Below are 144,179 nucleotides of genomic sequence, written 5' to 3'. Positions count from 1 at the left end.
TTATATGCTTTATATTCTCATTTCCCTAACTGGGTGCACTGTGAACTCACTACTATATTATTGCATAATAATATCGAAGTTAATATTTTTTTCGAGTTTTTTCCCTTTAGTATTTTAACCTACATAAACATAAAGTCAGATAAACAGACTGCTTTGAACAGCATTTATTTTCTTATGAATAGCTTATTGATTCATCTTTTACACTCTGTTTTTTAACTTCAGTACTGTCAAGATCCGTCTTTTGATAAGGAACCATTGTGAAAATATAATATGCGCATAGTATGTATGTATGGTGAGTTAAAATGCTTTCATGTTGTGAAAGAGGTAATTTGTTCTGCTTTTAATATGTGAAAAGCTTGCCTCCCCCTAAAAGTAATGTTCTCCTAGAACAACCTGCTGGCTACACCCCTGATTATCCTGTAATAAAAGTTGAGAGTTTTATTTGCAAATCGAAACAAAATTCACTGGAAATTAGACGTGGGACTCGACGCTCGTTTTACTAATTGTTTTATATGGAAACCTTTCAAAGCGTCTATCATGACAACCAGTTGACATAGAAAGATGTAGTTTTCACGTATTTGTTCGTAATTCTTTTCTCTACTTGGTAAAGTGAGCAGTTAATGTGCTAGTACAATATTTCTAAGTAGCGCCTGTGATATTGTCAAGATTCGCAGTAGCGTGAGAAGACAGTGTACAGAACTGCTTGTCGCGAACTGTCAACACCGTTCAATGCCAATTGGACGCCGTGTGAAACCAACTCAAGGCCATGTCATTTCTCATCTGAAACCTGCAATAGATAAGCATGATGCCGAGAACTATGATCATCTTGTTCGTGAAATCTTCAACATACGACGGTGCAGAGGGCAGGGATATGATGGAGCATCAGTAATGAGCGGAGTTTATAGTTGTCTACAAGCAAGAATTAGTAATACTACTCTAAACGCTACGTACATTTTTTGCTGTGCACATAATCTGAATCTTGTTACTGACGATGCTACAAAAGTATCCACATACGTTTCCAATTTTTTAAATGTTTTTCAAGATATTTTCCTCTTTTTTAGTTGTTGTATTTGTGGAAGGTCACCTTTATCCCTTGGTGATGAAACGACTTAAAAGGTAAAGAAAAAACCTCTAAAACAACAATATATAACTAGGTGGGAAAGAAAACATAATGCTGTTAACTGCATGAAAAAGAGAATTGCTGATGTTCAAAAGTCCCTTACCGCGATTTGTCTGACAAGTAACAAAAGACCTGTGCTCGAAATTAAATATTTCAGAAACATTTCAAGAGAAACGCAAATTTTAGTAAAGAAATATTTTGATGAACTGGCTACGGATAGTAGACTAGATATATCAAAAGACATTTCGTGTCACTGTAATTTTGTCATATTCTGGATTGCATTGCGTCACAACTTAGCACCCGTTTTCACGGAATGACTGAAATGCTTAATAGCTTTCCTTTTTTCATCCTAGCAACACGGTTTTCTGCATCTGAGGAAGACCTTCAGAAATCTGGATATGACTTTGCAACAAAGTACAGTAGTGATGTAAGCTCAGATTTTCCACCGTTAATACTGGGATGCAGATTATAACAGAGCTGAAAAAGGTGACCTTCGAACAATTCGGGAAATAGCTTTGTTCTCAGTGGAAAATGAGTATTCTAATCTTTTCCTTATGTGCTTACTGCATGTGTAATTTTTCTCACAATACCAGTAAGTGTACCTTCTGCTGAACGCTTGCTCGTTCTCGAAATTAAAGCTAATAAAAAACAACTTGAGAAGTAGTATCTCACTACAAATGTTAACAAATGTTGCTATATTAAACATAGAACGAAAATAAACTTCAAAGCTAAACATAGAAAAGATCGTTTCAGATTTTGCTGATGCTAAAGCTAGGAGAAAAAGCTTTTTGAAACGACTTTAAATTTTTGTTGTATTCTATGGTATTTTGCATGTTTGAATATTTGAATCCATTACAATAAATTGAATATTTGAATCCATTACAAAAAAATTGAATATTTGAATCCATTACAACAAATATTTGCTGAAATTGTTTTAGCAATTGTGCAACATCCCTGGTATTCTCTTTTAATTTCTTAATCATGATGTTCTTTTCTGAAGTAACATGTGTAGAACTATAATACACTGTGAATAACATAATTTCTTATACATTTTTTTGTTTTCTCTTTAAAAATGTATGTAATTAATACCTTTCTCATCTTGACTAAAATTGAAAAAACATTTCACCTGCTTTGCATGATGGATATGATACTAAGGTTTTCAGAAGATCTGTAAAATTATCGTAAATTGTGAAATGTCTTATGTAAATATACCCTTTCTATCTTATATTATTCTATTTTTTAAGATTACTTTGCAGGAAAGTATTTCTGTGTATGTATGTGTAATATTGTGTTTGCTGCTTTTACTATTATTTTACTATTGAAAAATACCTTCGCTTGTGAGACCCCAAATATCCTCTTGCACCGGGGCCCCGAAGAGTTTTGTTACGGCACTGCGTTAAATTAATTCTAAAATACTTTTTCTTTGAAAATAAAGTGTAAGTTTTACAAATTAGCCAATTATATATTATATTAATTGATTTCTCTAGTCAGAGGGTGTTTTATTACGCAACAAACACCTGCTTTTCATTCTTCTTCTCTCCCCCCACCTCCAGATTTATAACAAAATTCTTAACAATACTTATCGAGTCAGAAAGAATTCTAATGCCGCTCCCATAGCGGCCTCGTTTGCTACTTCTTTATTATTGTAATTTTCGCATTTCATTGTAAGAATGAAAGTTTTGTAATATAAATTTAGTAAACTGTTCAGTTCTTCAAACCACAGAGATAGTTTATTATTATTATTATTATTATTATTATTATTATTATTATTATTATTATTATTATTATTATTATTATTATTATTATTATTGAATGATATAAATAGAATATCTAATTTACTTGAAAAGTCGCAATCCAATCATGATGATTCACGTGGATGTACGGAGAAATAAGAAGTGTTTGTAAGGACTATGACCTGCCGAATGAAGTACTACTGAAAATTGGGACAATGGCAATCCACACAAACGCAACCAATCCACAATGCAACGATTGTATCTACATCCAGTTCCAGTGCCTTGGCTAGCTGCGACATCATTGATAATGACACTTCAATTCAACTGATAAAATGGTTGCTGGCTTTCACAAATCAGATCAGTTGTTGATGGATTTTATTGTAGTTTAAAGTCATAAATGTTCTTTGTTAGTCTTCAGTGAATAAAATCCAACATTTCAAATTTTACTATAACTCATTTTTAATTCTACATACAAAAAAGGGGTTTAAAATCTACAATGTAGGTTATAGCTTAGCAATTCAAAATCTAGCCAGTTTTTGGGTAAAAAGGCGTATTTCTGAAGGTCATCTAGCCTATTTTCTTCAGAGGTTGTTGGCAACACTGATACTAATGGCGTGTCCAAGATTAATTATGCCTGGTAGAGCAGCTACAACAACAGCATGCAGTTGCCCCCCACCCGTAACAAATCGTAAAGAGTTTATGCAGGAGTGAGGCAAAACGCTGGCTGACGAAATGACAAGGGAGTCTTTGCATACTTGTACTCACAGTACACATCACAGTACCAGAAAAAAATACGGACACGAGAGGCACCGATGAGAAAATAACATTCGGGGAACTTAAATAATCGTATAATTAACTCAAATGGGGAATTATATAAACAAGTTAACTTCAAATGACTATACATATATGCATGTCAAATAATTACGGATACATTATGCGGTATGTGTATTAGGTTATTTTTTAAGTAAACACAAAGCCTTGCGCTGAGTTTTGAAACTATTAACAGTAGTCCTACCTGCAAATCAATTAGAATATGGATGGATCATTCAGGGGAAGAACCCAGCTCCTAATGAAAATTTTGGAGGTCTAACAGAGCCTGAGCTCCTAGGTTCGGGCGCCACTGATTGATACGTAATGTTACTTCGAAAGAAGAACTTGTCCGATTTCATTATTCGTTAAATGACTTGAAAATGCTAAATATTGGTATGCAGTAGTTTATTTGTAAAATTTTAAAAAATGTAAAATTCGATAACACTTAAACGAGTTGGAGAACTTATCCAAACTAAGCGTATTTCCCCTTAGGTTGCAAATATAACTTAGGGTTCCTGATTTGTATAATATTTGTGAAAATTTACACATTGAGACACAAGGAGAAAGATAATAATATAGTGTCAATAAACAACAATTTAAAGATGCACGAACTTAACGGTCAATATCAAATATAGACCCATTAACAGAATTAACTCTTGTAAGTCGTTTTCTCCAATTCATTCTTATTCTTTTATTTTTAGGATTACATAATTACTGAATTTCTCCACTGGAGATTATCTTTCATTTAGCAGCATCCAACTGAAGCTCAGCCCTGTAAATGAAATATTTTAAAACGTAAATGTCGAGGAGGAGAAACGAAGCGAGAAAGCTGGATTAGGAAACAACATTAACCCCTCATCTAAATCATTACTTATTTCGGCTCGCCAAATAAAGAGTCTTTTCTGTTCGCTCAAAACCGTAGCTTGTTAGTACTCAAATTGATTGGCAAAACACAGGAATATGTAATTGAGAACTCGGAGGGCATTATACCACAGATTTCACTAAATTATTAACATTTCAGATTTTAAAAAAAAATAAAATACAAAATTCCTTTATTTTGAATCAAATTGAATCAAATCAATTATATCATACTTGTAAACAAACTAAAGACGACTCAATTACTGCGTAGTGATTGTGGTTCAGTGGTCAAGGCGCTTGACCAGTAACTTGAAGGTAATCGAATCGGATGCACGAACGACTAGTAGTTATTTTTACTTTAGAATTTTTGGTGGCAATTGATCGGCGATGACACACGTTTTTTTATCTTCCCATATTTGAATACTCGAATGTTTCAATACTTGAACTATAAAATCTTGAGGAATAATAATAATAAACTAATAATAATAATTATTATCTCATAAAAGATTAAAAGTTGGGAATCTATTATGACTCAGTGCATAATATTACAACCAGAAACGTGATATTTGACAAGAATATTTCGGCTTTGTTTAGTTTTGCCCACGAGATGACGAGATGAGGAATTTCTAATCTCGTTTCTAAACCAAAACAAACAAAATTAAACGAGAATTAATTCGAGACGGGACAAGGCTAACTCAAATTATCGTCTCGATTTGGAGATGAAAACAAAGACGAGACGAAAAGTATCGTAAACATTTCTCGTTTTATCTCGATTCTCGAAATAGTGTGTGTCCATTCTTTAAGTAACGATTGCTCTGTAAACTGAATGTTATACTCTATTTTGATACTTTCTATTTCGGAGCTAATTGAATTTATTATGGTCTGTGTAGTTACTTTTGTAGCAAAACTCTTATAATTACTTCTGCGTATCCTGAAAGTTAGTTTATTATATGACTTACTGTTCAGTGATATTCAGTTATTTTTATTGCATTTATTTTCCTTAAAACGTACATAAGAATAGTTTCTACATAAAACTTTAGTGGAACGCCTTCGTTTAAAATTTTGGTATTTGCATAGGTGTGTCCTGGAGTTCCGGATACCCTCCCTAAATTTCGACTTATTTGTAAGTTTCGCCTAATTTAAGGGAACTTTAAAAAATTTAATACCAGTATTATTATTATTAATACTGAAAATTTAAGACCTCGATAATACGTCCTATTGCAATGTAAATTAGCATACTGAAGTTGATAGGATAAGTCAGAGAGGATAAGAGATACTTTCGAAGTGTTAGTGTCCGAAAGAAAACGAAGGGACAGAAAGAAGGTGTCAGCTCCTCGACAATATTAATATCGAAACTTCGGATGCCTAAACAAAAACTAAGTAGGATTTGTCTTCATCACGATACATAGTAACACCTTTTTTTTTTAAAAAAAATAAAAGACTCGATTATGTATGCATTATATGGATATTTTAACAAAATATATATAAGAATATAAAAAAGAATAGTTCCTACTTACAATTTTTGGTTGAACGGATATATGCAACGGGTTAGAAATGGCTAACGAAAATATTATCATTTCTAGGAGTAGGAGTAATAGTGTAAGAAATTCGGAATAATTGCTAGGAAACAATATCGCTTCAGACACATTAATTACACATACTAAGCCGTAACACCGTATGTATTCATGAATTGTTTGTTAACCACGTTACGTTCTCATACAGTACGAATCAAGGTTGTAGACAGACATGCAACTTCATATTACTAGTATAGTATTTCCCCTGCGAAGAAATCCGTTTCCACTCTAACTTGTAAGACTGAAACAAATTGAATATTTTCATTTTATTACACATCAGAAGTATGAATATTGTAGTTGATAAAAAACACCTTACCGCAGAGGGAATCGAACCCGCGAACCATGTATTACGAACCCCTTGTTGAATTATCGATACTTTTCAGTGGAAAAACGCATGAGATTTGAAAGTTCCAAATCAAGGTAAGTAGACAAACATATAGTCCAAACTTAAAATTTCCGTGTAATAAAGCGTACATTACAAATTTTGTCTATTTTTCTCACAACTTTATTGCTTGATTGCTCTGTGCCCTAAGCGTTCCATTTAATAAACATAAGCTTCAGGAGTTATTATAGTAAAAAGCGCATGGTATGCATGTATGGATATATGATGCAAAGCACTGTATTTTTTTCTGTCAATTCGTTTCTGGATTTGTTTCTGAACTAATATCGATCGTTTTCGATTACTTTTACAAACCAACCCATTACCAATTTCGCATATACGAAAATGACACCCCACTCATAAAGATAATTTTAAAAGATGCTATGAGGCGTTCTGTTCATTTTCAATAAAGAGTTAATATACTGAATTCAGCTCCATAAGTTTAACCTCTTGTGAAATACTTATGTTTTTTTCGAAAAAATTCGGATCTCCACTACCCCCTTAAGATTTTATTATAATGAAAGTTTTCCTAGTTTGGAATAAAGCCTAACTCTATACCAAAGTCATTTCATTTGACCTTGAAATTTGGCCGTGATGATCAGGGCACACATAGTTATCATTATCTATCCATTTTTATATAATAATTTATATATTGCAGTGATTCAAAAATTTACTTTTGCCAGTAGTTAGCTCAAGGGCGCCGATTTCTCTGTAAATTTGGAGGGGCCCATTCAGATCCAGAAGGTATATATATGAGGATGTTAAGGCAAATTGCATTCAAATTATGCCAAATATTGTATATTCATAAATACAATAGGAGGGACCATATGAGCTTTGGATGGGCCCAGACCCCCGGCCCTCCAGGATCAGCGCCCTTGGTTAGCTCCTCTAAAAACTCAAAGCCAGGTAATAGTATAAGTCCTATTGCTATTATTGCAATTTCAAGTATCAATATCCAGAAAATGCCTCAAGTTCTTTTTCCACTTATAGATACTCATCTGAGGTAAGTAAACAAAAACAAATAAAAAAGGAAGGGTAATGGTTGCCTTGAAAGTAAAACGTTGAAAAATTCACCAGTGTTCAGAAGCATATTTTTTAATGATGCTCGACTCTAGCCATAAGAGCTAAATACACGGTTCTGATTAGTTGAAGTTATCCGTTTCTCGCCACGTAATGTAAATATAGCAGAAATCAAACACCTACTACTGTCGGTCTTCATGGCCGAGCGTACTAGCACAACTGGTTATAGTCCAGAAGGTATAGGCCTAACGTCGTTGGCTTACCGCCTTGGACCTGCTCGTCACTAGGGGTGTGGCAAGAGGGTAGCCAGTCACCACCAACCTTCTACTGCGCTCAGCGAGCCACGAGAAACCAAGCTGGCCACTTCCCATAAACGTCACTACAACTTTTTGCGGGAAGCTAACGAAGTTATACCTTCCGTACCACAGTAATTATAATCACTTCTGGCGTGCGTTCAAACACAGCTCAGGGTAACTTTCCTTAATTTTCAATTTCCTTAATTTAGAAGCCCCGCTGGGCTCATTCCACTTTGACTGCCGTGATATAAATTTAACGTCAGCTCCTTCAATTTTTTCTTCTTTAATTCCAACAAAGTGTCAATTTTCTTCTATTACTATAATACATAATACATACACCAGAAGGTTTGGACAATTGCAAACTGCAAACAATCAGAAACGTGTATTTAGTTCCTATGGCTAGGATCGAGGATAAAAAAAATACTGTTCAGAAGATACTGTCTACAAATACAATGCAAGGGGCGCGGTGGCTCAGTGGTAGAGCGTTCACCTCCGGCGCTTGGGGTTCCTGGTTCGATCCCAGCTCGCGCCGTGTGGACTTTGTGGTGGACAAATACCGTGCTCGTGGGTTTTCTCGGGGTTCTCCCTTTTCCTCCCACTTTCTTCATTCCACCATTTCACTCATTTAGCCTAACCGACATAACCGTGGGACGTTAAACTCAAAGATTTCATTTCATTTTCGACTCAACTCGAAACTCGACCTCGAAAACAGCGACTTGGCTCGGAACTCAACTCAAGAAAATTACCTTTGACTCGATTCGAATTGTACTCGAGTCAAGTCGAATTTTGGCTCGACTCGTGCTCATCCCTATTCGTATTTGTATTTTATGTTCCAACTTCAACAATTTCTACTCCTTTTTCTCCGTTTACCTGCTGTTTCTGGATTTCTCTTTCGGTGTCGTCCTTTATCTACACCATGCACTATTCTTATTCCCAGCTTGTGACCCGCTTCAATGTCTCATTCAGTTTAGGCCTTTCTCCTTACCTTTACTACACATGTGATTGATTTAATTCTCACTTTCCGCGCAGGATCGATGAACAATTATTATTATTATTATTATTATTATTATTATTATTATTATTATTATTATTATTATTATTATAATGTTAAACTTGCACGGCGAAATTACTGTATAATACGATATCATTTACTCCATTGTATGTTTTTTACTTTATTAATGGGCAATAAATTGTCTCCAGATCATCGAATAAGTTAACTTCGGCATGCACTTTGGTGGAAATATCATTACAGGAACATTGCCGGTTCGTTCCAAACACCAGGGCTAAACTTAGCAATATTTAGCTTATGATGTTGCATGAGAAGATAACGTAGGGGTGAAGTACTGGACTTGTGAGTAATACAGCTAATCAATATAGTTTCAAATCCTTTTCAACTTATTTTATTTTCAAAGAAATCGTGCAGAATCAAATAGTATCTTCTCATACTAAATAAGCAATCCTTAAGAAAGTGTACGCAAACACTTGTATCATGATAGAGACGATTTACGCATTTTAATTGGGAAAGGGCAAGGAAATTACTAGGATATTCGAAACACTTCGTTCATCTGTAGTATGCACTTTTTAATTTATCGTTCTAAGGAAAAAACACTACACCATTTGTTATTGTTAAACTAACTTTGGCTAGCGCAATCGGTGAAATATGATGGTCTCTGTAATAGGCAAATTTCTGAGGAAGTTTGCCTAGTGTTGAGACTCACATGTGTGAAATTCGGAAAAATTTCGTTTTATCGATCACCGCCCTCTGATTCATACCCCTGATTAGATATACTTGCTTTCTCATTTTCATTGTATCACTTCTCTAATAAATGTCAGTGGAATTTTTACCAAGTTTTCACTTAACATCTCAAACGGGTAATACGCTCTCCTTTACCACCTCCCACGTGCTGTATGAATTATTAAAAACTCATTCTACCTGTAGTGGATTCGAACTTACGTCCTTTGTATTTTCAATCTAGCGCCTTAGCCACTACATTCCTGCGCTCTAACCATCTAGACTATGAGAATTAAATCAATACAGAGAAAGCGGAAATAAGAAAGTAGAAATTGTCGAAGTGGGAACATAAAATACAAATGCGAACATATATTCCAACAACTAAACGTTTACCAAGCAATGATCTTCGTATAATGGTTAATGCGCTAGATTACAAATCCAAAGGACGGCAGTTCGAATTGCTCCAAGGAATATATATATATTTTTTTAAGTTTTTTTTAAAAAATGCATAGAGCACATGAGAGGTGGAGAAAGAGAGCGTATTATCCCTTTAATACGTTAAGTCAAAAAGAGTTAAAAATTTCGGTGAAATTTATTAGAGAAGTGAAACAATGAAAACGAGGAAGCAGGTATATTTAATCAGGGGTATGTATCAGAGGGTGGTAATCTCAAAAACTGCAAATTTTCCCGAATTTCGCACACGTGGGTCTCTACGATAGGCAAATTTCTTCAGAAATGAGTCTATTGCAGACACCATCTTGCCGGAAATGCCGTAAAATTTCTATGCAATTTTGCCCTTTTGTCTATCATCACCTCTGAAACGGAAATAAAGAGAGAAAGAGAGAGATGTTCCCGGAACCAGACACGTAGCCAAGGGGGGGTCCGGACTCCCCCCCCCCCTTTCGAGACCAGAAATGAAAAAATTAAGGAAGGATAAAACAAAATGAAATGACAAAAAGAAGGATCAGCGTTAAAAAATAAAAAGAAAACTACAAGAAGCTTTTGCTTACTCATTCTTATGAGGAGATTTGCATTACTTGCAATATGGTGGGGAGGTAAGCGAGGTATTCTGGAAGAGTCAGGGACTTTGAAATTTCAAGAAAAGTCACGGAATTGTCAGAATTCCTGCTACTAGTCAGGAAGATTTCAAGCTTTCGAAAACATAAGTGCCGTTGTTTAACTGCGTGGAAATTTTTAATTATAACTTTTCGTCATCGCATCCTGACAGTATCAAACATGTTATTTCAAGGACAATTTTCTGTTGCTCCTTTAACCTGTCATTTGGAACCGACAGTAGTTGACGGAATAATAAAAACAAAAAAATATGTTGAAAGAAAGTTCTATTAGCATTTGATTCAACAGAGAAAGGAACGCATATATTGTAAAACTAGTTGAATATACACATGCTTTGCACAGGGGCTGTATTTGAAAGTCAACGCCTGTGGAGTATCACCATTGATCTCAGCGACCGCGAAAACTGGATTTGATACTAATATCGTTCGTTTTGGGCTATTTTTTACATGTCTCGGTATCCACCCCCGCTGACTCCCGGATCGCATACTTGCAACTCATCAACTCATACTTGCAAAAAAAAAAAAGGATAATTGCAAGCATTATCACCTAAGATTCCGGAACCGTGACGGTCAATGAAACATGATCCGATGTCGGCCGTCGAGAAATAATTTGATAATGAAATGAAAACAGAACTTTAGAAAAGAAATTATTATGATGCACTAGACACAACATGATTGCCTGCTTCTTCTCCTCATGTTAAATTGTCTCATTTTAGCGTTGCGAGACGAAGCCTGTGTCTCGTCTCCTGGCTATCTTAGTGTCATCTCGTGTTTCCGAAACGAGGCAAATTGTTATCTCGTCTCCTTTCGTCTAATTTTCTTTCGTAAACTCATATAAGTAGAAGTAAAATTGGAAGCCATGCGACTTCGAAATGTAACGAAGTTTACAAGTTAGAATTGATAATCGGACAAGAGAGGGCTATGGAATGCTTTCGAGACATTCAAAACGCGATGAGTCCAGACAAGGACATGTCACGTCTCGTCTCGGAAAACGCGACGAGATAAATGCTTTGTCTCTTCTCGTCTCGGATTTAACAAAGCCTATATTGTCTCACCCATGTTGAATTGGAAACCTCTCACCTAGAGATGCAAGGACTCGGAAAAAACCGGCTTTTTTGAAAAAAAAACTCGGTTTTTTCTGCTTCGCTTTTTTGCTTGGAAAATTTTGGGCTTTTTTTGAAAACTCTGCTTTAAATTGATAAACCAGATTTTGTTTCGCTTCTCTATAACACAAAAAGTCATTTAATTGGTGGTTGATGGCGATAATAATATAAAACTTCGAAAATAAACCATGAATTTCAAAAAGATATTTCAAACAGTTTTACTTCTCAACATATTCACATTATGAATTCCAAAGGATTAACCAATGTATATAATAAGATTTTTTTAACCTCCTACATACAAAAGTAAGCAGGGTTGGCAAGAACCATGGTTGTTTTTGAAAATCCCAAAAACCCGTTTTTTTGGGGGGGGGAGTTTAAACTAGGTTTTTCTGGTTTAAACCAGGTTTTTTTGGATTTAGATATTTTGCTTTATGTATTTATATTACATATTGACAGAAATAAGTTTGTTTCGCCTTGGTGTTATTATGCAACAACGGGGTTATGCTGGAAGAGGTCACATAAGTTTAAAGAAGTCCGGTCAGTAAATTTCTTAAATTGAGGAACCCCCGCCCTAGCCATCGCGAAAATCCCGTTTTTACTCTAAATGTAAAACAATAACGGAAAAATCCTGTTATTGCTTTGCATGTAAAATATAAAGGTCAACATATCATAATCTGTACGCTAAAACTGAGGTATTAAATTACAAATGAGGCATTAATTTAGTACGTACATATCATTGAAAGTACAATCCAAGCTAATGTTGGAAGCTACGTAGGCAATCGATAAATTTTGCTAATTTATATCAATGTATTTAAGCAACCTTGGCTTCTTTATAAAACAACAGGCATTCAGGCATGCGGAAATATAAAATTTAGTTTCGTTTCGTATGTTCAGGCTTAACATCCTTACGTAATACTGAGGATATCAAGGAGAAGACTTTCGCTTAAAGTTACATCCGAACCGTTACTTTGTTTACGCATGAAAGAAGGGTTGTAGTTCGACCGAGAATTGAACATGGGACACCTTGATTAAAAGGTGAAAAGGAAATAAAACTAATGCAGATGGTTTGATGTGTGGAAACGTCACCATGAAGTTCACACGATTCGCATTTTTCGCTCTTTTTATTATTATCTTTTTTTTGGTTTAAACCAGTTATTTAAAAAAAGAAAAACAGCTAGTGTAAACCAGCCAACCCTAAAAGTAAATACTTCTTTTAAAAAAATACTCAAATAAGTAGGAAATTCTATGTAGTACTTCAAAATATTCCATACCCTTTTTTTTTGGAACAAAATAAAATTAAAATAAAACATAAGAAAAATACTTATTGTTAGATGTATATGATACACTTAAAGGCTGCGCATCTAGAGCTTTTGGTTTTGTATATTCTTGAAATTCTACAGTCTTATATAAGCATCATCACGGTTTACTCAGTCATCAAGTTTTCTGTATTTTTAACAAGAGGGATCAACAAATGAAGGGTGTGAGGTAAGAACATGGTAACCCACAGTTTTACTATTTTAAGAAATTAGAAATTTTCTGCTGTACAATCCATTTTGAAAGTCGGAAAGCTGATTTTTCACATAAGACTATACATGAAGGATTAGACGAAGCGGTATGCGTTGCTGTCTATCTGGTGCTGCATAACTCGCAATTGAAAATTTGTTAGTTACCATGTTCTTGGCTCACACCCTTCATATCATTATGGAACTCTCCACATCCCACCACCACCACAAAAAAAAAAAAAAAAAAAAAGGACTACGGAATATATTAAGTTAAGATAAATACAACTGCACAACAAACATGACTGAGTGGAGCTTTTGTGCTTCTATCTGGAAGTCCGGGATTCAACTCCGCATTCGACCATTCTGACAAAACTTTTCTTCATTCCATCTATGAAGTAGAAATAGTGCGTGTACTGTGAGTTAGCCGACTTCATTACTTATTGTTTTTAAATCGTTATTATTACTAATTATCAGCAGTGACGGTTTTGCGAAGGTTAGGGGGACGGTCTTTCGGAATGAAGTCTGTTTCCCAAAATTACGGAATGTCTAAAACAAACGAAATATCTATTAGTTATGCCTTTACTCATAAACTTTAAGCTCCCGTCAAATAAAAATTACGAATGTTTAGAAAAACTAAACATTAGTAAGAAAAAAACCCTCCCAAAATACTTTTCTAAATCCGCCACTGATTCTCAGTAGAAAATGATCTTCAAGGTTGTATCCGGAAGATTATCGCTAAATATATAAACGAAACGAAATACAGTATTAGTTATGCCTGTAAACATGAACTTCAAGCTCCTCCCAAATAAAAATAGGACATTTTAGAAAACGAAACAATTAGAGAACCCTTCCGAAAGTACGTTTCCAAATCCGCTACTGATTTTTTGTATAAATTAGTATTCAAGGTTGTATGCGGAAAATTATTGCTAAATCGTTGCACAGCTACAGTATAACAGAAATGTGGAAGTACGGTTAGACGGATATATTGAAAAATGTACGCTTTGACGGATATATAGAAAAACGTAAGTTTAACGTTTGCGCTAGAAGCTAGAGTACTAAGCTCTTAGAAATGAAACACAGATGACAAACTGAAATGATCCCGAGAAGAAAAACATGTCGATAACTCAAAAGTTAAAATAAAGTTAAATAGCCTCTAAAATTGCCCTCAATTACTACATTCTTCATGTTAGCTTTAATTCGTAAAACATGTGCTCCATCCATCTTGATGGTGAATTTTAGAGCGAAATATGGCATTTAGGTCATGGAATTCTTATCTAACTATAGAATATACTATAAGAAAGCTATTTAGATAGAAAAATCATGAAAATTAAAAAAGCCAAAATTTCCGAAATTTTCGTTGTTTTCCCAAAAAAGCCGGCTTTTTGTGTGAAAAAAACCATCGATTCAAAAAAGCCGGCTTTTTTGCATCTCTACCCTCACTAGAATTGCAGTGGGTCTTGTGTCAAGTGAGACATGTGGGTCAAGATGTGTAAGTCGGTTAGTGGGTCGTGGGTCAACAGCATGTGACCCACTGCAATCCACCACCCACCGTGACACACCGTAAACCAGCGACCCGCCATAACCTACAGGCTCACTACGATCCACCGACACTCTCCTTACATTGTTAGTGCATTGTATATAGCATCCTCTGAACAGTGGTGAATTTTTCTACATTTTACTTTTAGGGTCTCTATTTTCTTTTTTTTTTTCTTTTTTTTTTTTTTTTGGCAATTGTTTCTATTTACTTACCTGAGATGACTATATCTTACAAGGAAAAAGCAGACTTTGTTAAATGAACTTTCGCGAGGTAGTAGTGCATATTTAAAGTGTTAATATTACAAACTGGGAGAGCGCAATAACCAGAAATAGCCTAGAAAATGCGTCTTAAAGTTTCGACTCGCCGTATATATGATACGACGCTTAAAATTACCAAGTGACGATGTGGCAGAGTGTGGTGCATTCACAATTCACGCGTAAATGATCGCGAGTTCGATTCCCGCTCGAGTCAACTTGTTTTTGCTTTTACCAATAAAGTAGTCATTTATAACTACAAGTAAAATATTAATTCACCATATGTTTATAATGCATGAAACAATAGGAATTTTTAAATCAGTTGTAAAACTTGTCAATGTTTCATGTGAACTAGATACAAATATAATCTATTTCGTAAAGTCGTTAAATGAAAAATGTTCTTGATGATTCGTGTCTATATCTGTGGAAAGAGTGCGAATTGCAAGGGGGATAATTCGGAAATTCCCTTTGGCTATAGCATTCATTCAGTATTCGCTAGCGGATTTCCCCCTCATCCTCCTTGCAATTCGCACACTGTCCACAGATATAGACACGAAACTTCGGACACAACGACTGTGGTAACCGTAATACAGCTAGAAATGTAGACAAATTCACCACTGTTCAGAGGGTGCTATATACAATGCACTAAGCAGAGTGTGTCGGTGGGTCGTAGTGGATATGTAGGTTATGGTGGGTCGCTGGTTTATGGTGGGACATGGCGGATCGTGGGTTGCAGTGGGTCACGTCCTGTTGACCCACGCCCCACGATCTACTTCATCTCTGGTGAGAGGCTTCCAATTCAGCATGGGCGAGACAATATAGGCTTTGTTAAATCCGAGACGAGAAGAGACAAAGCGTCTGTCGCGTTTCGTTTTCCTAGACGAGACGTGACAGGTCCTTGTGTGGACGTTTTTAATGTCTTGAAAGCATTCCATAGACCTCTCTTATCCGATTATCAATTCTAACTTGTAAACTTCGTTACATTTCGAAGTCGCATGGCTTCCAATTTTACTTCTATTATTATGAGATTTACGAAAGAAAATTAGACCAAAGGAGACGAGATAACATTTTGTCTCGTGTTGGAAACACGAGATGACACCGGGATAGCCATTAAGCCAGTGGCGGATCTAGAAGGCAAAAACTGGGGGGCTGCCTGAATTTAGACTATGATAAGTATATCATGACCTTACTATAAATTTTCAAAACTATATAAATAATAGCTTAAATTATTTTCGTCAATATGAAAGTGGGGACCTAGGCCCCCGCCCCCGAGCTAGATCCGCCACTGCACAAAACGAAATACAGGCTCTCTAAAACGAGACGGGACCCGGACAAATCCGCCAAATGACAAATCTGCCAATTACCAAATCTGCCAATTACCAAATGCGCCAAACGCGAAAATGACCAAATGTGCCAATTGAGAAAAAGGACAAATCAGCCAATGGACAAATCTGCCAATTACCAAATCTGCCAAACGCGAAAATGACCAAATGCGCCAATCGCGAGATGGACAAATCTGCCAATGGACAAATCTGCCAAACGCGAAAATGACCAAATTGCGCCAATCGTGAGAACGGACAAATCAGCCAATTACCAAATCTGCCAAACGCGAAAATGACCAACTCTGTTTGCATTATCATCAAATAACTGGATAATCTAGTAAAAAACCATACAAAAGAAAGTATTTATGAATATCAAGCAAGTAACTAAGAGTAATTAATAGAAAGTAACCAATGATCACCCAAATATTTGAGGATTTGAACGAGGTAACCATTTACAATAACATTAACATTTACTTAGTGGGGGAGACCGGGGTTGGTTGGCAGCAGGGGCTGGTTGACAAACTGCATATAACTCCTTCATTAATTAACATAATGAGTTGTTGCTGCTGTTAAAAGAGCGACCTATGGATGCAGTTGCCACCTTCATATGGAATTTGTAACTTGCGGATCATGGCGTCTATTAGATAAAGAGTGTCAATCTGAAGTATTTTTTCAGTTATCCGTTACATCACAGAATCGTCACTACTTGAAGTACAGAGGTAAGTAATATAGCATTAGTTAGATCTGAACTTTTTTTTTTTTGATGTTCAAACAATAAAACGTAAACGCCAAACAATTGCTGAGTAATTACGACTTTGTTGCACAACATGGGCTTGGGGTTAGTAGGCGTATAACATTTGGGGTTGGTTGGCAAGTGCGCCAAACAATCCTGTGTGGAATATTGGCCGTGTCCAAAATCGCATAGTGCACACTTCGAGGATGCACACTCGAAGTCTACAAATGGAGTGCACACTAAATAGTGTACACTTCGTCAATTTAGCTTTTGATTCATACTTGTTTACAGTGCCTCATCGTGGTGGAATGTTGAACATTGATAACAAAAGAAAGGAGAATTTCGAGTACTAGAAAAAATTAGCATGCTTTTTTTTTATGAATGACTTTCCAGTTATATTAAAGATAAATATATCGTACAGATTGACAATATGGGGTAACCATAAAATGACTTAAGAGTTTCTTTCATGTATGCCAAGAGCTTCAGCTTTGCCGTATCTGCAAATATTTATCAGCATAAAAATGGAGTGCACACTAAACTATTGACAATGTTCTATTTTATTAAGCATGTTTGCCTACTTACACCTGCAATATTTATTAATCCCCCGGAAGAAATCACTGGTGGTTAGGGCGCTGATGACACTGATGCAAAGTAGCTTAGGAATTTTATTGCAGGAGAAAGTAGGCAATTTGCAAGAGCGTTAGGACACCGACGGTACCGAGGGGAGCGCTATTTACAATAATGTGGCTCATAACTACTTTGGGAGAGAGTTCATATTGAGTATAATTCCTTTATGTACGGTAGATACACAACAATGACAGTATAATTGTCGTCGTTATACTGTATTGCTTCAGTTACAGGCATACTGATTAGACTATTTCTACCATATTGTGCTAATGTTGAAGTTCCTTATATGTTACCCTTTCTTTGTGAATATATAGATTTTACCCGTAAATCTTCAAAACAGTGCCTCCATATTCTTAATCTACACCAAAAGTTAACACTTATAAGGATGACAAGGAAAGAAGTGGTGGAGTTGAACAACATGAGGACCAAAATTTACAAGAAAAAGCTATTATGTCACTATGAAATACCAATTTTTAAGGATCACGTGAACTCAAGGTGGATAACCCTAATTAAAATAATAGGGCCTATGTTAAAAAATAAAAGATTACTATCTTATAAGCCCGCTTGACTGAGTTCTGTACATTGTATACACTTCAACATTTGCGTGCACTTCACTATGCTTTCGGCGCCATACATCTTTCTTGAAATATACCCGCTGTCTCTCCTACATGCTTAACACTACGAAAATGGTTACTCAGTAACCAAACAAATCGCCTCGTCCAAATATAATCCTAAAAAGCTACTATTAATCTAAGAATTTTATGAAAATTAAGAGACGATTTTATGAAAAAATACAGTATGCAATGTAGTGGCTTTCATTGTTCAACTATACGGAAGGAATTATTTGTTCATAATCAATTCATAATGGCACCGTATGGGGATTATATAAATTAAAAGGAAGGCAAGTCTTAACTTCGGTCATTTCATTCAATGAATCGTTCAATGAACCGATTCGTAACCAAGACTGAAAAGAACATCCCCAGCGAGCCTCTAACCTGCCTTCACTCGCTAACGCTCGCTCGCAATAATATGTGTATTAAATATTAAATTTTGGTATAAAAAGGAACCTAGTTACTAACTTTATATATATATATATGAGCTAACAGTCAAGTTCTCAAAACCGGAACCGAAAGATCAAATCGCTGAATCAAAGAATCAAAAAAGAAGAAAAAAAGGATCAAAGTAAAGACTTACCAAGAGGAATTTGTGAAATCTGTGAATTTGTGATAAATGTGGAGAAACAAATTGTTGATCTGTATGTCACTTTTTGGCAGCTGTCAAAATTGGTATATTACAGTCTCTTAAGTGCAAGGAAATATGGTAGCTTTGAAAGGAATTTGTTTAGAATCAAAACCAGAAAATTAGGCCCATCTACCTACGAATCAATATTTGCAGCTGCAACTGTAGCTGTAGGTATAGAGAAATGAATAAGCTAGGTATTCATTATTCTATGATAGGGCTTAACATTTTAATTCATACGCCATTAAAATTTGTCATTTACGTGCAAATAGCTCCATTACCGATAGTATAATTATTTCAATTAAGCTACATAAACCATGTAATATTTAAGCACAAATGAATTTATAGCATTATTAAAGAAACTATTTGGTTGCTTTCCCTATACTATTTTAAATTCCATTGCATACTCAAAGAATACAACGTAAATACATTTGTTATTTGCGTAACATTTTTATATTCCACTTGTAAAATCACTAATTTGTATATTTATCAAGTAAACTATTATTAGATCAGCCTACAAATATGTTCACCTCAACAAAAATATTAAATATATGTCTTTTAAAATTTTTATTAAGTGACTTTAACATTATTGTTCCTACGACGAAGAACTTCCTAATCTCTATCTCTGTGTTAAGTACGCAAGTGTGCTAACGTAGTGTACATCCTCGCACACTACGTACTATGCACTCGCAGACTTGTGAACTTGGACCTTTTGACGCACACTAGGTGACGTCAGTTCCGGAAATAAGCGTACTTCGAATGCACACTTGTATCTTTTGGACACAGCCATTATTTCATTTTACTTTTATTGTTACATTGTTTGTTTTATTGTTGTGTATTTTACAGTTCTACCAATATTTTACTTCAATGTTATAGAATAGCATGCACGTATTGGATTACTGTCAAAATTTATAAATCGAGATAAGACTGTATGCCAGACTGAATTTTCTGAATAGGCCTAACTCTCAGGATCAAGAATATTTTGTATGTGTTCTTTTGTTACAAAAATAGAGGCCTAGCTATTGCTTTTTCTTTCTTTGTGGAAAGTAAGAAATAAACTGCATTTCTCAATAATTCAGCTAAAACATATCTTAGTTTCTCTCAGCTACTTTGTGAACAGCGGGAAATAAACTAGCTTTGTTGATAGTTCAGTTATTTTAATTACATTTTGAAATAATATGAAGAATTCTACACCAAATATATTAAAACTGATGTGGCTTGATAATCTTGTAGCTTTCAATGTCATGACAACCAAGCTAGAATGAAAGAAAGAAGTTTTCATATTTCATAATGCTGATTCTTTTAAACGTTGTGAATAAAAGTCATTTCAAACTTCAAATAGCCTACTTCACTGCAATATATATAATAGAATTTTAAAAAATAACGTTTATTTCCAATAAATCCATTTTTTTTTTTTTTTTTTTTTTTTGTGTTGCTATCGTTAAAAAGTATGCCAACTAGCCCCACAATATCAGCCAACCAGCCCCTTAGTAGAGGTCGGTTGGCATACTCCGTTTTCAAAGAAAGAAAAAAAATTTCTCGAAAACTGTTAGCAACAAAACAAAAACAAAAATTGAATTTTTTAGAGGAAACTTTGGTCTGTCCGTACACATCCATTACATTGCAATACAGTGCACAATCTGCTCATAAAAAATAAAGAATGAAAAGTTCGCCAACCAGCCCCGTACTTCCCTATATGTTTAAAAAGTTGGTTATTTTGTGAAGACCGTAGAGACATATGATGTAAAATTTCAATAAATCGTACATGCTCTAACGCAATGAGAGATAATTTGCTTGTAATTATGTGTTAATTTTGATGAATTTATAACTGTTAAAAATGAATGTTCTTGTTATTTGCTGAAGTGATTGCCCCCTTTCTGCACTGAGGTTATATTTTGGGGGCGCCCGACCTCTTGGACATTACCATATATACATGTTACAGTTGGCAATACTTCTTAAAATGACGTAGCTGCGAGAAATTTTTAAAGCGATCGTTGCTTGTCTTCGTACCTTTGACACTTGACTAGTGTTGTAAAATTTCCGGAAATTTTGAACCCGTTGGTAAAAATCCGTTTTTTCCGGTTTCTTTCCGGAAAAATTTTAAAAATTGGACAAATAACAAAAATCTTTGTATCAGGTTAATTTTACTAATAGTAATGGAATCGTTTTTCCTCAAATTCGTGAAAGTTATTAGTTGAGAAACTTCAATATTGCGACTAATTTAAAAAAGAAGGAATCTAAAATAAAACTGTTGCAATTATTCTTTTGAAAATGAATAGTCTGCACTCATTTCCTTTATATGCTTTTTAGTCGTTTATTCGTGGTTGGGCATTAATTAAAGGACTTTAACAGCTGCATATACATCTACCATCATGAAGCGTTTTTGTTGTAACAAATAGAGTTCTTAAATGAAACTGAGTTCTTAATGTGCTCTTTGATCTGGTGAAATTTTGTTAATTTTAACCAAAATACTTCTTAAAAGAGACAGCAGTATGCAAATTTCACTAATACTCATGCATTAAAACATATAATTACTATTATTTAATATTCTAATATGAACTTTTATATAAACTTTATGCATAATATTTTGTATGTAAACAAATACCTGTTTTCTAGTGTGACTAATTATATAAAAATGAAAGTGACTATATTTGTAACTTGACAACTTTTGAACCACCAGACCGATCTTGAAAAAAATTTCAACATAGATGGGGTTTGGGCCTAGGATGGTTTTTATCATTTCACTTTGAAGGTGCAATTTGGAGGAAGGAAGGGGGAATACATATTGAAAATGACCGACATTAGTGTCAAATCCATAATTTTTGGAGTAGCCGAGATGAACAGTGACTCTTTCAAAGCTGTTTAAATCCAAATTCATCCCCGCAAATTAGGGGAAGGTGAGATGTATATATATAAATGATGGAAAATGACCGATATTAGTGTCGAATCCATAGTTTTTGGGGTCGCTGAGATGAAGAGTAACTTCTGATGCCGTTTAAATACAAATTCGGCGCCACAAATTGCGGGCGTGGGTTCGATGCTGTCTAAATCCAAATTCATCCCCGCAAATTAGAGAAGGGGAGATTTATATATATAAATGATCGAAAGTGACCGATATTAGTGTTGAATCCATAGTGTTTGGGGTCGCTGAGATGAGCAGCAACACTTTCGATGCCGTTTAAATCCAAAGTCAACGCTGCAGCTTGGGGGAGGGAGAAGGGAAAAATGATCGAAAATAACCGATTTAGGATTTAGATTTCTGAGCTTTCGGCATCTAAGGCCATTTAGCCCTTCACGTTTTTTGAGGGATGACGTCCCTCGGCGAGCACACAATCCGGGGAAACTGATGAAAGAATGGGGGAACAAAGGAAGCGGCCTGGGACCTATAAGTTAGGTACCACCCTGGCATTTGCCTGGTGTGAATGACGAAAACCCAGGAAAACTCATTCAGGGTGGCTGATCTGAAAACGCGTTTTACACTTTTTCGACCAAGTGCCCCGAAAATGGCCGATATTAGTGTCGAATCCATAGATTTCGGGGTCGCTGAGATGAACAGTGACACTTCCGACGCCGTTTAAATCCAAATTCATCCAACATCAATACTCCTAAAGGAGTAGGGTAACGTAAAAGAAATTGAAAATGACTGATACAAGTGTCAAATTATTGTTTTGGGGGTACCAGTACATTATTGACAGTATGTTCAACATGAAACGCATTCTCCCCGTGCGAAGAACGCTTGTTTTGCTAGTATTTATTAATAACGAACGGAAGTTTCGCATGTTAAATTTTTAATATATTTCTCGCTGCTCAAATTTACACTTATGCGGTGTATATGTATGTGTAAATAAGATAATCTCTCCTTCTGAGTTGTTCTAAAAAGATACAAATAATAAAGTGGAATTTTTGCCCGAAATGAGAAAACTAAAAATAAACTTAAAACCTGTTGCTTTAAGTACTTTTCCTGCTAGCTAAATACATTGTATATATGCTGCAGACACGTTACAGCAAATAAGATTAACATCAGGCGAAGAAATAATTTTTAAATTGTATTTGCGGTTTTTGCCGATATTTCCGAAAGTTTTTTTTTTTTTTTAATGGGTTCAAAGTTCCGCAAATTTTACACAGCACAAGTAAGATACGTATCTCCATAAAATTTATATTTCACTTCAACATACCGGTATTAATGATTCTGGCTCCGTTATTTTAACTCTTCCCTCTCATAAAGCGGGAACTTCATAAGATTACTTAAGATAATTTAAATGCGTCTATCTTAATTTTATTTTAGTACCTTTTGTAGCATAACTCCATTCTATTATGGTATTAACATTAAAAGAGAGGTGCACATACATTTGTTGACACAAATTTTCCCTATTCTAATACGAGAAATATAAACACTCAATGATCTTCACTGTAAACTAGTAAATATAAAATATTTTTCATTTTAAAAGCATAACGAAGTAAAATATTCAAAAATTTCAATTTTTTCCAATTTTTTCCCGTTTTTTTTCCAAGCTCGGGAAAAAAACGGTAAAAAACTGTTTTTTACCCACAATTTCCGGGCTTTTTCCAGGCCTTCACAACACTACACTTGACCAACAGTTTTTGGTAGTTGCGATTACCTCATATTCTCCTAATTTCACGACTTTTAGCAGTTTTGCCAACTTTAACATTCATTACCATATCTCCCAAACGGTGTAAAATATCAAATTGCTGTAAACGGCATTATGATCATTACATCTTTTTACAATAATCTACGTAATTAGATGTGATACTTATCTCAGCTCTTTTTCGAAATAAAGCCCTTTGCAAGAAGTCAAGTTTTGAATTCCTTGTAGCTTTTTTCTTCTGTTTGATAGAAATACATCATATGCTGACCATAGTATTCGACGCTAAGGTGCTTTCGATGTGCGACGCACCATCCGTCTCACTTGCGTCATTCCTGTTGTAGAGACCTCCAAAATTGGGAAGTTTCTGGATTTTTGTGATATTATAGCATAAATAGTTTCCAACACTGAACAATAAAAGTGGTATTGTTTGTTTTCGATTTGTATGCAGACTTAAAATTTGTAATAACTTAACGTAGTGCTATTAAAAAAATACAACTTTGTGTTGAGTTGGCAACATTTTTCATCCGGTGATATTAACCATTACGTGGCTAGGTGTCCCCCTTCCTACAGTTGCTTCATGCAAAGCTTCGCTTCCCTCCCTCTTTTAGTTTTTCTGTTATCACGGTTGGACATTATAAATGACCACCCTGTATATATGAAGAAGAGCTACAGAAAGTCAACTGGGACATCGTCGGATTGACCAAAGTAAGAAAAAAAGGAGAAGAATTAATCGAATTGAAGAACGGTCACTTATTCTACTACAGAGGATCAGAATGTGGCAAGACCGGCAGAGTGAGATTTCTTATCAACGAAAAATTGAAAAACAAGGTCCTTGAGGTAGATAGTATATCTAGTCGAGTAGCAAGACTTGTAGTCAAACTCTCCCAGAGATATATACTACAAGTGATTCAAGTGTATGCACCTCCCACAAGCCATTCAGAAGAGGAAGTGGAAGTGGAAATCTAAGATAGGTTGTTATGGAAAAGAGTTGGAAAGACCTTCATCCAGCAGTGTATTGACAACAGTTGACTATGATTATATATATCCAGTGAAACTTGTAGAAACCGGAACTTGAATAAAACGGAAATCTGTCTATAACGGAAACTCCTCAAAGTTCTTATCGCTGTTATTCCTTCGAGTAAAATTCGGACCCATCGCCTTCCGTTTTATACAAGTTTTTCATTACATATATATACTTATACATACATACATACATACATATATATATATATATATATATATATATATATATATATATATATATATATATATATATATAGGGTGAATGTGCCACTAGTCAGCCCCTCACCAGTAGTCGGCCACTTACGCATTTTCGAAACAAAAATTTGAAAACGTTACGTTTTTGACCCTTATCAATATGAAGCTTAGCTTTTAGACATTCATCCTCTACACAGCCAATCACATGTCACACCGAAATGTCACCTAGTGTCGCAGCAATAGGTGGACAAAGAAGACACTATGTTGTAATGCGTGAATCTGCTACGTAAAAAATAACAGACGAGACTTTTTGTTACAAGTGTGTATTTGTTATCTAATGTAAAAATAATAAATATTCTTTTTATTTTTTAATTTGTATATATTAAAGAAATGAAAACAGAAAAAAATTTTTTGTAGATATTGAGCATTTCGTTCGTATAGGGGGGGCCGAGTAATGGAATTGAAAAATGAGCGATTTTCTAATAGTCAGCCCCCGGGGCTGAGTACTGGAATTATCGCATATGTGTGCAATTTCGTCCATCACATGCCCAGACCAAGTATTCACTTCCCTTCTGTTAATAACATACAGCATGACTCACAAATCTTTGTTTTTCCAGTAGTCAGCCCCGGTAAAAATGCAAAGGCCGAGTACTGGTGCCTCGAAAGCCAAAAGTCAGCCCTGTTGGTAATTTTACTGCAATTTTAAATATCAATATCCAAATTTGCAAAATAACAGGTTCCCACTTACTCATTTCATGGAAGTAAATATAAATGAATGAAAAAGGAAGAAAAATGGAAGTTAAGAAATGAAAACGGTGGTCAATTCACCAGTACTTAGAAGTCTCTCTCTACAATCCACTGAGGGCTGTAGAAAATGGACTGACTATACTTGAAGCTAGCAGAACATTCAATGTTTCTCGCAACACACTAAAATAGCCAAAGTTGGATTTGGGCAAAATAAAATGGATATATTGAGTACAGTATACAATATTGTAAAAAGTGACAATAGAGAGAAACTTTTCAAAGAGAGCTATCTAGAAGAGAAATGGAAATAAATTGTTCTTACGAGGAAACCCAGAATTAGTTTGCAGAGTTCCCGAAGGCAAGAGCAACAGTCACCGAAGAATTTATTCGGAAGTGGTTTAAAGAACTCAAGGTACCTCCAAAGCATTAACGCATCCGATATTCTGCAAGATCCCACCGAATCTTTAGTGGTGATGAAACTAGTTTTAGCCTTTGTCTCGAAACTGGTAAAGTTATCGTATCGAAAGGTTTGAAAAATGTTAGGAAGTCCGACGTGCAATTGACAAACAATCACTGTTCTTCTAGTTTTCTCTGGCAAAAGGCGAAACTGTATTTCCAATGGTTATTTTCCCGTATGTTAAACCATCGCCTGACATCATAGAAAGTATGCCAAAGGTCTGGTTTTAGGCAAAATCAGAAACAGGCCTGGATGAGGATTGATACTTTTTATGAGTATATTGTAAATGGTATAAACAAATGGCTGGAAGAAATAACGTTAAAAGACCAATAATTTTGTTTGCTGAAGGGCATCGCACACATCCAACTATGGAACTTAATGTGTTTTGCATCGAAAACTGAATAATTCTATATGCCTTACCACCTAATACAATACACATTCTTCAGCCAGCAGATGTTAGTGTCTTCAAACCCCTCAAGATAGAATGGAAGAAGAGAGTTCATGACTGGCAAAGCCAACCCAAAAACATAAATGTGTAACAAAATCTCATTTCTCTTCACTCTTGTCAAAAGCAGTAAACCGTTCTTTTCTCTCCGATTCAATTAGAAATGGTTTCAGGAAATGTGGCTTGTGTCCTTTCAATGCAAATACTGTAGACTACTCTAAATACATTAAAAATAGCTTAGTGAAAAGACGTTTGGAAAAAGATTGCAGTGTATCAGCTGACTGATTTCCTCGCATATTCCTTCTCTATTTCCTTGTCAAGCAGATCGTACTGAAATATTGGTCCATAATGTAATGGAAGATGTACGGTGTTTTAAAAGATGGTACATTACTTCAAGTTCAAAGCGGCAACGATAATATTGAGAAGTCATAGACAATCATAGATAAAGCTCCCGAAAAAAGTTCAAATAACAGTAGACACGTCTCACCAAATTTTGAAAATAATTTATTTTGGCCAGAGCCAATTGCGAAGACTTCAAAGAGGCAACGAAGCAAAATAAATTATCAAGTGCCATATCGTCAGATGAATGGAGAAATATAATGATAGCCAAGATCTTAGAACGGAAGAAAGCAATTAAAGCCAAACAAGAAAAGAAAGAAAGGGCAAAAAAGAAAATTCCAACTTCCTGGAATTTTTGTGAAACGACAACTACTACAATTTTATTATTATTATTAACTAGCAGCGTTCACCCCGCTTCGCTGCGGTCACCCCGGAACGCAATAAACTTTGTTACTTAGATAATTTTTACTTTTTCGCTTTCAAATTGCATTAAATGTTAACATTATAGCGCCTGTCATTTATGTTAACCCGCCGAGTGATAGCAGCGTTCACCCCGCTTCGCTGCGGTCACCCCGGAACGCAATAAACTTTGTTACTTAGATAATTTTTACTTTTTCGCTTTCAAATTGCAGTAAATGTTAACATTATAGCGCCTGTCATTTATGTTAACCCGCCGAGTGACACGGTCATGCGGGTTGCATATAAATACGTTTATTTTTACCTATGATGAACTAATAACAAAGGATTTGTACGTATGGACACTTGAATGGTCAATTATCTCAAGACACTGGTAATTAAAAATTAAAGTGATATGATAAAAACCATCTAGGGTCCAAATCCTAATAACCCCCCAAAAATAAAAGAAATTGGTTCAGCCGTATTAGCGTGATGAGCTAACAAAGGATTTGTGCGTTCTCTTTTATATAATAGATTATTTTTTGTGAGAAGTAAATGTTTTATTTCCGTTTTCTAACTTAATAAAGGTGTTCAAACATGGTGATAAACTGATGGCTGTGACATATTTCTACTCTAGTTCTATGAGAAATATTCCTAACTTCGTAGAATTTTTATGAAGACATAATTCGATTTTATTTCATATTTTTGTGAGTTTTTTTTCTTTTGGCGTTTTCTAACTTTTAACTGGAGTGATCAAATGATATTGCGATATACTGGTCATGAAATTTGGCTATGATCTAACAACTTTAGTTCTATTTGAAATTTTTTAGCTTCATGGTTGCTTATATTTTTACAAAGGGTCCGCTCAATACAATTTTGTTCCTGTTTTTCCGAGAAATAAATAATGTGTTTTTTGTTAAACAATTATAACGTAATCTGTTATATTTGTAATGTCATGTAGCAAAATAAAAAACGCTCCATGATATTACATCTGTTTTTATTATTAGTTTCGAATTTTGTTGGCTGACTTTAGGTTCGTTAATGGCTGAGTTCTAGAATGTAGTGGCTGAGTACTGGTATTTTTCGGCATTTTTAGGAAATTTATAAATATTGTTAAAATCCTAATAATGACATTAAAAACACTCCTTTTATTGTAAACTAGACTAAATAATGAATACATATATCATGAAGAAGTCTCATTCTGTTCAAAATTAAAATCAAAAATGACATTCAAACTTAAAATTTGAGTTAGGAGGCTGAGTACTGGCACATTCACCCTATATATATATATATATATATATATATATATATATATATATATATATATATATATATATATATATATATATATATATATATATATATATATATATATATTAGCTAAAATATTTGAATCTCCCAACTCCCCATATAATGCTCATTTCAACGAGTAATTACCAGGTTTATCTCCACTGAATCTATTCTTTGTTCATGTCATACTCACTCTGACTTTTTATTTTTAACTCCCCCTCACTTTACAATACCAGTGGGAGTTATATTGTACGGTAATGGCATTGGGAGTCACCATTCGTCTCCGTGACCCCGAAAACTAAGAATTCGACACTAATACCAGTCATTTTCGATTATTTGTATATGTCATCCCACTGTGATCCTCTTGGGGATGATAGATGTATCTCACCCGTACAACATTTTTTCCTGGTTATAAGTAACATGTGTACCAAGTTTCGTTAAAATTTTCCGGGCGTTCCAGAGTTATGCTAGACAGTATATAGATACATACAGACACGCCTACATACATTATTTGTTTTACATATCATCCTCCTGTGACCCTCCTAGGGATGAAAGGCGTATCTTTCGCCCATAGTGTTTGTTTCCTCACTGTAAGTAATACGTGTACCAAGTTTGGTTGAAATTGCTCAAGACATTCTAGAGTTATGCTAGAACATATACACCCATACACATAGGGTCTACATACGTTCATACATACGTCTTTTTTTATATACAGTATCCACGTTTATCCAGACTATCTGGGACCAAAGGCAATCTGGAAAATCGAAAATCCGAATAATCCTGATAATATGGATAATAAGCAAAACAAATCCTGAGTCAATTCACTTCAACGTCTTGTGAGTAAAGCTTTCTAAAACTCGATAAGAAGCATTTTATGTACAGTATTACCATAATTTATTGTGAAAACTATAAACGAACTGTACATTTAATCAAAACAAAAAGAAAATGTTTGTCGCACTTATGGTTATGTTCTTGCTATCATAGTTAAAAATTATTAAGACGTCACAGGGGGAATGTACAAATAATCGAAAATGAGCGATATTTGTTTGGAATCCATGGTTTTCGGGGTTGTGGAGATGAATGGTGCCAGACCCGATGGCGTTTCTGTCCAAATGTGGCTAAGAAACCCCTATCAACCCTTCGGGGTCACATGGAGGATGACATGTATAGTCGGGATGAACCGTATAATCAATCATTGAAATGTATATTGATAGGGTAGCTGGGAGTTCAAATATTTTTATAAACCTGATCTCCTCGTTCGAAGGACGGGCATTTCAGTCAGTTTAACCAATAAAATACAAACCAGAGACATACACAGGCGATAGGTTCTGGTGGTCCGGACTCAGCTCCCCCCCCAAAAAAAAAGCTGCTTTTCTGTAAATTTAGTCTAATTTTAGGGGCGGTTTTACAAATTTTAAAATTCTTTATCCTCAAATTGAAATTGGACCCTTCCCCTCTAGAAAGAAATTGAAGCGTATGCGCCTGATACAAACAGGAAAGGGAAACTGGGTTGGATTGATTGTTACTACCATTTTAAGAGTGATTCGTCCAATTAAATAGTGATATTCATTGGTTAAGCTTAATTTAGGTGATAATCATTTTCTCCAGCAAAATAAATTCCAGCAAAAAATTGTATGGGTGCTGAACGCCTATGAAAAATCCTCTATAAATGTTTGATCCTACAAGCAACCATCTACTTAGTTAATTATTAGTGTTTAACGTTTCTTTCCAGCACCGAGGCTATATGTAACTTGTACCTACAGTTTGAGATGGGATCCGAACCACCGCAATGCGCTTAAACTTAAAACCTCTCCCACTGGGAGTCGAACCTGGAACCTCCTGTGTGGCAGACATCTCCTAGACACTAGACCTGTCTCAAATCCAGTCTCATGTGTAATTATAATATGCGCTTATCCTAGACACTTTTGTCCGATTATCAAATGAAAACCACCGATTAAGTTGAAAATTAGGTATATATATATATATATATATACATATATACACAGTTACAGCAGTAATGAAAGTGGTGTTTAATTTTGTATAGGTAAAAATTCTTTGCATCTCCTTAACATGCACAACAACATGTTCAAATAATATTTCTAACGTTAAATAAACCACTTGTAGACCTTGTAAACGTATTTTATATTTAACTCAATAGTCGTAACAATGTACAACACTTTTTAGTAAAAGCACTGTATAAGATGTGAAGTTTCAATACTATAAGAATATCTTCATCAGACTTAAACACATTTATCTAGCGTGGATAAGTGTGTTTAAGTCTGATGAAGATACTGTTATAGTATTGAAACGTTACATCTTATACAGTATTTTTGCTAGAAAGTGTTGTACCTTGTCACGACTATTGGGTTAAATATTTCTAACGTTAGTAGAAACTGCATTTTTTGTGAGGACCCTGTTATGATCCAAGCTCCCAGCAAGTGCGCCTTGTGGACAAATATCGTGTAGTTTTCTCTAGTTATTTCCGGTTCCTCCCACTTTCTTCATTTCACCATTATCGTCTTCTTTCTTAAATTTGTTACATAATCACTGAAAAAAATCAGAATGTTCTTTCTACCCTTTCTACATCTCGTGGTGTAGGCCAATGTTGTGGTTGCAATGAGGTACAGTACCTAAAAGAACACCAAAAGCGATTCTACTAATGTAATGTCGTATAATGCATTGCCCTTCTTCCTAAGATGCCTCTATTGACATGAAATGGGTTCCAATAACTTTATCAAGAACGTGCTATGTATAAGCTTTAATGTATGACATTTTAACGAACACTCGTAAGACATTATAATATTTATACATGCCATTAAATTGTCTTTGTGACTCTATATTATGTTTGCAATTGTAAAAAAAAAAAAAAAAAAAAAAAAAAAAAAAAAAAAAAAAAAAATCATTTTATATCTAAAAGAAGGTGACTCAATGAGAAATGGAAGAAGAATACATCTTGATTTTGAAGTTACGACTACTTACTTTGTAGATTTATAGTTTATATCTATTCTCAGGTTATCAAAATGACTAATGAAAAATATATAACTACAGTATGTATGTAAATCAAAGAAATATGAGTCGAAATGTTAAGTTTTGTGTAAATAAATTTGTAAGTACAGAAAGAGGAACATGTCATACACATCGTTATTTTAGAGAACCTGACCTATTCATTGAAAACCAAAAAGTGAAAATTGTATGTAAGAGAATAACATTTACACAAATAATAAGAGAATATATACACTTTATATATACTGTATTATAAGTAGGCAATTTGTGATACTTTTATTGAAGTTATGGTATTTGTTCCAAAGGACCAAACTGAACATGCCCATGAATATATTATAATAAAAGAAATACAAGAGAATATGAAGATAAATATGTGAGTAATGTATTGGCTTATTGTATATTATTTAATCTTAAAAAGAATGTAAATGTATGTCGAGGAAATATCTTGTAAAGAACAAACTACGTTTCTTTACTAATATGACCGCAAACAGGGTAACCGTAGCAAATATTGTTGGAAAACGGGTTTTTGGGGAGCCAGTTTATTGCTTTTCTTTATTTATTTCGTTTATTCAGTTATGAGTATTTCAAGTTTGAAGTTACCGACGAAGTGCCTCTGGTGTACCATCATGTAAGTACACCACTATGAGAGGGATACACTTTACACAAAGCTCTTTCAATTTTCAAAGGGCTGTGACACATCCATAAGGTGTCTGAGCCACAACAATCGATTTTGATGAAACTTGATAGACTAATAGGACACTTTGCAAAACTAATGTAACTAGCAGGAATTTGTCGAAAAAAAACTGTAGTTTCTGAGATACAGTCAATTCATTAAAGACGACATTTGTCGTGATATCTCGGGAACGGCTCCACGGAAAACAAGCAAACTTTGGAAGCCATAGTAGATACATGATAGCTTTAAAAGGATTTAAAACAAATTGTCTGCACCTGCGCAGAACTGCGCATAATGCGCAAATTGTGCGCATGCGCATATCTCGAAAACGTGAAGACTGTGATATATTTTTCTCTTCCTTAGTTTGAACTACATGACAAGTATAACATAATGGAAGAAAAAATTAGACTCAAAGGTGAGTGTTTTCAAGCAATTGAGGTGAGAAGATGTTGGGGTGGTCTGCCCCCGGACACCCGCCCCTAGTTACGCACTTTGTCTGGCTTATCAGTCATACATTTCCATTACACCTGTGTAGAAGTCATATAGTTAACGTTAATAGTCGCCTTATTCGGGGCGTAGTGATATCAAGTACTGTAAGTAATCAATGTTACACAACAGTAACACAGTATTAAGAGATTGTAAGGAAATACTATCAGGCCTATATAGTCGCGGTCTATTCGAATACATCAGTGTGATGCAGGCATCTATGCTTCAAAGAAACGTGCCAAAATCATAGGTCATAGGGTTTACTTATATATAGTTAGTGTGGCAATGAGACGAAACCTTTGGTGTTTCTCATCTCGTCGCGTGAAACAGTCTCGTCGCAAATATGATATGCTGGTGTCGTCTCGTGTCTTTGTCTCGAAGCCTATGCCTGGTGTCGTGTCGTCTTGTAGAACATTACGAGACAAAACTCGGGATAAAAATGAGGGGAAAACCGACTATATGCTAGTCATAACCCGAACAAGCCTGCGTAACTACCGTCGCGGATCTGTTACGTTAGCGGTTTGCTTTATACAACTGGGTAGTATTGCTACGAGAGGAGACGGGATATTGGGGCTGTTGCATCTCGTCTCCTTACAACACTGTCGCGGGTCTCGTCTATTATTTGCTCGTTTGCTCGTTATCGAGACGAGACGAGACATGAAAAAGGGCTCGTCTCGTGGCAACACTAACTATATATATAGGTAACCCTATGGGCTATGATTTTGACATGTTTCTTTGATGCATAGATGTCTGCATCACACTGATGTGTTCCAATAGACCGCGATCATAGGCCTGATAGTGTATCCTTACGCTCTGCGCAGGTGCAGACAATTCGTTTTAATTTCGTTTCAAAGCTATCATGTATCTACTATGGCTTGCAAAGTTTGCTTGTTCTCGGTGGAGCCGTTCCCGAAATAGCACGACAAATGTCATTTTTAATGAATCGACTGGCTCTGATTCGAATCTCAGAAACTACAACTTTTCGACAAATTCTTGCTAGTTACTTAGTTTTTCAGTGTCCTATTAATCTACCAAGTTTAATCAAAATCGGTTGTTGTGGCCCAGACACCTTATGGATGTGTCACAGGCCCTTGAAAAGTAGTGGAAGAAATAATAAAAAAGGACTTGAACCATATAAATATTGTTACTTTACTATTACAACAAAAACGAAGTTACAACTGTGCTGACGACCCTTACGGGGATGGAGATTTCACAAGTTTGGTTGGCCCTCGCATAGAATTTGTGTGAAAGACCATCAAATCTACGAGCAGCCCTGTCTATGGCTGACCTAATTCATTAAGCGGATGTCAGCTTCCTTTTTAATATTTTCGAAATAAACAAATATGTGTATTCCTTATTATAAGTAGAAGAATGTAGTGGTAATAAGTTAATAATAAAAAGTCTTCAATAAGAAGCTATAATCTTTAACAGACAATGGATAAGGAAAGTAAGGAGAAACGCAATTATTATAGCAATAATAACATCGTTAATAAGTAAGCAGTAGTTAGTATAATCATGACTTGTTTGAGATCTTTTTTGAGTACTCTATTTAGAAAGTTTAGAATATTTAGTTTTTCTTTTTCATATAGTTCACTGAGAGTCAGCTTTGCTGGGTTCTTAGATTGTAGGAACTTTGCCCATATTACAAGTAACTTTTGTCCTCTTGACCTGATTTACAGCCGTGAAATTTAAAACCGAATATTAGAACAGAAGAAATTGTTTTACAACTATAAATTTTGGTATTTATATTTTGTACGATCTTGTACTTAGTGAGAAATTCCCATTTGTAATTGTGAAAGTTGTGAATATTTGAAAGAATGTGAAGAAATATTGTTTCATAGCCTTGTAAATAATAAATAAAGATAATATTTTAAGTAAACACTTTTGTAATTTTTTTAAAAAAGATTCTAAAGTGACGGCTTATATTTTGATGTCCCTATTCAAATTACCCGTTCCGAAAACAGGTTGGGATTCATTTTAACCAGTTTGAAAATACTTATTACCAAGACTTTTTAATTAACTTGATTGTTATTACCTACGATTACAACTAGCATGTTCGGAAAAGTGTATGTGTGTCACCTTACGAAAAGACAAGCAAGCTGCTAGTTCGCTACTGCCAGGACAATGAATGAAAGCTGTCACTGATTATTGGCAACGAAAGATTCAGTTGTTAGTGCACCATATTTTTTTTTTTTTTTTTTTTTTTTTTTTATAAACTAAACATGTAAACTTGTACTCGAGCATCTCGTTTTATTTGGTTCGATGTGATTTATCGATTTATACATATATAATGTGTTTAACAATGTTATTTTTAAAGGAAGAAAATCAATCTGGACATTCTGGACATTCTGGACATTCTGGACTACATCTCATTAACTGGTGTAGTCTTAGAATTGGTGTAATAAAGATCTTAATGGCAGCGACGACGACTTCTGTATAACTTTGGGGAGGCATTGAAATATATGTAGTTCCTTGTCACAAGTTCGAATAAAGATATCTACATCCAGGGAGGCCAATCCCCAAGATCAGGGCGCATGGTTAATGACGATATAATTCAGTTTCACTTTTATATCAGTAAGTAGCTGTAACAAAGCATCAATTTTCATATCTACGAATAGGATATTTTACATGTTCTAGAAAAGTTTACATGGGTTTTTACACGCACGTATGACATTTTGTTTACCTCAATATTATATATATATATGTCTCGTCATTGGAAGACTGTTAGGACTACGCGTGTCATTCTTGGAAATATGTGTGTCAGTGTTAAGAGAAATCAAGCAACAAAAGGTACAATCCGATTGTTAACAGTTAATATTTTTCACTTTAGGAATCTGTTATCAGGATCACAAAATTATTTTATGCACTAAGCATACAAGTTACAAAACACTAGTCACTAATGTGTATCTACTAATAGATAAAAAGAGAACTCAATTATACTAATTTTCCCTTTATATTAACTAGCCTTGGATCATATTTAATCCACATTAAACGTATTAACTACATAAAGAGAAACTTGTTCTGAAAACACTGGTCAACAGTGAAAATGCTTCGGAGATGAAACTAACTAATTCTTACTAAATTTAGGGTGCTGATAAAGAATATGAAATTAGGTTTTGAAGATTGGTTCGGGTTTCAAAGAAATACGTTATCACCCGATGTGCTCTGCTGGGCAAATTAAGGGTTCGTGGCAACAAGAGCTGTCTACTTATTTCAATCAACTTCCATTGTTTGACGGTTAGTGTCATCGCTATCCTTAGGGACATACGCAAAGGTGGGTCCTGAAGGTCTTGACACCCCGACTTCTTTGTACATTTAGTCTAATTTCAGGTGAAATTTTACAAATTTTAATATAATTTAGCTTCAAATTGTATTTGGACCCACGAAAATCATAGGGCCCATTCCGGATTAAATTCCTGCGTACTGTCTGGCTATCCATAATACTCAACGTGTCTGAAGTTGCCCACCCCACCTCTCCCAAATTACACAAAACGTTGCACATCATTAGTGCATCGTTAGTGCATGTTAGTGCACTCAGAACTAACGTTAGTGCTATCAGCGTTTACGAGATATTGAAGATTTTTGGTTGGGGGGCCAACTTAATATGAAGTTAGCCCCCCACCCATCTTTATGCAGACAGATTTTCACAAAAGTTAGCGCATCGGTAGTGCATCGTTAGTGCACTTAAACACACTAAGCACTACCGTTAGTGCTACCATATTTTGGGATTTATTCAAGATTTTCGGTGAGGGGGGGCCAACTTCAGAAATATCAAATTCTATACAAATAGAGGTAGAAACGTGGGGTTAACGGCAATCGTTAGTGCATCGTCAGTGCACTTAAAAGCACTAAGCACTAACGTTAGTGCTACCACATTTTGGTATTTTTTCAAATTTTTTGGTGGGAGCCAACTTCAGAAATATCAAATTCCATACAAAGTGTCAGTATTTTCAGGAAGCACTAACGAATGCACTAATTACTTTCTTAGTGCTTAAAGTGGGCGCAAATTCACGCTGACCACCAAAGATATTTTACATGTAGCACCTACATAATTTAGCACTAACGTTAGGGGTTGGTGCACGAAGAAGCACTAACCGTGCACTAAGGATTGTACTAGAAGTGATCATTAGTGCTGTTAATTTGGTAGAAATTTGACACAGTGAACAACTCCCCTTAAATTTCTTATGTAATTTTCCTGAGATGTAACTGGCCATAACTACACTAATAGTGTTCGTTATTGGTTGAAGTGGGGGGCGCCAAGTTCATGAAGGCTTCCAAAGGTTTTTTTACTTGTAGGACCTACATTAATGAAGAACTAACGTTAGGTGTTAGTGCACTATGAAGCAGTAACTATTTCAGTAGAAGAGGTCATTAGTGCTTTTGATTTTGGCGGAAATTTGACGCAATGAAAAATTCCCAATGAATTTCTTATGGGATTTTTATGGCGTATAATTGGCCATATCTACATCAATTGTTAAGCATTAACGGAACTATGAGTGTTTTGCAGAAGCGCTAACGATACATTAATGAATGGACTTATTTTTCGTTAGTGCTTGAAGTGGAAACCACAAAGGTTTTTTACTTGCAGCACCTACACTAATGAAGCACTAAACTTAGGTGTTGATGCACTAGGAAGTACTAATGTTACAAGTAAAGAAAACTTTCGAAATTAGCGTGAACTTAGCCCCCACTACAAGGACTAATGAAAAAATTAGTTTTATTCCTTAGTGCATTGTTAGTACCTCTAGAAGATACAAGTAGTTTCGTTAGTGTTTCACCATTAGTGTAGATATGGCCAATTATAAGTCACAAAACTCCCATAAGAAACACATGGGGAATTATTCATTGTATCAAATTCCCATCGTATTCAAAAGCACTAATTACGTCTGTTGGGCTTCTTAGAGCACAAACACCTAACGTTAGTGCCTCATTAGTGTCGGTGTTACAAGTAAAAAAAAACTTTGGGGAAGTCAGCGTGAATTTCGCACCCACACTTGCAGGAAAAAATAGTACAATTCGTTAGTTCTTCTATAAAGCACTAACAATTTCGTTAGTGCCTCACTATTAGTGTAGTTATGGCCAATTACATTTCACGAGACTCACAAGAAATTTATGGCAAATTTTTCATTGAATCAAATTTCCGCCAAATTCAAAATCACTAATGATCTCTTCTAGAGCAATCATTAGTGCATTGTTAGTGCTTCTTAGTGCATCCACACCTAAGGTTAGTGCTTCATTAGTATATGTGCTACAATTAAAATACTTTTGAGGCCAGAGTGAACTTAGCGTCCCCACTTCAAGCATTAATTAAAAACTTAGTGCTATTCGTTAGTGCATTGTTAGTGCTTCTAGAAAACACCAACAGTTTAGTTAGTACTTCACTATTAGTTTAGTTATAGCCAATTACATGTCACGAAACTCACATAATAAATTTATGGGAAATTTTTCATTGCATCAAATTTCCGTCAAATTCAAGAGCACTAATGATCTCTTCTAGTGGAATAGTTAGTGCATCGTTAGTGCTTCTAGAAAACACTAACAGTTTCGTTAGTACTTCAGTATTAGTGTAGTTATGGACAATTACATGTCATGAAACTCCCATAAGAAATTTATTGGGAATTTTTAATTGCAACAAATTTCCGCCAAATTCAAAAGCACTAATGATATCTTCTAGTGCAATTGTTAGTGGTTATTAGTGCACCAACCCCTAACGTTAGCACTTCATTAGTGTAGGTGCTACAAGTACAATATATTTGGAGGGCACGGTGCATTTGCCCCAACTTCAAGCACTAACTAAAAATTAATGCTATTCGTTAGTGAATCGTTAGTGCTTCTAGAAAGCACTAAAGGTTTGTATAGACTTTAATATTTCTGAAGTTGGAGCTACCAAAAGTCTTGAATAAATCCCAAAATATGGTAATGCTAACGCTAGTGCTTAGTGCATTTAAGTACACTAGCGATGCAATAACGATTGTCGTTAACTGCATGTTTCTACCTCTATTTGTATAGAATTTGATATTTCTGAAGTTGGCCCCCCATCTAAAATCTTGAAAAAATCCCAAAATATGGTAGCACTAACGTAAGTGTTTAGTGTTTTTAAGTGCACTAATGATGCACTAACCATTGCCGTTAACCGCATGTTTCTACGTCAATTTGTATAGAATTTGATATTTCTGAAGCTGCCCACCCCACCGAAAATCTTGAATAAATCCCAAAACATGGTAGCAGTAATGTTAGTGCTTAGTGCGTTTAAGTGCACTAACGATGCACTAACGGTTGCCGTTAACTCCATGTTTCTACATCTATTTGTATAGAATTCGATATTTCTGAAGTTGCTCCCCCCACCAAAAATCTTGAATAAATCCCAAAATATGGTAGCACTAACGTTAGTGCTTAGTGCGTTTAGGTGCACTAACGATGCACTAACGATTGCCGTTAACTCTATGATTCTACCTCTATTTGTATAGAATTTGATATTTCTGAAGTTGGCCCCCACCAAAAATCTTGAATAATTCCCAAAATATGGTAGCACTAACGTTAGTGCTTAGTGCGTTTAAGTGCACTAACGATTGCCGTTAACCCCATGTTTCTACCTCTATTTGTATAGAATTTGATATTTTTGGAGTTGGCCCCCACCAAAAATCTTGAATAAATCCCAAAATATGGTAGCACTAACGTTAGTGGTTAGTGCTTTTAAGTGCACTAACGATGCACTAACGATTGCCGTTAACCCCATGTTTCTACCTCTATTTATATAGAATTTGATATTTCTGAAGTTGGCCCTCACCGAAAATCTTGAATAAATCCCAAAATATGGTAGCACTAACGGTAGTGCTCAATGTGTTTAAGTGCACTAATGATGCACTAACGATGCGCTAAGTTTGGTGAAAATCTGTCTGCATAAAGATGGGTGGGGGCTAACTTCATATGAAGTTGCCCCCCACCAAGAATCTTCAATATCTCGTAAACGGTGATAGCACTAACGTTGGTTCTGAGTGCACTAACGATGTGCAACGTTTTGTGTAATTTGCGAGAGGTGGGGGGGGGCAACTTCAGGCACGTTATTACTCACACTTCATCGCTAACAAAGAAATATCAAACACTTCACGGTTTAGCTTGTATTGAAGAGTTTGCCAGAGAAAACATGTTGTGTAACGTTCTTTTGTAGTTACAATTTGCCATCTCGGACGTATTGGTGAAATATTGGGTGGGTGGGTGGGTGCTGTTAATAATAATAATAATAATAATAATAATAATAATAATAATAATAATAATAATAATAATAATAATCTTTCTATGACTATATTAAGCAGAAACATGTCGCGTAAATGTGTTTGCAGAACAAATTGTTGTTTTTAACGAAGTGAAGCGAAAAGTGGAATTTCGCTCCTATCATAAAGATAAAGAAAGCCTATCACTTGTACTTTGGCTGTAAAGTGGGAGATGTGGACAAGAAGTGAGCACCACATATATGTTGTAATACTTGTTCTACAAATTTGCGGGATTGGCTACACGGAAAAAAGCCATGCGTGCCATTTGCAGTTACAACGATAAAATCCGGTTCTTTGGTTCTTTATTACTGAGCCACATTAAATAATACGCACACTTCGTTTCTATTTGATTCCATTTATTATTTATATTTTTTATTTATCTGGTTGCCTGCCAACCAGATATTGTCAATCTCATTATTTAACATATGAATATCCTTTTCTGTATATTTGACAATTATATTATTTTTAACTAACTTCTTCTTCATAATAACGGTTAGTACGTATAAAGAAATACTCAATGCCCCAAAAATATAAGTATATACAACGTATCGTTGTACAGTTCCAATGATATGGAGAGAACCGACAGATCATACTTCAAACTGCTATTTTTGCATAGTTCTTCCAATTAAAGGTCTATCCCCCCCCCAAAAAAAAGTAGAATCCTACTCATTCAAATATTCTTTGAAACGTTCGTCACTGTGCCACACTCTGAAGAACTAAAGGTTCCACAAATTCCTGTACCTTACTCCGGTGTTGCACCCGATGAAGAGCAAAAGGCGAACAATGTCGACCCATATTGTCAAATTCTTCTGCAGATTCATCGTCTACCTCCGATCCTAACCTCACAAAACCAAAATATCATTATCTATTCACCATATGATACTCAACCTGAATTAAATTACCTGGGGTTGTCAAAAAGTGGCGCTGAACTGTTGGCATCCAAACTCAAGAAATTGGGAGCTTATTCGGAAGATCTAAAATTGTTCGTGTTTTGAACACGTCAGAATCCCTAAACAGTATTTTCAGTGGAAAGTGACATATTACGTTGTAACAATGTAGGCCTAACTGGTCTTATGAGTAAACTTAACATAGACGATAATCTCGATGAATGGCGGCTATCCATAGACGCATCAAAACATTCTTCAAATATATTCTGCGTAAACTTCCACAAATTGCTGAAACTAAAATCAGGTAAGAATCCTTATCGGCACTCAAATTCGCTAACTCCTCAATGATCCTGAATTTGATGCAGTGTTAGAAAATGAGGAGAGAATTGATTGAGATTCTCTCCGAAAAGTGGCCACGAATGTTTTGGGAAACGAGCGGTCTCAGAACAATAAGGAAGTAGAGGTGCACCTAATACCTTCTACCAAGCAATAGGGTGCAATGTATCACTAAAAATGCATATATTGCAATCCCACATAGATTTCTTCCCAGAAAATTGCGGAGCAGTCATTGATGAACATAGGAAACATTTCTACCAAGTTGTATCTATGATGGAGAAACGATATCAGGGCTACTGGAGCAACTCTGCTCTTGAATTGTTGTTGGACGGAAAATTCCCAATTTTACCCCAATTTCCCCTTTTCTCGTACAACACACACATATTATCATGATACCATTTGAAAGCCTGTTTTATTCTGCAGAGAATGACGTAGAAGTCATGATACTCAAATAAATAATAGAGGCCGCGGTGGCTCAGTGGTAGAGCGTTCACCTCTGGTGCTTGGGGTCCCAGGTTTGATCCCAGCCCTGCCAAGTGAAATTTGTGGTGGACAAACACCGTGTGCGTGGGTTTTTTCGGGGTTCTCCCGTTTCCTCCCACTTTCTCCATCCCACTATTTCATTCATTACTCATCATCGCTGTCTTCTTTAGCCTTACTGGCATATTCGTGGGACGTAAAACTCAAAGATTTCATTTCATTTCAAATAAATAATACTGTTCGGATTCATTAGATTTTATAGCTATCTCACTTTCTACCTATATGGAATTTGGTATTGTCTAGCAGAACTGAGAAATATTTTTTTCGTCACAACTATTGTAGGTATTACAATGAAACTTAGCACATGTATTATTTATAACCTACAGTAGTTTTTAAAGGTATATTATATTTGGGCGCCTTTAGTCGAGGCCGTACCAGGGGGTGCTACATTTGAAAAAAGGGACTTTTGGACGGTAAATTCCTAATTTTACCTTGAATTTCCTTCTTCTTATACATCATGTACACATGCGCATAGTACCATTTGCAAGCTTGATTTATTCTGAAGTGAATGGCATATGAACCAAGATAATCGGATGAACAGAATTGAAGCAATAGCTACTTAAGTGAAAGACCAAATAGAAAATTGAAGAATCTAAGTGTCAACACTACAAAACATACATTTCTATCGATTACACTTAAACTCGAACCAATTCATCATTTTAATTTTTATTTTCGTATTCAGCATCCTTATTTGCATAAGAAAATGTACTTTTCTTTTCCGAAGCATTAAAAAAGTTAAAATTTGTTGTCCAGTGAAATTATTTGTTGGCTATCCAATAATTACAACAAACATTAGTCTTTTCGGGTTCGATTCCCAGTGAGAGGGCATTAAAATTCAAACGAGTTACGTCACGTCTCATATAACCTAAGTACAGCAATGAGATACCAAACTCCAACAACCAACATCAGTAAACATTCATTTTGAAACATAATTGCGAATTTATAAAAGTAGCACACATTAAAATTAAAATACCCTTTTCCGCTTTCTTTCATAAATAATTCTTCTTTTTCTTTTTGTAATACTGTGGGATGATGACTGAAAAATACATCTAAAATAAAATGATAGTTCGGTGACTTATCCATTGGCGGATTTGTCCATTGGCAGATTTGGTAATTGGCGGATTTGTCTATTGGCAGATTTGTCCATTTTCGCAATTGGCGCATTTGGTCATTTTCACGTTTGGCGCATTTGGCAATTGGCAGATTTGGTAATTGGCAGATTTGTCCATTTTCACAATTGGCGCATTTGGTCATTTTCGCGTTTGGCGCATTTGGTAATTGGCAGATTTGGTAATTGGCAGATTTGTCAATTGGCAGATTTGTCCATTGGCGGATTTGTCCATTGGCAGATTTGTCCATTTTCACGATTGGCGCATTTGGTAATTGGCAGATTTGTCCTAGACCCGACGAGACGAAACAGGCAACCATGTTGTGTCTAGCGCATCATAACCATTCCTTTATAAAATTCTGTTTTCATCTCATTATCAAGTTATTTCTCGAAATCCGACCTCGAATCATCATCTTTTCATTGACCGCCATTGTTTCCTTCACTAACTTGTGTTCATAATTGTTTAAGTGTAATGGAATTGTATAATAGTTTATGCATGTAACTTTAATGGGGAAATGGAAGTTAGAACTACAGCATGAAGTGTGGAAAGAGGGATCTTTCTTTTTTTCTCTTGAAATGTCTGTAATCCATTGCTTGTCCCGTTCACTGTATCGCTATCTGTCCTTGCTGCTTGCTTCAGGCGTTATTCAGCGTGCCTCGGTGGCTAGCCTCTGCATAGCAAAACTCACGAGTGTAATATGCATGATTCACTGTGTAACGCAGTGTTGCAAAAAACTTCGCTTTGTCGTTCACAAATATAGTGTTTTTGCTGCCTTGACTATCAATAAAACTGGTTGTAGAAAAAATAACTGAATACGAATCTGCTAAAAGTCTACTTATATAGTTTAATATTGTAGTCTCAATATGGTCCCTCATCCCAAAACTTGTGATTGTTTTCACAGGACACATTTGGGGAGAGGGGGAGTTGTGTAAATCACAATATTTTGGCATTCGGGATATTAGTGATATGTTGATCGGATCTTGCAACCTTAGGTGATAACGCTTGCAATTATTACTTTGCTGTTTTATGCCTGTTTGTATTCGGCATTCTTATTATGTAAGCGTCTATTTGTCATCTCGTTGATTTGAATGGAAGCACCACACTCTCAGTTCCGGTAACATCTCTCTCTTTCTCTCTCTCTCTCTCTCTGCAATACGCACATTTCTGAAGAAATTTGTCTATCGTAGAGACTCATTAGGGCGAAAATTCGGGAAAATTTCCAGTTTTTCCGGTCACCACCCTCTGATACAACCCCTGATTAAATATACTTGCTTCCTCATTTTCATTGTCTCACTTCTCTAATAAATTTCACCGAAATTTTTACTCGTTTTCACTTGACATATTAAACGGGTAATACGCTCTCTTTTACCACCTTTCATAAGCTGTATGCATTATTTAAAAATATTAAAAATATACTACTTGGAGCAGATTCGAACCGCCGTTCTTTGGATTTGTAACCTAGCGCCTTAACCACTACACCAAGATCGTTGCTTGGTAAACGCTTAGTTGTTGGCATATTTGTTGTATTTGTATTTTATGTTCCCACTTCGACAATTTTTACTCTTTTTTCTCCGTTTCTGGCTTTCTCTTTCGGTGTCGTCCTTCATTTACACTATGCACTATTCGTATTCACAGCTTGTGCCCCTCTGCAATGTCTTATTCAGATTAGACTTTTCTTCTTGTCCTTCAGTAAACATTTGATTGATTTAATTCTCATACTCTCCATGGATGGAGCGTAGGAATGCCAGACTCAAAAAACAGGTGTACATTTATTTTCCTGACAGATAATACGTGTTTATATCTGAGTATAACAAACGGTTCTGCGAACTCGAAATATTTTACCAACCGGTTCTATCGAACCGGTTGAATAGCACTCCGCACATAAGCATTCATTGCAACATAATTTATGTGCGAAAATAACCCTATATCACGGTTTCACGTATTATTTTTTCTTAGCATATGCTAGCTAGAATTTTGCCATACTTGCAGGATATATTAGCAATAGTCCATTAAACATTTTCCAATATTGTTCTACAGCATGAAAGCAGTGCTGCCAGCCATTGGTTTTTACAATATTTTTTCGTAAAAATGCTCGAATTTTGGCAACACTGCTTCCCTAGGGACCTCATATATGTCTCGATTGTTAATGGTCTCAGACGAATCAACTGATGTATAAATTATTGTCCTACTACAATTATGAACCAAGATACACTTGCCTAAGTAAAAATATTCAATTTCCACCTAAATACCCATTAAACTGGTTATTCTTACGTACCCAATTCAGCGAAAGTTTCTTGATAATGATTTCGAGAACCATGTAGATCCAAAGCCGTACTTAGGATACTCGTTTGGAAGTAAACTCTCTAGTAAACTTTGGAAAAAATAACTGGAAAAGAAGAAAAACTGTGAGAGCAAGGTGTGTGAAATTTGTTTGTGTACTCATCACTGGCGCAAATCCCGGGGGGACGAGGGGGACATGTCCCCCCCAATCTTGGACCTGGGGGGACTGTCCCCCCCCCCCAATAATCTGATTTAAAAAGTGCTTTTTCGGATAAGTGTCATGATTTGTGTCCGGCTGCCATAAAGGAATGTAAGATGAAATTGATTTCTCTTGGCTTTTCCATTTTTTTTTAAAAAAAAGAATCGAATTCTGTACTATTTCAAACTCAACTTCGTGCTGTAGTGAGTTTAGTAGTCTCATCAATATGTATTAATTCCACTTCCGCTATTTGGACACAAATTGCAATAAATGCCAGAGTAGAATATGCCCCTCTCCTCATGCTGGAAAGTTGTCTCAGCTGTAGGTACGGCCACAAATTCCGGGGAAATGGGGAGACATGTCCCCCCCAACATTGGAACTGGAGGCTCTCCCAATAATCCGATTTGAAAAGTGCTTTTTGCAGATAACTGTGATGAGTTGTGTCCGACTGCCACAAAGGAAAGTGAGATGAAATTTGTTTCTCCTGGCTTTTCCATTTTTAATGAAAATGAAGGCGTGCGACTGTGTGTGACGTACCCTGATATGAAATCTCATCTCCTCCTCTCCCCTAGGCCCTAGCACACGAAGAGTATATAGACTATCCAATGTCAATAGAACCCATCTTTTCAGTAAATGCGCATTTAATCTATTTGTAGTATCAGCCTAGGCATCTACTCATGCTTCGTAAGCTAACTAACTGTATAGCCTATGGAACCCGGAGGTTCAATGCCGCGTTCACAACAGCTCTCCACTGACTTCTATTCTTAGCCAACTGGATCCAGTTTCTACTTTGTATTCCTATCTCTGCGAGATCCATCTTAATATTGTCTTCCCATCTGCGCCTAGGTCTTCTTAATAGTAGTTTTCCGATTGGTCTTACAGCTAACACTTTGAAAGCGTTCATACTTTCTTCCATCCTGGCTACATGTCCTGCCCACCTAAACCTCCTAGACTTGATGACCTTAGCAATGTTTCGTAAGCCGTATAATTTACGTAGTTCGTCGTTATGAAGTTTCCACCATTCCCCATTCCAGTTCCTCTTGGTCCGAATATTTCTCTCGCGATCTTGTTCTCAAATACTTTCAGTCTATGCTCTGCACTCAGTAAGCGACCGTGTTTCGAAACCATACAGAACAACAGGTATGATTATCGTTTTATACATTTTAAGCTTCAAATCCCTCGAGAGAATTCGCGGTTTTGAACGACACGAGGTTTTGAACTGAATAATAACACGAATTCTCTGTTTTTAGTCGACATTTAATTTCTTCGTGAATATGATTTTCGTCTGTTAATATTGATCCTAGATATTTGAAACTAACTACTTTATCAAAAATATTATTATTTATTTTATTAACACATACATAATTTGCCGTATTACGGTCCCGACGCACTTCCATGTATTGAGTTTTCTCTGTATTTACTTCTAAACCCATGTCCATGCAAGCGCGTCTAATAAGACCTCTGCATTTCTTTCTATTTTTCTCCTATCACCCCTTACTAAATTTACATAATCAGCGTACGCATAACCTGGTGGACACCGTTCAGCTTTAGGCCCTGGTTGCTATCTTTGATTTTCCTTATAGCGTATTCCAGGACAAAGTTGAATAATAATGGCGACAACGCATCTTCTTGCTTCAGACCATTCTTAACGTGAAAGCTCGTGGCCAAAAATTTTCCTACCCGGACTTTACTTTGGGTTCATTTAAACATGCCTTAATTGATCTAATTAGCTTTTTCGGTATTCCAAATTCTGTAAGAACGTTGTACAATGTTTCTCTCCTAACCGAGTTATAATCCTTTCTAAAATCAATAAATAGTTGATGTACCGGACTACTGTATTCCCGCTTGTTTTTGAGTATTTGGCGAATGGTAAATATTTGGTCGATAGTTGATCGATTTCGTCTAAATCCACACTGATAATCTCCAAAAATTTCATCTGCGTATGGGGTCAATCTTGCTAATAGAATGTTTGAAAGGATTTTATAGGATGTTAACAGAAGAGAGATGCCTCGATAATTATTAGAGTCAGTTTTGTCACCTTTCTTGTGGATTGGAACAATGATTGATTCTTCCCACTCTTGTGGCAATTCTTCCTTGTTGTAGATAAGGAGAATGAGTTTGTGTATCTTGTTCCACAATTTTTTTCCTCCAGCTAAAATTAACTCAGCCGGAATTTCGTTTACACCCGAGATTTGTGTTTCTTTAATTTCTTTATAGCGATTTTTATTTCTATTCGATTGGGTTCTGGAATATATGGTTCTGCGGTATGTATCTTCCTTTCTCCACGCACATTAGTTTTTGGCTGCGTGTTAAGCAAATCGTCAAAGAAATCTTTCCATCTATTTAAAATGCTATCTGTATCAGTGAGAACTGTTCCATCTGCTTTCTTTCATATATAAGAACGAGGTTGATAGCCTTTCTTAAATTCGTTGATCCCTTTATACATGTCCCGAATGGTTTTATTTTTACTATTATCTTCAAGTTCCTAAATCTTAGCTTTCAAAATATCGCGTTTCTTTGTTCTAAAAGTTTTGGAAGGTCCTTGCCTGATGTCTACGAAATTTTGTGTAGTTATTTCATTCGGATTTTGTAGCCAACGTAATTCTGCCTGCTTTCTCTTCTCTGCTAGTTCGAACCATGGTTTGTTCCTACGTATTTCCGCGTGTCCCAATTTTTCTTTTAAGAGAGGATGTTTCGTAAGCAAAGAAAAGAATTCAATTGCTGGAATATTCTTCTCTATAATCTTAAGGTTACATCTGTTAACTAAAGAGTATGACATGCGTCAGATTTCTGAAACGATTCCTGCAATGTTATTGAGATTATAATCATTTTGCTCAAAGAGTATTGTTGCGTCATACATAATTGATATTCTTTCTTCATAGTTTTGGGGAAGTCGTCATTTATATTATTATATTACTATAAAACAATTTTAACGTGGATCTTTGTGGATATCTAATTAGAAACATACCAATTATAAATATGCATGTATTCAGATTTCAGAATGTTTTCGCGGCAGTGATTTGTAATACTGATATGTACTACTTCTTCATCTACATCACCTAATATATAATATACTCTACAACAGTTGATCAGATTCATCTACCGTAATATGAGTTTCATCTAGAATAAGCCTCAAATCTGCCCACCTTCCAATGTTGAAGACAACCAATGGCGTATTTAGGATTTTCTTTCGAGGGCTATGCCCAACACAAGGGAGGAAGTGGGCAATTGCCCACCTGAGTTTGAGAATTAAATATATTTTAATTTATGCATAAATTGAAGTTATAATGGCAAGAATTACAGATCGGTAAATCCTATATGATATGATACAAAAATTTAGAAGTGAATCTAACCCTTTATTCTATTCATACAAGAAAAAGAAAGCATCCTCTTGGCAGTCCTAATTTCCCAGACTAATTATTCCCCCGTTTTGATTTTCTCTAATTCAAACTTTTCCTTCTTTTAAAAATAACTAAACGATATAATTGTTCCTTTGTTATAATAACTAAAGTCCTGTCATGTTGATATCCGCGCATGTTGGTGTGGAACACTAGTTTCGCTTATCAACTCCTCTTAGTTTTGGTGTTACTGATGACGGCCAACTTGAATCACAACTGACAACGGTCGATAAAATAGGCGAAATGAAAGTAGTAACGTCAAGAAAAAGAAACAGAAAAATAAAAAGGATGACAGAAAGAACAATTAAGGACGCAGTTCTTACATGGAATGAAATTTGACAAATACAGTATTATTTCTGAACAAAAAGCATAAGAAAATGGAAAGTCAATGACATTCTTAGAAATGGTAAGAAGGATTATTGTTGTACGTGGAATGCGTAAAACTAACAAATTATTTATAGAGGAGAATGAGCCCGATAGCCTCCTAAATACGTCACTGAAAACAATTCTGCTCCCCTGATCCTTCACAGCATTGTTTTTCAACTTCATAAATATTTTGAACATCATATATATATATATATATATATATATATATATATATATATATATATATATATATATATATATATATATATATATATCCAGGGTGAGTCAAAATAAGTGTTACAAGCCAACATCTCCCGAACTATACATCATATAAGAAAAATATTTAGAGACAATGTACAATACAGAGGGGCCTAAGAAATGAGTCAAACATTAGGTTTCCCCCGCCCCCCATTTTGGGGGGAGGGGGATGAACGTGAAATTTTCAAATGGTAACATAGGTCGAGTGATACCTCGTTCGAAAGAGCTTGAAAAATTGAACAATTTTTGATATGAGACACCGTTTTCAAGATGGGCCCCAAAAATGGTCCTGTATCCGATAAAATTTCCAGTACTTATAGTGTTACAAGCCAATATCTCGCGAACTATACATCATATAAGAAAAATATTAAGAGACAATGTACAATACAGAGGGGCCTAAGATATGAATCAAACATTAGGTTTCCCCCGCCCCCCATTTTGGGGGGAGGGGTGAACGTGAAATTTTCAAATGGGAACACAGGTCGAGTGATACCTCATTCGAAAGAGCTTGAAAAATTGAACAATTTTTGTAGGAAACAATTTTTGATATGGGGCACCGTTTTCAAGATGGGCCCCAAAAATGGTCCTGTATCCGATAAAATTTCCAGTACTTAAAAATCGGAAACGGCTAAGTAGAAAAACATGAAACAAAAAATGAAAAAGGTAAGCGCCATAAGCAACGTGGAATGGTGTTGTCACGGGGCCCCGGGGCCAATTTTAAAATTTCAAATCTGAATATAGGTCGAGTGATACCTTGTTTGATAGATTATGGAAAACTAAACAGCTTGGTAAAAGAAGTTTTGATTTCGGGCAAGCCTGTTTCAAAATGGCCGCCGAAAATGGTTCCACATTCAGATAGAAAGTGCAGTGTTCAAACTGAGTGTTACAAGCCAATATCCCGCGAATTATTTCATCAAATAAAAAGTGTTAAGAGTCAATGTACAATACAGACAGGCCTAAAAATATGTCGAACACGAGGTTCCATCATCATACTGTAAGTGAATAACAAGTAAAATGTTCGGGGGCAAAATCGACCTATAAGGGTTAACGTAATAATAGTAACAAGAAGAAGAAGAAGAAGAAGAATACTACGAAAAATAATAATAAAACTAGTAGTAATAATAATAATATGAATGAAAATAATAAGACAATGAATAATACTAATACGTATGCGCAAAGAGACGGAAACCCGAAAATAGACATTAGAAACGTAGCAATAGCTAGTACTCTACCTTCTTAATAATGGCTGGTATACACAAGTGTCAATAGAGCCGATCACACAGGGGACGGGAATGTGATTTTCATTGTTCTACTGAGAACATTTGACTGTACCTGTGTGTTGTTTGTTCATGCAGTGTGAATAGTATGGTATTATTTTTTTCTTGTTGAGTAGTAGTGTTCAACGTAAAATCATCATTGATGTTACATTGCCTAGCTGTTAGTGAGAGTGTTAGTGACTTAAATGGAACTGGCAGTGTGGATATTGTAGGTAGGGGCTGTAGTTGTGTGTTGAACGGTTCAAAAGCGTAGAAAGAACGGGGTATCAACTTTGGTGATAAGTTTTTCGTACAAGGAAACGAACACTATCGCATTAATATTATTAGTTTGGGTAGCGTTTGAATAGAGCAATGGCGGTGTTTGATCATTGTGTAGATATGTTGCTGGTGTTGGGCGAATGTAGAAGAAACTATCGTAACGCGGCACGAATGTATGCAATGCGATATCCCCAACGCCAACAAACATCTCACATGGCATTTCTGCGATTGGAGAGGCGTTTGCGGCAACATGGTAGTCTTGTCCGGGGACGAGGTATGGGTCGTTACCGCTCTGCAACCAATGAAGAACGTGCAACAGGAATATTGGCAGCAGTGCATGTAGACCCACATGTTACTACGAGACACCTCGCTCAGGCCAGTGGAGTTAGCCAAAGATCTGTAGTGCGTAGTAGATGTCCCGGCGTATAGAAGGCCGAGTCAGCAAAAAATTATCTTGTTTTCCTAGAATTCGGTGTCATTTCCTGGAATTGGGAGGCAAGTTTCGACAAGCCTTTGGTTGCTATGTTCATAGCCTTTTACGGGTAGTACAGAAGCGCGTGGGAAAATTTTGGTTTATTTGAACCCCCGTTACCCCCTACTCCTCTTTAGTTGCTATGTTCATAGCCTTTTACGGTTACCACAGAAGCCCCGTGGGAAAATGCTGGTTTGCTGTTGCTATGCTCATAGTCTTGGACACCTGCTAGATGTAGAAACAAGATAAAACATGAATTTTCGTGTTCTTGTCGTTTATTGGTTAATAATTTGAATCCCCAAACCCCTCACCCCTCCTGCGAAGAGCGTAAGCGGAACGTATGTGCTTGTGTCGATCATTCTGTTAGCAGCTGTTGCAAAGGAAGAAACGTCAAAAATTTTAAAGATGTCATCGTCAATGAGTTTATTAGATAAACTTAATAAGCCATCAATGGTACCCTTTACAAAAATGCGAGATTTGGAGATTGGAGTACCATTTCGTATTGTAAACTGTGAGATAATTACAACGGTATATGGTAGGAAGGCCTGTGTGACATTTGAAGGAGGTGAAAAAGTGATTTTACCTGGACGTTGTACTGAAAAATTGGAAGCAGATAATGGTGCATTATTAACGTATTTACAAAGTGGAAATGTCTGTTTAATATATAAAGGAATGAAGATTAATGTATCTGGACGTAACATGCACGATCTTGAATTTACTGAACTGGTTTACTCATCGTAAGTGTATGGTGCCATGTACAAACAAGATGAAACATGAATTTTCCTCTTCGCCCCTCCTCTTCATGCATGCGCAGTCATCTGTATGCATAGTGTCGTTATTCTGTACTGACCAGCGACTGGAGTAACATGTCTTTGAGTGCTTGTGCGTCAACTATGGATACCAAGAAAGAGTACTTGTTAAATGTTGAATATGGACTTAATTCAATGAAAACCAAATTAATTTGCATTGGACTGGATAGTGATACATTTGAACCAGTGATTCGTGTTGGCAAAGGACTTGTGTTTGGAGTGGAGTTAAATTTGGCAGAGTGGGAGAAACTTGTACATTTAACCCCATTTGTTACGGACTATTTAAATTCTCAAGTGGAAATTACATTTATAAAATCTCTTGGTCGAAAAAACGAACTGGTGGTACGAAAACTAATGGGTGAAAAATTAGTGCTGTTAGAGAAGAAAGGAACACTTCATGCTCCTCGAAACACTGTGTACTTATCTTCAAGTGATTGGCTTTATTTCTTGGAAATATTACCGTGTATTGAACATGCTGTGAAAAACAGTAAAGTTTGTAGTGTTGTGCTACGTGAATATTTTGACTTGTGTACAGATACTATTCGTAATCATGTACAATTACAGTGTCTTACATGCAGAGGACTTGCCGGAATCCATACCTGTGTAGATGAACAGAGTATTATTAATGGTATGAACATTAGTTTTCCAAGTGTCTCTCTTGATAAGAACAGTGATGTGAACATTGATGGTGAACGATTAAAATTGGAAATAAAAGTATTTTGCAAACAAAAACTTATAGATTCAATAATGGCTGATTTATTTGATAGTGTATCGACACAGCCATGGTGGGGGGAAACCGAAACTCAACCTTCGGAGGGTATCAATGAAGTGAACGACTCTTCATAAAGAAGGAGAAATTGATTTGTTTTTTCATGTATACGAAACAACGTAATATCAAATGTAATAAAAATATATATATAGTGGAAAGTGAAATGTTTTATTTGTGTGTGTGTGTTTTGTGTTCGTTTCATACACCTCAATATGTTAGGATTTTAAAATTTTTTATAAGAAAAAAATCCTAACATATTTTTTTTCATCGTATATTATAAGTGATACGTATAATAATAATAATAATAATCATAATGAATTCAAATTCTTGAAATGAATGTTAAAATAAAAATTAGTATTTGAAATTATTATTATTATACAACTTTGTCTTAAGTATGATAAGACTTTTTTTAATTTTTAAAAAAGGAACTCAAATAATTAATATTAAAATTTTAAAAACAAAAGTCCTATCATAATAATAATAATAATATTGAATTCACATACTTGATTTAATTTACGAAAGAATAACTGATTAAGTATTTGAATTCATTATTATTATTATGTAGTTATATGATTTCATCATTGAATTAAAAAATCAGTTTTAGAATCTTTTTTTTTAATTCACTATGAAATTCTTTAATTCAATGACTTAAAAATATGTTTTATGATATGTGTATTTAATTACATAACTGATCATAAAACATATTTATTTATTAGGAAACGGAGAAAATAAGAAATAAAACATTTGTTTTCAAAGAGAAAAAATAATACAAAGTGTTTATTGCTGATGAAACTATTTACACAATTAAAACGACGGTAAGTATAGTACATTTTAAAAGAACGTTAGATTTTGTTTCCACTGTCCATGTGATGATAACTTTACAACTGCCATATACTGTTCACTGATGATACTACTGCTGTTGATGTTGATGATGAAACGTAGATACAAGTCAATCTGTACATTGAAGATGATGTCCATACACACGATGACGATCTTTTACTCTCTGAAATGAAAAAAATTGAAAAACAAACTTAAAATTTATTTTATCTATAATCATGAACAAATAATAATACATACAAACACATTATAATAAAGAAGAAGAAGAAATGGCTACCTGCAATAATATGAAAAGAAAGTAATCAAAACAAACGAAGAAGAAGAATGAAGACATGATTACCTGTAAAAGTAAATACAGCAAACGACGATCATTTTTTTCTGGAGTTGATGAGAAAGTGTAATGAAATTCATTTAAGGACTTTCCTTTAGCTTTGAAGCATAGGAAAAGATATGAATAATGTCCACATAGGAATGATTTCACACTTTGAATTTGTTTATTATTAAATGTATAAGAAGTGGAATTTCTACGTAGAAATTGAATATGATGCATTACATATGGAGGAAATCCAAATGTATCGAAGTAGTGGGCACGGCCATCAGTATGAATATATACGGAAATCCAGTGTGTGCCAAGTTTGTTCGAGGGATCTGTATTTATGATGATAGCTGCAGGTAGTGGAACATGTGCTGGTAATTCATTGGCTGCATATACGCCAACGAAATGATTGTGAAATAAAGAATTTGTTTGCAAAGCATTTAATAAATCTAGTGTAGAGGACATCATGTATAAAAATGCAGACATGTACATATATGATATGATATTTAAATAACGTACCTTTAAAAATCCATGATGATGTTCCTCTGATGATCCACTTCTAAGAGAGATTGGAATTCTCCATACACAATGCAGGAGATAGGTGCTGGTAGAGGCTTCGTAAAATGAACTTCTAGACGAACACACCCATGACGTATAAGATTCCAATGCTGCACAGCGCTGGCTTCTCCATCTTGAGTAATGTCGAAAACAAAGATAGTGTATCCTTGTGGAAAGTCAAGGCGAGGAATATTGTTGCCATGATTGGAAAAGTGAATGCCTGATCCACAGAATAAGGTATGATATGAGGAAACATAGAGGTTGTTTTCGAAAATTGGTTGTAATGGTTTTGAAGGTACAGGTTTTCCATCAATGTATAGAGAGAAGAAATTGATGTCAAAATGTTTGAAATGAAATGGATTTGAAGTTATTGTTCCTGTATAGGCATCATTTTGTGTAAACGCCACAATCACTCGAGTTGGTAATACTCCCATAAATAAATTATCAATTGTTTTTGATTGAAGATCCTTTGGAATGACGAATGACTTCATTTGCACTCTTGTGAGAGGATATTTGGCTGTTGTTGATTGTAGAAGCTTGTTATGGGCTAGTTTTATTGTAGGACTAACATTAATCTTTTTAATATGTAAAGCAGCGTCTAAAATGTTCACTTTAGCCTCAACAGACGCATCACTAGCGATGAGACAAAAGTTTGGCTTTGCAGGAATTAACTTGAGACGTAATTCTACTCCTTGGATTAAAAATTTATCTTGATTAAAAATATCACAATGAAGATGTCCAAGCATGTCGAATTTTGCACTTTTTTTTGTTAATTCATAACGTTGTTGAAATCCTTTATTACCACTAGATGTTGCATCCATATGTCCAGCAGTATCTTGAAACCAGAATGCACATTGAAGATGAGTATTTTTAGCAGAATCATCATAATTTAACAGTTTTTCAATGTATGATCGATATGGATGATTATGAGATGGAAATGAAATCAGTTTGTTATTTAAATACACTTCCACTTCACTGAACATAGAATTTAAAAAGTCATTAATAGGAGCCACAGCTTTATCACTTTCACCAAATGCTGATCCATCAGGCTTAACGATTTGAGCTTCGATGTAAAGAAGAGTATGTGGCAGATCTATGTATTCATCACTTGTTCCTGGGATGACAAACTCTATAGGAGCATTATCAGCTAGTGAACTGATTGGTTTGTATGTAACAACATGATTATCCAATATACTGGTTTGCGTTGGTTTTGTAGAAAAAATATCTAGTTCACTTTTTACACACTCGCAGGATTGATGATGTAAGAAAGCCATAATGGTGATGATTTAATCAAAGATATCGTGTGATAACTTCCTCTTCTTATAAGACTGATTTTTCTTTGTTTTCTGTGTACGTTTCCTCTTGCCCTTCTTCTTCTTGCGCTTGATGATGTGTAATGATGAAGGGTTAAAGATGGAATGATGTGTAATTCTTCTTTTCCTTCGTTGATATCCAGATCCTAGCATAGATTTCAGTTTATTTTTTGCTTTGTCTTGCAAGACGGATCTCGCTTCACCCATTCGATGATGGAAGGATTCGTTAATAGGTTGATTGTCGATGATGACATCAGTAATAACGTTTGCTCCAGATTTTAATAATTCCTTTCCTACTGTTTTAGCTCCTTGTTTTACTAGTGGCATGACAGAACGAAATAATCCTCCAAGGAAACTTCCAATACCATGTCCAACTTGATAAGGGGAACCAACATAAACGTTTCCAGTTCCAGAAAGAGCTTGTTTTTGATAATATTGTAAATATGGATTATTCATATTTGTCGATGTTGACGCACTGGTCGAAAATGTAGTTTAACGCATACAGTTCCGAAAGTGAATGCCAGTGGAGAGCCTGTACTATCTCTTATATCTATTTTGATGTGTTCAAAATGCATCTTCTCTATAGGTACATAATGTGGCGGATTAAAAATTTCTATAACACTACTTCCAAATGTATGATTCACAGGATTCATATTTATGATACGTAATAATGGTGCTACTGTATCTCCAACAAATACAGATTGAATTACATCACAATACACATACATTGTAGATGGAAGTCCTAAACGTAAATTTGGAATGCTTTGGCCTTGTTGCATATCCTTTAAATCAACGCTTGGATCAAACCCCAACATCGCACTAACACTTGGTGATAATGCAACGTCTACATCTATGTCTTTATGAAGACGTCGTATAAAACAGGTATTACTCTCACGAGTATAAGAAATATGTAAATTTGTGAATCTGTTGTACGTATTTATTATCTTTATCAATTCTGATATGTCAGTGTAATAACGTACAGGAATAGTTATAAATTTCCATTCATCACTTTTTGCAGGTTTGTAAAAAATTTTATTATTTTCGTCATTAATATTTAATATTGAATGAGGATAATGAATTTCAACAATAGCCACTTCCCACTTTTCATGGAATTCCATTCTTTGATGAAGTTTCGTAGTATATGATGTTAAGGTGTTGTCAGGAAAATATTCCATAGAACTATTACTGGGAAGCGTGACGTAAAAATCTCCATCAGGTTCCATTGTACTTCTCGATCTTCTTTACGGATGATGCAGGTATCCAGGAATCGAAAGAAGAAGGATATCCTTTCCAATGAACAAGATATTCTTTTCTGCTGCCTTTTCTTCTTGTACGTATGATTTTATCTATGTAAAATGTCTTTGATAACGTCACAGGTTGTAATTCCTCTCTGTAAAATAATCCATCCAGTGGTTCCTTGTTTAAATCTTCAATTTCATAAACAGGTGGATCTCTTGGTATTATCTTCTTCACTTTAAATATTTCCCAAGTCCAATTTTGCATATATCCTTTATCAAATGTACGTTTAGTTTTACTAATTCGTACTGTATCACCTATCTTAAGATGTTTTGAGAAATTTGGATTCTTCTTCGTCTTCTTCTTCTTTATTTTATTATCATATTGATTATGCCATACTTGTAATAGGTTATTTTGAGAAACATTTTCAGGTGACATCTTTATGCTTGAATGATAACCTTCATTGTATGATTTCACAAGAAGAGGTAATACATTTAAATAATTATACGTTTGATACTTTGTAAAATACTTCCACATTTTTTCTTTTAGAGTTCTGTTAAAACGTTCTACAATACTAGCTTTTATATCAGGATTTTTAGTTGTAATATGTTTTATTTTATTGTCCTCTAAGTACTTCTGTATTGTTTTATTAGTAAACTCACTTCCTTTATCTGTTCGGAATGTAATTGGTTTTCTGTCTTTGAACACAAGTTTCAATGCTTGTTTGCTCAGCGTACGAAGAAGATCTCCGTGTTTTACTCTTGGAGACATATTGTCAGAATGAAGAAACACAGTTTAAAACAAACATTATAAACACATCTTCTTCTATTTCGATGGAACATAAACGTAATGATAAATATCATCAGGAAAAATATTTGTTTGAAAACGAAGTTCATCTGGCGTATCCTGTTTTAAATCAATAAAGAAATATCCATATGGTAACTTTGTTGCGTCGTTGAAACTTTCTTGAAGAAATTTTGGATTCTCAGGAGTTAATTGATAACTTAAATGTTTAATTTGTGATTTATCTCTTGGATTTTTAAATAATACGAGATAAGAACAATTTAAGCTCATATCTCTGCTTCCTTTTCCCTGATGAAATATGTTTTGTGTAATAAATAGTACACTAAGATTTCTATGATGAGAACCCTTTGTAAAGAAATCAACTATATTGCGGTTCACTTCACACATTTGATCATCAATAATAATAAGATGTGGTCCAGTTTCAGGTAAAAAGTCTTTTGTTCGAGGTAATCCTTCAATAAATTGTACTTTTGTCGAAATTTCTCTGTATGCATTTTGCCATTCTGCATAGTACCAATAAATATGACGAAACGATGTATTAACCACACGTGATAAATTGGACAGGAATCGTATTACAAAGGAAGTTTTTCCACATCCACTTGGTCCGGCAACAATACATGAAAAGGGATGTTTCCACGTCGTGTCCATGTTAAAGAATATGATCATTCTTTCTTCATACGTATATTTATAAAGGCCTTATTACATTTCTCTTCTTCTTTTGTTGGAAGTAGTGTAGCCATATGGAAGAGTATCATATGAATTTGGTATTCTACGTCGTTTAATATAATTTATCTTATAAATTTTTGTTTCGGGCATGCTGACGATAGTATGGTCTTTCCTGCGGCAAATTTTTTTCTCATTGGTAATTTTTACTTCCGTGGGACGAGATTCTTCCTCTTCTTCTGCATCCTCTTCATTATCTACTATCATTTTCTTCATTACATCAAAATTTAGGTGTTTTGAAGATTCATAGTTTAATGAAAAGCCTCGTATCTTGCATACTTGAAACTCCTTCTTCGTGCTGGGATCAAAAATACGTAAACTGTAATTCTTCGGGCCCGCCGATACATATTCTGAAATATAGGCTTCTTTACCATATTCGAGGACTTCATTTGTTAAATCGCCTAAAAAGTCACCAGTTGGAATTGTACTTTCACCAGGTTTTTGCGTATAAATGACGGAATCAGTATCAAAATATAATACTCTTTCTTGTAGCTGATCTAAATATTTGTACAATTCTAATCTTGCTTGTGCTGTTGTGTATGCGGCTATGACAACATTTACTGTTGGTAGTGAAACAGGAACGTCATCGGTGTATTGCCAATATACATATAGCATGTCATCATTTACTGGGAATATTTGATGAACATCTATATCATGAGATGATAATTTCTCATATAAATCCTTGGGTTCATTAATAATGCTGACATGCCCCATGTTCTCACGTTGACCAAATTTTCCCCAAAATGAATTTAGCATTAATTTAGCTAAACTTCTAAGTGCTGGATTATGTTTAATTTTGTTCTCATCTAGACGTATTCCTTCCTTTTCATAAAATTGCTGAATGTACTTCTTCTTTAATTCATCTGTTTCACACCATGATGGCCATCCACTAGCTTCTGTTTTTGCTTTCAGGAAGGTGTTTATGTATTCTGCAAATAAGCCACCACTTTTTGTTTTTTCATCATATTGAACAACGTCATATGCCCATATTTCATGAATATCTATTATTTTGTATCCTTTTTCTAATGCCTTTCTTACTTCATCTGCTACCCATGTTCCATGTAGCACTCGGTCTTCATCGTTGTGATTACAAGGTGCTTGGTTTAATTCATCACAACATGTACGGCAGAGTGGAAACATCAATCTATCATTTGATTTATAAGGGAGTACAGGATGAAACAGTTGTTTTGGAGGCAAAATACTGAGCTTAACTAATCCTTCTACTTCTTCAATGGTGGGAATATTTGAATCTCCAGGCAGATAGATAGTAGGATGACGAATTGGAAACTTCTTAGTCTTAGAGATAAATGGGTACAAGGAAATAACATCTTTGTAATTTATGGTCTCTCCTTCAGATTCTTGTGCTTTATGATACAAACGTATGGCATTCACACGTCCTCCATAAAAAGCGTCACGAGGTTTTAATGGTGTTTTCTTTGTATACGGATGATTACTAACATACTTCTTCATCTCTTCATTTCCTGCCAATTGTTTTTTAAATTCACAACCCCATATTTCATGCACTTCACAGCCAAAATCTTTTAATTTTTGGATTTTCTTCTTTGTTGCTTCATATCGAAATTCCATGGTATCTGTAGCATTGTTATAGATGGGTTTATCTCTGTCGTTAGGGTAGCAGTAGATACAACCATGTGTGAAATCGCCTTCATACTCCCAGACGTGTATTTTTCCTGTATTGGGATCTGTCCATACACCATCTACTTTCATTGATGCTATTCGTTTTTCCTTACTACGTGCAGCATTGGTAATTTGGATGTTTCTGGTTTTTTCTTCCCAAGCTATCCATTGTACTGCTTCAACTGATTGTACATCTCTCCATCGATATCCGTTCTTTGGTATGATACCAATTGTATTTTCCTTTAAGAAATTTCTACGATATACCAAATTACATGCACTGGCAATTGTAATACATTCAAGTAAGGGATTGACATTAGTTTCAGATTCAAATGTATTCATAAATGAAATACAGGCTTGACGTAATACCTCGACATCCTGTACACAATACTTGATGAGTTCTTCTTTCATTTTAAAGGTGTCGTTTTGATGTTCGGTATACCATTGGAGAAACTTGCGTCTTTCGTCTACTTTCATAGTATCTGCTCCATAATATTTAATGTCTGGAAGCGGCCCTTCATAGGTTTGGTTCTCACGTCGATTAAAGAAGTGTGGGAAATATCCTTTGCACGATTGAAGTCCAAATGCAACACTTAATTTACTTAAGGGCATAGGAAGAAAGCTTAGTGAATCGATGAAGGTTACGTTTCCTATTTTAAGAGAGAGAATTTTTGCTCCATTCATGATTACTTCTGGAGTCCAATTCATCTTCTCAACCATGGTCTTAATGATGAAATGTGCGTCATATCCCTTTGAATTATGGGCAACACAGGTTACTGATTTAATGTTTGGTCGACGTTGTTGAAGATGTTTTAGAAAATCTTCTATTACATTTTCTCCGTCAAAAATATTTTCTCGCTTTCCACAAATGACACAATCATTCTTGATGTTGTTATCTTCATAGCATTGGTAGCATACATGTTGACTAACCAAGACATTAGGTATATGTTCATATATGTTTGCGTCCTCGTCTTCTATTTTCGTATCTTGTGTGCATTCAATATCATAAAACAGAATCATAGATTTCTTCTCCACGATGATTTTTTCATTGGCTTTTTTCGATTTTCTTCTTTCATTCACTTTCATGTAACATTCATGATTGGGTGGTACAATAGCATAGCAAACATTGCAATAAGTTTCTCCACATACGTGAGAACGTTTTTCTTTCACTACATAAATTTTCAAACACTGGGCACAACATTTCACAATGGAACATAAAGGCTTTCCATTTTGATACGACGCTGACTTGTGATAGTCATAGCATGACTGGCCATAAAATTCTCGATTACAATCATTGCATGTAATATGGGGTTCTTTAAAATCACATGGTGGCTTCTGATGACAACGAAAACATACAGCTGTACAATGTTTCAAATGTTCATGCTTTTTTTCATATTTCTTATGACAGCTTTCGCAATAAAAATTACAGCTAAAACATGCTGTCAAGCTTTCAATGACGTTGTAGTGGTTATCTATAAACAGTAAATTTAAAGCAGTTCTCTCGTTATCACTTGGTGGTGCTTCAAACATAACATCACTTCCTGAAAATCCCCTATACACTGTGATTTTATAATCCTTTAAATATTCCTGAAATTTACGAATTTCAGGAATTCCACCACCATGACTAAGATCTACATCGGCAGCTTCACACAGTTCTTCTGCTTCTTTTTCTATGATATATTTACTTTGAGTTTTTACATATCTATTATATTCAGTTTGATTTCTTCCCTTGTATTTTTTCAGTCCTATGGCAACGACGATTGCATGTGCTAAACATCTTGTGCCTTTATTCTTAATTGTGATAATACCACGTTTTGCCTTTACATATTCTTCAGTATTCAAAATATGTTGTTTCAAAGGACCTTGTCCTCTTGGCATACGTACATGATGAAAATTCACGATGCAATCTTCATTTATAAGAAAAGCCGCATTACTTTGCAGTACTTTCTCATAACTTATCCATAGAACTTCTGCTGAAAGATTTCTTGCTTCTCTGAATGACAACCAAAATGGACGATGTCCTTCTCTCTCGTTTGTGATTGTTATTCCTACGTAATCATGCTGGTCCACATTACGTAGTAAATAATCTATTAGTGCCCGTAGACTTGCTTCAATTGCCGTAAAAGGGTTTTCATCTGCACGCACGGGGGCTAGACGGAATCGTAGCATTCTACCCTCCATATTGTATCTTCTGTATTGTCTTCTTCGTTCTTCTATTATATGAAATCTATTGTGTCCATCATTACGGTTGTTATTTCCGAATCCTACTTGTATATTTGAATTTCGTTGTGCTTGAAATACGTCTAGCAATTCGTCCATTCTTTTTTCTATATCGTCTAAATCGACTTCCATTTCTTCGTGTTCTGCACTAGCCTCTGCTAATATTTCCATAATTGAGGGATATATTACTTCTTCTTCTTCTTTTCTGGGGTCGGGAAACAAATTGTTAATCCAATTTTCTAGTTCATTCGTGTAAAACTTATCATCTTCTTCTTCTATCTTCATCTCTTCCTTATTGTAATCCTCTCCTATTATTTGGGAAAACGTGAGATTTAGCAGCTCTTCTTCATTTCTCCTTTCTTCGACGTCTTCTTCTGTTCCTTCTTGCAACCACTTTATAATTTCTTTAATACGGCCTGATGCTTCTTCTGTTATCGTTCTATTGCTAGCACTGTTCAATATTTGTAATAGTTCTTCTTCATCATATTCTTCTTTTTCTACTGGAATTTGAATTTCAATAGTTTCTCTTTCTTCTTCTTCTTCTTCTGTTGCTGCTTCTTCTATTCTTTCTTCTTCTATTTTCATTTGTTCTTCTCCGTCTTCTTCTTCTTGCATTTTTTCATGATGATCTATTTCCATTTCTTCTTTTGCGTCTTCTTCTTCTTCTTCTTCATGCATTTCTTCTTCTTCTTCTTCTATCCCGATTATGGCATTTATTTCACTTAAAAGAACTTGCGTTTCGTTATTTACGCCCACTACCTCTTCTTCTTCTTCTTCTTCAATGTCATTAATGAAGACCGTAATCTCCTTCAGTAAATCTTGCGTACTCTCTTTTGCCATTTTTCTTCCTCAGATGTATATATACGTAATGCAATATATGTAAATGGTATATGTAATAGTATATAATAGGATATATAAATCTTATTTAAATGGAATATATATATGTATATAAATATTTTGAAAGGGTATATAAGCGTTTAAAAGAATATACGAGTAAGTAAAATGTGATATATAAGTAATTAAAAAGGAATAATAATAATAATATCAACGGGAATAGGGTAAAGGATTACACTTATCTTTATTTGTATGCAACCTAAAATAAAAAAGAAATGAATTTTGTTACTTATAAATCAATATATATATTAGATATATAAATATATACTATATAAGACAGAACTTTATAATGTCAATGAAATAATCTCTCATCATACCTTTTAAATATTTTTAACTTTTCTTCCTATTCCACGGGATGAGGAGTGAAACAAATGTATGTTCACAATCTCTTTCAAATGTATTGACTAATGAAGATATGTAGATTACACGGCCTTTTATACTTATTCTGTTTTAGAATTTTATCGTTAATTTTAGTGAACGCGAAATCCGTATTTCCTCCTCCTCCTCCTCTCTACACGTCTTTCTTTTATACTGTCATTAATTTTAGCGACCACAAATTCAATGCTATCTTCTTTACAACTTAACGAAAAGATGCTATTGACTTTCCCCGGAAAACCGTTCCTACATGTGTCTTATTCATATGCTCCCCTTAACGTGTGAATGAGGGATGGAAGACATTTTAAACTAAAAGATTTCATCTCTTTTTCTTACGTGATACAGCGTTCATCTTTAGTGCACGGGAAGTCACAGATTGGAATCCTGTCACGATATGGAATCAACACTAGGAAAACTATGGAATCCATACTAATATTGTTTATTTTATATTATTTTTTACGTGTATGAATATTACCCCCGTGAGCCCACAACTTTTTACCCCTTAGATGTCATGTTACTGATTTCAAAGTGACTTTATTGAATACAACACCTTCGAAAACTATAGAATCGATACTAATGTTGTTTATTTTACGTGTATGAATATCACCCCCGGGAGCTCATCACTTTTTACCCCTTAGATGTCACGTTACTGATTTCAAAGTGTCTTTATTGAATACAACATCTTCGAAAACTATGGAATCGAAACTAATACTGTTTATTTTAAATTATTTTACGTGTATGAATATCACCCCCCGTGAGCTCACCACTTTTTTACCCCTTAGATGTCATGTTACTGATTTCAAAGTGACTTTATTGAATACAACACCTTCGAAAACTATAGAATCGATACTAATGTTGTTTATTTTACGTGTATGAATATCACCCCCGGGAGCTCATCACTTTTTACCCCTTAGATGTCACGTTACTGATTTCAAAGTGTCTTTATTGAATACAACACCTTCGAAAACTATGGAATCGGTACTAATATTGTTTATTTTAAAATATTTTACGTGTATGAATATTACCCCCTAGGGAGACCCCGTGAGCTCACCACTTTTTTTTTACCCCTTAGATGTCATGTTACTATTTTCAAAGTGTCTTTATTGAATACAGCACCTTCGAAAACTATGGAATCGGCACTAATATTGTTTATTTTAAAATATTTTACGTGTATGAATATTACCCCCCTAGGGAGACCCCGTGAGCTCACCACTTTTTTTACCCCTTAGATGTCATGTTACTATTTTCAAAGTGTCTTTATTGAATACAGCACCTTCGAAAACTATGGAATCGGTACTAATATTGTTTATTTTAAAATATTTTACGTGTATGAATATTACCCCCAGGGAGCCCCTCGACAAGTGAACTTTATGTTACATAATATTATTACATGAGTACTGTACTTTGATCTAAGGGGACTCGGTGAATCAGTGGTAAAGCGTTCACTTGTGATGCGATAGGGGACCTTGGTGATTTAGTGTCCACGTCTCATATAGCCTCGCTGCTGAAAGGGACGCTATGACAATATAGATGAAAGTATTTTACAAGTACTTATTGTCTTTTCGAGTGCAAAATAATACGCGTTCAATACTACACAGAGGCTTGTAGTGTTTGAGCCCCGTCGCCCAAAGCTTGGACCTCTCCCAACAAAAAATTTCTTAATGCACGCCTGTGTACATAGCTAGTATACGAATTCTATGACGGGATTCTGAGCATTTTAGAAGAAATTGATGATAATAATAGGGAATATTTTAACTACTTTCGTCCTTTTAAAGTAATATCACATACAGCTTAGACTATAATATGGAGAAAACTGTATAAAGTTCAACTTCCTACATCCACTTAAAGAAATGGAGAAATGTTCTCTTATTTGAAAATAGACAATTGTTTTAACTTGAAGATTTGTGCCCCATGTTGAAATCGTGGGGTTCTGTGGATCAGTGGTAAAGCGTTCACCTCCGGTGATTGGGGTCCCTGGTTCGATCCTAACTCTTGCCGTGTGAACTTTGTGGTGCATATAGCCTCGCTACTGAACGGAACGTTAAACTCAAAAATCAATCAACATCATATGACATAGGTAACGACATCCGAGATGAATAAGCAACACTAGTTTTGTAAAGTTTTAGATCTCAAACACTGTTTTAATATTACCTAAAACACACACACACATACATATCTTCGCTTCGTGTTGTCTGAAACCATGACCTAAGATAATGTTGACGCGACAGCTGGAGAACAACATTGAAATACAAAACATGTTCTGTTATCTTATTTTTCTGCTCTTTGCAAGTAGACATTGCAGATACAGAAACTCTCTCTCAGTTCGTTGACTTGTGTATGTGTATTTAACGTTAGATTTCACACTTATTAACAATAGAAAATTATGAAATTAACTTCAGTGCCTCAGTGGTAGAGTGTTCACCTCTGGTGCATGAGGTCCCGTACAGAAACTCTCTCTCAGTTCGTTGACTTGTGTATGTGTATTTAACGTTAGATTTCACACTTATTAACATTAGAAAATTATGAAATTAACTTCAGTGCCTCAGTGGTAGAGTGTTCACCTCTGGTGCATGAGGTCCCGTGTTCAAATCACGTCTTTTTTTCTATATACTTGTCATTAATTTTAGCGACCACAAATTCCCTGCTTCCTTTACAACTTAACGAAAAGATGCTATTGACTGCCCCCGGAAAACCGTCCTTATCATTTCATTTTTACGTTCCAGAGGGCACGGTGGCTCAGTGGTAGAGCGTTCACCTCAAGTGCTTGGGTCCCTGATTCGATCCCAGTTCGTGCCCTATGAACTTTGTGGTGGACAAACATCATATGCGTGGATTTCCCTTCGGAGTTCAACAGTTTCCTTCCACTTTCTTCATTACATCATTTCATTCATTTTTTCATTATCACCTCACCTTCATTAGCCTAGTAGACGTAACCGTAGGACGTAAAACTCGATGGACAAGACTGTCCCCGGAAAACCGTCCTTATCATTTCATTTTTACGTTCCAGAGGGCACGGTGGCTCAGTGGTAGAGCGTTCACCTCAAGTGCTTGGGTCCCTGATTCGATCCCAGTTCGTGCCCTATGAACTTTGTGGTGGACAAACATCATATGCGTGGATTTCCCTTCGGAGTTCACCAGTTTCCTTCCACTTTCTTCATTACATCATTTCATTCATTTTTTCATTATCACCTCACCTTCATTAGCCTAGTAGACGTAACCGTAGGACGTAAAACTCGATGGACAAACACCGTGTACGTGAATTTAATGCAACATTTCATTCATTCATTTCTCATTACCATCGTCCCGGCTGGAGCTCATGTGATTCGGATTCCACGTTAATCAGTAGGTCCACGTCTCATATAGCCTCGCAGCTGAAAGGGACGCTAAACTAAAATCAACTCAACTCATCAACTCATCATCACCGCCTGCATTAGCATAGCCGACATAACTGTAAGACGTAAAACTTAGTGGTTCAGATTCCACGATAATCAGTAGGTCCACGTCTCATATAGCCTTGCTGTTGAAAGGGACGCTGAACTAAAATCAACTCAACTCATCACCATCGCCTCCATTAGCATAACCGACATAGAAAGACAGACAGAGCTTGATGGCTTTATTGTTGGACGTAAATCTCTTCATTGTTTAAAAGATTTCATTTACAAACAGAAAGACAGACGTATACATCATATTATCAAAATTAAAATACCAAGTCTACAGACACTTCTTGCGACAATTGCAATGCGAACCAGAAAACATTCAAGAATTCCATCTTATCATTTTTCTTAGAAGCATCATAGAAGTTCGCTTATGTGTTTTTAACTAGGGCAGTCTTGTTATCTCGTTGTAGTACGTATCATCAAAACATTTGACAATGGCATCTTATCTGTTGTTCTTGAAACTAAACCATTTTAAGATGAAGTTCAATGTACTAACAAAACAGAGGAAGAAAGAGACTAACAAAACAGACATTCACATATGTGTCTGTGTGTTTTTTTTTAAATGTTAGAACATGAACGGAACTTTGAATAAATACACTTGTTCTTTCAACTGCCTTTATAACTAAATGAAGAAAGAACATATATATTTTACTTACCTATTTTAATAAGAACGAGCGGTATCACAAAACACACATACACTTCAGTTTTAGGTTGAAAACACAATCAATTGATAGGATTTAATCCTAAGAACTTAAAGCACAAAACACTCACTACAGTTTAAGCTGAAAACACAATCAATTGGTAGGTTTCAATCGTGGTAACTGAAAGGACTCTGATGAAGATCCGGTAGACGTTCAAGAGTCTTTGCGGGAGGGGGGCGGGGCTTGGAAATTCAAATTAGCTAACCAATACAAGGCGACTAGATAAGGCGTGTTTTTTCATGAACCTATAGCTGATGGTAACCCTAAAAGGCATGTTTCATCTTGTTTCTAGCAACATGATGTTCTCAAAGGCTATGAACATAACAACTAAACAGGAAGTGATATCGATTTACTTAGCACAGCAGATATCATCCTGTGAATATTCATATAACACACTTCACACCCTACGTTTTAAACAATATGATATGCTATGAGAAGTTTCCATTATTAGAATTTGCTCAATCAATGGAATCCATTCGCAGGAGGTGTGGGGGAAAGGAGTGTATAGGTATATGTTTCGTTATGAGACTTATATCTGGTTTCATGTCTCACGTCTTTAAAAAAATTGTGAAATACAATATTTACCTTAGCAACTAAGCCAATTTCGTGAGAGGCTTTGATCATTTGACTATCACGTCTTCTACAGACACTTTGTGGGAATAGGGCCAAGGGGCTAATCAACATGATTTTGCATGAGTATGTGTTTCGTTATGAGACTCATATAGTGTGTCTCATCTCACGCTTTTAAAAAAATCATGACATATAATCTTTACCTTAGCAACTAAGACCAATTTCATACAATCTCCTGAGAAGCTTCGATCATTTGAATATCATGCTTTCAGTTCATATTCTCCAGACATCTCGTGGGAATAGGACCAAGGGGCTAAATCGCTTATGCTCTTTGAAGACAAAAATCAATCAATCAATCAATTGGGAAGCTTCGATCATGATAACTTCTGTGCTAGCCGTAAAAGGCTATAAACATAGCAACTAAAGGCTTGTCGAAACTTGCCTCCCAATTCCAGGGGCTATGAACATAGCAACTAAAGAGGAGTAGGGGGTAACGGGGGTTCAAATAAACCAAAATTTTCCCACGCGCTTCTGTACTACCCGTAAAAGGCTATGAACATAGCAACCAAAGGCTTGTCGAAACTTGCCTCCCAATTCCAGGAAATGACACCGAATTCTAGGAAAACAAGATAATTTTTTGCTGACTCGGCCTTCTATACGCCGGGACATCTACTTGCGTATTTTGCACGAGTACATGTTTCATCCGTATCATATCATCTTACATCAGGAACTATCTGGCAATGATTTTCATGCCAGATTGCAATTTTGTCTATGGTTGGAAGGTATGGAAAACAGACAGCGCAACTTCATATCCACCATCTTGTTTAGCGATGAAGCTACATTTACAAACACAGGACACATAAACCGACATAATATGCATTATTGGGCTAGGGAAAATCCACTATGGCAGAGACAAGTTGCTCATCAGCATCGGTGGTCTCTTAATGTATGGTGTGGAATCCTTGGTAACCATATCATTGGGCCATATTTTTTTGATGGACGTCTTACTGGTGATACCTATGCCGCATTTATCAGTGATGTACTATACCCGGAGTTATTAGAGAATATTCCTTTCGCTGAACGTATAAGAATGTGGTCTCAACATGATGGTGCCCCAGCACACAACGCACGCCAGGTCAGAGCCTTATTGGACCACCGTATGGCGAATAAATGGATTGGGCGTCGAGGTCCTATTCACTGGCCTCCACGATCTCCTGACCTAACCCCACTTGATTTTTTCCTCTGGGGTTATGTTAAGGATCGGGTAATGTCCAACGAACCAACAACTACTGATGATATGAAGGAGCGTATCCAAGGTGTGTGTGCATCTATCACTCCAGAGATGCTACATGATGTACGAACATCCCTATGCCGCCGCTTACGGAGGTGTGTGGAGCAGGATGGAGGACATATCGAGCATCATTTGTAACATGGTAAGTGTTGAAATTATTTGCTTTACAGTGATAGAAATTACAATTTTTAACATCGCAGATACCCGTAGAATTACTAAACGTTATTCTACTACTTTACAGGATATTAGGTTGTGGTAATGCTGTTGTGACAGGCTTGCCTGAAATCAAAACAACTTTTGTAGTAAGCTGTTTGGTATTTCACGATCTATCAAAGAGGTATCACTCGCCCTATGTTGCGATTTGAAAATTCCATGTACACCCCTCCATACAAAAGCGGAACGAGGGAACTTCTTTAACACAAATTTCAGGCTTTCTGTATTGTACATTGACTCTTAACACTTTTCTTATTTGATACGTAGTTCGCTTGATATTGGCGTGTAATACTCAATTTGAACACTGCACTTTCTATCTGAATGTGGAACCACTTTTGGCGGCCATTTTGAAACAGGCTTGCCCTAAATGAAAACAAATGTTGTACGAAGCTGTTTGGCTTTCCATGATCTATCAAACAAGGTATCACTCAACGTATATTCCCATTTGAAATTTTGAAATTGGTCACGGGGCCTCATGATTAGGGCCTTAGGGACACCACGACAACATCATTCCACATTGCCTATGATGTTTTCGTTTTTCATTTTTTGTTTAATCGTTTCCTACTCATACGTTTCCGATTTATAAGTACTGGAAATTTTATCGGATACCGGACCATTTTTGGGGCCCATCTTGAAAACGGTGCCCCATATCAAAAATTGTTTCCTACAAAAATTGTTCAATTTTTCAAGCTCTTTCGAACGAGGTATCACTCGACCTATGTTACCATTTGAAAATTTCACGTTCACCCCCCTCCCCCCAAAATGGGGGGCGGGGGAAACCTAATGTTTGACTCATTTCTTAGGCCCCTCTGTATTGTACATTGTCACTTAATATTTTTCTTATATGATGTATAGTTCGTGAGATATTGGCTTGTAACACTTACTGGAAATTTTATCGGATACAGGACCATTTTTGGGGCCCATCTTGAAAACGGTGCCCCATGTCAAAAATTGTTTCCTACAAAAATTGTTCAATTTTTCAAGCTCTTTCGAACGAGGTATCACTCGACCTATGTTACCATTTGAAAAATTTACGTTCACCCCCTCCCCCCAAAATGGGGGGCGGGGGAAACCTAATGTTTGACTCATTTCTTAGGCCCCTCTGTATTGTACATTGTCTCTAAATATTTTTCTTATATGATGTATAGTTCGGGAGATATTGGCTTGTAACACTTATTTTGACTCACCCTGTATATATATATATATATATATATATATATATATATATATATATATATATATATATATATATATGGGAACGTCTTACCCGTCCCCCCCCCCCCCCCCAATGTTGAAGACAGATTTGCGCCTATGGTACTCATCAAACAATTACAGCAGTGTTTACCTGCTGCTAACATAGAACTGTTGAGAAAATTCTCTCTTCTTGCAGTCTCAAATGCTCTTGTAGTTCTAAAGGAATCCTTAATCCCCTTGTTGGAAATTTCACACTTAGATAGGGATAGAATTACAAACATCGAATTACAGTGGCAAAAATTGACTGTTGTAAGGTGGAGTAATACCAGTAAATCAACGGATTTCTGGTGTGAACTTTCCAATTACCGAGATGCTAGCGGTGAAAATCCTTCTAAAGAACTAGCGGAATTTGCGATATCTCGTCTTCCGTGGCAGTACGCCGAGGTGGAAAGGATATTCAGCCAGTTAAATCTGAATAACAAGGACAAGGAACCGCATGCAAATCAGCATGGTGAATGCTATATTAGGGATTCGAGTAGGTTTTCGGAGGGGGGAAAAACATGTGCTGCCATAATTATGAGCTTCAGGCGTCAGTTTTCAAAACTATTGGGTCAGTTGAAGCAGATAGATCTCAACCAAGACCATCATCGTCAGAATCTTTACCATGTACTTCATCTTCCCATGACGATGATGAAATCGATGACCTTGCTATTTTTCTCAATTACACGGGCGGCTCTGGCGGGGGGACAAGGGGGACGCGTCCCCCCTAATATTTTGAAGTACAAAATATTCAAAATTTTATTCTAATTTAATTTATTTAATAACGACAGAATAGCATATAAATAATAATAATTATATTTATTTGGTGTCATATTCTGACTGTGAAGCGATTATAACAGAGTTCTTGATATATCTCAGGGGTAGTGGCGAAGCATAATCTCACAAGTAGGGTAGGCCAAACAAAATAATAACACAAATAACATTTAATGTATCATTGCGGTTGTCAGACGTCCCGGTTTTCAATGAAAGAATTAACTGTCCCGATAAAGGCTTTCGGGACGCCTGTTTGTCCCGGCTTTTCTTCTTCAGATGAACTATTATGTCTCACCTAAAAACGGAAGGTTTTCGGAAGATTTGTGTAACCAATTAATTTTATTAAACAAACAAGAGGGAGTTTGAAATAACATCCATTCTTTCGTTCAGTAGGTTTTTTTAGTTTCTAGCGGGAAAAAGATTTTTAAAATATTCAAGAGGGAGAATATGTTATGTAAATTATTTCTTGAATATCACTTCAATGGAAAAGAACGTATTTTTCCCCGTGACTGTGTATACTACTATTTTATACTTCAATCGACAGCGCATAACTGCTTCATTACTGGAAGTTCAATCAACAATGGCGATACTTGTCTCAGTCGCTACATGTTAACTGCATTTAATATGTGTATTTCGTCCTGTCTGCCGTCTTCTTAGACAATTTCTTCTGAGAACTGAGTTGCCTTTAATATATTTTACCATGTGCGGATAAATATTTCCAAAGATGCTGTGCACGCATTCAATAATTTTGAATTTATATATTTCTTTTATTCGATAACATTTTCAGTAATTTTTAGGCTAAAATTCTGTAACTACCAGGGCCGGATTTCCCAATAGGCCCGGTAGGCCCGGGCCTATGGCCGCAAACTCCCAGGGGGTGCACGGCCGAGAATAAAATTGAAAAAAAAAATATCTAGAAATAAAAAGAAATAGCCATAACTTAACATATTTTTTTGAATTGATTAAAAAATTAGACTGATAAAGCATTCTGATTTTAAAGTTCATTGGAACAAATAATTGTTGGTAAAGTTAAACTATTTTTCAACATTATGCATCAACTTCGTTACAACATTGATCTCAAACACGGGAGAACTGGCTGTTTTTTTTTTTTTTTTTTTTACTTATTTACGGTACTTATTTTTTACTACAGAGGTTTTTTTTATTTATTTGCCCAAATGGATAAATTGAACAAAACCAAAATTATTCACTAATCTTTTGTTAATACATTAACGGTATTTTGTTAAGCCCAGAACCAAGTAAATTCCTCAAAAAACTTGCAATGATAAAATTGCATCGTGGAGTGGTGAGTAGTAATCGCGGGACTTGAGGCCATTTTTCCGCCCCCTGGAGCATGGCGCCCGTCGCCGCCGCCAAAATTTTGCGCCCCGGGCGCCCGGCGCCCATTTTTGGGATTACGTGGCCCGGGGTCAATGACCTAGGGGGCGCCCGCCGCCGCCGAAATTTTGCGCCTCCTGGCGCCCATTTTTTGGGTTACGTGGCCCGGGGTCAATGACCTAGGGGTACATAGGACCACCCCTTTTAGATTTTGGTAGGGGTACCATGGCCCACCCCCTAAATTTTGGCAGGGGTACCTAGGACCACCCCCTTAAATTTTGGAAATTACCAAATCTAAAAATTTGGTGTGGTAGCCTAGGACCATAGTATGTACCTCTATCAGTATTGGGTGTCTATGTCGTTCCCTTTCATGGGTAAAACATTGCCAAAAATTCAAATTTCGGGGTTTTTTGACCTAATTTATCCTCTTGGATGAGGTGTTATTATCCTATATAGTTATATGGTCATGTATAGGGGTCCATTACCTTTCATAAGACGTGGATATATTAATGCACCCCTTGAAAAATTTGGGAAGGGTACCTTGGCCCACCCCTTAAATTTTGGAAATTGACCAATTTAAACATTGGGTATTATAGTACAGGACCCTAATATGTATTATGATAAATTTGGGTGGTCCACCTCGTTCCCTTCTAGGGGTACAAAATTGCCAAAATATAAACGTAAGCAATACGTTATAGCACGTGTTTGGTTTTTGGTCGATTTTATCCCCTTTGATGAGGTGTTATTATCCTATATAGTTATATGGTCATGTATAGGGGTCCATTCCCTTTCATAAGATATGGGTATATTTGTGCACCCCTTTAAAAATTTGGGAGGTTTACCTTGGCCCACCCCTTAAATTTTAGAAATTGCCCAATTTAAACATTTGGTATTATAGTACTGGATCCTAACATGTATTATGATAAATTTGGGTGGTCCACCTCGTTCCCTTCTAGGGGTACAAATTTGCCAAAATATAAACGTAAGCAATACGTTGTACCACGTGTTTGTTCTTTTGGCCCAATTTATCCTCTTGGATGAGGTCCTACTACCTTATATGGTTATGTATAGGGGTCCATTACCTATCATAAGAAATAGGTACATTTGTGCACCCCTTTAAAAATTTGGGAGGGGTACCTTGGGCCACCCCTTTAATTTTGGAAATTACCCATTTTATATATTTGGTATTATAGTATAGGACCCTAATAGAGATTACTATAAATTTGGTTGGTTCACCTCGTTCCCTTTCATGAGTACGAAATTGCCAAAAAATATAAACGTAAGCAATACGTTATACCACGTGTTTGGTTTTTGACCTAATTTATCCCCTTGGATGAGGTATTATTACCCTATATAATTATATGGGCGTATACAGGGATCCATTACCTTTCATAAGACATGGGTATATTTGTGCACCCCTTGAAAAATTTGGGAGGGCTACCTTGGCCCACCCCTTAAATTTTGGAAATTGACCAATTTAAACATTGGGTATTATAGTACAGGATCCTAATATGTATTATAATAAATTTGGGTGCTCCACCTCGTTCGCTTTCATGGGTAAAGAACTACCAAAATTAAATTTCGGAGGTTATTGACCCCTATTTAACACGTTATATGGTTTATTACCTCTATATGTTTATGTTCTCTTTTAAATTTGGGAATTATAAAATAACAAAATTCGGTAAACGTTTTCTAGGACCCATTGGTGTTCCTCTTATGGCCAAATATTCAAAATTTAAAGGTTATTGACCGGCTTTATTATTGAATAAGTACAGGATTTATTATTTTTTCATAAGACACAGGTGTATTTGTGTACCAATCTTAAATTTTGGGAAGGGTACATTTCTTATTGTCATATCAATAATTGGTAATTGTTCTTTGGGTAAATCATTGTGAAATATTAGTATGATCACGTGATCAGTTATTGACCTATGATGGGATTAGGAGTCCAGGACATTGGTACATTTAAACTTTGTAGGATAATTTGAGAATGCGTCATTGGTATTGATTATTACAGCCAAATATAAACGTAAGCAATACGATGTACTACGTGATTGACCTTGATGAGGTAGTGTACAGGGATATATAGCTAACCTTATTGAATCTTATGACTCATAGTCTTAAGGGAATACATGCTACAACACTGGCAAAGTTATTGTTGATGCAATTTGATTGGTTAATCACTATCTTTCGTGCCATCTGATTGGCTGATCACTATATTTCGTGCAATCTGATTGGTTGCTGATTTTCAAATCTTTGCTGCATTCAGTTTTAAGTTTTGTTTAACATTTAAAAATCTTGGTTTCGTTCAACATTTTGCACTCACTGATATATATGATCAAAACCGTTTATTTGTTAATCGAATAGTTAAAAACCGGATAAAGTTTGACGGTTAACCGTGAAACGTAAATTTTTTTTAGTTTGAAAATTTTTTGTTTGAAAGTTTTTGTTTGAAAACTCTTGTTTCAAATTTGTTTGAATTTTTTTGTTTCAGAATTTTGTTTGAAATTTGTTTCAAAATTTTTTGTTTGAAAATTTTTGTTTGAAAATCTTTTGTTTAAAATTTTTTCTTCGAAATTTTTGTTTTGAAATTTTTCGTTTCCAAATTTTTTTGTTTAAAATTTTTTTGTTTCGAATGTTTTTTCAAAATTTTGTTTGAAAATTTTTTCGTTTTAAAATTTTGTTTGAATTTTTCGTTTCCAATTTTTTCGTTTCAAAAATTTTGTTTCAAAGTTTGGTTTGACATTGTTAAAAGTTTGTGCACTCATTAGTAAAGAACCGGAACTGTTTAGAACTAAAACCTCTGGCAACATTGTGGTGCAATAGTACACGTCAGAACATGATAATGCAACGTCATCAGTTTTGCATCATATATAAGTATCGTTCGAGTTAGTATTCATGATAACATCATCATGGCTACTTGTCTGCAGTTTCTAAACACACGTGATGTGATTAAATCATTTAACAAGATTACTGATTTACAACAGAATGTACCTTATAGAATCTTAGCTAGCCAAATGATCCCTACAAAGTTTGGATTAAGAATCGTAGTGAAGCTTGAAAATGATAAGAATATAATTTTACCAGCAAGATATTTACCCATGGAAGCATCAAAACAAGAAGAACTGCTGCGTTTCTTAAATACTGGATCTGTATCTTTATGTTACAAAGGATTCTTGGGTCGAAGTCATCAATTTGAATTTAGTACCCAGCCAGATTCGTCAGCAATTGTGATGAAATCATGAATTCAAACGTCAGCACATTCCTTTGACGTCAGACATAGTTGTATGAATTTGGTTGGTCAGCATGACGTCAGTAACTGTGATGAAATCATGAATTCAAATGTCAGCACATTCCTTTCCTATGACGTCAGTAATAAATATAAATCAACCAATACACTGTCATCCCACGAAATCATTTGAGTAAGTGCGTTTCAGCAGGAAAGATGTGTACTTCTAACGATAAAAAGTTCATCTTCGCAAGCTATTATCCAATAAATATATTTCAAACAAAACATGTGATGATTGGTATCAGTGCTAGAACATTTGAACCTGTGATTCGATTGGGCAAAGCAGAACAATTTGGTGTACAACTGACCTGTGAAGAGTGGCAAATATTATGTTCACGAATCGACCAAACGAACGATTATTTTCATGATGAGCTAAATGTGACCATAGTCAAATCATTCGGCAGAAAAACATGAAGCGGTGCTGCGTACAGTCCTCGAAGAGAAGATGGTGCTGTTACGTAAAAAGAGTACATTCCATGCCCCTCGCAACATGGTGTATCTAACACAAACTGAATGGAAAAAATTCATCAGCGTATTTCAGTGTGTGAAACATGCAGTGGAAGTGTGCAACAAAACAAGTATATTTCTGAAAAAGTACTATTTTGAAAAATGTGTAATGCATATTGTACAACATGTATCTAGATATTGTGATGGTTGTCAACATCGTTCGTGGGTGCATACCTGTATTGATAAACAGTTTATTTGTGATCAAATGGACATTGAGTTTCCACCAATTGATATTGCAATAGACCTTAAAAGACTTCAATTGGAATTAAAATTATATGCTAAAGACAAACTAGTGCAAGAAGTTCAAAATACATTGTATCGACAATATCCAGATCATATATCTGGTATGGATGTATGTGGAGTGTAATAAAATGATCCATTTCAATGAATTGTGTTTTTTCATTTCAAGTACAACCCCATATTCTGACGTGTACTATTGCACCACAATGTTGCCAGAGGTTTTAGTTCTAAACAGTTCCGGTTCTTTACTAATGAGTGCACAAACTTTTAAAAATGTCAAACCAAACTTTGAAACAAAATTTTTGAAACGAAAAAATTTGGAAACGAAAAATTCAAACAAAATTTTAAAACGAAAAAAATTTTCAAACAAAATTTTGAAAAAACATTCGAAACAAAAAAATTTTAAACAAAAAAATTTGGAAACAAAAATTTCAAAACAAAAATTTCGAACAAAAAATTTTAAACAAAAAATTTTCAAACAAAAAATTTTTCAAACAAAAAATTTTGAAACATAAATTTCAAACAAAATTCTGAAACAAAAAAATTCAAACAAATTTGAAACAAGAGTTTTCAAACAAAAACTTTCAAACAAAAAATTTTCAAACTAAAAAATTTTACGTTTCACGGTTAACCGTCAAACTATCCGGTTTTTAACTATTCGATTAACAAATAAACGGTTTTGATCATATTTATCAGTGAGTGCAAAATGTTGAACGAAACCAAGATTTTTAAATGTTAAACAAAACTTAAAACTGAATGCAGCAAAGATTTGAAAATCAGCAACCAATCAGATTGCACGAAATATAGTGATCAGCCAATCAGATGGCACGAAAGATAGTGATCAACCAATCAAATTGCATCAACAATAACTTTGCCAGTGTTGTAGCATGTATTCCCTTAAGACTATGAGTCATAAGATTCAATAAGGTTAGCTATGTATCCCTGTACACTATCTCATCAAGGTCAATCACGTAGTACATCGTATTGCTTACGTTTATATTTGGCTGTAATAATCAATACCAATGACGCATTCTCAAATTATCCTACAAAGTTTAAATGTACCAATGTCCTGGACTCCTAATCCCATCATAGGTCAATAACTGATCACGTGATCATACTAATATTTCACAATGATTTACCCAAAGAACAATTACCAATTATTGATATGACAATAAGAAATGTACCCCTCCCAAAATTTAAGATTGGTACACAAATACACCTGTGTCTTATGAAAAAATAATAAATCCTGTACTTATTCAATAATAAAGCCGGTCAATAACCTTTAAATTTTGAATATTTGGCCATAAGAGGAACACCAATGGGTCCTAGAAAACGTTTACCGAATTTTGTTATTTTATAATTCCCAAATTTAAAAGAGAACATAAACATATAGAGGTAATAAACCATATAACGTGTTAAATAGGGGTCAATAACCTCCGAAATTTAATTTTGGTAGTTCTTTACCCATGAAAGCGAACGAGGTGGAGCACCCAAATTTATTATAATACATATTAGGATCCTGTACTATAATACCCAATGTTTAAATTGGTCAATTTCCAAAATTTAAGGGGTGGGCCAAGGTAGCCCTCCCAAATTTTTCAAGGGGTGCACAAATATACCCATGTCTTATGAAAGGTAATGGATCCCTGTATACGCCCATATAATTATATAGGGTAATAATACCTCATCCTAGGAAATAAATTAGGTCAAAAACCAAACACATGGTATAACGTATTGCTTACGTTTATATTTTTTTGGCAATTTCGTACTCATGAAAGGGAACGAGGTGAAGCAACCAAATTTATAGTAATCTCTATTAGGGTCCTATACTATAATACCAAATATATAAAATGGGTAATTTCCAAAATTAAAGGGGTGGCCCAAGGTACCCCTCCCAAATTTTTAAGGGGTGCACAAATGTACCTATTTCTTATGATAGGTAACCACCCAAATTTATCACAATATATGTTAGGATCCAGTACTATAATACCAAATGTTTAAATTGGGCAATTTCTAAAATTTAAGGGGTGGGCCAAGGTAACCCTCCCAAATTTTTAAAGGGGTGCACAAATATACCCATATCTTATGAAAGGGAATGGACCCCTATACATGACCATATAACTATATAGGATAATAACACCTCATCAAAGGGGATAAAATCGACCAAAAACCAAACACGTGCTATAACGTATTGCTTACGTTTATATTTTGGCAATTTTGTACCCCTAGAAGGGAACGAGGTGGACCACCCAAATTTATCATAATACATATTAGGGTCCTGTACTATAATACCCAATGTTTAAATTGGTCAATTTCCAAAATTTAAGGGGTGGGCCAAGGTACCCCTCCCAAATTTTTCAAGGGGTGCATTAATATATCCACGTCTTATGAAAGGTAATGGACCCCTATACATGACCATATAACTATATAGGATAATAACACCTCATCCAAGGGGATAAATTAGGTCAAAAAACCCCGAAATTTGAATTTTTGGCAATGTTTTACCCATGAAAGGGAACGACATAGACACCCAATACTGATAGAGGTACATACTATGGTCCTAGGCTACCACACCAAATTTTTAGATTTGGTAATTTCCAAAATTTAAGGGGGTGGTTCTAGGTACCCCTGCCAAAATTTAGGGGGTGGGCCATGGTACCCCTACCAAAATCTAAAAGGGGTGGTCCTATGTACCCCTAGGTCGTTGACCCCGGGCCACGTAACCCAAAAAATGGGCGCCAGGGGGCGCAAAATTTCGGCGGCGGCGGGCGCCCCCTAGGTCATTGACCCCGGGCAACGTAACCCCAAAAATGGGCGCCAGGCGCCCGGGCGCAAAATTTTGGCGGCGGCGGCAGGCGCCATGCTCCAGGGGGCGGAAAAATGGCCTCAAGTCCCGCGATTACTACTGTGGTGTTTAAGCAATTAACATATAGGCCTGATATAATTTTTTAATAAAGGTTTTTATGAAAGTAACTTTAACCAGACTAGGGGGCGGAAAAAATTATTGGACCTAGAGGCGCCAAAATGCTAAATCCGGCCCTGGTAACTACCTACTCTAGTACAAGAAGTGAAAGTTAAACACATAAAGGTAGGTCTATGCCTCTTTTTTAATTTTGATAGCTCTGCCAAACTTTTGGAGAGGCTGCGTAAGTCTTTCAAGACATTTAGTTTTTGTTTATTTCTTCTGAATTTAGCGTAGATGTATTTTTTCTTGCTAATGCTAAATTCGTATTTCTTTTAGGATAGTGTTTCTGACTCAGGTGATGACGCAACAATCATACATGGCAGGGTGTCGTAATTGGCGCAATATTTGGGACCTGTTAAACACAACAAATCAGAATTCGGAGTAAGGGACGCCAGCCATCCCTTCTTACACTACCTTTTCACATTCTTTATACATCCCTTGTAGGGCTTCATTTATGTTGTTAACCATGTATAGAATGAGCTGGAAAATTTTAGTAGTAACCGGGAAAACATAGGTAATAATTAACTCTGATCAAATGAGTACAAAACCTGACTTCATATATAGCTTGAAATTGGTGTCCCGGTTTTTCGTGCGCAAAATCTGGCTACCCTATGTATCATAAAATGTTTAAAATTATAGTTAGAATTCTATTGAAAGATGCCTTGAAAGCTAAAACTCACAGAGGCGACCCTTCGCACCTTCCCAACTATGCGGGCAATCCCCAGCGATATAGCTTCGCTCAATGAGCATCAGAGCTCGTAAACCTGTCTAGCAAGCTGGTGAGGCTCAGACGGAAGGGACTGCGAGTGTTTCCAACCTACCATTTTGTTACCAAATAAACGAAATGTTGAAGTATTGACTTTATTTTATAACAAACCAAAGATAAAGAAAGTATACGGTGGAAACAGGGTAAGCCCAGCCTCAGAGCCTCATAATACGCTTCGCCACTACTCAGGGGTTCCGTGAAGCTAAACAGAAAAGTAAAAAATGGAATCTAAGATAATAATCAGATTCTACTGGGCAGTACCATTCACTATCACTTTCTTTGATGCCCCCCCCAAATTTTACATACCAGAGACCAGGGGTGGACTGGCTATGTAAAAAGGGCGCGGGCATACTCTGGGAGGGCGCCGTCTATCCGAGGCTTTCGCTTTTATCGAATATCCTTGTATCCTCCTATTAAAAAGAAGTGCCGGGGGGCTTCCACCGGAAAATTAGTACACAAAAAACAACAAAAGATTAAGTAGCTATTGCAGTTAATCACGATAGAATTATACAAATTCAATATTTTCATAAACAAACAAAGAGACTTTGAGTACTAAATATATTAGGCCTATATAAATCTGCACACTTTAACTGAGACTACAAAAATCACACCAGTTGTTTAAATTCTTCAGCTACATTTGTTAACAGCCTAATTATAACTGAAGATTTGAGTTAAGGTTGGGGCTTATGCTATTTTTCATATTTCTGTCCTTTTAAAGCTGTGTTCATCATAACATTAACTTATTTTTCATCTATTTTTAAAACCGTTGATAAAAAGTATACATGAAACATTTACTACAAATTAACAAAAGTAAATTTAGAATTATATACCTACCTAACGAAAAAAGAAATTCAAAAACAAAACTGGAAAATGAAAGTAAAGTCACTGCTTTATGCTTGAAGAAGCCTTCGCATCTCCCTGCTTTTCTCATACATTTTGCCAATAATAAGATTGTTGTCTATTTTGGTCAGAATGTCTCATTCTGAGTTCATCAAGAACAATGATTCTAGATGTTCATCTGTAAGTCTTGAACGGAGTCTTGTTTTTATGTATCTGAGCTTTGAAAATGCTAGCTCACAGGACGCTTGTGTTGCCGTAATGTAAGGAGATACTTATAAACTTTGAATAAATCTGTGTAGAGTCTTGAGTACATATTGTACTGCAGAATCACATCGAGGGTGCACTTAAAGCAAGAATTGCACTTCACTCCATCACATGTTATAGACCTTAAATCCATAATATCGTCATTCGGCCCCAAATATTCCTCCTCATCCTCCATGAAATCTTCAGAAAACTTGTCCTCTTCAATCAAATCTTCATTCGTACGAACCTCAACAGCTTCTTGATTATTTTCTTGTTTTTCATAAGGGGATTTGAAAACTCTTCCCACATTGATGAAAACGAAAGAAGCTCTTCTTTAGGTTTTCCCTCTTCACAATCAGGAATTAATTCAGTGATTCTTTTCAGTGACAACGAAGCCAGACATAAACCCTTGAACTTGTTAGGATCAAAACACTCTAAATCTAAGTATAAGCTTTGATTTTCAGCAAATCGTTCCTGCATACTGTTAGAAATTTGGTCTAGAACACAGTTGAAAACGGTTACTTAAAATCTGTATTTACTGTCTTCAATTACTTCATCAGAAGCTGATTCCCCTGCCATTTCTTTCTTTTTCTACATCTTACCTCAGGCAATTCTGTTTCTATAATAACTTGTTCTAGACTAGGAACATCTGAAATGAGTCCTTCAATACTATTTGACATTTCTGTTGCAAAGTGTTGTGCTGCTTTGTAGACTTTGTCAAACTGGTCCCTAGCTTCTTTCAACTTATCTTGAGTTGAGGATATCAGGCGCCATGCTTGGACATAGTCTAAGTTTTTTGTTTGCAAGTAGTCTGATAAAGGTGTGGTATAGTGAAAAATCAATAAAAACATCATAGCCACAATGATAGTCTCAAAGGAGCACAACTTTTGAATGAGAGACATTGCATTATGTCTGACTTTGGAATTGAATTCTTGCGAATTGCCGATCACACTTAAAGCTGCTACGAGTTCCACATATACTGGTTTTGATTTTCTTGGTCTGGCATCCTTTGAGTCGGGTGCTAAGTAATGAAAGTGTCCAAATATTTTTACAGCAGCGTTGCTTTTACTTCTCCATCGAGTTATCCCAATAGCCTCAAGACGGACGCTTGGGTTATGTTCCAATACACCTCAAGTCGTTTCTGGGATTCTTCCAAAAATATCTGAATTTCCTGGAGAAGCCCAAAGAAAGATATATAAACACCCAAACTCGGCCAGAGGGCAAGGCCGTTGGCCGAGTAAAGACTGGATCTGGGGGCGGAGCAGTGGGGGTGAGAGGGTTGATATATAAAAATGATCCAAAATGACCGATATTAGAGTCAAATCTATAAATTTCATGGTCCCTAAGATCATTATAATGACATTCCCAAAGCCAAAAACAGAAGAAGCGAGGCCGTAGGCCGAGCAAATACTGGGATTTGGGGCGGACCGTGGGGTTGGTAAGGGTGATATGTAAAAAACGTCCAAAATAACCGATATTAGAGTCAGATCTATATATTTAGGGGTAAATCTAATATCATTAATAGCATTCCCATGCCGAAAACAGAAAGAGCGAGGCCGCAGGCCGAGCAAATACCGGGGTCTGGGGTGGAGCCCTAGCTGGCCAAAGGCTAGCGAATTTATAAAATAATTATGTATATAGCTTTGTTGTTGTTTTTTTTTAATGTGTTAAGAGAGGAAACTGTGCGCCTTCCCGAGGCTAAGACGGGTCTTAGCCCCTCCCGAGGAGGGCGCAAAGCCACTGATGTAAGGAGGGCGCAGCGGCCATCGGGCCGGTACTTGATTATGGCCAGTCCACCCCTGCCAGAGACGCCAGTGGTTAATTAGGTAAGTTCAAACAAATATTTCTTAAATGTATCTTATGTTTTTCGTATAAGTGATTTTAGTAATAATAATCGTGCAGTTCTACTATGGGGATCCATAGTATAAGTAGTAATAGGAGTAGGAGTAGGGGTAGGGGTAGCAGTTGGAGTAAGAACGGGTTAGAAGCCTCGTAGGGGTTAGTTGGGTTCTGTTCTTGATTAAAATGGGCAAATTAAAGACTTCCCCACATTTTTCCTTACATTTTACAATCTGTGGATCCGTATAGTAAACTTATTATTATTAGTAGTAGTAGTACTGCACCTTTATTATTATTATTATTATTATTATTATTATTATTATTATTATTATTATTATTATTATTATTATTATTATTATTATTATTATTATTATTATTATTATTTAGGACGCTGAATGAGTCTGGTTCTTTTGATGTTGGTTTTAGTTGTTTTTCACTCTGGATTTGATTAGAAAAGAAAATTTCTGTTGGCAACTCTGAAATTTAGTACTCTAAAATGAAAAGTGCGATCTGTCTCTGTGGTGCGACGTACTGGTACAAAGCGAAGATTATTGCAAGTCGCAGCAGTAAGTATTAATTTAAAAAACGAGGAAATTACTTGCGAAACTTCCAAGTTATTTTTACAGAACAAACAGCATCTATTGCCATAAATGTTGGAAAATAGATATGCTTACAGTAATAATTGCGGGTGAGCCTTACAATACACGCTCCAGCTTCGCATCGGTAAGTAGGACCGCTTTAAAAATAAAATAGGAGAACAAGGTAGGGTAGAGTCGACTTAGGGAAGTTTAGACCCAGTTTATTAAATTAATAGTGTGTTTCTGCGTAAGGATACCAACTGGAGCGGACATTGTGGAGTTAACTCATTGTTTCATGGTTCGGAGATATTTTGAGCATTACTGCTGAATCGCCGAACCACACAATAATCGGAAAACAATGTAATATTATTTAGTTACTCCCTCAAAATACTAGGTTGTGACCCTGACACCTAGTAGTGGTTATTGTTCGAAATACAGTGTGGATCTGTGGCATAAAAACTACTGCATAAAACATTAACCAACTTGTGCTAGGTAACCACTCAAAACCGATCGAGAATAGGAGCGCAGCAGGGAAGCCCCAGCTGTAGCGGGAAGTGCATCCGTAGGGAGCAGGCGCGTCTACGGCAGTGGGTATATGCATAACCGAGATAGTAGAAAATCACTTTATATGTCATAAAATGCATGGCCTACGTGTTGCACAGCTTTTGATTAGATTAGATTAGGTTTGATTAGATGTTCCTCTTCTTTTCTGTAGTTTCGTTTCTACATATACGATAAACTGTTCGCCTCTTTAGTAGACTGTGCCTTTCACACAATTTTAGCAAGTGACACTCCTTATTTTTGTACAACTCGATACAATCTTGTCATTTACGCATCATTTCCACAGTGCCTTTCCGATAAAGGATCTATCACCGACAAGAATTTCAAAGTTAGACTAGTGTCGTAGAATACTACTGTATATGATGGGACTTTGAAGCAATAGTTGAAATTGAAATGTGAAGCGTTTTAAAGTCATAGTAAAAATAAAGGTTATAGTTAAGGAGCCGTACTTCCCATTTAGGGAAGGACGAGAAACGCCATACTTTCAGGAATTATTCAATGACTATCTAGGATGTTAAAAAGTAGGTAATAGACTGAGTTCTTGCCCTTGTACTTAGGGTGTTTAGGTAGTGCAACAGTAAGATGTATCCTCGTCAGGGTTTGAAAAAACCCGGGTATTTTTGAAAAAACCCAACCCACCTGGGCCCATGTGGGTTTTTTCGGGTATTTTCGGGTTTTATTGGGTTTTTTCGGGTTTAATTGGGTTTTTTCGAAATATTTCAATCTCTTTGGGGTAAAAATGTTAAAATAAGATTTACATTTTATGAGTGTCATTGTCACAACTTGCAACAACTTTCTATTCACTGCTGTTTTGAAAAAATTGCCGCCATTTTGAAATTTTATATTTGATCACCGAAAAAATCTATACAGCAACTCTAGAAGGTCTTGTGCTTCTACCCTCAAAATATCAACTTAAAAAGTTTGAAAATTGCACCTTGTAGCATGGATACCCGCTATTTTGAAAAATGGCCGCCATTTTGAAATTTTACGCCGCCAAAATATATACAGTTAATTTAGTTTCTCGTGCTTCTACTTTGAAAATTTCAATTTGAAAGACCTAAAATTGTGCTTTGTAGCGTGGATATCAGCAGCGGCGCAAATTTGTCTTCAACATTCGGGGGACGGGTAAGACGGTATATATATATATATATATATATATATATATATATATATGCGATGTACAAAATATTTATGAAGGAGAAAAACAATGCTGGGGAGGATTACCTATTTCGGTCCCGGCGTCCTCCACAGGGGACATAAAATATGACGACATTATTATTGCTTTATAACTTTAAAATCCGATTGGCAACATTGAAAACTGTTTACAAGGGATGATCCAAATATGATCATTCCCTGTAAACAGTTTTGAATGTTGCCAGTCTGATTTTAAAGTTGTCAAGTAATAATAATATCGTCATATTTTATGTCCCCTGTGTGGGACTCAGGGACAACATGGGTAGGGGAGCAGAGTTGTCTTCAACATTGGGAGACGGTCAGATTTGAGGCTTATTCTGGGAGGTATTAATTTCATCTCACTTTCCTTTGTGACAGTTGGACACAAATCATCACATTTCTTCCTAAAAGACACATTTCCAATCGGATTATTGAGGAGGACAGTTTCAAGATTGTAAGAGATATGTCCCCATCATCCTCCCGGGATTTTCGCCAGTGGATATCAGCTATTTTTTTTAAACGCGCCATTTTGTAATTTTACGTTGGTATGCTTCCAAAATCTAAACAGAAAATTTAGAGTGTCTCTGGTTTGTATCCTGAAAATGTAAAAGACCGAAAGTTGAACACTGTGTGGTAAAGGCAGACAAACGAACAAATGTAGATCGAGTCATCCTAGGAGCCTCAGTGACGTTCGCCAAATATGAATACCAAATAGCTATACTAATTTAAAACAAAGACATAATTCATCAAAAAGTCTTAAATATTTTTCAACGTAAAATAAATGGTCTTATTGTTGAAGTTCACTTTCGATGCTTTGTGCATTCAATTACGGAAATTACCCGAGCACTTGTTGCAAGACCGTTCTTTTCTGAAAATTAATTTAAAACAATTAACAAAGATAGGCCTATAATTCATATTTTATAAAGTAAATGTTTCAAAATGTCTAAAATGAAATGAAATATCCTCCAGCGTAAAATAAATAGTTTTATTGTTGAAGTATTCACTTTCGATGCTTTGTGGGTTCAATTGCGGGAATTTCGCGAACACTTTTTTCACGATGGGTTTTCCCTCAAAATGCAGCTTGCTTTACTGTACATCGAAACTTCCATTAATACTGAAGTTTGACTGCAGCACTTAAAATAGTAAGCTTTACGTAGTCTTCGGAGCTCCGAGCATTAAGCTTCTTAATTTTGACAAGAATTTTTACGTTATTGCTAGTGTTGATTCCACAGAATACTTATTTGAAGGCTAGCAACAAATGACTGAACTTAACTGTTGTTGTTGGAAAACCAAATTTTACTGAATACTTTTGTTACCATCAAAGGTAAGAAACAATACTAACAGTTTTACTAATGTATTTACATATTTACTGTTAGTATCGGCACCTATGACCTTAAACCCGTCAACGTATGAGGGATAACGTCCCTCGGGGTACCGAGTCAGGAAACATACTATTCATGGAAAGTATTTTCTAAAATATACAATCGCTTACTTTACTTCAAATAGGCTATAAACATAATCCACACATTAATTTGTTCTACAATTATCTCAAGCTAAGGTGATTTATTTATTTATTCATTCATTCAGTGCATTTAGAGCTTTATAAAGGTCTTATGTTGAATATTGTTGTCTATCTTAACATGAAAGCATATAATTCGCCCAAAGAAAGTTTAAAATCTGATAAAAATAACTTTCAATGCGATCACCTTAGTTGTACCAATAATACACTAACAAAAAAGTCAAAAACCCAGGTGGGTTTTAAGATGGGTTTTTTCAGGTGGGTCCAACCCGAAAAAACCCGGTGGGTTTCTTCGGGCTGGGTCCACTTAGGCAAACCCTGATCCTCGTGCATGGGAGATGAGAAGTAGCTGTTCTTAACTATTACCAAAATAAAACTGGGAGAAGGCGGTTTCGGCCTCTAATCAGAGTTACTTTGCACCGGTCCAAAATAATCCCTTAGATAGGAAATTATTACTACTGGTACCTCATGCATTCTAATTTTAGCTACATTTCCTATTTAGATAGATACTGAAATGGATTTCTTGTTTAAAATTAAATTACGAGCAATGGCGAATCCAGAAAAATAGTTTGAGAGGAGCTTCACTCAGAAAGTCTTAGCTTAAAAAAAAAAAAAAAAATCAGGCTTTTTGAGGCCTTGAAGCTTTTATATTTCAATAAGTATGGTCATACTAAACGTTTACTAATGCACTTGCATGAATATTTTTCTTATATATTGGGCTATTGTATTTTTAAAATACGTGTTCTAAATCATTACGTTTGTAATTCCTTACATCTGATGCAAAGTGTCTTATGGTATTTTAAAAATAGGTCCACCTTTATAAAATTACTACATATACCCTATTTTTTGGAGGAAATGTGCTCTTAGTATTTTGAAGAATGGTATTAGCGACAATGCAATCTTCGGTGCAGTCTTATTTTAGGAGGGCATAAATATGAAGCCTATAAACACAACGTTTTCTGTGGAAACTTGTGCTCTGTTTACAAGTTACGGTGAACCAGTTTCAAAAAGTGAAATTTAGATAAACTTTGCAATGCTGGCTCCAGTTGGTAACCTTATGGAGACACGAGAAATTACACTCGATTACCCTAAGTTAACCGACGTTACTTATTGAAGCAGCTTCAGCATGTATTGTAAAGTTTACCCGTGAATTCATCTGAATTGTGTTTTATATGAATATTTTGTTGCTTATAATTTCAGTGACTATTTGTTCTGCCACCTTCATTAGAGCATTTAAAAAACGTTATGTAGTTTCATTTGCCATAACACTAGAATGGAATATTAAATACATACATTGGTTGGTTGGATTGGGATAAAAGTGCCACTTTCAGCACCGAGGCTAAGTATCTACAGTTTAAGGTGGTATCCGAACAACAGTAATGGATTGAAATTACCGTGATCTCATATCGGGGATCGAACACGGACCTCGTATACCAAAGATACGTGCACTAGCTACTAGACGGGAGATCTGCCTATGTTACTCTTCTGCGGTGATCGCGTACCGCGTTCTTCTCAGGAACTCACTCACATTATCCATACATTGATTTCTGGACGTATATTCTTTATTTGAGAGATAATAATAATAAGCCAAGAAGTCAACAGAACATCAATTAGATAGTTCCTAAAAATCATGAATCCATACAAAAGACACTTAAATGAATTTATTCGATTTGAACGGAGCAGAAGATAGGGTCAATGTGAATTTAAACCTCAGTGATTTCAGGATACGAGACTATTAGAGATACAATTGAGCTTATTAGCGATACATCTAGTTACTGACGCTATAAGATATGTATCGGCAAGTCTTTAGTTCAGGCAGTGACCTAAAAAAAATGATTCCTTGGAACAGTTTCTTCAATATTCCAGACCCGGGTTCGATTCCCGGCGGGAGCTCATGTGGTTCGGATTCCGCGTCTCATATGGCCTCGCTGCTGAACGGGACGTTAAACTCAAATTCAACTATTCAATATTCCGAGGAACCATTTCCTCAAGAATCGAATCAACTAGAAATCGTGATGGCTTTTGATGGAGTTCTTTCGGTAATACAAGATAAAATGTAATTTTTATAAAATTTTGCTTTTCTCTGAAGTCGTCTTCAGTAACATTCATCTTAACTGCACAAGTTTACTTGTATAATCATCTTCGGTAAAGGTTTTCCTAGAAAATATGTTGTCATACGAAAAACGATGGAAGGTAGAGCGTCGCTTTTAATTCCCGCACTTCTTCACTAACAGAATTCTGTACTATATCTACAGTACTTATATCTGTTATGTTCCTCGTAAATATGATCGCCTCTCTTCACAGCGTAATGAGTATTTCTTGCCAACAGAAAAAATAGTTGTAACTCTTCTTCATTGGACTCGTTGTCTGAGCACTTAAAAGATCTTATTTGTACGTATGTAGATTTATATTTCCATGTGAAGTATTTAGATGATTACACTCATAACTTTCTTGTGAATCTTTCAGGAAAGTCTCTATCGCAGTATCCAATTATATAAGTAAGCAAGTGCAACGAAGAGGAAGGTTACAAAAGAAGGTTTCAGCGAAAGCCAAAATTATATATATATATAAGAAAAACTAAGCTTTTCATCTGGATACAATGGCGAGTACCTATCTTTTGTTTATAGTTAACACTTATAAGGCACTTCCTAATGACAAAATTTCAATAGAAACAAAAGAAAGCGTATTCCAGAGCTTCAAGCGTTCAGCGTTGATTAAACTTCCATCACAAGCTGATGAGAAAACTTTAAATATATGTACTGTAATATAAAAAGTAGAAAGGTTTGTGTCAGCAAGATTAGATTATTGCTAGATTTCGAATGGAGTAAAACAAGAAAAATTATTAGTAACAAGTACAGTTTATTACTGGTTTGGTCCAATCTATCGAAGGAATTTTCATAGTCCATTAAAGAGATGTTGCTGTAAAGGCCAGGGTTTGAAAAAACCCGGGCTTTTTTGAAAAAGCCCAACCCACCTGGTCCCATATGGGTTTTTTCGGGTTTAATTGGGTTTTTTCGGGTTTAATTGGGTTTTTTCGAAATATTTCAATGTCTTTGGGGTAAAAGTGTTAAAATGTGATTTATATTTCAAGATTATCATTGTCACAACTTGCAACAATTTTCTACTCACTGTCGTTTTGAAAAAAGGGCCGTCATTTTGAAATTTTACATTCGATCGTCGAGAAAATCTATACAGCAAATTTAGCATATCTTGTGCTTCCTGCGCAGCGTAGATACTCGCTGTTTTGAAAAAATGGCCGCCATTTTGACATTTTACGTTGGTATGCCGCCAAAATCTATACAGGAAATTTAGTGTGTCTCGTGCATGTACTCTGAAAATTTTAACTTAAAAGGCCGAAAGTTGTACCTTGTAGTGTGTGTGTTAGAGGCAGACAAACGAATTGAGTTGATTTTAAGTTTAACGTCCCTTTCAGCAGCGAGGCTATATGAGACGGGACCTACTGATTAAAGTGGAATCCGAACCACATGAGCTCCCTCCGGGAAGCAAACCCAGGTCACTCACGCCGAAGACGCGTACACTAACCGCTTAGTCATGAAGGACCTCGGCAGACAAATGAACAAATGTAGATCAAGTCATCCAGAAGCCTGACTGACGGTCGCCAAATATGAATACCAAAAGTGGTCTATTAATTTAAAACAAAGATACAATTCATGCTGTATGAAATAAATGTTTCAAAATGTCTTACACGAAATTAACATCTTCCAGCGTAAATAAACCTGCCATATTTTCTCCATGAGAATACGGGACACCTCAGATCCCCCCCTCTCAACTTTCCAACACAATGAATTGAACTATAGTCTGGTTATGAACAAAAGTGTAATAGGTCGCGGTGGCTCAGTGGTAGAGCGTTCAGCTCTGGTACATGGGGTCCCTAGTTCGATCCCAGCTCGCGCCAAGTGAGCTTTGTGGTGGACAAACACCTTGTGCGTGGATTTTCTCGGGATTCTCACGTTTCCTCCCACTTTCTTCATTCCGTCATTTCATTCATTTCTCATCATCACCGTCACCTTGAGCATAGCAGGCATAATCGTGAGACTAAAAGTAAAAGATTTAATTTTTTTTTTTTTCAAGAATATAATAGGCGAAAGTTTACTAAGCAGCAGCTGCTTTTCTCTCTTCGTACCCTGCAATTAATTGTACAGACTGAAGATGCCTAAAAACTTAAGATGTGCTATAAAAATGCTTTACAGGAAAACAATATGCAAATTATTTAAATCAGTGGTACAATCTACCTTCAATATTCTTCGCGCGTTTAGCAATATTTATTTACATGGATGTATTTGCCAAAATTACGTTCGTCAGTTTAATCTGATGAAAAGCTGATTTTTCTCCCTGTGTCGTGTGTAATTGTCAGGACCAGATTTACATTTTTCTAAGACCTGGACCAAAGCACAATTCTGTACCCCTAGCCTCTGAAAAAGATTATAATTCTTAACTTGTCTAATGTGTTGCTGGAGAACAGGTCAGCCATCTCCCCTGTGTTTGTAAATGTAGAAACACTCAAAGCCATTTTTTTTTTTTAAATGTTCCAGAGAGTATCCGAGTTTTCATCAAGTTCAATGGAAAAAGTAGCATTGCAAATTCCACTCGCTATCAAGTCGAACAGGGTGGTGTAATAACTTCCTCGAAACTGCTACATGCAACAGCGTACTGTTCATTCACTAATTACAGGATTCCCAGCCAATGTCAGAATTTTTTGTTTTTCACTTTTCGAATAAGCTGATATTGATAGCAGAAATGTAACGGAGTTAAAATACGGACATTTCCCTGTCCCGACTAAATTTACGGGGACGCGGGACACTCGGGGCCCAAAAACGGGACTGTCCCGTTTTTTCACGGGACGTATGGCAGGCTTAAGCATAAAGTAAATAGTTTTATTGTTAAAGTATTCATTTCCGATCCTTCTGCGTTTAATTCGGGAATTTCCCGTGCACTTCTTTCACGGCGTGTACATCAAAACTTCCACTAGTACGGAAATTTGAACTCAGCACTTGAAATAGTAAGCGTTACATAGTCTTCGGAACCCTGAGCATTAAGCTTCTCAAATTTGACAAGAATTTTTACGCTATTGCTGGTGTTGATTCTACAGAATGCTTATTTAAGGAGTAGCAACAAAAGACTGAACTAAACTGTTACTGTTCAACCAGATTTTAGTTGAAAAAACTTGTGTTTTACAGCAAAGGTAAGAAATAATACTAATAGTTTTACTAATGTATTTACATATGTACTATTAGTACTGGTCGATGAGCACACTATTCACGGAAAATATTTTCTACAGTACAAAATTGCTTATTTTACTTCAAAAGGCTATAAGCATAATCCATACATTAAATTGTTGTATAACTATCTCAAGCTAAGGTTTTTTTTTTTTTTTTTTTTTTTATATATATAATTCATTTAGTGCATTCAGAGCTTTATAAAGGTCTTATGTTGAATGTTCTTGTATACCTTAACGTGAAAGCCTCTAACTCGCCCAAGGAAAGCCTAAAATCTGATAAAAATCACTTACAATGTGATCACCTTAGTTGTACAATCCGCGGCAAAAAAACCTGCAACATGAGCATATAAGTTTATTGTGAAATGACGAAGTCTTTTGCTCCAAAATAAGTGTGCACGGAAGGAGCCCGAGGTTTATCCTGGCGTGATTCGTTCCACTTAGACGTTATGTTCATTTCCTGTGCTGTTAGGCGTAGTTTTACAATAAACTTACATCCTCATGTTGCAGGTTTTTTGCCGCGGATTGTACCAATAATATACTAACAAATAGGTCAAAAACCCAGGTGGGTTTTTTCAGGTGGGTCCAACCCGAAAAAACCCATCGGGTTTTTTCGGGCTAGGCCCACTTGGGCAAACCCTGGTGAAGGCACAATTAGGGAACAATTAATTTTTGAATTAGTAACGTAAAAATCGCCAAATAAAGAGACATCTAAATTTTGTGTGACTTCATTATTTTTTTTAATTATTATTAATAGATATAATAACAAATAAAACAAATTTTATTTAAAGGTGAAACACAGTTTAAAGAAAAATCAAACATCATTATTCTAAAACATCTTTAGTATGCATACAGTCCTTAAGTACGAATAAGTCTCTGTCTTTAGCATTCATCAGCTGCATTACGCAACATATCAACAGGGAATTCCGCTGCCCCTTTTCTAATTACTTCAAAATTCAACGAGATAACACTTCAAAATTACAATATTTAAGCGCGATTGTTTTGAAAGTCGTTTTCTGAAGCACAAATCACAGTTTATAGTTCAGAGGGTTAATGTCCGGACTATCAGAGGTGGAAATGAAGTCAGTACTGGGTTGTCAAAACCTTATATGTGGATGCTGAATCTTGTTAAAAGACCCAGTTTTGATTGTGGAAAATTTTGTTGTGATTCTTAACCAATCCCACAACAAAATTTTCTCCTGGTCACTTGGGTTAATATTTTTAATTCTTTCTCACAATCATAAAGCTCCGTTCTAACTCACACTTCACCACATGGTGATTAAAGCAGTATGGTGGCTCTTCTTGACCCTTAGAGGTTTATTGCCAACTTGTCTTGAACTTCTGACGTATACCTTGCCATTTTGAGTATTGAAGTCCATCTCAATACTGAAAACCATTTTATCAAAGAAGAGCTTTTCTCGAAATCCAGTGCTACGTAATGCGCAAGTATGCCCTTTCTTTTATAAATCTTTGGCCCTTTAGTACACTTTTGAGGAGGTGCCTTTTGCGTCGTTTGTAAGCATGTAGTCTCAGGTTACTAGTTAACATGCGAGACATACATATTCTCGATATTCTCAATTCAGGGACCATCATTAAGGTTAGCTGCGTACAACATGGGTGTTTATTGCTTTGACTAATTCTGGAGTCTGTGTGGTGCGTGGTCTTTCTTGCCTAGGGTCTTTCATAGTTCCAGTCTCAGTAAGGCTCTGGAAAATGCGATATACGAAGCTCTTGGAAATTCTGAAAGTGAAAACATCTCACCTGCTAACTTGTCTACGTTATTGATACTATGATAGGTACACGATTTTTGTAATCGCCCCATTCGATTGTAAAGACTATAAGAAACGACTTCTAATTTCATTGGATTAATTAGCATGACTGATAATTCACATCACACCTCATGATTATGGCTAGCCTTTGTCAACAGATGTTCGTCGAATCAAAAGTTTTGACAGTTTTCATCAGAGTGGATTGATTTAAATCAAATTCCGAAATAAATTAATTTAAAGTGAAAATAAGTAAAATCGAGCCTCTGTTGTGTTATTTCAATTATGGAAGATAATCATAATACAATAAGATGCAAATGTATGTACAGCACAGAATGATAACGAGTGCTTCATGCATAGGATGATTAGGAAAAATCCCGTTTTGAACGGGTAACGGAGGAATTATGCTTTCTTATCTTCGTAACATAAGGTTTTTAAATCGTTAACTATTCCAACGAGAAAATCACCATGGATATTTAAGACGAAAATTCTTTCGTGTGCGCGTCTGTTTGTTTGTTCCCAGACAATAGGGGCGTATTTATAAAGGGGTCCGATTCCCTCTCCGAAACTTAAATCTTTTTTAGATTTTATAACTTTAGGCGAAATTTGCGTATTTTATATTTATTTCGTGCCGCAAGCTAGTTCCAATTTTTTTTTTATTTATTTTTTTTTATGTATGCCCCTGCCAAATATGAGTAACTTTTGTGAAAAAAAAGTATCATGTTGATAAACGTCGCCGTACTTTTTCCTTAGTACTTAAGAAACATTATTTGGGATTATAGATGGAAAATAGCCTGCTTTTTTGAATTGATGTTTTTTTCCACATGAAAGCCGGCTTTATAGGGAAAAAACGGAAATTTTGTCTTTTTTCATTTTCATGATTTTACTATCGAAATAGCTTTTTTATTGTATACTCTATAGTTAAACAAGGTTTCATGACCTAAATGCCATATTTCCCTCTAGAATTCACCATCATGATGGATGGAGCACATGTTTTATGAATTAAACATTAAGTACGTAGTATTTGAGAGCAATTTTAGAGGCTATATAACTTTATTTTAACTTCTGAGTTATCCGACATTTTTTTCTTCTTTAGATTATTTCATTTTTAGTTATACGTGTTTCATTTCTTAGAGCTTAGTATTCTAGTTTCTAGCACATAATTAAATTTATGTTTTTCATTATATCATCAGAGCATACTTTCATATTTCTGTTATACTGTAGCTGTGTAATGATGAAGCAATAATCTTCCGGATGCAACCTTGAATACCATTTTGTACAAATAATCAGTACGGATTTCGAAAAGTGTTTTGGGAGGGTTTTTTTTTTTTTTTTTCTTATTAATGGTTAGTTTTTTTCTAAAGATGCCTGATTTTCATTTGAGGGCATCTTGAAGTTTATGAGTAAAGACATAACTAAAATTTCGTTTGTTTTAGGAATTCCGTAATTTCGGAGAACAGGCTTCAGTCCGAAAGGCATACCCACCCTAACCCCTTTCGCAAATCCGTCATTGCTGGTACTTAGTAATAACAACAATTTAAAACATAAGAAATGAATTGAGCCAGGAATCACAGTACACGCACTATCTCTACATTCAGGGGTGCCCATCCCCCCCAAAGCTCATGGCGCATTCCCCCCCCAAACTAATAATCTCTTCCCTCCTCAAAACTCAAGTCCTCTAAAAACAATTGCCCAGTGTAGCAGTAGTTTTTATAGTACTAGTAACTGTTTTTTTGTTGTTTTTATTTCCTGTAGTAGTATTATAGAATGCTTGTAGTAGTAGTAGGGGCAGTAGTAATTATAAAAATGGCATTACTTTTATTAGTAGTCTTGGTAGTGTACAATACTAAATATGTTCTGAAGGATATAAAAACTTCTACACACTATGTATGGCACAGGTATTCTTTTTTTACAATTAGTAGTATTATTTTTTTCTTTACAAAATATTGATATACATGAAAAGTACATGAAAAGTAAGATGCAAGTTACAAGTTATTGAGTTTGATACCAAAAGAAAATGTTATCCTCGAAATTAGCCTACAAAAAGAAGTGATATCCAACAAAAAACATTCCTGTAAAAGAGCCAAGTACGAGTGGCCTTAAAAAGAATTGAAATCACAAAAATAGGCGCCAAGTTCTGGTGGACAACAGTTACAAACACTCACTGGCTCACTTCAAATAGATTTGAAACTTGACCGTTGTCTGTATGGTTACCACTAGCTCACAATTATGTCAAACTACTTTATAATTTTCAACAGACAACATAGGCAAGTTTCAAATATAAATTTGAAAGTGATTCCTTGAGTGTTTGTAACTGTTGTTCACCAGAACTTGGCGCCATCCTTTCATATAGCAACTTGCTCGGTACTTTATTCATAGAGTTTCTAAGCAGGGGGTAGGGGAATTCATTCTCGAGATTAAAAAAAAAATCGCATCGTGTTCCAATGTTATTCTGACGACAGCAAAATTACTTATTCGACATTAGAGTAAAATTCTTCCCCAATTTTTTTTTATCCCCCCCAATTTTTTTCTCGATGGCACAACTTGCGCCATTAATCCCTCCTGTGGGGCGGCCCTTCTCTCTTAAAACGAACCAACCTTTCCTTTCATACGGCTACTTGCGCGGTACTTCATTCATCGAGTATCGAAGGAGGGGGTACGGGGGTTCACCCCGGAAAATTTTTGAAAATTAGCTTCTCAGAATCGTGTTTTAATGCTATTTCGAAAGTAAAATTGCTAGTTCGAAAGTAGAGTAAAATCCCCCCCAAAATTTTTCTCAATGGCGCAGCTTGCGCCATACATCCCCCCTGTGGGCGGCCCTGTCTACATTCACAGATGGAATTAAGAACTTTTGTCGGAATGGTCGAATGCAGGACTGAATCCCGGATTTCCCAATAGAAGCGAAAAAGCTAACCACTCACTCATGCTCGTTGTGCTTGACTTAAATGTATTTTGTGTGTGTGTGTGTGTATGTATGTATATATGTATGTATGTATGTATGTATATATGTATGTATTTATGTATATATGTATGTATGTATGTATGTATGTATGTATGTGTATATGATGTATATGGAACATTACACCAAGGAGGAAGTGCGCGGTGTCATTAGTTTTTTCTGGGCCAAGGGAACAAAACCATGTGATATTCATCGAGAATTGGTGCAGGTCTACGGAGATAGTGTTATGTCGCTGAAACAAGTGTACGTGTGGTGTAACGCATTTGCAAGTGGTAGGAATACTGTCACAGATGATGGCAGAAGTGGCAAACCATCAACGTCCATCACCGACACGAATGTGGCTGTCGTCGATGCCATGATTCGTGAAGACAGAAGAGTGCGGTTGCAGGACATTGCCAATGAATTGAATATCTCTTATGGTTCCGTAAGCGGTATCGTCCATGACCAACTGGACTCCTTGGTGTAATGTTTCAGTCGTTGCGCCATCTTTGAGTTGCTCTCAGCACCAGACGGGTGGACATAGAATGTTGTACAAGCCGTCACACTTCTATTACCAGATTACCTGTAACATGGAAAAGAATTAATTAGCTACACACAATACTATGGGTTTGACAGGCAATTTCATCTTACTTTTTTATTTATCCTTGTATGTATGTATGTATGTATGTATGTATGTATGTATGTGAAAGTTTCGTAATGACATGTTGAATTCTTGTAAAAAATTCAGAAATCTTCAGGATTGGGTAAACCGTCATGGTGGTTATATATTCCAGAGCCTTGGAAACCAAACGCTCATATGAACAGTATTACGCATATGATCCATGAACAGACAATTCAGTACTTTCCTGACTCTAAACAAGCTTAAGGAATAGTCAGTGCATTAGAGAATTTTGGACTTTACCGATTTTGCAGGTCCGAAGCACCTGATAGGTGGTAACAGATTATTACGTATGTAATAAATGAATAGAAAATACATTTTCAACATTTCTGTTCCATTTCAAGTAAGTTTCTGTAGGGGTAGCAATAGCGGAAGCAAGAGGTGCATTAACAAATTAGGTGATTTTTGAGCGTCCCATAAAAAAGATTGCTTTTTTTTTTTTTTTTTTTTTTTGAGTCTTTTAAAGTAATACCTTGAATTGTAATAAAACAATGATTATTTTTCATTGTTACTCTAGTACGAATATTTATGAAAGTCTCAGAAGTCAGACAATAAACTTATAGGCTATAACAGCTTGACGAGGGAATGATATTTATTTATTTATTTAACAGTTACCAGATGCAGCTCAGAGGCTATTTTATACTGGATATCTAACAACAACATGGAAAAGATTTGGGAAAGGTATCGGCCAGGGCCTGTTTTAGTAGGTACCATCCCGGCATTTGCCTGGTAGGGCTGAGGGAAACACTGGAAAACCCATCAGGATGGTCGGTAGCGGGAATCGAACCCATGACTTCCCAAATGCGAAGCCAACGTTGTACAGTCAGCAGTAAAAAAAGACCTGCATCATTAGCATGTGAGTTTATTGTGAAACGACGAAGTCTTTTCCTCCAAAATAAGTATGCAGGGGAGGACACCAAGGTTTCTCTGGAGTGATTGATGCCACTTAGATATATGTTGATTCCCTGCGCTGTTAGGCTTAGTTTCACAATAAACTTGCATGCTCATGTTGCAGGTTTTTTGCTGCGGACTGTACCACTTGAGCCACTTGATATACGTAATGAGGAAAGAGAAAAACATGTTATTTTTGAGAAGGCTACGGTGTCGAAACTTAAATTTGTTTTGTGCGTTTGTTCAGTAAATATATTATCTTCCCGATGCGTTATTTGTTTGAACTCACACACATAGAACAATAAATTTTGTATGTCATATAACAGTTTTTCCTTGTTTTTGTATTTTTAATTCACAATAAAAAATATTACTTATAATGCATATGAAAATTAAAACTTAACTGCAACTTACTATATGGGTGATTCCACGAAAAAGGGAAATTTTCTGTCACGAGCATTTCTTCAAACTACTACTAGAAAAAATTACCTCATTTTAATTTTGTTTGGTAGTAACCGTCACAAAGTAGGTATGCCATGTATAACAGTTTGCAAATATAACACGAAACATACATAAAAAATTAATTATTACCCAGATTTCTCAACACCGTGGGCTGTCACAGACTACAGTTGATTGATTTTAATCAATAAATTACAACTGAAGTCGCAAATCAAACATCATTTAATGGTAATTAAATAGAAGAGAACACTTCAATGTTTCGGTTTTATGGAAAGTAAACCTTTATAACGATTATTTTCGAAAGCTTGACTATGCGTCGTTTCTGTCACCTCTATTTGGTCTCAACTCCATGGCATGAAAAAAAAAAAATTGTCATTGCTCTCAACAGATAGCATGGTCGTCCACATTAGCAACACCCACAAGAAGACAAGTCAGACGTGTTTGACTGAAGAACAGAAAAAGTTGTGTGCATGTGTTAAAAGCTATAGGAAAAATATTTTTGTGTGTGGAAAGCAGGTGCGTATATTAATTGATTCTCAACACCATGGTATTTATTACTGAATGTATTTGTATGGTATATACCTTCTTTCCCTTGAGAAACCTACGCCTTAAAGTAGAAAATTCGTACACAATTACTCACATATACTGGTTAAAAAGTGGGCCGGTAAAGATAATTTATATTCAATTTTCTCAACTCCATGGTGCTCAACTCCATGTCCATCTGAAAACTAAGGAATCCACGGAGTTGAGACAAGTTCACGGAGTTGATAATTCTATAGTGTTTGTTATGCACATGCTCTTCCAAATATTTGTTTTTTTCAACATATTGATAGAAATAAACTCGTTCATGGTCTAGTGACTAGTACGCTCGCCTTTCGTGCGTGGTTCTGGGTTTGTTTCCCAGTGGAACCTCAAAAATTAATGGTGTTTACTTCGCACAGTGAGGCAATTGAAAAACTCATTTGAGTAGAGATGTACTGAAACCTGATCGCGCAGACCATCACAACGGCCGTAGGAGCCGACACCCTGACTACGTGTCATTCACACTCAAAGGCCGGCTGGTGGGTCCTAGCCCATTTAAGGAGTGTTTCGCTGAAGTTCAGATTTGGGGCTATCAGGTAGCCGAAGGTAAAACTTCAGTCAAGTCAAGATGGTGTCTGTTTTTAACCTATTGACGTCTCAATCTATAAGTGTTATGCGCACCAACAAAAAGCTTTTAAAGAAGCAATAAGAAAAATATTTTTGCGCATGGAAAGCAGGTGTGTATATTAATTGATATTGGTTTATTTCCTCTCTTGATTGATTGATTGTTATATTAGTTCCTAAGTGAAGTCGTGACCCGACTACGGCAGGTCTCATAGTTTTGGAGCTATGGACCTTTGAAGTTCATTTCTTTCATCTTTTCGGCAGCCTATAACTCCGAAAGGAAGCATTTGTGCACCCAGGTTGTCTATACTTTTCGTCTTATCTTAGTGTCAGGAATCAGCTTCCAAACGATGTGTGTATTGTTTTGAAACACCTTGTATATATACCGAATATACAAATACACTTACCAAATGTTGAAAAAGTATTGCACTTTCGACGTGTTGACTTGATCACACAGAGAAGACAGATGGTTTACATAAGCTCAGAAAACAAACGAAGTAGACAATTAAACAATTACAGACAATTAGACAAGTAGACAATTATAATCTTAGTCACTTACAAGCCAAAACTTATCACCCAGATGTATCACGTTTCTCAACTCCACAGCAATTTTCAACTCCATGTTCACTAATCTCAACTCCGTGACCTATGGTCTCAACTCCGTGGATGCTGAAAAGTTTATAATTTTTTATTTACTACACCAATAACGATTCAGCTCTGCTGAACACCTAATTAACATGTACTTAGTAGTAGTAAGTGCATCTGATATTTTTTTCGAAATAGGCGACCATCAACAGAACAAAAATTTTCCAAGTAAAAATTTCCCTTTTTCGTGGAATCACCCATATACATGGATTAATTTTTTGGGATTCATATTAAAAATGTGTTAAGAATCAAAATTGTTTGAAATATGTTTTCGAAATTCATGTTTATTTTCGAGGTTTTGTATTATTATCTGCAACGATTACTACTTAAATGAGTTTATGTATTGTAGAGAAGCGAAATAAAACCTGCTTTATCAATTTAAAGCAGAATTTGTAAAACAAAAAGCCCAAAATTTCCCAAGCAAAAAAGCGGAGCAGAAAAAACCAAGCCCCCCCCCAAAAAAAAAGACTGTTTTTTTTTTTTTTTCGAATCCTTGCATCTCTATTTGGGATTGAAATAAGTTAACGACTGGCAATCAGTTCAAAATTCAAGCCCAATACTTTCACTTAAATGGCATAATTGACATTTAATATTAATTTTTAATGTTTTATCTTCAGTTCGTGACTTGTATTACGCGAGAAGATAGATTTGATTTAAATCAAAAAAATCAACAAAAATGATTGTTTTTAAAAAAATCATGATTTTTTTCCACCCTGGTTTTTATAGTGGGACCAGGTATAGTCGCGACCCTTGAGGGAAGTCATGTCGTTACAAAATTTAAATTTTGACCCTAAAATCTGAGAGCTCACACAGTTTACCAATTCTTGTACATAACTTTCTGAAGTTGTATGAAGCTTTCTTCTTGCACATTATAATGATAAAATTTCGTGTTTTATTTATATGAATCCCTCAACACCCATCACTGACTAAACATTGTTCAGCGTAAGCTCTAAACTCCGATGAACAAAATATTTGTATCCTTCCGCTTGTCACAAATACGATTGGCTAGTGATGTATCACTCCCACTCCCCACGGGGAGGAGCAAATTATGCACGTGCATTTTGACAATACTGTCTCGTGTTGTCCAGATACAGCAGCAGAAGAAAAGAAAGAAAAGAAACTCGAAAGATTAAAAAAAAGTATTTGAGTTTCGCTCGAGTAAAGGTTTGCCTTGTTAGTGTTTCACCACAGCACTCGCGGAACCGGGATTCATGCCAGTCATCTTTCAGACTTTAAAAGTAGAACACCCGTCCAAAGTTGAGTTGGAGCCATAATTACTGCGCATGCTTAGTGTTTATTTCTATTGTTTCATTAGCCACACTCGATTACAGTATTATTAGATAATCCGTATTATATTTTTGTCATTTATAATAATATAGCAGTTTTATATGAAGCTTCATAGTAAAAGTAATAATGCAGTCACATGAATTATTTTGCGGAGGAGTACAAGCGTCGGTAAGACAACAGCAAATCAGCGAGATTTAGTTTTACGTGGCTTTTTTTATCGCAGTTTAGAGCTTACGCCGAACAATGTATAGGTATACGAATAAAATAATACTATCCCCAATATAAAATTGTTTCATAATTTTCATTGCTACGTGTGGGGAAACAAGTCTACTCATGAAAGCCAGCCCAGAAAATAAATAGACCAAAAGATGTTTTGTATATAATTTCATTTATCAAAATCTTCAGAAAATATCAGTGATGAAAAGAATTGGTGTATCACAGCCATAGAATCGCACTAAAATGACAAGAGAACGAAAATATTCAAACAGCAACATACATTAAATCGGTGTAAGAAGACATCATACTTTTAATTTTGCAGATATATATGTACTCGAAAAAAGCAATATGTTTTACTAAAATAATCATCCAGTTAAATGAAGAGATGTGCTTGGAGACTGAAAATCTTTCTCCTTTTGATGCGTCATTTTCATTACTTTGACATATGTGGTGTCATAGTTCCCGCATGCTAATTCAAAAATAAAGCCTTTTATTTTATTTATTTTTTGGTAAATCAGTAACATCTATCCCAAACGATGCAATAGGTATTATAAAGCATTCTGTATATTTTGTGTATGTGAACGAATGTGTATGTTACACAGCTTTTCTTACAAATATTTGTATATTTATTATATTCCAGGTGGTTGAAATAAGTGTTCGGAAAATATGGCACAGATTAAAAAGGAAATTGAAGACGATCAACCTCCCGCATCAACGAGCTCAACAACAGATGTAGAGCACAGGTAAATAGATTATTTTTATTTTATGAACGTAAGCAAAATTTTCTGTATTCCTATAGATCCATATAGCTTGTAGCTGTCAATATTATCACATAACTGATACACATAGAACATTTTTAAAAACCAGAGTTTATCTAAATTTATCTAGTCACCTCTTTGTCGAAAGAATTCGATCAAACGAGTGTATTTAACTAATTATGTCTTGCGTAATTGCTTTTTGAACAGTGAGAAAGGAACGACTTCTCCCTCTGAGCATCCACCACAACTACGATAGTTAAGATAAATTTTACTTGCTCTTGCTTTTGCCTAGTGACATAATAGGATGCATTTAATTAAGAACTGAAATTATACCAACTGAACCACCCAAATAATAGCGGCGAATTGACGCTGCGTTCCAATAAACCCTTCTTATCGTCATGCGTGTGTTTTTAAGAGATTACGTTCCTTGTAGCACTACATACTCGAATCAGTTTACTGTAGCGTAAGAAATACACAAGTGAAGATGATAAGAGGGTCATTAAAACGTGGCATCAGTTTGCCTTCAATATTTGGGTGCGTCAGTTACTATAATTTCAGTTTTAATTCTTCTTGGTATTTAGGATTACAAGACAGAAAGCTGTGATTGTCTGAAATAGCGGAACATTTTCTTTTAATAATTTTTATCAACATATCAGCTGAAGTGCCTGTTCTTGACACGGGGACAATAGATTTATAGAAAATATTTGAATCGTTTTTCCCCTTGGGATACTTATTCCAATGAAAGTGTAATGATAAAATACAGATATTCTACTTTTAACATAAATATTGAAACATCCTGCCCCCACAGAATACGCCTTTAATCAAAATGATACGATTAAAAAAAAAAAAAAAAAAAAGTGAATACTATCTATCTTCCAGAAGTCATCTCAAACGAGTCAGCCGTTTTTTTCGGACCCCGGAAACTATGAACTCGACACAAATCTGAGTCACTTTTGACATTTTATTTTTCACTTCCCCCTCACCCTCTGTCGATAGTGTTGAACTTGGACGTAAACGCCATTAGGAGCGTCACTAATTATTTCAGCGGCCCTGAAAACTATGGATTTCACACTCATATCAATTGTTCTGCATTGGTTTTACATTTCACCCGCTGGGGTATCTTGCTCTTATTTTTTTTTTTCTTTTTTTTTCAGATTAAAAGTCACATATCGATCATGTCCGGTTGAAATTGTTCTAGACGTTCCGGGGTTATGCTGGAATATACATTCATACACGTACATCCAAATATATAGTTGTACGAGCAAAGCCTTCGGCATTGCCCCTGTAAATTCCAAATCCAGCTGACATGTCCGTTCATACCTAAACTTGGGATTAAATGATATCGTGATTGTAACCTAATAGCTAGCTTGGCGAATCCGAAAAATATAGATTCGATACTAATATCGATCGTTTTCAATTATTTTTACTGTCAATACTTTCCCACAACCCTAGAGGTGCTAATGGAGGTTAAACGTAGGTAATGGAGGTGCTAATGGAGGGAAAAAATACAGTTACCTTAATTAGAGGGGTTCCTTGAAGCTCAGTTTTAGAATACTACATAATTTGTCGAATTTATTCATTAAATCTGATACAGGTGAAGTGAATGGAATTTTGAGTTGTCAGTATTGTTCGAAAGCCTTGATTTAGTTCTGTAAAATTATTTTAGTAGTTTAAACACAGTTTTCCCTCTATGTTTCAACTGAAAAATAAAATTTCTTCATATATATTATATTATTATATATTATATATTATAAAAGAATACAAACGTGCTATGTATCTAAGACAATGTAATGGTTGTAATAACGTCAAATTGGAAGGGGGGAACGTTAAGTAATTTCTTAACTGTTTACTGTGTTACTACTTCATATCAAATCAACTTACACTTTTACAAATATTGATTTGTGTGTTTATAGGAGCCAACAGGGAGCCAATCGTAACTATGAAATTACCGATGTAATAGTTGTCTTTATCGTTTCAATAATAATCTTAGAGAAAATTTTAAAATGTTGAGTGTGGTACATTTAGAGGAGTTTTGTGTATTTATTTATTATAAATTTCTCATCTGGTGTATGTAATGACATTTCGAAATTTTATGAATCAATATGTTCGTGAGTAGTAGTTTATACTTTCAATTGTTGGACAATGTAACAATAACAAAACAGAATAAAGAAAGAGAAAAGTCATTATGTTATATTTATCTGTCTGTTTTTTGTTCAATTCGAGCTGCCTTGTATATCAAATTAGCTAACAAATAGCTTGACATGTTAGAGCGAGCAGTATTTTGCGTCTTACTCCTATACCTTTCATATAGAATTCGTCTGAACTCAAGGGGCTGCGGTGCATCTGTGGTAGAGCGTTCACCTCTGGTATGTGAGGTCCCTGGTTCGATCCCAGCTCGCACTAAGTGAACTTTTGTGGTGGGCAAACACCATATGTGTGGGTTTCCTTGGGGTTCTCCCGTTTCCTACCACATTCTTCATTTCGTTCATTTCTCATCATCACCGTCTCCTTTAGCATAGCCGGCATAACCGTGGGACGTAGAACTCAAAAATTTCATTTTCATTTTATTTCATCTCAACTCAGAGTCTCGCGCACAATTCGAATGGGTATCTTAGGGAATCACTTCTACCCCTTTTTCTTCAGTTCTGGGTCAAAGATCTAAAAACACTGAAACATGTGTTTATTTTAAGTGAAGTCTTAACTCCCAAATTTCGTATCTGTGAACTTAAGGAATTCAGAAATATGGGTATGTTGTAGCCCTCTTGTCGCATCTTTTCTTCTCTTCTAAGACATATATATATATATATATATATATATATATATATATATATATATATATATATATATATATATATATATATATATATATATATATATATATATATATATAAACGGCCGAAACACGAGTTTAATTATTTAAATGAGAAGTCCAAATACCAAATTTTATGTCTCTAACCTAGAGATTCCAAGATATGGGTATTTTATTATAATAATCGTAATTTCCACCCCCCTTTTCTTCCCTTCTAGGTCAAATATCAAAAGAGCGATGAAACATGTATGTAATTATTTTAAATAAGAAGTCCATATACCAAATGTCTCTATCCTACAGAAATTCTGAGATATGGATATTTTAATGTAGAATTCCCTCCTCGTTGAATTTCCAGAAATCTGTCCTTAGTGGTACTTTACGTAACAAATTATATATATTGTTCAGATTTGAAGTTCTATTTGGTCTAGGAATTAATTCGTGCGGGTGGACGAGAGATGGCGCAACGAACGGAGCGTCCCACAGTTCCGTGTATCCACACATGTGTTGCAAACCCCTGTCATCGCGTATCGTTCGTAGTATAGGGCAGTGGATTAAAGCGTCAACAACACCAGTTTGTAGTTAAGTGAACATGGCGCAATTTGTGCCTGATAAAGTGTTTTTGCGGGGTGTCCTGCTGCATTACTTTAACATGCAGAAAAGTGCGACTGAAAGTCATCGTATTTTGGTGGAAGTGTATGGTGACCATGCTCTAGCTGAGCGAACATGTCAGAAATGGTTTGCACGGTTTAGAAGTGGTGATTTTGGCTTGGCAGACCAAGAGCGAGCTGGACAGCCAAAAAATTTCAAGACGAAGAATTGACAGCATTGCTCGAGCAGGATTCGTGTCAAACGCAGGAACAACTTGCAGCAGCATTAGGCGTTGATCAAACAACAGTCTCCAAACGCTTGAAAGCCATGGGAATGATTCAAAAGATGTCACATTGGGTTCCACATGAATTGAAAGACAGAGACGTTGAAAGACGAAAAACCATTTGCGAATTGCTGCTTCAACGACAGAGCAGAAAGGGGTTTCTGCATCGAATTATTACGGGTGATGAGAAGTGGATCCATTACGAGAACCCTAAACGAAAAAAGGCCTGGGTGAAACCAGGTCCATCACAACCAAAACGAGATATTCACTGTGCAAAGGTTATGCTGTGCATATGGTGGGATATGAAAGGTGTGGTGTACTATGAGCTGCTGCAACCGGGTGAAACTATGAATGGAGAACGTTATCGACGACAATTAATGCGTTTGAAGCAAGCTCTGGCCAGAACACGACCAGAAAGGGAAAACAGACATGATAAACTTATTGTTCAACATGATAACGCTCGCCCACATGTCGCAAAACCGGTCAAAACCTATTTAGAAAATGTCGGATGGGAAGTTTTACTCCACCCGCCGTATTCACCAGACGTTGCTCCTTCGGACTACTACTTGTTCGATTGCATGAACAACGATTTGATTGGACAGCGGTTTACTTCTTCAGAAGATATCGAAACATGGGTCTCTGACTGGATCGCTTCCAAGGATGAGGACTTCTTTCGCCACGGAATCCGTACATTGCCTGACAGATGGGCGAAAGTGGTGGCTAGCGATGGACAATATTTTTCTTAAGGTATTTATGTATTTTGTGTTTGTACTACAGCTTCAATGTGTGCGTACCAACCGCACGAATTCATTCCTAGACCAAATAGCATAAGCGATTTGAGCTGGACATTGATTAGCTATTCACTCCTCAATCAAGACTTGATATATATATGTATGTTAAATTATGTTTCTTAAAATAGCAGGTAGGTGCAGAAGAAAGTTAACTTAAGCTACTTTTTTTTTTCCTGCAAAGCATAATACTCAGTTTAAGTTCAATTTTAAGTGTGTATACAGTTAGAAAACACAATAAAAGAAATGACTTGAGGAACACCTCACTATGTGTGCAATACTTATATAAATTATCTATACAGCTGTAGTTTTCCTTTCTCGGTGAAATGAATACCCTACCGGTATATATAATATACTATCTGTTAGTTTAAATTCATATATATATATACAGGGTGTTCCAGAGCGACCCAGATACTATCTGTTTCTCGAGAACGGTACATGCTATCAAGTTGAAATAAAAAATTACATCACAAATCTGGGTCCAAAGAATCCATAGATATTATTTACAAAATCCCGAAAGCCCCCCTTCGTGGTGTAATGGAGAGCACATGCCCCGTTCTTGCGATTTTCAAATGGGAACAATATGCTTCGAATGCACATTCGAAAAGGTGGGGAAAAATTAAGATTGCCCTATTATTATCGATGGGGACGACTTAAAAAAAATCGTGTACTAACATCGTCCCATAATAAGTGACAACATGATAGAGTGTATAGTTGCTGTATGCAGGCAGATCAGTGATGAGGAAATTATTGTGGCACAGAATCATTTCAGTCACCGTGTGCAAAAATGCGTTGTGCCACAGGGCAGGCATTTCGAACATCTACTGTAAGTTGGTAAATGTGCATCGAAGTCAATGTTTTATCTGTTCTTTTCGTTTTCGTTCATCATTCGTTTCTAATTGTGTTTCATTTTTCTTTTTATTTCACTTAAGACTAATGTACTATCTTTTGTCAAGCAACGTTGTGGCAATCATTTTCTGTACAATGAAGGACCTTTTCAGTTGGCGAAGCAGCCGTTAAACACGCCAACGACTTCCTTACTGTGAGTGGAAATCGTTGCCAGTCCTAAGCCTGGATAAAGTGTGAAGAGCGGTCCAAGTTACATTGCTTCTTCATGGCGAACCAGAAATTCAGGGTTTCGATGTTGTTATGGTCGCCATGTTGAAAGTGGTTAGTGGATTCAAAATTGTGTTCGAATTCTTTTAACAGTTGCAGAGAGCTTTGCAACGAGGTATTACTCGACCCGCCTTTCCGTTTGAAATTCTCGAGTTCTGACCTTAGACCCCCCCCTTTTTTGGGTTACAGTTTCTTTTTTTAGACCCTGAGTCACCATGTGTTATATCATTGGAAAGCGTGTATCTTGCACTTCCCGAAACTGTAACGGTGCTTACAATATCTTAATTAGTAAACTCCGTATGCTCTATTTCGCGCACTTTTTGAAAAAACAATTGGTACACGGAAAACGATAGGTAGTACGGACAAATGTTTCGTAGGACAATCTTATTTTTTCCACCTTTTCAAATGTGCATTTGAAACATATCGTTCCCATTTGAAAATCGCAACAACGAGGCATGTGTCCCCCCCCCCCCATTACACCACGAAGGGGGGCTTTCGGGATTTTGTAAATAATTTCTACGGATTCTTTGGACCCAGATTTGTGATGCAATTTTTTATTTCAACTTGATTGCATGTGCCGTTCTCGAGAAACATGTAGTGTCTGAGTCGCTCTGGAACACCCTATATATATATATATATATATATATATATATTCTTATTTTTTCTCATTTAGAATAATTGCCCTGGCCCAAGGTTCTCCGAAAGGAATATCTGATAAGGATATACAAGCTGAAATTCCCGAACTGCAACCTAAGGACAGAGCAGCTGCAATTAACAAACTTTTGGCACAGGTAGTTGAAATATTTCTTTTATTGTAGATGTAAGGCAAATGTTGAGAATGCGCTTTCACTTACTCGTTTGAACCACTGTTTTTTAAAGTATATATATATATATATATATATATATATATATATATATATATATATATATATATATATATATATATATATATATATATATATATATATCGTGATTTCATTGTATATTTTGCTGTTGAAGTGAGTAAGGGGAAAGAAAATTCTCAGCAATTGGGAATTTCGCATTTCACATAACACCTTATAACCAGGGGCGTCATTTAGGGGGGCAGGAGGGGGCAATTGCCCCTAAAGAGTTTGAGGAATACATATACTTTAATAGATGTCTACTAATATAATAGTACAAAACGTGAAAGTCTTATGTCGGTGGTGCTCTTGCCCCCCCCCCCAAGCGAAGTCTGAAATGACGCCCCTGCTTATAACTTATGAAGAGTTATAGGAAAATCTCTGTAGGCGTCAATAGTGAAGTCTCCCGTTTATTTTAAGTAAGTAATTATTAATATAATCTTACTCAAGTAAAATTTAAAAATGCTTTCATACGTACCTTTATTAATGGAGAGAGGGGATCTTCTATCAATGTAGTAATTGAAAACGAAGTAACAAACGTTCTGTTCAAAAGGGGATCCCATGGATGGAAATATCAAGAAAGAAGATACCATTTCTCGTAAGATCCTGTTTCACACCGTTCCGAAAGGATCCTCCCTACAAAATGTATCGTCTTCGTGTTTTCACCTTTACTCAGCAGTTTTTCTTCCTCTTGTATGGTCATTGTCTTCTACTTTATTTTTTAAAACCCCTTAACTATTTATTTTCTTTTGTATTTTATCGTTTGCATATCTTGTATTTTAATGAATTTGTCTTTTTTTTTTTTTAATATTCAAACAGTTTGATCCCGGCGGGAGCTCATGTGGTTCGGATTCCACGTTAATCAGTAGGTCCACGTCTCATATAGCCTCGCTGCTGAACGGGACGTAAAACTCAAAAATCAATCAATCAAACAGTTTGATGGCACGTTAATACATTATTAAACTACTTACTAAACTTTTATTAATGTAAATCTGTAGTGCTGCTGTAGATCATGTGAATAACAGGCAGTGCAACGTAAGAATGAGCACTAAATGCATTATAAGATAAATTTTGGTAAAATATTTAATTAGTTAATATATCTGTTGTAGAAACAATCAATTAGTAACTAGAATTTATTTCGTATTGCATGCTAAATTTCACTCCTTGTCATGATTTTAATTTTAGCAGCTCTTCAAGAAATAATCTCTTTCGTAGCTTCTTTAATGAAGCCTTAGGATTCTTTAATGCTTCGTATTGCATAACCACTGTATGTATTTAGACAATAAAGATAATTAATTATTGAGAAGATCCATTTGCAGAAGATATTAGAAAGGAAACCTTACCGCTTCCAATCTGTAGAATGAAAAGCTAATATACCTGTGACGTAGAAAATTGAATTCCTTTCGAACATTATGTAGATCTTTTGAAACACAATTTAACCTAGTGTGTGACATAGGTTATTAATGTTTAGGAATAATACGAGGTCCAACAGAACATAAATGTCTGAAGGTGCAATAATTCAAAATGAGACAATGATACCCCCGGCCCCCAACACACACAAAACAGTTTGATTATCTGACAACAGTAACAGACAAAAAATGTATAAAATCAATCAACTAAGCAGCAACTACTAAATTAACTATATATGCTTGAGATACCAAGCTTTCCAAATGTATTTGGATATAGAATTGAAAGTGTCTTGCATAAATGTACACTGCAAGACGCTTGCAAATTAATACATGACTTCGTTATACATAGTATAACGTCGGTATCCAAATTCACTTCCAACGATGAACTGAAGGGTATGAGGATACGATTGCAAGTGACTATTATACTCAAAATAAAACAGTTAAACTAGGGGACAGTAACAGAAGTAGACCAAAGTAAATAGTTTACATCTTTCATTTCTGAATTTAGCTAGAAGATTAAAACTGTAATTCCTTATCTCTTACATTTTTGGTGCTAAAAAAGGATTAGTCGTAGAGATTAACTTAATGGAGATAATACTTTTGCAAAGGTTAATGCAAATATAATGAGTAATAATAACATGGGATTAAGTGAAAATTAGCAGATGCGGTTTCAAAAGCTATGCAGATTTCATTATTTGTTGGAGTATTGGCGTCCTTATGATTATAATTTCTTTTTCAGGGATATTTCGACTTATTTAACCAAGGAGGTACATTGATTTATAAATTGAAAGATCCGTCCAAAGCCCAAAGCATCAAAGGAGCTGATAACGAAGAAAAAATAGTGTACAGTATCATAGAAGAAGCTGGTAACAAGGGAATTTGGATACGAGATATTAGATATAAATCAAATTTAGTTTTGACCCAGTTAAACAAGATCTTGAAGAGTTTGGAAAGTAAAAAACTGATCAAGGCTGTAAAGTCAGTTGCAGTAAGTAGTAGTAATATTAGTACAATGAAAGTTTTGAACAGGAGAGATTGAGTTTTTATATACATATCGCACCCTTCCTACAAAAGCGTTACAACTCATAATGTAATGCAATTTACTCAAAACTAAGTTTTTTGAGTTGTCACACTGTTGTAGCAAGGGTGTGATATATCACTCAAGTTTCTGCCATTTAGAATTTGATGAGTGTGGTATCTCGTAACTTTCCAGATATTATAAATAACTTTACGTAATAGAATACTCTTTAAGAAACTTGAATTTTTACTCTTAACATTTTTCACCAAAGCTATGTCTTTCGTGTTTTCCTGTGCTAGCGGTGTAGTTGTTAATCTTGGAAGTCCTTTTGTAAAATCTTACGTTTATTTCCTTCACCTTCCTTTGAATCTTGGCTTTTATTGTACTAAGTTCTAGGCGTAGAACTCAGTAAATCACTAATCGTAGAGAGCTTATTCTCTTCTTACATAGTATGCAGTAAGGCGTTGTTAATTTCAACTACGCACATGTGCTACCTATTTATTTACCTTTTACTGATTGAACCACTCTTTCAACTAACCTGTTACTTTCAGAATTGTATTGAGAAGTATGAACTAATGCAATATTCAATACATCTTAAAAGTATATGACCTGATGGGAAGTTCATCGTCCGATACAATTATCTGTGAATTGAATACCCGAAAATTAGAAAAAAATCTCTTCAGATCTTTCCAGTATTTCTGTGGTGTTCTGTTTGACCACCAACCACGTTCTAATTGTATTGTATTGTATTTATTTTCATCTTTTTTCATACATTTAGCACTGTATTACAATGCATGTGAAGTGGACACGTCATTTATATATAAACACAAAAAAATTAATTCATTTATATATAAAAAATAATAATAATGTAAATTATATACATTAAGTTACTAATTATGGTTACATTTTGCATGATATCATTATTACAAATAAAGTTACAGTAAGTAATTATTACTTACAGAGTATGTAGAAATCCTTCCATATACTGTATATCTAATCCTAAAGACAAGTAGTGACACTGATTTAATTAGATCATAGATTTTTTTTTTCACTTAGCTATTCATGTATTCCTCTACCGAGTAAAAGCAATGTTGTAATAAAAATTTCTGAAGTTCTTTTTTAAATTTAGCAACAGAGTCTCTATATTTTTGGGAAGTTTATTGTACAGCATGATACCCGCATATTTACACCCTTTCTCATATAATACAGTTGTATGTTCTACAATGGAAAGCTTTCGTTTGTTTCTTGTATCATAATTATGTTGTTGTTCTACTCGCGTAAGATCCCCCCAGGTGTTTCTTTACAAATATCAGTAAATTTAAGATATACAAACATGATACTGGAAGTATACGAAGTTTTTTAAATATTGGTTTGCAGTGATCTTTTGGTTTAGCATTTGCCATCATTCTTATTATTAGTTTCTGTATTGTAAAAATTACTTTGGCTTTCTGTGAGTTTCCCCAAAATATAACGCCATATGTTAAATAATCCAAAGTAAATTGTTTTTAAAGTAGAATCTGTTAACACGTTTTTAAGTACTTTAACTGCGAAAAAAAATTGATTTAATTTCTTACTAAGCTTTGTTATATGCACATCCTAGAAAAGATTTATATCTATCCAAATTCCTAAGAACTTCGTTGAATTCACGTATTCTATTTCATTATTGTCAATTAAAATATTCACGAGCTGTGCATGTTTGTTGCGCAGATGATGAAAATTGATTGCGTGCGTCTGCTAGAGCAACAATTGTGATAGTTCTGCTAGAGCAACATTACTTGGTAGATCGTTAATGTATATCAAAAATAATAACGGACTTAATACGGATCCTTGTGGCCTCCATATGCTACGTGTGATATATATGGTAGGTAGTTTGGTTTGTTTCTCTGTTATTGTATTTAATTTCTACTACTTGCTGCCGATTTTCCAAATACGATTGAAACCATTTGCACGCAATGCCTCTTATTCCATAATTTTGAATCTTTGAAAGAAGATTTTTATGTGACACTAAGTCAAATGCTTTGGAAAGATCAAGGAAGACACCTATACATATCTCCTTACTATCTAGAGTTTTATGTACAATTTCTAGGAAATTATGTATTGCAGTTTCCGTTGATTTACCTTTTAAGAAGCCATGCTGTTCGTCTGTTATTATATCATATTTGACTAAAAAAGATGCTACTCGCACACTCATTGTGGTTTCTAGAATTTTTGAGAAAGTTGAGAGAAGTGAAATAAGCCTATAATTTGTATGCGCTGATTTGTCGCCATTTTTATATATTGGTTTTACTTTTGCAGTTTTTAGTATACTAGGGAGTTCTCCATTTAAGAATGACATATTTATAAGGAAACACAGGGGGTCGGAAATATATTTAATGCTTTTCTTTACAATACTTCGCGATATACCATCTACGCCAGCTGACCACTTATTGTTTACTCTCTTTACCACTTTTAATATTTCTGTATTGGTAACTGGATGTAGATACATTGTATTGTTGAAAATTTTCGAAGTGGGCAATGCTGGCCCATTATTGTACGTTTGTGATAAGTTGCTGTAATAATTATTAAATAGGTCAGCTATTATACGAGGATCTTTTATGTTGTCATTTTTAATTATCTCTAAATTATCGTCAACATTACGACAGTTTATATTTAATTAGCTCTTCACTAGTTTCCACAACGCCTTCGACTTATTATCTGAATTGTTAATGATTGTGTCATTGCATAACTTTTTTGCTGCTCTCAGCACTGCTTTTTATATGTTTTTGTATCGTCTGTAATATGTCTCTGTACATGGTGATAGATTTCCTTGTGATTTAGCCTTGCTAAGAAGTCTCATTTTTTTACTGGCTGATTCCTTGTGTTGCCCAGGGTTTTGACTGTTTTCTTGAAGTTACATATTTTACAACAGAGAATGCTATGATTTAATTGGTATGGCTATCTACTAAAATCAGATATTAATATACAAGAAAGTGAAAATGGTCCAGATTAAACTTGTCAAAAAGTAGTCGATTGAAAGCCAACACTTTATATTCCATATTAGGTGGGCGATTTGCCACCAACTTAACGAATTTCTCAGTCGACAAAGAAAAACTATGCATTTCTTCCGTGACCATAGATCACCACGCTCCTGACTGTCATTAAAACTCCCCTTAAAGCCTAAATGGTATTTATATAAGCTTTGAACTTACACTCTGCGAATTCTGAGGCTCAGCCAAATTTGTGTTTATATATAAACGCGTTCATGATTTCGAAATTGAGCCAATAACGTGGCCAATGCGCAAGTTACAGCTTGTAGTTATCTGCCAACCTCAATAAAGAGTGCTGCTCCACTCCGTAAGATACATCCGTCGTTAAAATAACCGGTTTATCTTGCCTGAAGGGGTATAAAATTTCTGCCTTTTTGATAAACTCCTGGGCGAGTAGAAATTATCTTCGATGTTCTTCCTTCCAACACCACCTAACTTCTTGAACAGTGCGAAAAGCAAAGATTACGATAGTAAAAATCCACCATATCCAAAAAAGGATTGTTCTACTTTCTGAGGTTACTTTGCTTCTAATGTAGGTAGAATTTTATATGTTGCTTCAAGAATCTGATTCCCTTGAATGTAGTATCCCAAATATTGGAATTCTTTCTCTGAAGAAAATACTTTTTTCCTATTGCCCTGAACATTTAAATATTTATCTTAAGCAGAAATATTGTTGCAATATAGCATTCCTTCACGATAGCTTTCCACACCATCACGTCATCCAGGAAACACGTAACTCCATCTATATCACACTAATGCGAACGGTGATTATATTCAATGAGAAAAAACGGAAAGGCTATTACACACCGCAAAAAATATGTAGCAGAATTTTCTTCTACATGCAACACGTAGCGCTTTCGGAAGCTGCTACTTCCTTCATCAGCCTGTGGTAGACTTCAAGACGGATAAAAAAAAAAAAAAAAAAAAAAAAAAAAAAAAAAAAAAAACAGGAAGGATGATTAAAAAGTTAGAATATGTAAAAAAAAACAAATCTTCTATCAAACATTAAAACTCACGAGAATGGAAACTGACATTGTTCACTCCTGTTCACTGTTTTCTGTTCTTGCTTTCCAAATGGTGAAAGTATGTAGTGAACACTCCCCTACAGACCTCTCTTTACATTCACTTACTCTCTTTTACTTTCAGATCTCTCTGAGAATCTCAATAAGGAAATAGAGTATTTATTACAAATTGGATAGGAGAATGGTTTCCAAAATTCTTTATTGTTAAAATGGTACAAACAGGTACAACAGAACGTCGGCACGCACCATCAACCAACAACAGATGCCGTAACTGACAGATGGATTGGAGTTCCTTTGGTTCCACATTTTTCAGCAAAAATTAAGATGATTCTGCAAAGACGCAACATCAAAATTTCAGAAGTTCCTGCAAAATCTATAGAAAATACATAACTAATTATAAAGCATTTTTTACTGACCCTTTAGAAAACAGTGGCGTCTATCGGGTGAAATGTCAGTGTGACAAAGTGTGTATAGGTCAAACAAAAAGGAACATTTGTACTAGAATAACTTATCACGTTCATACCTCGAAATCTCGGAATCCGCAGCAGTTATCCGGTCTTAGCAACTCATCTTAGAGATTATAACCATCATATCGTGGAATCATGTTTGATTGAGTCACGTGTGAGTCAATCAGCAAAAACAGCAACGGAACGAAAAATTAAAGAATCATATTATATTCACAAAGAAAGCCCTCACTTAACCTGGATAAAGGAGAAATAAATATTATTTGGAGTAATCTTTTCACTACATACTTTCACCATTTGGAAAGCAAGAACAGAAAACAGTGAACAATGTCAGTGAGTTTCCTTTCTCGTGAGTTTTAATGTTTGACAGAAGATTTGGTTTTTTACATATCCTAACTGTTTAATCATTTCTTAACCATCCTTCATGCTTTTTATCCTTTTTGAAGTCTACCACAGGCTGATGAAGGAAGTAGCAGCTTCCGAAAGCGCTACGTGTTGCATGTAGAAGAAAATTCTGCTACATATTTTTTGCGGTGAGTAATAGCCTGTCCGGTTTTTCTCATCCATCTATATCTTCGGTAGTATCCATAATTCCTTTACAATATTTGTACAGCAGAATTAATTCCGAAAGTAAACACTTGTGCTGGAACAGCTCCTACGGATTAACAAACAAAAAAATTCCGTGATTCATGAGCAAGCAGTAGTTGTAGATATGCGTGTTAAAATCTAAATTACATAGTAATTGGCCTCGCTTGTTTAACAAGTCTTCAATTTTGGGTAACGAATAACTCACACGAACTATCATTTGGCTTACAGTTCTTTCGAAATCCATGCAAAGCGTCGTTCTTCTTTCGCGCCTCCACTAGAACCTGAGAATTCAACTTTTTCTAAATTTCCTTGATTAGAAAATCTTCTAATTTCTTTCTAACCTTAGCCTGTAAAGCACAACGAATATTATATTCTCGCTTGAAAATAGGTATTACGTTAGATTTTACCAGAATCGACATCCCATACTTTTATACTGGATTAATTGAGGCTCCTGTAAAACTTCGCTGAATCTACTATGTTTATGAAAATTTACGGACTGGTATACACTGAAAGCTTATTCATAATGTTTGTTTTCTAATTAAGTCATACTGCAGCTAATCACATCCATCCTAGAATAGATACTTTAATTAGTTATTTTGTAAAATTTCTGCAGTTTATATATTTTGATCGCTGCTGTGTTTCTACTAGCATGTCTGTTTCTCCCAGTATAGCTATATTTGTCTGTCTGCCTTCATCAACCTTGACTCATGTGTGACTGTAAATCTAGAAACAATTGATCTTTATGATTTTGTCCAAAATCATCACAAGTACCTTGATTCATTAACACACAAAGAGTGAAAAAGTGACTGACTGGACCGGAACTCGAACCCGGGACCTCCGGCATTCCGTGCCGAAGCGTTAACCACTAGGAAATGCCGGAGATTCCGGGTTCGAGTTCCGGCCCAATCACGTCACCTTTTCATTCTTTGTGTGTTACAGAATTCACATCTACACAGGATCTTGTTTCCTTTCATTGATATCTATAGCTTGATTCATTTGAAAACTACCGAAACTAGGAAGCAGCAAACCTCTCTAAGAGGCCGAAAACAATGGCGAAGGGAACCTATACGCTTACTGTTCATCATTTAGCTAAATATTTGGTATTGGTTGCCCATAATCTCTTTTTCAGACAATTCATTTTAATTTTAGCACTCCATATAGCAGCTCATTATGCTCCAGCAATAGCTTTAATTATTACAATAACACTGAGAGATACATTTTATTTTTATGATATGGATGTGTGAGGATCGTGGATTTGTATGGTATAAATCCTCATTTGAGGGTTATTAAATTTTCAGAGAAAATACATACTATTTTAATTATAATTTCTTTAATATTATACTTTGTTTCTCACAGGCTACGAAGAAAAAAGTATACATGTTGTACAATTTGGAACCTGATCGTTCTGTGACCGGAGGTGCGTGGTATTGTGATCAAGACTTCGAATCAGAATTTGTTGATGTTTTGAATCAGCAGTGCTATCGATACCTTCAACAAAAGGTGGAAAGTACGAAGGACTATAAAAGTGGACCAATAGCTTCACAAAATATATCTTGTGCCTCATCCAAGGATGTGTGGAAATTTATTACCGACTTAGGAATTAGTAAGGTATATGTTTCGCATTTTGTATTTGCTGTTAAATCGTAGTTTGTTGTCTTTAACGAAAATTGTTGATTAATTTTTGTAATTGTCGAACATTACAAAAATGTCGAATTTAACTTAGCACAGGTAATCTGACAAAAAGCTTACGTAGTCTTTTTAATATCGACAAACGCCTAAATGCTTATCTTTAGGGTTAAAAGGCAAGGGTCAGAATTTTTTTAATCTTTTTTTAAACGTAATGCAAGTATACTAATAGAAGGAGGAAACTTTTTTACATACCAAATGCTCTATAGGTGCGAATTCTAACGCAGAAAGTGAAAAACGGACTGGGAATCGAGCTAGGTGACGCAGTGGTTAACGCATTGGCACAGCATGTCGAAGGTTCTGGGTTCGGGTCTCGGTCCAGTCACTTACTTTTTTGCTCTCTGCGTAATGGAAGTAGCCTGTAATCCTAGGGACCCATTATAAAAGAAACTGAACCAATACATGCCAGCTTCCGTTGAAGTATCATGTTAAAAGAATATCAAACTGCCTAATAGAAGCAACAACTAACGAATACTTTCGATCATATTGAACAATTTGATATCAGTTTGTTGCAATAATTTATGAGGTAGTCCTTTTGTGATCACATTGAAAAGAGATGTTCCAGTAAAATAATAATAATAAAATAAAACATTCATTGACTCCAGAATGAGTTTATAATCCATCAAGATCGTACTGTGCAATTATTCTATTTATTAATTAGTACTAACAAACTAAATTTGAATCTTACATACATACATCTTTGAACGTGAAAATTTATAATTGTATTTTTTAATGGAATAGATTGTGTCGTAATTTGTAGTAAACTGTTGGTGAATTTATACTGGGTTTGTTAAATTATTGGATACAGTCGTATATTGTGGAAATCGTTATAGATGCATTCCAAGCGAAATCAGCACATGTGTGTAGTTGCACCATCTTCGGTTTTGCTCATGTGGGAGACCCGGGTTCGATTCCCGGCGGGAGCTCATGTGGTTCGGATTCCACGTTAATCAGTAGGTCCACGTCTCATATAGCCTCGCTGCTGAACGGGACGTTAAAATCAACTCAACTCAACAACTCGGTTTTGCTCATGGTTTGAAATATTATGCGGTATCAGGAGAGGTGTTGAAATACAAAGTGGCAGATGCTGATGGTTCACAGTTTCCAAGATAGAGAGCACTGAACACGTAAAAAATGCTCCAAACATGCATATCAAAATATTTGTAGTTAAAGTTTGGTGAATGTAAGAAACGTGAAACTTTGTCACAGTACACATAGTAATACAGAACATGCAAAAAAATTAAGAAACCAATATCATCAATGTTGCCATCAGAACGGCGGGTCAAAGGTAAAGGTCATTAACGCGAAAGTGACCCAAGTTTGGTCATCTTTGTGGAGTAGAAGGGGAAAGAGCCACTAATCTTTATTTTCTGACTGACAACCTTAGACCTTCCTTAGACCTTAGAAGATCAGTGGTTCTTTCCTCTTCTACTCCACAAAGATGACCAAACTTGAGTCACGTTTGTGTTAATGACCTTTACCTTTGACCTACCATTGTGACGGCAACATTGATGATATTGGTTTCTTACTTTTTTTTACATGTTCCCCCTGTATTACTATGTATTGTAACAAAGTTTTACGTTTCTCATATTCATCAAACTGCAACTGCAAATATTTTAATATATGCATGTTTGGAGCATTTTTCACGTGTTCAGTGCCCTCCATCTTGGAAACTGTGAACCATCAGCATCTGCCACTTTGTATTTCAACACCTCTCTTGATACCTCATAACATATCAAAACACGAGCAAACTCCAAGACGGTGAAGCTACAACATTTTTCAAAATTGACTAATTTCGCTTGGAATGTATCTATATGTAATAATTTCTTTACAAAACAATATAAATAAATTCTTAAGTATATTTCTACAAATTACTATGACTAAGGATAAAAGCGAAGTCAAAGAAGAATATCAAGATATGTGATATTAAAATAACAGTTCGAATTTTCTTTTAAAACTATCTGTTCTGACGAAAACTTCATCAAATATATGAAGCTAAAATTGTAGAAAGAGGACAAAGTAAAATACACTTAAGGCAAATATACTTTTTATTATTGTATACTTATATACGAGTGCGTACAAGTAATATTTAAACTTAACATCGTATATTTCTTCGTGTTTGTAATTAGGAAGGCACGTGACTTCGTGCTACATAAGAAAGCTATGTATGTGCTACAGGAGCAGACAAAATCCAGTGATTCGTGTGTAGATCCGTTAGTCGCTATATAGATGTATATTTCTTTTTTACAGGTTCAGTTATCTCTGGAAGATATTGAGACCATACTAGACACGTTAGTATATGACGGTAAAGTTGAGAGGACGGTCTCTACAGGTGATGGAAGCAAATTATATCGTGCTGTAGAATATTTATTACCCCCTCCAGGAATCGTTAGAGTACCATGTGGTGTATGTCCTGTAAGTAATCTAAGTATATATAAGATTTTTTTTTTTTTTTTTTTTTTTTTTTTTTTTACCGATGTAGAAAAATTGATTTTTAGTTATCAATTTAATCCACAGTTAAGTACAAAATCAGTTCATCACAAGAACCGACTTGAAAGATAATAATCACGTGCTTCCTCAATGATATGAATGTTCATAACAGGTCATAAGGATGTTGTATTTCGTTTGTCCTTCAGATTAGCATTAATATGTACATATAGTGAGAAACTTTAAGAAAGTAATTTTCAACCTCAGGACTTACTGATGAACATAAAGTGAATTTGAGCACAAATATTCTGTCGAAAAGAAAAAAAGAAAGAAAAGAAAGAAAAATATTTTGAATCTTTGTAACTTCTCTCACTCCTTTGACTGTTTGCTTGTGGTAGTTGAAAAGTCCCTAAATGATTTACAGGCATATCTTAAGTGAACAAAATAAAATCTGTCTCTATTCGTTACTTAAGTACCGTTGGCTATTACTGTCAAAATATGGCAGCAGAAGGAGAATAAATACGTTTGAGGCTCTACAGTTCATTTCAGGTATTTTTATAGAGCAGTATTTTAAAATATCCAAATAAACAAATATTGATTGATTGCGTAAATTGAAATGAAATGGGTGGTTATACGGTTATGATGGTGGACTCCTAGTAACTGAGTGGACAGCAGGCATGTTTCCTACTACTTGTGTCCCCGAATTTAACATCCGATGGGTGTGTGTGTGTGTGTGTATGTGTACTTGAGATCTCATGTTAGTGCTGTAACACGTCATTCGTATATAGTACTAAGGTTAGACTATTGTAATTAGAACGTTTTAAAATGTGGATGATTTTGTTAGTCTGAAGATCCTGTACATTACATTTATGTTCATAATCAGTGTGAAGCCGCGGGGTTTCAGTGGTAAGAGTGCTCAACTGTGATGCGTGGGGTCCCTGGTTCGATCTCAACTCGTGCCAAATGGGCTTTATGGTGGACAAACGCCATGCACGTGGATTTTCTCGGATCACGTAGTTTATCTCCATTGTTCTCACTTACTCTTTCCACCATTTCTTTGTCACCATCTCCCTTAGTCTCAGAGCATAATAGCGGAACCTTAAAAAAATTGAATATTGTGAATTGTCAATGCAATTTGTAACTGTAAACAGTTTTATTATTATTAGTTATTAGTTTCTGTATGATTAAATTGAATTCTATAATGCATGCTAAAATATTGCTTATTTTCAAACCAGGATAAAGTTATTCTCAAGTATATTTTCAAGAACGAAGCTCTACTTTTAAGTGCGACTTATACATACTCTCAATTTTCCTTCTTTCTTCTTTCTTGCCAAATGATTCAAAGTTACATACTGCCAAGATAAAACACTGTATTTCATTGTTATTAATTTTTATATTGATTTTTAACTTAAGTATAGTTCGAGGATGGTAAAAAATATCATTGTATACATGATATCGTAACTTGTTAAAAATAAAAATGTATCAAATATTTGTGGCAGATTTATGAATGTTGCGTAGGATGATATGATATAGAGCATTTTTTTTTGTAAGTATCTTATTCACAAATAAACAGTTTCTAAAATTGGAACACTAAATGTGGTTTTGCCTGACCTTTAATAAGAATGTGAAGAATAATACTACATATAATTAATCCGCTAAAAAAATTAACTATTAAAGTAATTGTTTTTAAAATTGTTAATTTTTAAGGACTTCATATTACTAAAACTCCCTTACATACAGGGTGTGACAGAGAGGCATACATTACTTAAAAAATTATTATTATTATTATTATTATTATTTCAAAACAAAAGCTATGAACAGATTCGAGTCCTTGTTGAAATAGCATTTTATAAAATCAAGTGTGGTAAACATCTGCCATAAGGTGTCCGTTATCACTGATGCATTTTTGAAGACGTTCAAACATAGCAATAACAACAACAACATAGCTCTATCTATTTGATCGACTTCCACGCGAATGCTTCCTTCAGATTTTCCAATATACGGGGCCTATTCTTATATACACGTGCCTTAAGATAACCTCTCAAGAAATAATTGCACTTGGATAGGTCAGGGAACCAAGGAGGCCAATGAAAGTCCCCAAATCTGTAAATAAGGCGACCAGGAAAAAATGTGCGAAGAACGGCTATTGATGTTCTGGCTGTGTGGGTTGTCGCTCTATCCTGTTGAGACCACACACGGCGAATGGAAATACGTTTCGTTGTAATTGAAGTAAGAAGTTATCATCTCGATAAAACGCTCCGAGTTCACGATAACACCATTATCATCGTCGAAAAAGTAGGGACCGATGATAGCACTTTTGCCTACAGCACAACAAACAGCCAAGTTAAGACAGTGCACAGCTTTTCGTGTAATTTAGTGAGGTTTTCAGAAGCTCAGTAATGGCTTCTGTTGATTCATAATGCCACTGAGATGAAAATGAGCTTCATCACTAAAATTGTCATTAAAATTGTCATTTTGCTCAGAAATTGTTTCCACCTTATGTTCGCAGTTCATCTACTATGCATAATCCCCGGGCTTCAACTGTAGCACAGCTGCCAATTTGTATGGTTGGATAGAGGTATAAATGCAAAATACGCCTGATCGAACGAATGCTGAGGCCAAGTTCAGACACATGCCTCCGAGCGGATCGACACAGATTGCGCAGCGCGGTTTGTACGACTCTGTGCACATTTTCGGGGTACGTGCCGTTCGTGTAGCCTCTGGAGGTTTTTTGTTCATAATTGTACTTTGTGTACGAAGTACTTTAACCCGACGTGGGATAGTATTACGAGTGGGAACAGTTTGATTTCTGTGGATATTTAAATTTCTGTGAAAAACACTGAACTGCCGTGATAGACTCGTTATTCTTGACGAAACTGTCATAGGTAGAAACACGATGTTCTATCGTCTACAATTCCATGGTTTAATGGTGAAAGAAAAGAAAATTAAATGAAGTTACAGAAACTGAAGTAAAGTAGCAGACAATAAAATACTAAAACTTCTCGGAACCTAATAGGGCGTTCCGCACATCTATCACTCCACCTAATGAAGAGTTTTTGTAATTTCAAAAATATCCGTCCTCTCTTCCTTACCCTGTATTTACTCTATCCTTGTTTTCGTTTGTACGACCGAGACACAAAAAATTCTCAGGAACTACTTGATGAATCATCATCAATTTTGGTGAGGACTCGACCGTTAGGAATTGACTTTATTGATGGAGGTGTTCATACACCGGAAGTGGTAGAAATCAAACAATTCCGGTTTTCACGTTGATCACTATAGAGCGAAACCGGCAGTAGATAGCGAGAAGCGGCTTCCTGCAATCGATTAACCGTCCCAAGAAAGCTAGTACAACTTCCAATTAAATATTGATCCACATAGTGCAAAAACGATAAGAAATACAGAGAAGCTGTTTTTTTTGGTATCGATTTCGTGTTCTGATAGTAGATACTATATGTTCCCTTAACCCTCTATTCAAACTGGAAGTGGCAAAGCAACCACTTTTCCTTTTAACGTTGATCACTCTAGAGTAAAAATGGATATGAATAACGAGAAGAGGTTTTCTGCAATCAATTAAGTGTCCAAGAATATTTTCCATGTCCACTCATTTCTCTCGATTAAAACTGGAAGTGGTAGAAATCTACTACAACTTCCGGTTTCAATATCGAGAAAATATTATGCCTACAAACCATCTCTTCATGTGGTGTACATGTGATCTGTTAATTATTGTTAATAATTAAATCAGTCAAATTTTGCAGAAGTTGACTTTTAATTGATAATCATAAAAAGAATCGTAATAAATATAAAGTGAATCATTACTTTTTCTCGAAAACCGTGTAAGATGGATGTCTGCAAAAACTTTTTTTTTTTGGCTTATTTCAAAATCTTCACTACTGGTGTGGATTAATGTAGTTTTTTTCTCCAATTTTTTTTTCTGCTTGATTACTTTTTTGTTAATTATCAGTTTTATTTGGGAGCATTAACTGTTCATAATAATCGAATAATTTTCCCATGCCTGTAAGTTTATCCATTAAACTGTACATTAACTTACAACTCAAGGCAATTTTCCTTGGATAATAATGAAAATATCCATTTCTAATTTTAATTTTGAATTTAATTTTAACCGCTACTATTTTAAGACATTAATTTTTAATTTAAGAATTTCTTTTTTACCTTAATTTTGAATTTTAATCTGTTAACTTTTTAAATATTTTTCCCCATTATGCATTTAACACAACATTCATCATAATTCTAGCTTACAAACTTAATTTTATATATATATATATATATATATATATATGTGTGTGTGTGTGTGTGTGTGTGTGTGTGTGTAATTACATCAGTAATTAGCGTTGAAATTATTATGAGCTTTCTTCCATTACACTTCGTGCATAAGGCAGCATATGTGTTAATTAGCTTATATAAAGTAAAATGTGCAATTGCGAGGTGATTTTTTAATATATGCTTCTAATTTGAACTTACTGTAAAGCGTGTCTCAAATCTAAGTAATAGCTTCTGGATTAAAGTCACATCTTCGCATTTGCCTGTAGTTAATAAATCTTTGAGGCTATTAGTAAAGTTAGTCAAACAGAGCGCAGGTTAAATAAGCTTTGTAAAAGATTGGAATTTGTTAGATAATTGAACTCTTTGGCCAGAAGTACTTAACGAAGATATTTAGTATTAGAAAAATAGAATTCATGTTCTTGTAGATTCCCTTTCTCGTAACTGTTTCTTGTACTTTTCCAGGTCCTGAAACATTGCTGTGATATTGGCTCAGTGAATCCAAAGAAGTGTGTATATATAAAAGAATGGCTTGAATAAAATATAATTACATTTGTCAATATTGTTTTTAATTGTAGTTACATTGCTGAACCCCATATATATTAGTGTGAAGAAGCTCCTGTACTGTTATGTGTTATTAAAATAATGACCACAGCAACTTAAAAGTCCATTTCTTCAGCTTTTAAAAACCTCTGTCTCTTTTGTTTTCTCTCTTGTGCTTTTGTCTCATGCCGTTCTGTTTACCTATGCAGCTTTAAATGTTATATACTTCCCATTAATTTTTCCTTTCAGAAGTTGCTTGTCTATCCTCTGCGTTCTCCTTAATAAAGTATGCTTAAAATTGTCTCGGCATATTCTTTATTCTTTTATCACTTCCGTTGTTTCAAATCTATTTTAATTAATACATTATCCATACATATTGTGTACGTAATGTTATTTTGTGTGTTTTGCGTCCTTATGCAACACCGAGGTTATGAAGACGAAACCTAGTATTAGCATGGGCCCCGAATCACGATCAGAGCTTGGATGCGGGTAGTTGGCGGGTGCATGCCTATCATAGATCAATCTTCACAGTACAGGGCATTCCCTATTACAGTAGTTCGCCTTCAGGAGATCTGGATTACAGAATCACTGAAAAGAATGAATTATATATATTTTCTGAAATATACAAGGTGTTTCAAAAGTCCCCTGACATAGGTCTGTTATTATCAGAGGTACAACAAAATATAAGAGAGGAAAATGTCTCCAAATATGATGTTTTCAATCTAAAGTGAAGGAATTTTTTAAATCGGACGAGCCGTTTGGGCTGTGCACTGTTTATGTGCCCAATGTTAAATGAAAATGCCACGTTGCCATTTACCTGGACCTACAACATAAGTGAATAGAGTTACTGTCTTTTATGCTAACGTGTCGATGGCTAGCCCCCATTCACTTTATGTTGTAAATCCAGGTAAATGACAACGTCGTATTTTCATTTAACATTGGGCGCATAAAGAGTGTACAGCCCAAACGGCTCGTCTGATATATAAAAAAAAAAATTTCTTCACTTTAGATTGAAAACATCATATTTGGTGACAGATTCCTCTCTTACATTTTGTTGTAATTCTGATAGTAACAGTTACCCTATGTCAGGAAACTTTTGAGACACCCTGTATACTTGTATAAAGAGAACATAGACTATAAATACAAGAATAATTCACATTACTTTTTTTTTTTCTGTTGTGTATTCGTTCAAAAGGAATGAAGCAGATTTTTCTCTATTATTAGGCGTATTATTATTTTTAGTTTTGACGAAAATTAACCACAGAAAGAAAAAGGAGTATCAAAAATGGGTAATGTGGTAACACTAGACCTAGCGTTTCGTGTTCCTTTTTGGATACCAAAGGTAATTCACTAGCAGTAGTGGACTGGGATGTAAAGGGCCCAGGCGGAGATTGTCATGGCCTATAACACTATATGGAGGATCTGGGACTGAAATTCATTTTTTTTTTTTTAACTTTCATATTTATTAACAACGAAATACACAATATATTCTGTATTTAATACTGTATTTAACCACTTCCTACGAGAAAGTTACATTCTATTAGCAGAAAATAAATATGTTTTTTCCTATTAACAACCAAACATCTCTACAAACATAAAAATCAAATGAATGATAACTAACAGAACTATGTATAGTTTCCAGTTCTCGTTTTATCTACCTACCTATCAATCTTTTTATATGTTGTATATGGAAGTTTGAGGCATATACGAAAGGTATGAAGACTGCTGGAAAATTTTCTGCAAACTACTACGTACAGTGACGATAGTCTTCCGTTATTATAAAACTCGGAAGAGTAGACCTTTCTTTGTTTAAATTATCTTTGATTGTTTAAGCTTATTCTCTATTTATTTATTTTTTTACAGCAGTTTGAAATAGTAATTTTGTGTGAGAAATGAAATTCGTAAATACTTTTGACGAATGATTTTTTTATGATTTCAAATGTAGTTTAACATCGAAACAAAGGATCAGGCGAGTTCACTTGGCTTTTGGGAATAAAGTACCATCCAATAGGAATGCGTACATTTTTTCTTCTTTTTCGAATCCCAGCGTGAAATTCTTCATCCACCAGTTGTTGCCAGTAATGTTGTAACTGCGTGAAATGATTGAGAGATCGACGTGTGACATACCGTGAGATTCAGTCACCCTCGTACGTTGATATTAAAGCAATACATACGATTTTGCGTAGTCACCTGAACGTAAGAAAACTTTCAAGCTTAGATCCATACAATTTGACCGAAATTCAAACCGGGCTCGTGTCAATTGGGGTAAACAAGTGGTCACAAATTTCAACTGAAGTCAGTCAAATTTGATGTATTACATCATTACAGAGAACGAAACTTGTATCTATTTACATGTGCCTGAAACTAAACAGTTGCCCCCTGTTTAGTTGCTTCAACGTGAGCTGAATCAACAAAAGTTATTTGTGGTGCCAAGTTATTCGTGCGTGTTTATTTCTTCGGCTATATTGGACATGTGCAAACACAGCTTTAGAAGATAGAAGGGCTGTAAATGCTGAATGATAGACAAGAATGTTTGCCAGAGGACATAAATGAACTGCATAAAACAAGCTCAAATCTTCGTATCATTCTTCACCACTACAACGTTAGTTCCCAATCACCACAGGAAACGAGTTTTTTTTAAGTAAAAATGTCGAATTAATGATTCATTGTTCGTACTCACCTGATTTAACACCTAACGATTTCTTTCGTTACCTAATGTTGGAATGAAAAATAAGATCACTGGTGAGCGATTTGTGTCACCTGAAGCAGCTGTTTACGTATTCCGAATAGTGGTTTCTGAATTACTTCTTCAAACTACTGTGAAATATAAACGAATAGGCTTTAAAAAATCAAATATAATGTAAACATAGAAAGATGTATTCTTTCGAATTTTATATCAGAACACTAGCACCACCGTAAGTAGTAGTTTGCATAAACTTATCCAGCAGCTCTCGTATACATTGAATCTAATCTTAATTTTCCTGTTCAGGAAACAACTTCATCTTGTGTCTCCTTTTATATAAAATAGCTCGTTTTAATGTGCATCTTGTTCCAAAAAGGTTGAGCGCATGATCGTGACTGTTTCGAGGCAAAAATTTTCGAAATCTAACTTCGGATAACATAGGAAAACAGTCAACCAAAGATGTCAGGCTCGAACCTCCAATCCACCCTTCGCAATCGGGAAACATTGTGCAGACGTGTTTTTTTTTTTTTTTCCCTCAGACATGCTGAAATGTGTAAAAAAAAAAAAAAAAAAAAATTAACATTGATTGAAATATTTAATGATACAATATTTCGAAACTATGTATTTACATGCTCGTTTTGGCATTTAGGTTCCTATACGTAAAAGAACATTTAGATATGTAAAGCAACATTTCCAATGAGATAAAAGACAGCAGACGAAGATTCTCGAATCAATAGTAAAATAAAAGGCAAAGAAGGAAGAAAACATTTGCAACGAATGTGAATGTCATTGCCTTGGAAATTCAATTATATTTCGTTAGAAGGAATTCAGCAAGAGTGGACACCTTAGCTCAGTGATAAACCGTGGGAGTTCAAATCGAAGGTCGTAAGTTCGATTCCGATTTGGATCAAATGCATTTTCTATGAAATTCTATTCTCAATGCATGAAAAATATATAAAATAATTACATTAAAATAAATCAGTTGTATATGTACATATAATTTCAGGATATAAGTAATTATTATGTTTAAAACATAACATCTGAGATGTAGGTATTGACAAAACATCGGTATATTATATGTGAACGTTAAATATAAATTAAGAAAATCGTGTAATACCAATAAATAAGTTGTGTAGTGTATTTATCTGCAACTGCTTGTCATATGGAGGTTACTTCTCAATATTCTCATTACAGCATGTCATTTACGTTCTTGAAATATATTCAGAGGCGTAAAGAGAACATGCATGTATAAAACAGAGTATTAAAAGTCGTATCGTAGTTACAGACCAAAAAAAAAAAAATAGCCTCAAACGCTTACAAGAAATTCCCAATCATCAAAAACCACTTTAAGAGACTGAAATTGTGCTTTTGTAAGGAAGGTAGAACGGATCATCTTTACATTAATTTTCAGTTCAAAACTGAAATGCTTTTGTGTATGGAAGTAGTGATGCTTTGGTCGACCTCCCTCTATCTTTTATCTGTATATATAAAGTTTGATTACGTATATATTTTGATCTAACAATGATAAAGACCTGAGACTTGAAACAAATGTAAACATGTTCTATGTAGATATTTTTGAGATCATGATCAATGTTCGAACTTGTAATGAGTCTGTGTAGTAACGAAAGAAATTACAGTAAATGTAAAATAAAAAATGTGCAAAATGAAGATAATCCATATTCAATTGCAGAAAACTGATTTCCTACGGGTGAATTCCTGTGTATATGTACATATGCATCAACATTTATCCATTGGTGCGAAAATGTGATAAGATTGATGCAGTGTTGCCATATAAAAAGACTATTTAATGCAATTCCATAAAAGGGGTGTTTTTGAAGGAAACGCGGCCCCTGGCAACACTGCTTTAAAACTACTGCAACAGATGTATTTTAGGTTAATTAATGATAAGCAATGAGAATATGCACATAATAGATAATATGAATTTTAATTCAAAAATTTGCGATATCATCACTCACTATTCCAGGTAAGAAACGTCCCAAAGCGGAACAGTTTAGGTTTAATTTTGATGTACTTGACAGGTACGTTATACGTGATATTATACAAAACTTCTATTTGCAGAAGAAAATTGTTCCAAGTGCGCGTAAATTATTGAGATCCATCAAGAAAAAAAATGTTTTCACTTGGAAGATTCACAATTTACGGCGATTGCTTCACAGGGGGTTTCAATGGAAAAGAGGTAGGAGTAATAGGAATAGAGTCCATATATTGTGAATTGGAAGGGAAGGTATTTCAGGGCCATTAGAAATTACAGGTCACAAAATAGAAATGTCGTTTATATAGATGAGAGTTGGGTTGACAACAATCTGACATTTGGGAAAGTGAAACTTTACACGGTGTATCTTCAAATGCAAGTTCTTCGAACCGGTTGCTTTTAATGAATGTTGGGGCAAGTAGCGGTTTTATTGATGAAGCAAGTTTAACGCTTAGATCAGAAAGGGCTTCTGGGAACTACCACGGACAAATCAACTCACTCAATTTTGAGAAATGGGTTACAGGAAACTTGTTCCGAATCTTCCTAAAGGAAGTGTCCTTGTTCTTGATAATGCTCCCTACCACCACAACATACAAATTAAGAAACCGCTCTAAAAGTATGCTGTGAAACAGGAAATGATGAACTGGCCTCAAGACAACCAAGTTCTCTTGTCCGAAAATATGAAGTAGTTTGAACTACATCAGCTGATAGAACAAGTTAATCCACAGGAGAAAGTATATCGGATTGATGGTCATACAGTACCTCTCCTACGCTCTACATGTGTAAACTTAATGCCATTAAACTAGCTTGGGCAAAAATCAAACGACTTGTTAGGAAAAATAATCCAACAGGGATTTGCCTTGAACTAGATTGAAGGAAGTGACCAGAGATGCTCGAAACCTGACACCGGAGTCTTGGGAAGGGTACAACAAACACGTGATCAGCCTTAAGTAGCAGTTCTGAAAGAAAGATTGATTGATAGAGGATATCCTAGATAATTTTGTAATTGAACTTGGTGGCATTGACAGTGATGATGTTGATAACCGAATCAGACGAGAAGTCGTCTTCGGATTCTGAACTTGCTCAGCGCATGTCCGACAGTGATAATGATTAATCGGAAGTAAACATACACATATATTCTCCATTGCATTTATAAACTGTTAATAGGAAATTATGTATATAATTTATTTCGAGGGTTACATGTAAATAGGTTGTAAATAGATGTATTATACAAAGGCAATGCTATTTTTAGAGCCAACAAAATATCTTAGAAAAGCGGAATATTCTTACTAATTATTATTAATTCTTATTAAACGAGCTTAGAAGCTTTTAAATGTAGGACCTACATTTTCCTTTTTGCATAAAGTGGGATGTGAGCCATTGCATTCAGCTGTCCCTAGCAGAATCAACACCTTTACGTTGCGATCCAAGACTAAAATGCTAAACCGCTCAGCCACGCAGATGTTTATAAAATATAGAAGGTGAGTAATATGCAAAATGTGCCCAAATACGATAACTGCTTACGCAAATTTATAAATGACAAGTTTAAAAAATTGTTTCGATAGGTATTGCATAATTTGCAGAAATCCTTTTAAATAAGTGAATTTTTTGACAATGCATTGGCAACCCTGCACAGGAAAGTCGATTGACCGTTTCTTGGTGACGGGGTGGGATCCGCATCACATGATCTTCAACAATAACAAGTTCAAGTATGAATTATCTAATTCTTGTTTATAGTGGCATATATTCAAAACAATTTCACGCTATCTTTCAGTACTGGTTCATACTTGATACTATGCACACCTGAAGATAATAACAGTTCCGAATAAGAACACTTTTATCCAGAAACAATCGCAGGATTTTTCCAAGGGCGGGCAAGGGGCAAAAGACCGACATACATTGATGTACATAACGCATAATGCAAAACAATTATTAATGAGGTTTATTGCATAACTTTGTGGACTACATTAAATAGGTCTATATTAAATATTCTAGTAGGTGTAACCAAATATAATGTGCCTTCACGTGTGTTTCTGAATAAAAGCGTTTTGAAACAACCAAACACCTTTCGAAAATGCAAGGTAAAGCGATTGATCTTGCCTCCGCTGCGGACGCTCATGGCCTTATCGTTGACACAGCATATTGCTTTGTTTAATGGTGTCAATCACCTAGTTCGCCCGAACCGGTTATTAAAGTTTCTCAGGTTCTTGGAACCGGTTGTTAAAATTATATCTCCACTTTCATATCCGGTAGTTACGGAAACAATTTTCTAATGTTACGAGGAGTCAAAAAACCTTTAAAACTTAAGAAAAAAATGAGTGAGTATGGAACCAAGCCGGTAGCCAGCCCAAAAACACCTTCTTCCACAGTGAATACCATCATGTCCATGGTTTTTCTCGAGGTACTCCTGTTTCCTCCCTTCTCATTCCATCAATTTTTCCATCACCATTCACTTGCCTTAATCATCGTCTTCCTTAGCCTAAAGGGTATAATCATCGGATGTTAAAACTGAAATATTTAATTTTTTCCACAATGCACAGAGGCCTGCTGGGTTGGGAGTCCCGTTGAAGTTAGTTACGCAGCTAAGCGTTTCGGAGACAAATGTCATGGTTTAATGTTTAGGTGGCCACACGGGAAAGTGACACTTGAATAGCAATACAGTTGCTTTCAAATAAATTTTATTAGCCTATTTACCCGGTGTGCCAAATAGGATGCAATTTGCAAGTTGAAAGACGCCATTACTCTTCAACCCATCCCCAATAAGTTTCCGTATCTTGCAAAATGCGTACGTTTTGACCTTACCATTCTGTCGAGCACCCAAGAAAACACCCCAGTACTAAAAATGAAGCGTGTATCTCAAAAAATGGTTTCTTCAAACTTTTTTCAAAATCTGTTCAATTTTGAACTTTTAACGCTCATAATTCGAACAAGCTTGCGATCGAGGATTTCTCCGGTTGCCTAATTGTTTCATATGTAAAAAGAAGTCGACTGAGCATAGTATCAATATGAAGTCAGAGTAACACCCCACAACCTTCCCTAATAAGTGAAATTAATTAGTATTTTCCACTAACGGATTCAGGCAACTATTCGTGATTATATGAAAGCTCAAAAACACAAATAGATTATTTTCAAGAAGATATAATATTTTACCTAAGAAATTAAGTTTCAGCAAAAATAAATAAAGAAAGAAAAGAAAAGAAGGAAAAAGAAATAACACATATTAGGCTACATATTTAACGTTTAAAATGATCGTCAAAATAAACTACCTTTGTATTTCACGTGTGTATAATATTTACGTGGAAAAAATGTAAAACATAACACGAAAAACGGTAATATAATATTCATATTCCGTAATGAGACAACTACTTGTAAAATAATTTATGCTTGTAAGTAAAAATTTCATAAAACTGAGCACAGGAGTAGCAAAATCTAACAGCAAGCGCCATCTTGCGTACTCATCTTAAAACTGATTAAGTTTTCCTCTTATATGTTACAAGGTAGGTTTCGCGTCATTTCTCTTGCCTTTATCTAACACTGATTCACATTTATTGTTACTATTAGCATGGTCAATACACTGTATTCATACAGTATGACAGCTTGGCAAGGCTGGCAGTCACTTGCTTTCAGCTTGTCAGACTTCATGTTGTGAGAACCATCAACAAGCATGATACGAACTTGTTGAAACAACATTATTGATAATTGTTATAACTGGCCTATTCCAGCGTTCAGTAAAACGTATTATTATTATTATTATTATTATTATTATTATTATTATTATTATTATTATTATTATTATTATTATTATTATTATTCAAAACCATGGTTCACTGCTACAACCATATAATTATTATTCTTTCTAGATTTGGAATTCTTATGTGCGCAACCGACTACATCCTAACGCGAAGCCGAGGAACATTAGTAAAACGTTTCATAGTAACGTAATTATAGTGCTTGTTGAAAGAATAACAACAGTAGCCCTGAATGGGATCGAACCAACGACCTACGTCGTAGCCCGAATCGTTAACCACTACATCACAAGAACATCTGACCTGGTTTGTGTACCAAAATGTGTATATTGTCACGGACATTGCGTGACAATGATGTCTCCGTGTCCCATACGAGTTACAGGGAAAATCCCACACTTCATCATATGTTCTTGTAAACATAAAGGTATCATTGCCTTCTATTTGACGATTAGACTCGTGTAGTTCTTACATTTTGTTGGGCGTGTCATTTTCATTACTCGTTCAAGTAGTTTGGAGGGCCAGGGAATTATTATGTAGTGTTGCAAACCCCGCACAACTTTGGTGTATCTCGGGAACGGTTAGAGATATCGCTTTCGAACAAACGCTATTAGGATTCTTGAATCTTACATAGACTTTCTATGGTGTTTCCAGCGTTATGTCATGCACTTTTCCTCCTATGGCAACTGTAAAATTTTCAATTGTTTCCCCCTTTGCTGTGGCCTGTTACTCACTGGATGCTGTGCGTACTTTGGTTTACTCTTTCGGTTACTCCTTTTCATTCCGTAGTATTATTTTTCTTGCTTTTTTGCTAGTTTTGCTCTAGGAACACTTTAATTTCTTGATCTTTGAAGCTTTATAACTTCCTTATTTGGCAACACTGACAGGTGCGGTTTCGCTTGTTGGTATTCATATTCTGTACTAATTCTTTTGATGACATAAACTTCTATATGTTCCATTTAAAAAATACAACTTTGTACTGAGCTGGCAATACTGTTGACCTGGTAGCATTGTGTGGTACCTCAATAGACGTCCCCCTTCCACAAGTATCTGGATCCACCACACCCTTGCTAATATCTCTTCTGGTTTCCGATTTATTCAGGGCTGTCCAAAATTACTGAACCACCCTGTGTGTGTGTGTGTGTGTGTGTGTGTGTCAGGGATGCAAATAACCACTGGCCCGGGGCGAGTGGTTCATCGGTGCAGGTGAGTATTTAATATACCGAAGGAGGTAAGTAAATGATTTCTATCGTAAGATGTGGGCTAATAGCTTATTCCTTGGGCGAGTAAAATTTCATTGCTTATTTGCATCCCTGATATATATGTGTGTGGGTGTGTGGTGGAGTGTGCTGTGTGTTCTAACAATTCTGGTATGCCTAGAGTAATTTTAACCAAACTTCCCGCACATATTACTTACAAGCTGGAAAAGAGTACTGTTGGGGTAAGCAATTGGTATTTTTGTTGATTTATCTAAGGCGTTCGATTCTATAGACCATGGTATTTTGCTAGAAAAATTGTGTTCTTATGGCATCAGAGGTGTGGCAAACAATTGGATAAGGTCGTATTTATCTGAACGTAGTCAAACTGTTGGCATCTGTAAAGAGGTAAATGGCAGAAGAAAAATGTTTAAATCATATTTAATGAAAGTAACAAAAGGAGTACCACAAGGATCAATATTGGGACCTCTTTGGTTTGTTGTATATATTAATGATTTGGTTAACAGTCTAGGCTGTGTGAAGTCAACATTGTATGCTGATGACATAAATGTTCTTGTCAGTGGAGACTCAGTAAATGAAGCAGAAAGGCTCACTACAAAGACGCTAACAAAAATTATTAGTTGGTTAAACATAAATAAATTAACTATGAATTTAGGAAAAACTAACATTGTCAAATTTCGATTCCCGGGCCAAAGAAATGAACTTGTACCAATAACTGTAGACACTGTAGAATTATGTCAAACACCATCTATTAAATTTCTAGGAGTATATGTTAATGAAGATTTAACATGGAATACTCATGTTGAATACATTAATACTAAACTCAGTTCACTCTGCTTTGCATTCCGTAGGTTGCAAGGTAGTTTGTGCAAGGAAGCTGTCATGTCCTTATACTATAGCAAAGTTTTTTCAATAATAAACTATGGTGTTATATTTTGGGGCAATTCGAGAATAAGTACTAGTACATTCCGAATACAGAAAAAAATTATTAGAATAATGTTTAGCATGCCTGAACGATCCTCATGTAAAAATATTTAAAAAAAATATAAATTATTGACATTACCTAGTTTATATATATATCGCACAATTATGTATGTAATCGAGCACAAGGATTTATTTACTTTAGCTAATACGATTCATTCATACAATACTAGGCAAAATTGTAATATGTACATTATCCAACATAATTATGCAAATTTTAGCAAAACTGTGTATATGAATTGTATAAAATTATATAACAAATTACCAACAAAGTATAAGGACATTAACGAAAAACGGATATTCAGAAATACTCTGTTAGAATTATTGTTAGAAAAAAGCTATTACTCTGTGGAAACTTACCTTACTGATAATATATAGAGAATGTAAATCATATCTGACCAGGGGTGGACTGGCTATGTAAAAAGGGCGCGGTCACATACTCTGGGAGGGCGCCGTCCATCTGAGACTTTCGCTTGTATGGAATACCGCCTCCTAATAAAAGAAAGTGCCGGGGGGCTTCTCCCGAAAAATTAGTACACAAAAAACAACAAAAGATTAAGTAACTATTGCAGTTAATCACGATAGAATTATACAAACTCAATATTTTCATAAATAAACAAAGAGACTGAGTGCTAAATACGAGGCGTGTTTTTTAAGTAAAGTCCGTTTTGTTGTAGACACTAGTAGTTCGCGCGCATATCGTAACTAGCGTGTGCGTCGTGTACCGGCATGCCTCGGGAACAACTGTGCTCAGTTTCAACTCTGTAGCTGACCTGTACGGTTGTGTTCTGTGCTTTCACAATGTTTAAGACTATCAAGTCGCCCGCCGCGTGTGAGGTTCGCTCAGTGATACGGTTTTTGTCAGCAAGTAACCTGTCTGCTGCAGAAATTCATCGACAGATTTGCAAAGTGTACGGTGATACTGTTATGAGTGCAAGCAAAGTGCGTAAGTAGGTACGAGAATTCAAAAATGGCCGTGACAACGTCCATGATAATGACCGCTCCGGTCGCCCTTCTTCGATTACAGACGATTTGGTGGCTTCAGTTGAAGCGAGGGTTCGTGAGAACAGGCGCTGCACAATAACAGGTCTCTCAAACGAATTTCCTGACGTGTCGAGATCAGTGCTTTACAAAATTGTTTTTGAACACCTAAAGTTTAGGAACCTGTGCTCCCGTTGGGCCCGAAACTTCTAAAGAGGACCACAAAAACCAAAGATTTGCGTGTTCCATGAAGTTCTTGACTCGTTATCACGAAGAAGGTGACAGCTTCTTGAGTCAGATCGTAACTGGAGACTAAACATGGGTTTCGCATATCACGCCCGAATCGAAGCAACAGAGCATGGAATGGAGACACACACACTCGCCTGTAAAGGTGAAGGCCAAACAGACTCTGTCCTAGCGCAAAATCATAGCATCGGTGTTTTGGGATAGTCATGGTGTTTTGTTGGTCGACTTCATGCAACGAGGAACCACTACCAATGCAGAAGCATACTGCCAAACCCTGTGAAAGCTACGCAGAGCGATTCGAAACAAACGACGCGGCATGCTGACAAAGGGCATTGTTCTTCTCCATGACAATGCAAGACCTCACACTGCAGGTCAGACCCGCGATTTGTTGGACAGTTTTGGCTGGGAAGACCACGCACCCTACAGTCCTGATCTTGCGCCGAGCGATTACCATCTGTTCCTCCACCTCAAACAACACCTCAGTGGCAACCGTTACAATGATGACGACGATGTGAAAACGGCAGTGAACTCTTGGTTATCGGAGCAGGCGGCAAGTTTTTATGAAGAGGGTATTTTGAAATTGGTTCAGAGTTATAATAAGTGTTTGAACAAACTTAGCAACTATGTCGAAAAATAGAGTAAAGTATGTACTTTCTGAAAACACATTTACTTTTTTGAAATAATCTTTCGTTGTGTACTTATGTTCAAACGGCTTTACTTAAAAAACACGCCTCGTATATTAGGCGTATATAAATCTGCACACTTTAACTGAGAGTACAAAAATCACACCAATTGTTTAAATTCTTCGGCTACATTTGTTAATAGCCTAATTATAACTGAAGATTTGAGTTAAGTTTGGGACTTATGCTATTTTTCATACTTCTGTCTTTTAAAGCTATGTTCATCATAACATTAACTTATTTTTCATCAATTTTAAAACCGTTAATAAAAAGTATACATAAAACATTTACTACAAATTAAGAAAAGTAAATTGAGAATTATATACCTACCTAGCGAAAAAAGAAATTCAAAAACAAAGCTGGAAAATGAAAGTAAAGTCACTGCTTTATGCTTGAAGGAGCCTTCGCATCTCCTTGCGTTTTTCAAGAACAATGATTCCAGATGTTCATCTGTAAGTCTTGAACGGAGTCTTGTTTTTATGTAACGCCTCTAGCGTCTCTAACGACGGGAGTGGGAGGGAGAGACATGTAAAAATTATCCAAAATGACCAAGATTAGAGTCAAATCAATGTATTTCGAAGTGGTTGAGATCATTAATGGTACCACCAAAGCCTAAAACAGAAAGGGCAAGGCCGTAGGCCGAGTAAAGACGGGATCTGGGGGCGGAGCGGTGGGGGTGGGAGGGTTGATATATAAAAATCATCCAAGATGACCGATATTAGAGTCAAATCTATAAATTTCAGGGTCCCTAAGATCATTATAATGACATTCCCAAAGCCAAAAACAGAAAGAGCGAGGCCGAGCAAATACTGGGATTTGGGTCGGAGCGTGGGGTTGGTAAGGGTGATATGTAAAAATCGTCCAAAATAACTAATATTAGAGTCAAATCTATATATTCAGGGGTAAATCTAATATCATTAATAGCATTCCCACGCCGAAAACAGAAAGAGTGAGGCCGCAGGCCGAGCAAATACCGGGGTCTGGGGTGGAGACCTAGCTGGCCAAAGGCTAGCGAATTTATAAAATAATTATGTACCTTTGTTTTTTTTTTAAAAAAAATGTGTTCAGAGAGGAAACTGTGCGCCTTCCCAAGGCTAAGACGGGTATTAGCCCCTCCCGAGGAGGGCGCAAAGGCACTGATGTGAGGAGGGCGCAGCGGCCATCGGGCCGGTACTTGATTATGGCCAGTCCACCCCTGTATCTGACAACTGTAATGCTTAATTGAGGATTGTCCTCATTTGTAAGCTATGAACAGGCAAATAAATATGAATATGAATAAGAAAATGAATATGGGGAATGGGAGGGGGGATACATATAAAAGCGATCGATATTAGTGTCAACTGCATAGTTTTCGGAGTCACTTAGACAAGTAGTGTCACATCCGATAATTTAGGGGATCTCTTAAATGAAGAGTGACACTCCAGGTTCCATTTAATTTCAGTCCCAATTAACACCTTGAAGAAGTGTGTGAAATAGTTACATGTAAAACTTATTGAAAATGATCAATATTAATGTCAAATCCATAGCTTTCCGGGTTCTCATGTTCATTGGGAGCAGGTCCGACGCCCTCGGTTCTAGAAGTCCTCCCAAATTTTTGTGGAATGCTCAGAACGTACACAAAAGATAAGAAAAACAATAAAGAAAATAGATAACAAAAATGCAATCCTGCAACAACTCTTCCTGGGAAGTATTTCTTTCGCGCGCTATCCTAGCCAACTGTCGAATGTGACATATTATCATGGCGGTCATGGTGAAACAAAACGAACCCTGCGAGGATTTTAACTCCTTTCTCTCGCTCAGCCATGTTTCGTAAGGTCAGTAAATTATTTTCGTCCTATTTTAATTTAAAAAAAGTTATAAAATAAAATGAAAATTATAAAATAAAAAAAAAAACTTTCTTAGGGCCGGGCTACGTGGCGAGAAACGGATAACGCAAATCAATCACAACAGTGTATTTAGTTCCTCTTTCCGGGCGTATTACTTCTCTGAAGGAGTTGTATCATGCATAGTCACAAAACAGAAGTGAAAAATAAATTGAATCTCAAACCTCGTGGATAACATTTTCATCAAACGATCAGCTGTTCTATGTAACATGTTTTAGAGTTCGATGAGAATTAGAAACTGAGAGAATTTTAAGTCTAATTTCAATTCTTTTATACCAAAGACAAACCTTTAATTTCAATTTTCCTCCTTATATATATTATCATTTTACAACAATATGAGCTTAAATTTTGGGTGCTGTTTTACAATACGGTTCCACAGATTGTAAAATGTAGGAAAAAGTTTGGAGGTTTTAATTTGCCCGGTTTATGTTAAGAACAGAACCCAACAAACCCCTGCGGGACTTTTAACCCGTCCCAATTATTAGTACTACTCCTACTCCTCCTACGAGTAGTAGTACTCCTTTCCTTTCTTTACTTATACTGTGGATCCATATAGTAAAACTGCAACAAAATATTGTTCTATTTAACCGAAGATGAGCAGATAGTTGCCACTACCCATGTGTCAAGGTTTTCTTCGGTCATGGCAATTTAATTTATGACGTGACCGCTGTTGGTAACACTAGCACCAAAGTAGGGGCTGCAGTTTCCTAACCATGCGGCAAGGAACTTCAGAGACCATCCCTTGTTGGCCTTGCTTTATATATATAAACTTCATTTCTTTATAACTTTCCTTTGTGAAATTTCTTTAATCCAATATTTAGTGTTCAGTAGATGGCGTGACGAGAACTAGGATATGAAGTTCCATTACTTAACGGTTTGCGTCAACAATACAAAAACTGCGTTTTAGATTGCAATAAATATAGAGTCTAAAATGATTTTTGCAAGTTTTGGGTTGCGTTACGCTCCATCGTTGCCAGCGCTGGAACACGACCCGCTCGGGAGAGTAATACTCCCGGAAGTACGTTTTTTCCGCGCGCTACTCTAGCCAGCTGTTTTACACGCTATCCTAGCCAGTTGTTTTTAAGTTGGTCACAAAATTTATATCATGAAGTACAAGGGGAACAAAACGAGCCCTATATCATGGAGTACAAGGGCATAAGTACTACAACTACTTATCTGCAAAAAAGTAAACAAATCACTTTTTTAAATATTATTTTAATTTAATAAGTGTTATAAAAATGTAAAAAAAAATGTTTAAAAAATCTTTCCTCGGGCCGGGTTTGAACTCACGTCAAAAGAAACTTTCCTTACTAGCATTTAGCGCTAGCCCACTCGGCCACCAAGGCCGACAGCAAGAAGCGTATGATTTCTGGTATTTTAATGCAACGTGGCAAGAAGTGGATAACGCCAACCAATCAGAACTGTGTTTCTCGTTTCTACTTCCGGGAGCATTACTCTCCCGAGCTAGTCCTGCTGGAACGGAATTTACTTTATGAGGTTAGGACCTAGGGTGTCATTCAATACAAGTCATCGCAAAATTCCGCATATAGCAACGCAACACAAGAAAGCAATGAAGCCATTATGGGCCTTATGTAGAGTCTTTCTGACGCGTGATTAGTGCTATACTAAAGAGTTCGACTAACATATTTCTTGCAGTAATCAGGCTTTTAGTATGACCAATCATACTTCAAAACAACTCCACATAAGGCAGAATAACTCGTATGCCGTTTATCGTTAAACTAGCGTTGCGTTGTCTAAAAGAATTACGTCATGTCCTCATTGGTTACGCAGATATATTCTATTTTAGAATATTTTCCACCGAAAACAAAACTCCGATTCTATTCTAAAATTTTCAAAATCTTGTGGGTTAATTTCCCAAATTTCCGAGGAAGAACTCTCAAATAATCTAGGATAATTCAATCATGCTGACCTCTCATTTTGGACTATTAATTAGATAAGTCTGCCATACGTCCCGTAAAAAAACGGGACAGTCTCGATTTGGGCCCGAGTGTCCCGCGTCCCCGTAAATGTACTCGGGACAGGCCAATGTCCCGTATTTTAATCCCGTCCCATTCCTGGTGTTAATATCAGCTTATTCGAAAAATCAAAAATTCTTATATTGGCTGGGAACCCTGTAATTAGTGAATGAACCATAAGCTATAAACCATTTCCAGCATAAGAAAAAAGTAGATGTAAACAAAGCGAAATGTATTACTGCGCGGCTTACACGTGCTTCAGCAGCGAGAGACGTGAACAGCAAGATCGTCTGCTAGCTTACTGTCGTCGCATAATTTCAAAGTATAAGGCTACGGTTGGTTGGTAAATAATTAACGCACTGACTATTGCTATGTTGGAAATATGTATTTTCTTAACTTGATTATTATATAAACGAGATTGTTCCTGAATTCTTGGTATGCATATTCACATACAAAGCTTTTGAATTTCTGAGTCCAAAATTATTTCCGTGGAATAGCTCTTTACATTAAGAAGGAAAGATCCAACACCCACACGCATGCCTTGTTATTGAAGGCCGGAGAGAAAATAAAAAACAAGAAATAAAAACAAGAATCAAATGAGAACGCAACCAGAACAAAACAATAGTTCACCATGAGGTCACCGTCCACCAGGCAATGAAGGCGCTGGAATTGTCAGGCAAAGAAATCAGGGAGCTTGTTTATTTTCAGAACACACGTAATACACATACATACGGCATCGTAACATGGACACTTCATTCTTTAATATCGTAAGCAAAGCATAATCTCTTTGCAGCGATAAAAAGGCATAGTCAAAACATCAAATTCAAAGGCTATACACAGGAGGCGATAATAAACCATTTTGTTTTTGTTATAAGTTTGTAGAAGACAATGACAAACTTCTTTGTTATTGTAGCGAATATAGACCAATGCGTAATTGAAATTCGACACTGAACTGCTGTTAGGAGATCTTGTGATCTATTTAATACATTTATGCAATGAACCCCGTAAAAAAGAAAAAAAAAACAATAATTTAAAATTAGAAACTAGAGAACACAGTTAATAAGA

The 144,179-nt window shown here is 35.6% G+C and overlaps 5 protein-coding genes across 7 annotated transcripts in view; 4 read left to right on the top strand and 1 right to left on the bottom strand.

Moving 5' to 3' along the window:
• The window catches only part of LOC145664317 (uncharacterized), a 36,404-nt gene extending 33,547 nt beyond the window's left edge, over positions 1–2,857 (top strand). Inside the window, exon 3 of the transcript XR_014127354.1 lies at positions 1,474–2,857. The gene's annotated coding sequence lies outside the window, so the exon portion shown is untranslated. The remainder of the gene's footprint in view (positions 1–1,473) is intronic.
• Positions 2,858–53,564: 50,707 nt separating this feature from the next.
• On the bottom strand, positions 53,565–57,229 carry LOC145663640 (uncharacterized protein F54H12.2-like). The gene is made up of 2 exons (XM_081729740.1): positions 54,472–57,229; positions 53,565–53,802 (listed from the first exon to the last, which is right to left on the bottom strand). The coding sequence occupies exon 1, from the start codon at positions 55,782–55,784 to the stop codon at positions 54,474–54,476; it is 1,311 nt and encodes a 436-aa protein (XP_081585866.1). The 5' UTR covers positions 55,785–57,229; the 3' UTR covers positions 53,565–53,802; positions 54,472–54,473.
• Positions 57,230–68,138: 10,909 nt separating this feature from the next.
• On the top strand, positions 68,139–70,555 carry LOC145663639 (uncharacterized). The gene has a single exon (XM_081729739.1). The coding sequence runs from the start codon at positions 69,113–69,115 to the stop codon at positions 69,845–69,847; it is 735 nt and encodes a 244-aa protein (XP_081585865.1). The 5' UTR covers positions 68,139–69,112; the 3' UTR covers positions 69,848–70,555.
• Positions 70,556–84,373: 13,818 nt separating this feature from the next.
• Polr3F (RNA polymerase III subunit F) lies at positions 84,374–126,748 on the top strand. 3 transcript variants are annotated; one of them, XM_081730875.1, is made up of 8 exons: positions 84,380–84,519; positions 90,251–90,386; positions 103,685–103,787; positions 110,060–110,177; positions 112,416–112,664; positions 119,151–119,402; positions 121,731–121,895; positions 126,654–126,748. In XM_081730875.1, exons 3-8 carry the CDS (start codon positions 103,711–103,713, stop codon positions 126,726–126,728), a joined length of 936 nt encoding a protein of 311 aa, XP_081587001.1. In that variant the 5' UTR covers positions 84,380–84,519; positions 90,251–90,386; positions 103,685–103,710; the 3' UTR covers positions 126,729–126,748. The 3 variants fall into 3 exon arrangements, with proteins under 3 accessions (XP_081587000.1, XP_081587001.1, XP_081587002.1); XM_081730874.1 differs by lacking the exon at positions 90,251–90,386 and having other exon boundaries at positions 84,374–84,519; XM_081730876.1 differs by lacking the exons at positions 84,380–84,519; positions 90,251–90,386 and adding an exon at positions 84,554–84,676.
• Positions 97,852–98,211, top strand: LOC145665225 (protein GVQW3-like). The gene has a single exon (XM_081732512.1). The coding sequence runs from the start codon at positions 97,852–97,854 to the stop codon at positions 98,209–98,211; it is 360 nt and encodes a 119-aa protein (XP_081588638.1).
• Positions 126,749–144,179: the final 17,431 nt, after the last annotated feature.

This window comes from Thermobia domestica, chromosome 11, assembly GCF_964235325.1.
Source record: "Thermobia domestica chromosome 11, izTheDome1.hap1.1, whole genome shotgun sequence".
Taxonomy (NCBI): domain Eukaryota; kingdom Metazoa; phylum Arthropoda; class Insecta; order Zygentoma; family Lepismatidae; genus Thermobia; species Thermobia domestica.
Note: the sequence above shows the minus strand (reverse complement) of the source record. Positions and strands in the feature narration are given on the sequence as shown.

What these genes read in the sequence shown, in the direction of transcription:
- LOC145663640 (XM_081729740.1), bottom strand. Translation starts at nt 55,784, where the DNA reads ATGGCTTTCTTACATCATCAATCCTGCGAGTGTGTAAAAAGTGAACTA.
- LOC145665225 (XM_081732512.1), top strand. Translation starts at nt 97,852, where the DNA reads ATGTATATGGAACATTACACCAAGGAGGAAGTGCGCGGTGTCATTAGT.
- LOC145663639 (XM_081729739.1), top strand. Translation starts at nt 69,113, where the DNA reads ATGTTTCATCCGTATCATATCATCTTACATCAGGAACTATCTGGCAAT.
- Polr3F (XM_081730874.1), top strand. Translation starts at nt 103,711, where the DNA reads ATGGCACAGATTAAAAAGGAAATTGAAGACGATCAACCTCCCGCATCA. An exon ending in TTAACAAACTTTTGGCACAG is followed by an intron (nt 110,178 to 112,415) that starts GTAGTTGAAATA and finishes TTTCTTTTTCAG; the next exon opens with GGATATTTCGACTTATTTAA. An exon ending in TACCATGTGGTGTATGTCCT is followed by an intron (nt 121,896 to 126,653) that starts GTAAGTAATCTA and finishes GTACTTTTCCAG; the next exon opens with GTCCTGAAACATTGCTGTGA.